Source organism: Lycorma delicatula, chromosome 10 (assembly GCF_047948215.1).
Source record: "Lycorma delicatula isolate Av1 chromosome 10, ASM4794821v1, whole genome shotgun sequence".
Classification (NCBI taxonomy): domain Eukaryota; kingdom Metazoa; phylum Arthropoda; class Insecta; order Hemiptera; family Fulgoridae; genus Lycorma; species Lycorma delicatula.
In genome coordinates this window covers 68,413,375-68,557,553 of record NC_134464.1, presented here as the reverse complement: position 1 = coordinate 68,557,553, position 144,179 = coordinate 68,413,375, and the positions used below count along the sequence as shown (strand labels likewise).

Below are 144,179 nucleotides of genomic sequence, written 5' to 3'. Positions count from 1 at the left end.
TTTTAAAATGTGCTCAGTGGGTGGCAGATTGAGGGACACTAGAGGCGGATCTCGGAGCACTGAGCTTCCACAACGTGGTTGCGTAACCTGAGCAGCTGGAAAAGTGTAGCTCGATTGTCGACTACATTCTCAGGACCAAAAAGGTTGACCTCCATAGTCCTAAAAATTAGGTAGCACCTAATCGGGCTAGTATAGGAGGACTCGGCCGGAAGTAATGTGTTAAACGGTTCCGAATAGAGTCCTGGTAGAAAGGGGGGTGGATTTAGTCGGTAGTCTGCTGATAGTGATTGGATAATATCATCAGCGGGAGCTTGACACTCCGTGCATAAATGCACATCCACTCCCTTCGCAAATAAAAAAGAAAATTATTTTTATTATTTATAATAAAAATAATGTGAGCTTTGTTGAGAAGGTCAAAGATCAGCTACGTGTGTTGAAATTTGTTTAAAAATATTATAATTGAAATTATTATTATAATTAATATAATCATTCACTTGTCTTTTCTGTGTGACATAAAAAACCTTCTTTGCTGATCTGCTGTACAAAATAAAATTATTATTATTATTTTCATTATTAATTTTTCTATGTCTTTATAATATTTTTAATTTTTTTGGATATTTTTTTATAATTATTCCGTAGCTCTACTTTGACGATTTTTTTAACGATCGAAATTGACATCTAGTTTTAAATTCAAGTAAAATATTTTGTAAATGGTTTTTAGCATAATCTTGTTTTCTAATATTCTCAGTTATTTTAGATAATGGTATAATAAAATTAACAACATTGGAAAAGAATTATTTATAAAATAAAAGCTATTTATAAAATTGAATAAAGAAGTTAAAATCTTAATAATATTCATTCATTAACAGAGTTTTATCGTTAACTACTAGTTTTCAGTTAGTTATTATTTAAAATTGTGATTACAGAATGGTTAATAATAATAACAGTAATATTAACATTAATAGATACAATCAATACCAACGCTCTCTATCAATTTAACAATCTAACATTACAAAAGATGAAAGCAAATTATGTGTAATTGAAGTCTCCTCTCTCTCACTCTCTCTCTCTCTCTCTCTCTCTCTCTCTCTCTCTCTTTACTCTTACTATTTATCCCCCCTCTACGACTAAGTAATACGTCGCTAATAATTTCAATTTAACAACTTTAATTTACATGAGTCAAATATGATTAGTTTGCTAAATTAATTTTAAGTATTCCATTAGAATTAATCGTAACTCTTAAGTGTACATATATTTTCCTATAAAAAAAACATACAAATGAGGGTTAAAATAACATAAAAAACCAAAAAAAAGTTAACTATATTTTATCATTATTTTTTATAAAAATGGATAGTAATTAATTGTTTAATATAAGATTGGTTCGTTTATTTATAGAATATATAAATGGAAATTCCAGATACGCAGATTAAGTGCATAGATTGCATGCAATATTATAGTAAATTACCTACCGATTAAATTTCACTATCTCGTACTGCATACCTTAAGGTCATTTTAATATAAATCCAAATCCTTCCCATGATTAATTATAAAATAATTTGCAAAATTGTGTAATATTTGAAATAAACCTTTAATTAATTAAAATGATTATATTGATATGAAACTTGCTGATTTGTGTCTTTTCAACTTAATCTTTTTTCCTTTCTTTTTTTTCAGTTATTACATTAGATTAACTAAATTTGGATGAGATCAACTTAGTTTTTACCTTTTCAGAAGATTTTGCAAAAACATTTTTCTTCTTTATTCATCTTAAGTTCTAGTCATTTTAATTTTATCGGCCTAACTAATTCTTTATACTCTTCTAACTCCCGTAATTAAGACATCTACTTTTTTTTTCTGATTTCCTATCCTTAATATTTCCTTATCCTTATCCTTTTTTTCTTCCCTTTTTCCTATTCCTTATTCTTAATATTTCCCTACCATAAAGCGCTACACAATTATTTTTAATATCTTTCTAATTCTTAGATATTTCTTCTATTTTGCTTTTGATATTTAAATTATTTCATCCATCTTTCTACTAGTTAAATGCTACCCTATTCTGGTATGTTTCCTTATCTTAATATTTAATCACTTAATAGCCTTATTTTATCAGTTGTCTTTAGGTTGTTAGATTTTCAAACAGTGTTTTTTTTCTAGTAATAAATCCAAGACATTCAGAATTTATACTATTTAATTTTTGGTTTCTCCTCAAAAAAAAAAAAAATTCATCGGCAAATTTTGATAATTTTAGTTTTTCGTTAAGAATAGTTATTTCCTCTCAAATTTATCCTTCACTTTCTGAATGTTTCTTTTTCTTTATTCACTTTTTAAGTAATGAGGCTATTTTATACTTATATTTCATTACTTTGTAGATCAGTGTTTGCCTTTCTTCAAATTCTATTATTTTCTTTTGTAACTTGATTCTTGTAGAAATGTTATTTAAGTCACTTTTCCCTAAATTTCTGTCCAGTTTTCATTAATAAAATAAACACCCGCGTACCACGCGCTCACAAGTTTAAAAAATTGAAAAAATAAAATAAAAATTATGCCTTTTTTGTATTTTATTAAAAAAAAATCACCATAGAAAGCTGAACGTATAACAATATTTGTTATTTGCCTAATATCAGTAAATCAGTCTTTATTATAACTATTTAATTAAAAGCATGGAAATTATAATTAATTTACCTTAGTTATTATAATAAATACTCGATTTTCCGTCATTCGTAGAATTGCGATTATCTTCGCAATCGTTAAACCACAAATAATCGTCCTCATTTCTACAGAGAACTTCGAAATACAAAATTTTTTGAACGACTCAAATTTTTCGATATTCCTTACCAAGGCTCAATAATCCAATCACAAACCTGAATCAGAAATGGTTTCTTAATTTTATCAGACGATGTAGCCATCGCTGTGTTATTGTCGTTTTTTTTTTAGTAGAAAAACTATGTCGGCAAAGAAATCGGCGTACCCAGTCAAAACTAGCTTTCAATTCATCCTCTTCCTCTATTTAATTCATCGGTGATTTTCAGGGCTTTTGGGTGACATATTTCTGTAGAAATCGCATATTGAAACCGATGTACATTCTGTATTTGCTCTCCAAGTTTTTTTTTTCTATTTCCGGATATTTCGCCGAAGTGCTCACTTGTTATTATTAGTTGTTTTTGAGAAGTGTGTTTTCCTTTCTTTTCTCATTCACGAATGCAGGACTCTGCTGTATCAAATTTTCTGCCTGTAGCATGTTTCCCATGTTCCTTTCGGAAGCAATTACACTTCCCAAAATAACTTTTATGTAATAGAGAATGAATATTTTTTTCATTCATTCTGTATTTCTATTGTACACAAAAATTACGTACCGAAAGGTCGTTGCTTTACTGAAAATTATTCATAAAATGACTACACAACGATCGAACAAATGTTTTTGTATAAAATAAGAATAGCCGATATTTGAAAAAAAAAATTAAAAGACAGCTTTCGATAAATCTGCCGCCATGTTTTAGAAAAAAGTTTAATTTTTTAATATCGATAATTACTCATAGCCAAGTTTTTTTATTTTGTCTAAATTACTGGATGTAATTTTTTATTTCACTGGATATAGCTCCGTAGTCAAAAGAAAGCAGTTTGTATTTCCATTCTGCAAGGATTGATTAATGTATTAACCAATCATTATTAGATTACAGATCAGATGATTCATTATTTATTATGATTTTATTTTATTATTATTTATCATCAGATTATTAGATTGCATTATAATCAGTGAGAAACTTTAAAATCCTTGTAGGACGCACAGGCTATTTTTGCAGCCGTCATTCCGGAAAAATGGTACGCATCGTGCACGAATGTATACAGTATATTAATAATTTTAAAAAATCATTCTTTATTATAAATTGCCTTTTCCAAATCTACTAGTGCCATCCACATATGTTGTTTTATTTTTCATAAGAGATTAGTAAGAGAGGAAAAATGGTCTTCCTTTAAATGACTTTTAGATGGATTAAGATGTAATAATTTATTAATTGACGCTACCCAATGTGGAAAATTAATAAACAATGGACAAATTTATAATTCCTTGTCTCTTGAAGTAGGGTTTTCTTAACAAAATATTAAAAACTGTAAATATAACAAGAAAATAAATTAAAAAAATAATTTACGTTTAATTTTTACGGATGAATTAAGATCTTTAATATTTTTGTTCTTGTATTTCGCTATTTTTCATATTCTTCTTTATGCAAACACAGTTTCAGTTCTTTATCTATAGAAGACGATTTATTACATCAATCATAAGTTTTGTATCACAGCAGGAGTTTTTCCAATCATATACGCATCCACTAACGTCGATTTTTTTTTAACCTACCTTACAAATCAAAATATCTTATACTAACTCTTTAAAATATATATATATATATATATATATATATATATATATATATATATTTCATTTAAGGAGGATTTCTAGATTATATCATACGTTTATTAATTATCTAAGTAACAATTTAGAAGAAATATTTTTAATTACATTGTTGTAATAAAAGAAAAGAGTGAAAATTCGTCATTCATCATTTCATACACAAAAACGAAAATAGTCACAAAGAGTTTACATACAAATTTATCTTACACCAATAGTATATCGTATATTGAAGTAGTTTTATCATGTTGTAGCTGTAAGTGGTTTCTAGAATCGAAAAAAAGACAACCTGTTCCAGATTGGATAATTTATTTATTTAGCGTATGGCATCAAGACACAATACCAATTAAATATTAATATAAGATATTAATTCTGGAGTCGCCATCAGAAAAGCTTCAGGGATCCCTTCATAAGCTGTCCTAGGGCAAACTCTGTAATGTGTTTAACAGTTTAATTTTCTCCACTCTCGCATAGGGGCGTCGGTATTTTGCCCCATTTATACAGGAAATAGGCGCACCTACCATGCCCAGTTCGTATTCTGTTTAGCGTTAACCATATTTTACGTAGCAAGTCAAAAACCGGCGGCTTTTGAGGAATACATGGGATTTGGTTATTCTGCTTTGTGGTTCGTTCTTGACGTCAGGCGTCAGTTAGGTTAAATCCTTCCTCTGTGGCAGCAATTGCTGTTTTGATACCTGACTTTCTAGAGCGAAAGCGACCTTGATTGACCATTGGGGTGTAAAGCTAGATCGCCTCCACGTGGTGCACCCTGGGTAACGCTAAATGAGCTAGCGGTCAGACAACCCAAAAATATAGGTTCTCCTGACCACGCAGATACAAGCCTACAGTATTACGAATTGCAGGCCATGTCGCTAGATGGGATGATTAATTTTTAAATTAGAGAAACAATTTTTTCAGGTGGAAAAGATAACAAAACAAACAAAAAATTTCAGTTGTAAAATTTTTTTTTTTTTAAATAAGTTTATTCAATTGATTAATTGTATTATAAATACGGTATGCACTACTTTAATTCCCATATTTTTGTTATTTTATAATAATACAGCTAGAGCAGAAATTCTTACAGAACAACAGTAAATGAAAAGTTTCGTTGTACTGTTCTGTACTTACTTTATAAATAAGTTTATAGACCATTTATTTGTTAGAAAAATGTAGTATAATCATAAAACTTATATAGATTTTTCGTTAATTTCTGAGATATTCTAAACTAAGGACAGATCCAAAGTGAGGACTTTTTCTATGTCATTCTGAATATTATTCGGTAGTTTCAATATATTATATACATATTTTATTATATATATGAAAATACATTTCAGTGTGAGAAATAAATTGTATTCCATGACGTAAAAATAACATTGAAATGATGTAATTTCTGTTTCTCCTTTTTTTATGTTTAAAAAATCAATCAAGTATTATGAAGAGTAATGTATTAATGACTTCATTAATAAATTATTCTGTACGAATGGTTCGTAAAAGTGATTATATTGCCTGTTTCAGCAATGAAGAACATTAATGAACTTCTGTCATATTAATGTGAACAAAAATAATCCTTGATTTTCAACTGCATTATAAATAATATTCTTTCAGACATTCTAAAAATTTTTTATTTGTTTTTTTTTTTTGAATTATTTTTTCATCAAACTTATGACATTTAATTTTGTGATTTTATAATTAATCATTTTTACATTTCCCACTGTTAGAATAGATAGTGTGAAATAAAAGAATAATACTTTCATCTAAATAAGACACTAAGTTTTTAATCTTTCTACATAACCTTTGAGTCAAAAATAAGAAAAAGTTAACTTTTGTAATGTTAAAGTAAAACTTTTGTGATATATAAGTTTGCACATTTGTGTGTATTAGTCTTTCACACAAATAAGACTGACTTATAAAATTATAAGATTGACTTTATAAAAATTTAAATAAAAAGTATGATAGTCGATAATTATAATCATTGAGGAGGAGATATGACTCCAAATGTATTGGATTACGTGAAAGCTTTTGTCCAAGAGATTTTTCCATCTGATACATCTTATATATATATATATACATATATATATATATAAATATATTAATGAGTTTTTGGTAAAGAAAAATATTCTTATAGTTTTTCAACCACCTTATTCAACTGATATGAGTCCTGCGACTTTTTCATGTTCCTGACTAAAACACCTCAAAGGACACCATTCTGGAACAGTAGAAAACAAAAAAATGTAACCGACCATCTGAAGGATATTCCGGTTTCTGAGTTCCAACTCTGCTATAAAGAGTGGGAAAACCATTTGAAGCATTGCATGGCTTCCCAAGGAAACTATTTCAAAGGTGAAAGAGTCTATATATAATTGAACTATAAATAAAGCGTTTTTCTGAATCAGTCTCATTACTTTATTTACAGACCTCATATATAAAAAAATCAGTATTCATATACCTCTCCTGTAATTCCTTAATTACTGTTATTAGTTTATATTTTGTGGTGGATTGAATGATGTTATATTTGATACTGAAGCTTTCTTAATGAAAAAGGACAGAGTAGGTAAATAATATTAACACACTAGTTGTCATGTGTGCTGTATGTGGCTCACATTAAACTGTCTGTCAACTACACATATGATTCGCATGCATATCCTTACAAGAAGGCATCATGAAACTCATATGGCTTGCAACAGAACTCTTTCTGTATTGGAAAGTGTAGTCACAGCCTCACAGTTGCTGTACGAACCTTAGCTTTCCAGAAATTTCATGCTGGCAGCAGTGATAATATGATGAAACCAGCTGTTTACATATGCATGAAAAAATGAATGTAGTTATGTTTACACTCTATTTTAACGTAAATAAACATTGTTATCTAATATAATAAACATTAAAATTATTGAACTGAAGTTTTTAAAATCTTGTTTGAATTTTGTTTAAATGATAGATCAAACGTCATGTCACTAACAAGTAGCAAATTACTATAACTGGTAAAACCTAGCACGGTTAAGGTAATAAACCTCACTAAGGTAAATGCAGGTGATTCCAAATTGCACAACAATCTCTCAGAGATGATTCTATTGCCAAAAATAAGAAAAAACATTCACATAAGCATAAATTGAAAACAGTTCAGTAGTTTTGGCTCACGAAACATTTAGTCCTGCTTTCTGCTCACTGTGAAATTAACCACACTAAAATTCTTGGGTACAAATTGAGGGGTAAATTTGTTGCTTCCTTATGATTTTTTATCTAAGAAATTAAATAAAAGTTGTCCAAACCTCTATCTCACTTAAATTTTTAAAAACTGTCAAAACATGTAAACATTTTGTTGGAAAATACACTTTTTTAGTTTGGAATAAAATAACTTTGTTACACAAAAATTTCTAGTTAATGTTGTGAAGTTTAATTTCAATTAAATATTTTCAACAATGCACTGTACAATGGTAACAATGAAGGAGATAATGAATCTAATCTAACTGCAGTTAATAACTTAGGTATGCGATATTTTATAGAAACCTGCCAGTGAAAATCCAGTTATTTTTCACTGTGTGTGTGTTTCAATCTATCGATTTAAGTTTTTTTAAATTATTTTCCTCTAAATAAGTCACTATTTGTACAGCTCTCACATCTACACAATAAGAATTTTATTAAATTTTACTTCTCCGAACTAAAAGTAGTGTATCAAGAATTATCATCCTGTAAAGCCACTGATTTGTAAGATTATATCCATATCTTTGAAAGAACCTTATCTTGATCTGCTTAACCATATAGCAAAACTTTGAATGCAAAAACTTTATTTTAGACCAAAAATAGCATCAAATATGCAGCAAATGTCCAAATATTTTCAAAAATAAAAGAGTGGCTTCTCCAAAACGCTATGAGTACATTGGATGAAGTTGATTTGTGTGACAATTTTTGCATTGTTTGTTTGACACACATTCTAGCAGACTACATATAAATTAGTTCTTATTATACCTTTATTGTTGTGGCTCAGCTGGTCCCATACACGTTATAAACACTTGATTTTGGTAAACACACAGAATCTAAACAATAAACAAATGAAGTATTTCACAACCTCATCCATACATCATTAACAACTCGTTTAGACTTCTCAGTCTAAAACCATGTAGTGTGTCATGTAAAACTGCAATAGGTTTATTATATATTATGTACCATGCTTTCAAATAATTCTTCAGAAGTCGGTAAAATGAACAAAGGAAGGATCTTATCCATTCCCTTTGTAAAAAAACATAATCGTCTGATCATTCAGTTCTGAGATAACAACCATTCAGTCACAAAACGATAAAAAGTATTTTTTTTAAAAATGGCCCTCTCTCTTTCTCTTTTAATGATTATCCTCCGAAACCGTCGTAAGATATTACTTCAGAGGATGAATGAGGAAGATGTGTATGAATGTAAAAGAAGTGTAGTCTTGTACAGTCTCAGGTCGACCATTCCTGAGGTGTATGGTTAATTGAAACCCAACCACCAAAGAACACTGGTATCCACGATCTAGTATTCAAATCTGTATAAAAGTAACCGCCTTTATCAGGATTTGAACCTTAGAACTCTTGACTATGAGATCAGCTGATTTGTGATGACAAGTTCACTACTAGGCCAACCCGGTGGGTTTAAAAAGGCCCATTCACCCCAAACTTTTCTGCAGTATTAAACTTGTTAAATTGTTCATTCCAATACCCTCTTTTCAGTTCATGTTAAAAAATATGATAATCGTCTATCTTTAATGACTGTATAATATGCCTCAGTCTTGTCAAGACCGAGAATATTACTTTATAGGCAATCACATTATCAAGAAGTAATGTCTACAATACAAGTTTCAATAATTTTACCCCTATTAGAAAAAACTCAACACTTCAATGTTTATTGATTTGAAAATACGCTCCTTTAGTTTTTTTTCTGAAATATTCTATAAACAATTTCACAAGGGGGATTTGATTATCCCATGGAATAAAAAACTAGTAATTTCCTTTTTTTTCTTTGTGACAAGACTTTTACATTCACTTCTGAGAGTCCTTTATTTATTTCTTTTTCCTGTTTAGCCTTCGGTAATTAGCTTTCAGATAATACTTCAGAGGATGAATGAGGATGATACATATGAGTGTAAATGGAGTGTAGTCTTTTACAGTCTCAGTTCGACCATCCTGAAATGTGTGGTTAATTGAAACCCAACTACCAAAGAACACCGGTATCCACGATCTAGTATTGAATTCTGTGTAAAAATAACTGACTTTACTAGGACTTGAACGCTCTTAATCTCGACTTCCAAATCAACCGATTTGGGCACTTCTGAGAGTCCTAAACTGATCTAATCCTACAATTATTTAAAAGGATAATTTAAATGTATACGTTCTTACTCAGGCTGTTTATCCTCAAACGTAGGTAATTCAGATTAAACCATGGTATATGATAACAATGATCGATAATAATAATCTATCCTAATCACTTATATGGATAGATACTTAACTAAATCATGGGTATACAACATAGCTCTCCATCAAACCACTGCCAATTCAATTCTATAAACAACCCTTGCTGTGAGTATGTAAAGGACGGCAATCAATCTTATAGAGATTCTTATTAAATTTAATGAGCTGTAACTTCACTTACCTTCACTTACAAATCACTTCAATGACCTTCACTTACAATTCACTCTCAATTTTTTGTTTAAATTAGTTACCTAACATTCACATGGCAATATTAATATTAGTTTCATCGGAATGAGCGCTAATTATTGATACAAAACAACATAGATTATAAAACTGCCCGATCTTTAATTTCATAATCATGAGGCATGAAAAATTCGGTTACTCATTCATCACCAAATTTCCCTATCGCTTATCTGTTGAGATAGTTTACTACTGATCAAACTCCATTTCATTTAGTGTTACCTTTTATTGATATGTTCAAAATTTTCTTCCATCGTTAATGCATAGCAGTATGATCTCCAAGCAGAGAAATATTTTATATAAGATAAAGTTTAAGGTAAATAAATATAAAATAAAAAGGTATTTTAATGAAAATAGACATTTTATTTAGTGAACTTATATATTAAGATTTGTGGTTTTATCTGACGGTAAACAAAAAATTGTATTTTCTAAATAAATATTTAACATAATATTTTAATAAACATCTTAATTTTTTCTTAAATCTTAATCTTAATCTTAATTTTTAAAATTTAAGATAATTTGTGAAGTAAATGAGAAGATTATAATTAAAACACACACATTGAATATTAATTGTAATACACACAGTTAATGTGTATTACACAGTGAATTAATTTAATTTAAATCTTTAAAAAAAAAAATTCTTTTATTTCTAGGTTATTTCGGTATTAATTATTATTTACTCCTCTCTTTTTTTAAACTGATGGCTTTTTTTCTTGGGGTGCAACTGGTAAATGATTTCCAGTTGCACGATATCCATCCCGATCAGCAATATATGATTGGAATATTGGAGTACCATCAGGAGCTGTATATGAAAAATATCCTCGTTTTACTAATACATAATTTTCATCATCTAAATTACGTTCTAATGCTCCTTGTTCTACAAATGTTTGGCCATCTCCTGTCACGTAACTGTAACAAATAAATTTAAAAAATTTAATAAAACTTTTACATTATTAGCGTCTTCTTAAACTTTTTTTATTTTTTTAAATGGAGATCTATTTTAATTAAACAAATTAAGAAAAGAATTTTTGCTATACTTTTTATAAAATCAAATTTTAGCCACACCTATTAATAATAATAATATCTTTGTTGAGGAGTCGCTTGGAGTACTCGACAGTGGTGTGGAATAGTACACGAGTTTTTGCCTCTGATCTGGTTGAGGGTGTTCAGAATAGATTCTTGAACTGGATGCGTTTTAAGTTTAGAGATTGTTTTGTTGGCGCTATAGAGGCGCTATAACAGAGAGGATATGTTGAGACGATTAGACCTTTCCAGGTTATCTGATAGAAGAACGTACTTTGACTTGGTTTTCTTTTATAAAGCTCTGTACAATAAACTTCCGACGCGTTACCATGTTGTCTTACGAAACCAGGCCAGGTCAGTGAAGTCTTTTAGGCAATTTGTGACGCCGGTTGGTTCCACCGTGTCTCCGATTGAGCGGTGTACCAGTGTTGCAGTGAAGTTCCAGGATAAGCTAAACTTTTGGGAAGATTAGACGACCTTCATTAAAAATTTGAGAGGGTTACATGGCGATGGAGTATTGTCCTTGGTGTAATGCTCACTTTCATGATTTTAAAATTATTGTTGTTTTTTTTAAGGATTATTGCTTATAACTTGTTTTATTTGGAATGTATTAGTAATATGAGTTTTTGATTTTGTATGTTTTCATTTATGTGTTTTTATTATCACTCCATAGCTACCGTATTTAAAGTTCTAATTATTATTTTTTTTGTATTTGATTATATAATTGTTATTATTATTATTGTATTTTGAATATTGTGTTTTTAATTTATATGTGGGTTGTTGACTTGTGGCTATTCTTATGCGATTTTATGTAATATTGTGCAACATACAAAGATTTTGTGTAACTGTTCTGTTGCACAAACAAAACAAATAAATTAAAAAATAAACAAATTATTATTATTATTATAACTTATAATAAGGCTAGACCAGTCATTACCAACAACTGATAAAAAACCAAACCAAACCTGGGAGATGCAATGGGGTGGTCTTATAATATTTCTGAAAACAGTCTCGTCCGATTTTCAAAATTCAAACGGAATATTTCTTAGGAGTTGAAAGCTAATTTTTTTCTTGCATCAGGTACACTCTCGATCTAACAGATCACTGTTATTCGGAAATGTTGTATCTTCGCATCCAATCTTCCGTTTTTCTAAATTCAAACGGGGTATTTGCTAGTATAATACAAAATAACCATGGAACCAAACCAGAATAAAAATTAACTATTACTTAGAAATAGGCCTTATTATTACACGACTGCCCAAAAAAAAGTTTAATATATTTAGGGTGTATGTGTAAGTTTGTTCTACCGTAGCAGTTCAATGGCTGAACCGATTTAGATGTATGATCCCTCGTTAGAATTCTTACGTTACCGAGAGTGTAATAGGCTATATATGTCTAATTAAATTTAAAAAATTTGAAAAAGGTTTTACTATATACAAAGTTATCATCACCCGTAGGCTCTTTAATTATCCTATATTAAAGAGCAATGCTGTTTTGACAGTCGTGTTTTGTAATATTTATCTCTTGTTATAAGTGCTAAATAAATCAAGTCCGTTCAGAATTAAACAACTGTACTTCTCGCTATTGTGATTTTAATGTAATATCTGAGTTTATTTAAACTGGTTTACTGTCTCTGAGGTATTAGTTATTAAATCGATTTTTTTTTTGATTTTTATTTTCCTAAGTAGAAAAATGAGGAATTGTTTGAGTTATATTTTTATATCCAAAATTTTATGCATTAAACTATACTTTATATACCTTTTTATACGTTTTATTTTTTATGGTATAGAAGTAGAATACACCTGAAAATAACAAAGGATTAAACAAATACCAGGGTAATTTTATTTGGTTAGGATTTTTAATTATTATAACATAAAGTCAGGTTGCCAGTTTCATAAAAAAATATTTTTAAAAATCGGCAATAGTTGTTCCTAAACTTTCCATAAAAATAATCCGAGATATGATTCTTGATTTACTTTTTCACTCCATTCTTTTGAGGCCTCTACCCTAATTTTTAATAGCAAAATTCACCTTGCTTAAAAGTCACCAGGCCATATTTGACGATTTTTGGTCCAACCAGTCTCGAGTTAATAACCCTAATAGATGGTTATCACATACACACGCGTGCGCTCACTCATACGTACACACAGAGAGAGAGAGAGAGAGAGAGAAGAACGAACAGAATTTACCATCCGCTCTTTTTGCTTTTCTCGATGTTATATGGTTCTTTGATTCTTAAAAATAAAAAAAAAAGGAAAAATTATTTTTGACATGATTACTACTCTTTCACCTTCTAATATGAGTTAAATTAATAGCTGCCGGTAAAGTAAAAATATTTACACTCTTAATATCTACAGGGTTTTAATTACTTTTTTTTTTCATTAAAAATAAAACGATTCAATATCTTTAAATTTTAAAACATTTTTAAAGATTGTAAAACTAACATTTTTTTTTTTTTTTTGTAGCTGAAGTTATAGTATAAATTTAAAATACTTAAATTTTAAAGAAATTATATAGAAAGGGAGGTGATTTTTTTTCTTGGCGAAAAGGAAGTAAAAATATTTATTATCGGATAAAAAAATAAATTTGTACAAATAAAAGTTTATTTTCATAATTTTTAAAATTAAAATATGAAATTTTTATATTAATAATGTATGTTGTAATATAATTAATAATTTTATTTAAAAGATTTTTGGTTAATTTAATTTAGCTACAGTTTAATCAATACCGCTTACAAACAAAAAAAAATTATATAATTTATCTCACGTCAGTCTAAGCGTCCCATATTCTTTAACCAATACCCTGTAAGTTATTGCATTAATTCACGTGACATAAAACATGTGATAAAAGTACGGAATAGTATAATTTTATATCTGTTATAATGCCACACTATCAACAGAGAATGTTGGATCGTGCTTCTCTGTTTTGTTCGTCAAACAGGTTTAATGTACTATCAAATATCGATTGATTTAAATAATTAATTATTTAGTTAATGTATTCCAGTATCTCGATATATCTGTAATTAAACTGTTCATGTCATCGCTTAACCGCAATTTCATATTAGATTATCGTATCAAAATAATCATCAACATTACCTGTATTACAGTATATTTATACAATATAAATTATATGTTTTACATTTTTAATTTTTTATCAATTTTTATAATAGAATAAGATCATTTTTAACAACAAATCATTGTAAAAACGGGCTTAGTGTGACATAATAAGATTTTTAAATTGTTATTTATGACTAAACTGTATAGTCATAAATAACAGTACATAAATGTACAGTAGTTTATGAGTTTATGACTCAGGCAGTATATTAAACTTTTCGAATCTGTAAGTCTAACCAACCGGCTTGGTATAGTGGCAAACGCGTCTTCCCAAATCAGGTGGTTTGGAAGTTGACCCTTCTAAGGTTCAAATCCTAGTAAATTCAGTTATTTTTACACGGATTTGAATATTAGATCGTCGATATAGGTGTTCTTTGGTGGTTGGGTTTTCAATTAACCACACATATCAGGAATGGTTGAACTGAGACTGTACAAGACTACACTTCATTTTCACTCATACATATCATCCTCATTCATCCTCTGAAGTGAAAGGTAATTACCGAAGGCTAAACAGGAAAAAGAAAGGATCTCTGTGTTAATATTTTGGCGGGTTCAGCAGTGGCCGCATGGACCAGAAGAATTATCCCGGACCTAGATGCTTGTCTAGATCGCTCTCATGCCGAATTAGATTATCACACAACGCAACTCATGTCGGGACATGGTGCGTTTGAACAATACCTGCATAGTTTTGGCAGGAGTCACCCATCTGCTGTTATTGCGATGCGGTTGACGATGCCGAACACACTATTTTCGTGTGCAGACGATGGGAGGAACATCGTATAAATGCAAAACTGATGCATACCCGACCGGAGCAGCTCTCGGAGTGTGGTTTTGGCTATGTCCGGAAACTGGCATAATTTTGCAATATTTGCAAGAGTAGTCCTCAGAATAAAAGAAGATGATGCAAGACGACTGGGATACTGAGGGTTTTAGTTAAGGCAGGGCTGGGCGGACAGCCCCGTTCCTGAGGGCTCAGATGCCCTCAGGTACGGGGCTGTGGGTTCCCATGATGGAAAGGGGACTCCTGGGGTCCGTTAGGTGTAAATTAATGAAAATACCGAGACCCGGCCGGCGGTGTGGGTTCCCGGATACGCTTCGGCTCCTGCGCCGTCGGTTTGAGGCTGGCAAAAGGAAAGACCGAGACACGGTCTCCGGCGGGGGGACTGGAAACGACATAGCCGGGCCTGGTTTCTTCCGTCGGAGATTAGAGGCAGGCAATTAAAAGATTCGGAAAGGACACGTCTCCGAGCCGAGTATACTTAATTGGATGTCCGGCTCGGAGATGTAGGGAAAAAATGTTTTAATATTATGAAATTTGGTGCGGTAACTTACGTATTAGAGATATAAAGTAACATAAAATACAAACAATTCAACTTAACTAAAAAAATTTAATTTGGTGTTTTTTAAACCAAAATATTGATACTATTATTTTTTTAATAAGGGTATAAAAGGCTTAATTAATTAAAAATTACGAAATATTGAATTTTGAAGTGGTGAATTTATTAAATTTTACTTCCTTCTGGGTTTTATCTTATAAGAAATAACACCATCAGAAAAACTGCTCATAAAAAGATTCATCCCTCTTTATCATTAAATATTTGATTTTATTTTTTAAGTTTTTACTGTTTCAATCGAACGATTTGTAATGTTTTTGTTTTATTTTTAATCTTTTTAATTGTTTTTTTTTTTTTTAATATATTGTTTTTTTCTCTAACTGTTATCAGAATATGGAAAATTTCAGTACTTATCATTGGTTTTAAGACTAATTTATCTTATAGGTAAAAATAGTAAGATCTTATAATATTTTATACATTTTATTTATTGTAATCTATTGAATTTTTTTTCTAAAATAAATAACCAAAGCTACCTGGAGAGACATTTCTCTCAAGTAAGGTACAATCAGAACCTGCCGGTATTCTTTGATAACGAGTCGGGTGTTCCTCAAAGTTCAGTTCTAGGACCAGTTCATATGGCGGATCATCCAACTCCTGAGGACGTTTCGATTGTTTCGTTAGTGGATGGCACGGCATTGGTTGCGGATGCCGACCCTATCCCAGCTTCTAATAAGCTGCAGACTGTATTGAATATAATTAGTCAACGGCTTTTTAAATAGAAGATTAAAGTAAATCCGGCAAAGTCCACTCACATTATTTTTACGATGAGGAGGGATGACTGCTCTCGAGTTCAACTGAATGGTGTTTTCATTCGGATTCTAACAGTGTGCGATACCTGGGTCTGCATTTGGATCGCCGTCTGACGTGGAGGATTCACATCACAGAGAAATGGAGACAGCCTAACGTTAAGTTTAAGAAGATGTCCTAGTTGCTAGGCAGGAATCGCATCATTATCCAACAAACAGTTGTATAAGACAATCCTGAAACCTATTTGGACCTATGGGATCAGCTATAAGGTACTGCAAGCAAAAGTAACATTGACATCGTTCAGTGATTTCAGAATAAGTTATTGAGAATTAAAACAGAGGCGCTGTGGTTTACAAGAAACACTGAGATGCATGGTTATTTCGGAGTGCCGAACGTTCGAAAGGACATACAAGGATTCAGTACTACATACAAAATGAGACTGAACAGTCATGTGAGCTGACTCATAGTTAACCCTTCGATATTAACGAGGAAGTTCGGCGCCTAAAGTGGTTGCACGTATTGTATTTGTGAGATTATTCGAGATTTGGGTGAATCCACTATATTGGGGCATTATGCTTTGTCAAAATTTCTCGTTTTGTTCCACCGTTTAGTTTTGTTATCATCGTTTTTTTTTTCATTTTAATCATTTATTTTTATTTTTCCCCTTTCTGATATTTTTTCTTTTGGTTAGTTTTTTGTGATTCTTTGTGTAAGTGTAATTTCTTGCTGTTTCCTTTTTATGTTATGGACTTATCAAATTTACATGTCTTTATGGACAAAAAAAAATTAAATAAAGCGTTATTAGGATCAGAATAAATGTTATGCTTTTAGGTAATAATAATAAAAAAAAATTGTTTAAATTGCCGATCTTCGTGGCAGAGTGGTAGCGTCACGGCCTTTCATCTGCAGGTTCCACAGTTCGAATTTTAATCAGGCATGGAATTTTTCCTACGCTAAAAATTTTCATCTTAATATTCCTACGCACAGGTTTCTTTGTAATCTTTTGTCGTGAATTAATTCATCAGTAAAAAAAAAAAAAAATATTCATACTTTAATTTTTTTGTTTCTAAATATTTTTTATAATAATTTAACGCATAATATCTCGGTAAAGGTTTATATTTATCCAATTTTCATAGATTTTTACTTTTCGAGATAAAATTATTATAAAATTTTTTAACCAAATTTAATAAATGAAGTGGTTTTTAATTCGATACGTATACCACAAACCGAATGAAGAATGCTGATATTTACAGATTAAACGATTCAGCCTGATAACGATGCAAATAGAATATTACTTTTAAATAAAAGTTATTTTACTTTTTTAATATTTTATCAAAGGTTTGTACTGCTGATATGATATTTTTTCATTAATAACTAAATATTTTCAAGCACATAAAATATTTATCGAGATAACACTACGCTGACTTCACTCCGTTAATTATAAAAATGCATTTTTTTATTTATTATATTTTTACATGTTATGCATTTTATAGTTTTAAAAAATATTTTTGAATTTTTGATCTATCACTAAATAGTTTTTATATAATTACAATTTCAATAATGCACTATGTAATAAAAATCGGCGATTCTAAATATAGAATAAATATATTATTTGGGAATATCTTTCCCGAAATTTAGAAAAAAAAATGTCTATATTAAAATACTCTCTTAGGAATTCACTAAAGCTAATGGTATTATTATTATTATTACTAAATTTTTTTGTCATATGTTAGTGATGTTTTTCGAAGCCGAAGGTTCTGAGGTTCAAATCCTTTTTTATTTTTTTGGTTTGTTTTACCTCCGGGTCCGCAGTCAAGCAATTCATTCCACAGAGGAGATGAATGTTTTGTAGCGTGTGTAAAAAATGCCATGCCTGACCGGGATTCGAATCCAGGACCTCCGGGTGAAAGGCCGAGACGCTACCATTCGCGCCACGGAGGCTCTGAGGTTCAAATCCTAGTAAAGGTTAGTCACTTTTATGCGGATTTGAATACTAAACAGTGGATACCGGGATACTTTGGTGGTTGGGGTTCAATTAATCATATATATCATGAATGATTAGCCTGAGTCTGTACAAGACTACACCTCATTTACATATCATCCTCATCACATTGATCCAGGGGGGGGGGGGGTGCTCATTGTTCACTAGTTGAACAGATTGCAACGTTCGCATTCGTAATAATAATAAATGTCTTAATAAAAATGTATGCATGCAGTAATTCCCTACCTTGCGCATTGTTAACTATTTTTAATGTTACACAGAATGTACTGAAATCTGTAGATCTGGAAAGGCACACAGCCATTTATTACCAAGTGCACATGCTTTCACCAATACTATTAACAATTTCAACGGACCTGTATATATTTTTTATTTTTTTAGTTTTTTTTTTTAGCTCACAATGAGGACTTTTACTGCAGTTATGAAAAAGTCCAAAATCCAAATATGTTTGTATTTTGGGCTTTTTTGGGCACTTTTGGTCTAATCGATTGAAATCAAAAGGGGAGGTGCACAACTAGATGTTACAACAGTCACAAATCCAAAATTTCAACATCCTACGGCTAATTGTTTTTGAGTTATGCGAGATACGTACATACATATGTACAGACGTCATGCCGAAACTAGTCAAATTGGATTCAAGAATGGTCAAAATGGATATTTCCGTTGAAATCTGAAAACGGAAATGTTTCGCGATGATAATACTTCCTTTACGGAAGTAAAAATAAGAATTGTGAAATAATGTAATTTAAAAAAAAAAAAAGTACAGTAAAAGTTACAAAATATTAATTTTCCAAATCTTATTTAAATTTTGATCTTTTATTGTCTCTACTGAATAAAATTAAAGTAGTAATAGTTTAATTTTAATCTGAAGTATTAAAACAATTAAAATTTAAAAAAATGAATGAAAAGTATTCTTTTTTTAGTGCAATTTGATCAAGATTTTCCTTTTTTTTCTTTTAAGTTTTCTAGATTTAAGTTCAATGGAAATATAAATTTAAAAAATCCCTTTCGGCACGCTGGAAGACGGAGATAGATTTCACCGGTGCTAACTAGGGGATAAAAAAGATTTCTACCTTGAAGTTAAGAAAATTTCAAATTTACTCAATACGACAATGGTTGCATGTGAAAAAAGTTTCACTTATTTAGCATTCGCAAGCCCCATCTTCTTACAATTCCAGCAAAACATTGGTTTTCCCTTGCCGTAAGAGTTGGTCATATCAAAAATTATTTCAGACAAAAGTTTTAGGTAATGTTTAGAGGACTAACGACCACTTCAAACTGATTCGATACTGTGCCTATTAAGGTAGGTATAATTTTTTTTGTCTTCTAAACCCCATTTTTTCCAATTCCCGGGCCAATAGTTGGTGATATCAAAAGACTTTACCTAGATTGTTTTAGACCCTTATCCAAAGAATAATAGAAACTTCAACCGAATTCGATATTTTACTTAATAAGAAAGTTATAGCGATATTTTGTTTTTTCGAAAAGTCTGCCGTAGTCCGATTTTGCCCAGTAACAACTCTACCGATACCTATTGGGTCGTTATATTTTATATATCAATTTGAAAGTGATTGGGGCCGCAAAATTACGGCAGTTATAGTGTCCACAAGAAAGTGAAATATATATATTCGTATATATAAACTTTTGAACTGACCGTGTTTTTGGGTCTGGGGGATGTGAAACACGAAGATATGTCGAAATTTTTTAGATAGCTTTCTTTCGAAATCTACCTAAAAACGTTCAGCAACTTGGAAACCGTTTAATTTTAGATTTAATGTTTTTTTTTTGTTTTTTTTTGTACTTATTGCAGGAAACTTCACAAATATATTTTATATTAAAATATTAACGCAAATATATATAATTTTTAATTAAAAAGCATTATTGATAAAAAGACTATTAATTTTTAATTATACTTAGGATTCATAGTCAAAATTAAATCAAAATTCACATCAATATGATTGAGATTTTTAACAGTATTAGATCTATATTTCAAAAATACATACAATCTCATTCAAAACTGCCTCTTTCTTTCGTGTTTTGTAAATAATAATACGTATTGAAAGAAAGATTATACAAAATAAATGGAATAAAATAGTTATAAAAACTTTATTTTCCAGATCATGTATCACATCACTCATCATATAAACTTTATTTTACGTTACATATATCTATCTATATTTACCTTAATGCAAATTGTCCATAATCATCCCTTACATCACTAATGCTTACAATTGGTACAATTCGCGCAGGTTGAAATAATTGTTTTCTATCAGTTTGAGGAGCTGCTGAAGTTAAGCTAATTACTACCAATGATGATATTAAAATTGCCTGAAACAATAAATAAAAATTTAAGTACATGTCTTTGATTATAAAGCATAGTATTAAGTTACTATTTAATCTGTTCCAATTCACTAATATTCATACTTATGTACTTATTAAATAATCCAAAAAATATATATATATATATATATACTCTTCCTGGTTTTATCTAATCTCGTAAATATTTTACTTTCCCGTCTAGATAGCGCTATAGCAGAGCTATGTTTCTAGAAGGGAAAGTATTGTAACCGGTCCGTTGACCATATGCGGTTTTCACCGGATCTTGACTTTTGACAGCTAAGGAACCCAAAAAACCGGATGGAAATTTTCCTGATGTTAATGTTTGTATGTACTTGTGTGTGTTCGGTGTTTACCTCTAAATCACCTTATATCTCCAGAACTACTGAACCCACTTTGAACAAACTTGGTCAGATTACTTCTATGTATGGGGCATTGATACCATTAAAGTTTCAACTTAAAGGGCAAGAAGATCAGAGACTGTAGAGCAAGGTTATCCTCAGTTTCTCGAGATTTCGTCTAAGGCCGCATTTTTTAGGTACATTATTAACAATTAAAAAATAATAATATTTTTTTTTTTAAATTCTTGAAAAATCAGACCTCAACCCCAAAAAATGTTCTTAACTACTGCTATGTTGTGACGTCACAGGTGAGCGGTATAGTTAAATAAATGGATAATATTTAAAGCGTAAAAAAGTAACTCGGTCTTCCTGGGAAACGAACTCGATCACCCGGTTGATTCGGTATCTGTTGCGTTAAGCTTTACGGCTGTACCAGACTGCCGACCTTGCAGGCTAAATTTGTTCTATGTAAACTATGAAATTACATTAGGCTTTTCCGGTCACGCGGCTAGAGCTGCATTCCCGGAAAGTCCTACAACTGTGTTGTCAGTTTTTTATATTAATAGAAGTTTTTCGTTAAAGTAGATACAATTTTACTGTTTAAATTCTTTTTTTTTTAATGAAATTTTTATATTTTATTTTTTGTAATCGTCACTGAATATTTGTATTTTCCGTGCTGATCATATTAAGAAATAACCATTTTCATAGAAATTTTTATGTATTATGTTAATTTTTTTTATTATGTTAATGTATTATGTCAAAAATTAACATAATACATAAAAATTTCACAGTTAAAGAACTCCTTACGAGATATCCATCTCGATATAAAGCCCACCGGGTTGGTCTAGTGGTGAACGCGTCCTCCCAATTCAGCTGATTTGGAAGTCGAGAGTTCCAGCGTTCAAGTCCTAGTAAAGTCAGTTATTTTTACACGGATATGAATACTAGATCGTGGATACCGATGTTCTTTAGTGGTTGGGTTTCAATTAACCACACATCTCAGAATGGTCGAACTGAGACTGTACAAGACTATACTTTACACTAATACACAACATCCTCATTCATCCTCTGAAGTATTATCTGAAAGGTAATTACCGGAGACTAAACAGAAAAAAGAAAGGAAGTTATAGAATAAAGCGATATTATATACTGATGGTCAAAAAATCCGAAAACTGATATTTTTAGAATAAAAAATCTCTGGATAGTTTCGAGATATTTTCTATAAGTTATGAGAATTCTATTTACTATTATAGGAATGTTTCTAATAGTGTTAAATTTACGTGCCTGTTAGGCAGTCGAAATTTAATCTTTCCGAAGTAGAGATTACTTTTACCCGGTGTATTTTGAGGTCTATTAAAAATCATTTTCATAACGTGAAATTTCGAGAAGGCATAATTAAAATAATATAAATAGTATGTTCGGATTTTTCATAGTCGGATTTCCTGTTAATTTTAAGCAATGTACATGATTTTTATCTAAACTCAAAATTTTGATTATTCATGAATAGGTAATATGTATCCTACAGAACCATCAGTAATATTTCACGGAGTGTTTAGTAATCGCAACAATTTTTTTATTATATTTTTAACTTATCAACTTTTTTTAATCAATTTTTATAGTTATCACCATCATCGTATACTATACTAGCATCCCAGTTACGGTCAATTTTTTATTTGTTTTATCTTTCTTACTCAAATAATTCGTGTAGCAAGTCGCATCGCATACACAGTAACAGTGGCAGTGGCTGTTTTCGTTGAACTGCCGCGCTGTACACCGTCGCACCCCATAAAAAATCGAAATTCAAAAAACCAGAAAATGGTTTTTAGATATTTATTTTAAGAGTACTTGCAAGCTCAAATCTACTGATATCTCGTTTAGTATAGTCAGAAATGGGTAAAATCTCTAATCATTATTCAACAATTTTATCTTTCTTTACCCCTTTCAAGATCAAATTTCAGAAAATATAGAAATTGATTTTTAGATATTCACATGAAGATTACACATATCAAAAATCAAGTTGATATCTTCATTTTTTACCGAAAAATTAAAAAAATTGTAAATTTCATTGTTACTCTATATTTACTCTTTAAATTCGGAATTTCTAAAAATCCTTTCTTGGTGTGCACTTACACTGTAAAAAGAACATGTATACAAAATTTCATCAATTTATCTTCAGTAGTTTTTGCTTGGTGTTGATGAATCAAGTCAGTCAAGACATGTCTGTACCTATAAAGCAACTTGTCCGACTGAATGACTGACTAATTCATCAAAGTCCAACAAAAACTGCTGAAGATAAATTGATGAAGATTTGCTCTTCTTACTAAGTGCATACTAAGAAAGAATTTTTTGAAATTCCATTTCTAAAGGGTCAAAATGGAATAACAAAGAAATGTATTATTTCAGTAATTTATCCATAACAAATGAAAATATTAATTTGATTTTTGGTGCGTGTAATTTTCTTTTAAATATCTAAAGAACAGTTTCCCGATTTTTCAAAATTCTACCTTGAAAAAGGTGAAGAAAGGTGCAAATTTGCAAATTTTATCCATTACCGATTGTACTGAACGAGATATTCACTAGATCGTGGCTTGCAAAAATACTCTTCGGATAAATATTTAAAAACCATTTTCGGTTTTTTTTTAATTTCGATTTTTTTTTTATGGGATGCGACAGTGTATTGTCGCATCCTGGTGGCTGAACCAACACAGCCACTATTACTGTTTGTGTGACGTGACTGGCTGTGCCTGGCTCCGGTTAGCTGACTAAAAAATAAAAAATAATAGTAATTAATAGATTTTTTTAAAAATGAGAAACGAAGTACGGTCACCTCTTAGTGGTCTTTGTCAGTTAACGCTAAGAACCGGGAAAAATACACTTTTACCCATATGAAGTACGAGTAACCAGTTATTGCTAACATTTTTAAGATGGAGGCTGACAGTTTTGTAACCTACATTCTTAGATCGCACAAAAGTTTCGGGTCATGTACTGACCAAACTGTTGTTCTGAAGAAATTTATAATGCACTAATATTTTTTATGAATTTGAACAGGCTATAATTTTTATTTATCATTATTCTCATAAGCATGATTGTAGTGAATACAGCCGGCCCCATGGGGCAGAGCTTCTGGCTAGACAGGAAGGGCGAACGAAGCGAGCCATAACCGGCTAAATATACTCTGACCACGACGGTAAACTCAAGTAACCCTACAGCGCGGGCGAAATCTCTTATATATAAATTTACAGAAAGAAAGAAAGATATATAGATATACATACTGATGTTAATAATAAAATAAATATTTTATTTACCTGCATGATGATAACTTGGTTGTACTTGTAAGTAGCAGAATAGTTTTTAATTATTACAAGTAATAAATTAATGACTGTAATTTAAGAAACACGTTCCTTTAAATACTAATTAGAACTCTAATTAAAACGTACCCCCCCTACTAAGCACTACCAAAACAAATATGCTACTACAAGTGGTGTGTTATTATATTTAATAATTATTATTATTATTATTTTATTATTTATTTAAATAGTAATAAATTTCTTATTAAATATTTTAAAAATAAATCTTTATATATGGTTATTTAATTACTGACCAGTTTTATTTGTTTGTTTATTTATGATATGGTAATATAGTTACCATTTATTAATTAGCAGTATGTGCTTAAGGGGAAACAAATATTCTAAAAAATACATTTTAAAAATTAAAAAAAAAACAAAATTACGTTTTATTTTTGCACACCCCTCCCACACGGGTGTGTGTACCAGAACTTATAATTTACAGAACAGAACAGAGCTGCGTCACAAATATTCAATTAAAAATTTTTAAAAAGTAGGATATTAAAAGCCCGAATTAATGTATGTAAATAACAAATATATTATATTAAATTATAAAATAAATTAATAAATAAAATAATACTTTAATAAAAATAACGATCTGGAAGGTGGTAATATAATTTATTTCTCACGTTCAGTTAAGAACGTTTTTTTTTTCTTCTTTTTAATATAAATTAGTTATTTATTTGATATTATTTTCAATTCCTTTCTGATTTGTGCTAATCTTTTAGCCTCAACACATTTACACATCCTATATTCTTGACTATCTGATACATATTTTAATATTTATATTCCCGTACAGTTTTTATATTTTGACCACCTATTATCAAATAAATAAAAGCTAGGTATCTTAATAAATGGCCCACCAACGTAATTTGTCTATATTTCTGTTAAAAATTCTTCTCTTCTTCTATTCGTATTGCGTTTCATTCATTTCATATTTTATCGACCCATCTAGTTTTCAATATTCTCCTGTAAGACTAAATTTCAAAGATCAACAATTTTATTTCTGGTTTTATTTTCATTAATTTTTTACTACAATAAAGCTCTACACGTAATTATTTTTTCTGGTTTTTAGATCGATGTTTGATATTACCATAGTTTTTTGAAGTGAAAAGTCTTTAAAATCACACCGAAACATACGGGTACCAAAACAGAAATTTGTAACGTAACGAAAAGGTCTATATCGTCCTGCCTTAAAAACTCCCTAACTATTAGTCTCAGAGACGTAAATACGGTGTGATTTTATAACTTACATGGTCAGCTCACCGATACGACTTTGAGTTTACGTCACTAGTGAGCGGGTTAGCGGGGAGGGAGCACAGCGTAGATCGGCCAAAACTGACGCTCTCGCTCATTTCCATTCAGTATAGTTCACGACTTAGACGTGATAGCGCGGTGATTCGTGTGTTTGTGTTTATATTTTGTCGAAATAGGTCGATTTAAGTAATAATAAGTGTATTTTGATTAATATTTATGTGTTATGAGTAAAAAATTAAAGTAAACATGTAAAAATGTATAAAGATTCAGCCTCAGCCCGCGCAAAAGCCAGCCGGAAATATAAGTTATGCATATCGTTGGAAAGGGGAGATTACGGACCACGCACAGGTACACCAATTTTTGGTTTCGAGCGAGCGATACTGTTTCGGGAGCGTCGTAAAGCTGGTACGGCGAGTTCAGTGAACGACGCCGACGGCCCGAGCACCTCTAGCGCTGCTTATTATGCCTTAAGTGTTTTACTTCTAATATCACAGACCACTGTTGAACAAAATTGTCGTCGAACATTAGTCGAAACAAATATCATGTATCATTCACTGGTCTGTTTTATGTAAAAATTTAATTTAGTACGCATTCTCGTTTTTATTTCAGTTCAGTAGACTAAAAGTGACTCGCTGACATACTGACCAACCAATTTATCCGTAGAGTTAGCCAAATGAAGGTACTCAAATTTTCCATTGGAGATTTTCAGTTTTGTTCAAAAAAATACGATGGTGGCTCTCCCATTTAACTCTTGGTCGTTCTGTAGCTCGGAGGAACTTCACCCAAGATCTGTAACGTTTCACGTTAAACCAACGGCCGTGCGCCCCGACACAGCCCTAACCGATTTTTTCTGTTTGAAAGCTTTCCCTTGTTTCTCCATTTATTTGTTTAATAGAAAATTATCTAATTTTAATTTACGAAAAGATCTTTAAAAGGATGGGTTATCATTTTTTTTTAGAAATGGCAACAAAAGTAAAATAAGTGCCTTTCTCGTTTATTGAAGTTTAAATATAATTTAGTTTTATTATTTGTTTTCACGTAAAATATTTTTAAGTACGAGTATTAAGGCGTGAATACATTAGAATTTTTAATTTGTAAGTATTTGTCAATATGGCTCATTTTTACTTTCCAGGCGAATATAGTTAGAATAGCAATATTAAATGGAAACTAATAATCATATCAAAAAAGGGGTAACGGGATTTTGCAAATCTTTACATTTTAGGATCCAGCTAATTCATCTACACAAAAAACCTACGTATTTGTGTATGCGTGCGTGCGTGTGTGTGTGTGTGTGTGTGTGTGTGTGCGCGCGTCGCACTGCATTATATCTCAGGATTGACAAACCGATCTTCAAATTTATTCACATATTTCTGAATGTGAGGTATTGTTCATATTATTTTTTTCAAAATTCTTTAAGGGAGTGGGGTTTTTATCGCGAAAAAAATTTTCGATTTTTTCAAGACATTTTAGAGAAAATTTTATTAAACCAAGTATTTTACCTTCAATGCATATAAAAAATTATCCAAAAAAAATGTTTTTCAAAAAATTAATTCCCACCTCTTAAAAATGAAATATATGTTTTTGTATTTTGCTCTCTATCTTCCTTCAGTTTAAATATTTTTCAAAATTTTTTTTAAAGTTTATACTTCATATAGAAAGCTATCAACAAATGTCTACATTTTATTTTAAATTATGGACCCTGGATCTAAAATGCAGAATAGTTTATTGAAATTTTCCTTTTTCTTATTTTAATCTTTATTGAAAGGGGTGTTAGATTTAGAGAAAACTTTAATTAAGCAAATTTCTTAAGCTTAACATATATTTGTGTATTTTAACATGTATATTTTTTCAATCTCTTTGTTGGCCTTAGTTGTTCAACCTCAGTTGTTCAACAGCGGTACCAACTTTTGAATTAATTATTATAAATAATATTTAAAGCCAATATTATCATAATCAAGTTGGCATTTTCAAATATCCCACCAAGGGAAAAGGGAAATTCCCACCGGGGAAAAAGGAAAAATCCAAGATGGCGGCTGCGGCACTAGCGCTCTTGCGGCAGCCAGGGGTACTAGTGGCGCAGTAGGCCCATTTTAGGGCTACTTACGGAGTCCCCAGTTGATCATCGAAACTCGAATCACATGCTGATGGACGACCAGTATGGCTTTAGACCCGGTAAGAGTACAGAGGACGCGATTCTTAGGGTCCTGGATCTGGCTTCAGGCAGTGAGTACAAATATGTACTCGGTGTCTTCTTGGACATATCCGGGGCATTTAATAACTTGTGGTGGCTCTTGCCTGGTTGCTCTGCCTTGTTTCAATTGCAGAAGCGTGGTTGCACGCGGGATGAAATTAGGACTCTCTCGAGTTACTTCAGCGAAAGAACTGTTGTCCTTCGTGACGGCAGTTCGCAAGTAGGAAAGACCCTGTCAAAAGGATGTCCACAGAGCAGTGTATTAGGTCCACTCGTCTGGACTATCGAGTTTGACTCTCTCATGCGGCTACGTTTGCCCGGTGGCTGTCGCGTTGTGGCTTATGCCGACGATGGGCTGCTGCTGGTTGAGGGTGGTTCGCGTGCTGAGATTGAGCTCAGAGCGGCACAGGCATGTAGGGTTTTGCGGTTGTGGAGTCTTCAGCATAAGATGGTTTTCAGTGCGGAGAAAACCACTATGATGTTTTTGAAGGGCCGTCTAGCTGCAACTCGCCATCCGCGGATTGTGATGGACGGTCGTTCAATTAGGTATGTCACTCTTCAAAAGTATCTGGGTGTTATCCTTGATGAGAGGCTTCTCTTCAAGGAGCACCTGCAGTATGTGGCGAAGAAGGCAGTTGATGCTTTCTTCGGCGTCCGTAGAGTGGTCCATCCCGATTGGGGGTTGAATTTCCGTACCATGCGGATTCTTTACAAAGGTGTTTGCGAGGCCATTATGTTGTACTCTGCGCCCTTCTGGGCTCATCGTTTGCGGTACCAATGTTATAGGGACATTCTATTTCGAGCCCAGCGTCTTCTTTTATAAGCGGTTGTCGGCGGTTACAGGACTGTCTCGCGAGAGGCAGTAACTGTGATCGCGGGCATAAAACCTGTGGATATTTCGGCTACGGAACGTAGCCAGCGGTATGTTGCAAAGAAGGGAGGCCTTCTTACTTCTGGGCGTATGCGTGAGATTGAAGACCAAGGTTTTGACTATTGGCAAGATAGGTGGAGTACTTCTTTAACAGGTCGTTATACGCATGGTATATTCCCCAATGTTAGAGAGTTGCGAGTGGTTAGCTGGGTATCCCCCAATCGGCACACGACACAGTTCCTCTCCGGACATGGTGCCTTTAGAGATAAATTGGCTAGGTTCAGGTTGGTTGATTCCGGCTTCTGTCCGGACTCTAGGGTCGATGACACCGTGGACCATGTCCTACACATATGTCCCCGGTACGAAGCTGAGCGTACCAGAGTTACTAGGGAACTTGAGAGAGTAAACTCTGTTTTGGATCTACGAGTCAACTGGAGGACTCGTAGAGAGTGGACTATAGTTGCTGGCTTCCTTCGCTTCCTCGCCCTGAGCAGGACTGCCGAAGGGATTTAGTAGGTGATAGGAACCTGGGTGGCTAGGGACCGCCTGAGCAGTTGACTGGCCGAAGGTAGGCGCTTAAGGCAGCGTGCCTCGGTTAGAATAATTGGTGTTATTTTGTTGGAGTAAACCTGTCGGCGGAGTTGCGGCCGCTGCCAACGGGCATGGTTATCCTTGTCCCGGGGGGTGCGGTCGCGCTTCGACGGAGGCATTTTGTGAGCTAACGACACTGCCGGCGGGGCGTCTCTGGGTGCCGCTTCGGTGGTATGCAGCGGCGTTTCGGCGGCGGTTACGAAAGATGGTGAATGTCACGCGGGACTCCGATGGAGCTGTGTGGGAGTAGGTGTTAATTCTCCTCTCCCGGGCAGACCGGAGCGGATTCATTTAGTGCTAGACGCGGGGTCTTCATTCCACGGTTAGGCTTCTAGCTTAGTTCCTGAGGGCGACGTGGTAGCTGCAGGTGTCCGTTGTCTTCTTTCTGAAGGCATAAACACGTAAAACTATCTCGGGGTGAACTTTACCGATGAAGATGTCCCTCGGGGCATCTGCATCGGTGGCATCTCTGCGGGGCCTGAACTGAAAGCTGTGGTGCGCAATCAGTTTGTGGGCGAGAAGATGTCCTCCGTTAAAGCCACTACTGGCTAGGAACGGAGGGGGTGGTGTAGCGACCGGACACGCTACGAGGTGGGATCTTCTCCCCTCGGGGGGAATCGAGATGATCATCGAAACTGGCACACCAAAGCGTAGCAATTCTCACAGCTGAGGCTGTCCAACGCCTTCCGCTAGAAGCCCCTTCTCCGTTCCTCATCATTCTCAACTCGAAGCACCGTCCGAGAAAAGAGGCTGAGCGCATCCCAACAAGCTGCAGAAACAATTATGTGAGTCAGTAACGATGGTGGTGTCAAGCCCGGAATCCCTGCACGAACTGTTCCTCCCTTTTGGGGTACTGAAACAAGGTGTGTTCGACAGTGTCGTACTCTGTACAGAACATGCAGCTGGGGTTATCACGCCTCCCAATATGGTGTAGATAGCTTCCAAAATTCCTATGACCTGTCAACATTTGAGTAGTGTAGTAGTCGAGGTCACCAAATTTTCTTAAACACCTCGGTCGCAGGTCCCGTATCAGCTTCCTCGTCATTACCTTATTTTCGGTACAATAACATGCCAAATTATCCGAAAAACACAAAAAAATTAACCAAACTATCATTGTCAACTAATTAATAAATTCATGCCCAATGAAATTTTATAGCGTATGAAAAATGCCATGTCTAACCGGTATTCGAACCCGGAACCGCCGAATGAAAGACCGAAGTGTTACCACTCCGCCACGGAAATAGGCGAATAAAAATTATTAGTCTCATTCTATTATAATAAGAATGAATCTGAATAAGATGATGTCGTTTGTAACCCCCGAAATTCAGAATAGAGGTCAGGTCGACGTTGTATACTTTGATTTTAAGAAAGCGTTCGACACGGTACCGCTCGACATACTATTGGATAAGTTGGCCTTGTGTGGAAGTATTGATGCTATGCTAGCATGGTTCCTATCCTACCTAACTGTAAGCCTTTCCATATCAAGGTTACAGGGGAAGTTTCTAAATGTTATATGGCAACTTGTAGGATTCCGCAAGGCTCATTTCTTGCTCCATTGTTACTTAATGTCTTTGTTATAGTTATCGGAATAGGCACTCAAACTAGTAAATACTAACGACCTCATACTTCTTGCAAAGGTGGACAATTATTTTTCTATGCTACAAACAGTTATTAACAAGATACACGGTTGGTCTCCTACGAAAAGCGGATGCTATTAAATCTAAACAAGGCTGATATTATAACCTTTACACGAAAAATTATGGAAGCTAACTAACAGTAAAAGATCTCTGGTAAAAATATATATCGTGAGAAAGTAGTATATGATTTTGACACTAAGTTACTTTTTACAAGTTATGTTGAAAAGTATGTCGCCAAATCTAGAAGACACTTTGGGCCATTGCGTTGGGTTGGTCGCCAATTCTAATCAATAAATACCATCTTTCGATTACGCCTCAACATTTTTCAACGGGTACTTAAATACTGATCCAAGATTTTAAAAGGGATAACACGCAAAGGGATATTCATGCATTATCGTGGTCAATCTGAACGTTTTCTGATCTATAAGGATGAATATAGGCAATGGAGAATCATAGCAAAGAAGAAAATTCAGAATGTGATGTGTGCTTATAAGCTGTTCATGGATATTCAAAAAATTGATATTTCGAGCGTAGATTATAAGATGCCTTATATTTGTAACAGAAAATTCATTTAATTTCGTTAAATGCAGCACTGTCGGCTAGCTTCTTTAGCGAGATTCAAGAAAGTTTGCAACGAAGTTGACCCTTTTTATTGCAGTACTGGTATTTTAAGAACGGTGTAAAATCTTTTCTCGCTAATTTCGACTTATGATTGGATGATTAATTACAATAGACTAAGATGATTTGTCCTGGAATAGTCGCTTTAATATTGGAGGGACAGGTAGAAGGAAAAAATTGTGTAGGCAGGCAACGTTTGGAATATGTAAAACAAATTTTTAGGGATGTAGGATGAAGGGGGTATACCGAAATGAAACGACTAGAACCAGATAGGGAATCTTGGAGAGCTGCGTCAAACCAGTCAAATGACTGAAGACAAAAAAAAGATGATTTGAAAAAGTATAGCTTTTAGTGGTTTTTAATGATGGTTTATGTAGATTAATATAGGTATATGAAGAATTGTAAGAACATAGTTGAGAAATTGATATCTTTTTGCAATATTAGGACAATATACCGATGAATTCTTATCGCACAGAAATCAAATAAAAGGGTTGTTTTCCTTTTTACTTTGTATCGATAGTACTTTTACTATGTATTCTCAGTTGTAAAATTCTTGTTTCCACTAGACAGACCACTTAATCAAGTGGTTAAACTCGTCATCACAAAATCAGTTAATTTTCCAAGTCGAGAGTTCTAAGGTTTGAGTCCTTGTAAATGCAATACAAGCCGTACATTTTATACGGATTTGAATGCTAGATTGTAGATGGCGGTGTTCTTTGGTAGATGGGTTTCAATAACCACACGTGTCAGGAGTGGTGGACCTAACAGTGATCAAGACTACATTTTTACTGGTACATTTACACTTAACATTGCACTACATCTGTAGGTACTTCAGGCCTGGCAAGCTGATAATTGTATTAGCATTTGCTAATCTACTCACACACACCCAGACTTGGCAGTAGCTGGAAAACTGGTTGGCGAAAATAAACAAGTAAAACATTACTCAGTTGTAGGCCTTTAAAATTGTTTTTTCGTAAAATGAAAGTATGAAGATAAAAATAAAATAAGTAAAACTCTGTTATGAATAAAACTAAATTTTATATTACGAATTTTCATTAAATAAACAACGGAATTATTTTATATAAATATGTATATATATATAAATAGAGAGAGAGAGAGTGAGAAAGAGAGAGAACATTATTTTACATTCTTATTAAATCCTTTAGTATTTTCTGAATTTACTCAGTTAGCTTCTCAAGGTTTTAACCCATAGGCTATGGTAATTAAACTCAAATTTATAGTAGCAAATTACTTTTGTTATAAATTTTAAACAATTAATAATATCAATTAGATATTGAAAAATATTTTGACAGATGATAGTAAGCTTATAAGAAACATAAAAATAAACTATAGAATATCATTAAGGAAATTCTATTCCATAAAATTTATTTAATTTTTATAAAATGTTAACTTAGATGCTGAATTAAGTTATATACATTGTTTTAAAACGCAAGCCAAGCAAAATAATTTTTAAAAAGATTAATACAATAATTTCGGATAAAGAGGTTGGCAGCACTTCCTGTTGTGGTTTTAAAATTAGCTAACATAATTTTCTATTTATTTTTCATGAACAGTTTGTTATTTTTGGGTATCTATGTTTTTTTTAGTAAGAAGAGATGGTTTTGAACACAAAAGAAAAGATTTTTATTGTGGAAATTTATTTAACAACTAAATCTTTTGTTTGGTACCAAGAAACTTTTCAATTGCAGTTCCCGAGTAAGAATGTACCAAATAAATCTTCATTTCATAAAAAATTTTTTCTTTAAAATATTTTAAAGAAATATTGAAGGACTGGTTCTGTTTGCAATCAGAAATACAGCCGCATACGTTCAGTACTTGACGAAATACTGGAAGGTATTGGATAAGCTTTTTAAACTCACCTAACAAATGTTTACGTAAAATTGCACAACAAAAAGGAATATCTATATATCGGCTACTTAAGTTAAAGTCATGCCGAATTCATGTATTAAAATTAAATGAGAGATTTGTGATTTCAACAACATGGGGGCTGCATGTCACACGGCAAGAATAAATTTCTTTTAAGAAATTTCTTTGGTGAAGGAGTAATATCGACTGGCTTATGAGCAAATAGGTCGCCTGATTTTTGCCCTGCTCTTTTTCCCTGGGTTTAAACTGAAAGCCAACGTAACTCAAGAACTACGAGAAATTGGAAGAGGTATACTTCGAAAGGTTGCATGGAATATAAAAAAGAGATCATTGGCTTGAATTGATGAAAATGGTGGGCACTTATAATATTTTTTATAAAAAAAAATTGATTTCATTACTGTTTTGCATAAATAATTATAATATTTATAACTAATTGCATTAAATATAGCACATTATTTTTCTTTAAATTGGGTTGCTTTTTTGGTTTCTGTTTTAAAACAAATACCCAGTATAATTTTATCATATTCAATAAAAATATTCCTAAAATGCTATTAATCAATATAATTTACCTTAAATAATGAAATTAATTAAGGTAAAATAAGATTTTCCAGATATTGTTGTTACTATGTAGCAGAAGAACCGTTCTACTGTTTGTAGGTGTGTATTGGAAATTCTGTATTGGAATATATTGTCTGCACAGGTATTATAAAAAAAAAATTTTAATTTAATAATTATACATTGATGCTGATGTTTGTTCTCAATTCTTCAAAAAATCAGTGAAAACCTTATAAATGACGAATTTCCCGTATTAATTATCCTTTGATATGAAACTATTGTTTAAGTAACAACTTTAAAACAAAAAATAAACATTTTTAAATAAATATAAAGACTCCAAAAAAAACAAAATTTTTGGGGTTTTTTTGAGGCAAAACGATAGATTGGTTTGCATGGCATTTCTCCCGCCACCACCCCATTCGGTCGCTCAAAAGCATAAGACCGAATGTCTGTGCCACAAACGGCTACTGAGCCACGAAACAATTTAGCGACCATTTTCCTAACTAGCTCCTAGAGCTAACCTAATTGCCTGAGCGAACTAAGCGTGATGCCATACACCACTTGCTTCGTGTCCCACCGCTCACTTTTCATATATTCTAAAATGGGTAGGCGCACCCCGACAACTACTAAAATACATATGACATTCAATAAATTAAATTTATCTCGTCAAGACAGCAATTCGCTGCCACGCCTAGGTCGCTGAATGCCAGCAAGTACCTGCCCACCAATGTTAAAGAGCTTGGAGTTTTAGTTGGCTGATGACCCGCCATAACTCTCAGGTAGCTTCCCCCAGCAGCGAGGTAGGAGTCTTTCCCTTAAATAAACTCCTGATGCCGATTGAACAAAGCAACGGCATCAAGGAATACCCACACGGTCGGACAATGCGGTTCACGCCACATTGACTCGCCGCTTATAAGAGGCCAATTTTCCCCTTGACCTCTAAGTTCCAGGGTCGAACATTATATGTTCGTTCGACTGGACCTCCCCACAGACGCACAGCTTATTAGTTGCCAGGGGTAACCGAAACAAATATTGATTCAAGTTCGCTTGATTGGAGAGTACCTGGGCACCCGTTGCCTTTAAAAACGAAGGAGAGACGTACCATCTCTCCAAGTCCTGTATAAATCTATACAAGGACGTTCCTCTAGTCGTGGTGTGCCATTCTTGCTGCCTTGCATCCATCTCGAGGCTGTAAAGCTTCCTCCGCAAAAAGATAAAAAAAACGTTCAAAATATTATTTAAATTTGAATTTATTTAAACAGGCACTAAATTAAAATTAGATAACTAAATGTTAACAAAGGAAGTTACTTTTATACGGATTTGAATACTAAATCGTGGATATCGGTGTTCTTTGGTGGTTGGATTTCAATTAACCACACATCTCAGGAATGATCGATCTGAAACTATACAAGACTACTCTTCACTTACATTCATACGTATCATCCTCTGAAGTAATACTTTACAATGGTTCCGGAGAATAAAACGGAAAAAGAGAGAGAGACTTGTAGTTATTTAACCATTAAAAATTACTCCAATTTCAAAAAATAAGAAATAGAAATATTAAATAAAAATAGTTTTTATTTAATTTAGTTTTTTATTTTTAGTGCTTTTCGTAGAGTTGGTTTTATTTTATTTTTTAATAATTTTTTTTTCTGTTTAATTGAAATTATAGATTGAATTACAAACATTCTGCCCTTATTAAAAAAAATTTCTTAAAAAGCTCAAAAGTGAGAGATCCTGTGTTTTAATAAGAAGATGAATGCAGATACATGACATCAAGAAATAAATTCTGAGTTGTGTATTGCAGTTTACTTGAAAAATTTTATAGAGAAATAAAGCTTTTTAAATTTAAATTCGTTTAAATATATTCAGTTAAGGAGTTTTTTAAATATTTTTAAATGAACTAAAAATTAGATATTCTGTTTGGCTCTTTAAATTTCGTTTTTTGAAGTCATTACCAAATTAATTTAGTATTTTTAACTTCCTTGTACGAAGTAAAGAAAGTATTGTGATCGCAAAAAATTTCAGTTTTTAGATTCCAACGGAAATATCCATTTTGATCATACCTAAATCCATTTTGACTAATTTCAGCGTGACGTCTGTACGTACCTACGTATTTATCTCGCATAACTCAAAAACTATTAACCGTAGAATGTTGAAATCTTTGATTTAGGACTGTTGTAATATCTATTTGTGCACCTCCTCTTTTGATTGCAATCGACTGAACCAAAAGTGTCTAAAAAAACCCAAAATCAAAAAAAATTAGATTTTGGACTTTTTCTTAACTGCAGTAATAAGCCCTCATTGAGAGCTTTGATGCGCCTGATTTAGGCGCATCGGTTCGAATCAGACTTCATCTCTCTTTTTTTTTACTTTTTTTGTATAAATTTAAATATATTGATTTAATAACCTCTGATAGTAAAAAAGTTTTACGATAAATAATAATTCAATAACAATAAAAAAAATATGAAAAAATATCAGAAGTTATTAATGAAATAAAATTTTATGTACTTATCATTTTTTTTTAAAATGTGTATATGTAATTTAGTATGCGTATAAGGAAGTCATGTAGTGTCCACAACACATTTTTTTAATGTATAATCTTTTTTTAAATTAATAATTCAATAATTACATTTTCATTTATTAAAAAATCTGATGTGAACGTCTATTAAATTACAAACAAATTTTATAGATTTTATATATATATATATATATATATATATAAGTACATAAAATTTTATTTCATTAATAACTTCTGATATTTTTTCATATTTTTTTTATTTATTGTTATTATTGAATTTATTGTAAATTTGTGTTTACAATCAGAAGTTAATAAAATTATTAAATCAATATATTTAAATTAAAAAAGGAGATGAAGTTGGATTCAAGCCGATGTGTCTTTCGCTTGTTAAACAATAATTTATCAATTTTCCAAGTTTTTATTAGAATAATTTAATAAAAGTATGTACTTTTTATCCTTAGGCAATATTTTTATAGTTTGTATAACAAACTGCAGACTAGAAATAAATGGTTTTAATGATATATACTTTTTTTTTTAAATAAAGTAAAAAGCTTGTTTAAAGAGTATTCACCCTATTACTTTATAATTTAAAAAGAAGTTTTCTCTTTGTTTATCCTCCGGCATAATATTAAAGATATTTTATTATCTGATAAGATTAATAAAAAATAATTTTCATGCATGAATTATTTTATAATAATAATAATAATAATAATAATAATATTAATAATTATCATATTAATATACACACGAAAAGCAAAACTGTTAATTGCTTTCCGTACACGTTCAAAAATTCCTGAAATGCTGTATTTAAAGGCACAATATTATAAATAATAATATTTCTCGTCATTAATTCATATAATTAATAACTAAATACAATATGACAATAGTAAAAGATAATAATAACAACAATAAAAATTATTTTTATTATTAATTAATTTATCAATTAACTAACCTTGATTTAATAAGGTTTCAAATTTTAGAAAATATTTTTAATAATAATTTAAATATATTTTTGTCATTATTCTCTGTGGAAATATTTTTAGGATATTATATTTATAACAATGCATGTTTTACAAAAAAAAAATTATTAATTTTAATACTGATAATAATAAAAGTACGGGATAATATAATGTATCGTGTGTCAAAAGAGAACTGGTCATTGCACTAATGTTCAGCTATGAACGGAGGAAAATGAAAAAGTTTTCCCTTAACCTGTAGAAATTATAAAATCCATTTGTTAATATTCAGTTCCTAATATTAAGTTCAGTTCTTAATTCACATTCATATACTCGTACTTCTAATTCAAATATTCACTCATAATATGTTCAGTTCGTTTTAAAATAGCAATTCTTTGAACAGTTTTTCTCATTTTATATTGATTTTTAAAAAATTGAGCATAATAATTCGATAAATTCCAAATTAACTAAAAAAAAAATAATAATAATAATAATAAAATATGGCACCACAATTAATATTGAATCAGTCTCATAAATTTGACTCTATTAAAGAAGACCCTTGAGTAATATTCTTATGGTCTCAACTTTATAATATGTAAGAAATTACAATGCAAAGTTGAGAATGAACTTTCATACCGATATTTAGCGATTACTAAACAAATCAGTTGATGAAAGAATTACTTAAAAACTATACGTCAACGGAACGGAACGCAAGAATGGGGGAGTTTCAATATTTCTCCCTACACATCGCAGAGCCTGGACAATGTCTCTTGCTGCTGTATCTTTCTATTATCGGGCGGATTTCATGGGTTATTTAGTGGCTACTATAAATTTTAAGTTTTATTTATGGACGGATTTGGTAATTTGCGTTCCTATCCGTATGAACCATCGTGAAATTTATTTACTGGTTCTGACCGTGAGAGACTAAGTTTCTGAGCCTAGAACTCCCGGCGTGATTCCCCTTCAGTCCATCCGCTGAAGTCCTTTCGGTGCTAGCAGGAATACGCCACAACGGGGCCCTAGTTAGTTGGAGGGAGCAATGCGCCCTCTTCTTCGGAGGAAGTCGCATATGCTAACTGAATTAAATTGTGGACGATGTGGGGTGTTGTCTAGGTTTTTATAGTTTTAAAAAAATTTAATTGTGAAAACGGTCACTCTTGCAGCCGGAATTTTCGCGCGGTTTCCATTTATAGGTTACGCGATATAGAGGTTCCTATGCCTGGTTTGTCATTTTTCACTCCCGTACCGCCTCTTCACGGTGGTTCATGTAATACGGCATGAGGTCGTTTTCTTATATACTATGGAGTAGAGCCCTCGTATGCGTCAAGTGTTTTTAATAGACTTCTTTCTCTGAAGATGGTTTTAAATCGAGAGTCATCGTGTTCACTGTTGCTTTTTATATGTTTTATAACAAAACATCCTATAAATAATATTGTCAAATTGTCTTTTGTGTGCAATGTAACCTTTTGTTTCTGCTTTTTAGCAGATTTTCATAGAATTTGGAAATTGCTACTGCGCTCGGTCATGTTTATATACACATATGTATAAGATTTTTTCCGCTTTACCGAACGCAAAACTTAATCGATTTTGATTAAATTTGGTGGAGTGATGTAATAAATCTATTGGGAAAAGAGTCCTATTGATTTTTAAGCGAAGTAGTTCACAGGAATCGGAGTGTCAAAAAGTAAGGTTTTTGTGTACATTTTACAATTTTTTTCGCTCTACTTCCGATAAATTAATTAATTTATCAATTAACTAACCTTGATTTAATAAGGTTTCAAATTTTAGAAAATATTTGTAATAATAATTTAAATATATTTGTGTCATTATTCTCTGTGGAAATATTTTTAGGATATTATATTTATAACAATGCCGATTTTTTTTGTAATTTTCAACGGATTTTGATGAAACTTGGTAGGATAAAATAGAGCCCTACTGATTTTCAAGCTAATCTGTTCTCAGGAAAAAGAGTAAGAGAAAATATCTGGGTTTTTGGGTACGTTTTCAAAGTTAACTAAAACTGGTAATCCGCTCTTCTGACGCACTTGCCGCGACAAAGTTTTTTATATAGTACTTCTACTTATTCGGAAAAAATTTTCATCTAGGTCCACCAGAGGCAATTCTTTTACAAAATAAATATTAATCGAAATTAGTAAACACGGCAAAATTATAACTTTGAACTTTCATAAAAGAAGGTATATAAAGGTTGATATAGAAATTTATTTCATTTATAAACTCAATTAAAAATACTCAACCGGTTGTACTTTTTCTTTTAGGAAAATTTTTAGAAAAACTTGAATAATGAAATCTGTAACAATATTTATTTTCTTTTTTTTTAAATTGTTGAATTGTTCTTAAGAAACAGCTACATTTTATAGAAAGGGTTTTAATGATTTAACAGTAACAAAATCCAGCACGTGATTTTTATTGTAAAGATAATTATCCTTACAATTATGATTTGTGCATTTTTTGATTCATGGGAAAGAATTTTTGTTAAAACGCGCCAACAAAATTGTTCTTGAGACAGTATGTTTCAGATTTACATTTAAATACGAAAACAAGTTTATCGATTTAATAAAAATGAGTAAATGTAAATACTATACGTCGGTAATTGTATGATTCCGAAATATTAATAAACATTCATACTGATTTCAGCGTTCGTATTTAAACGTAAAGAAATTTGTTAAATCGGTACATGATGTAAAATCAGCTACGTAACGATAGTTATTCATTCCGTGATTGTTTATACTGTATACTTCTTTTCTTAGAGGTTATGAAGATTGTAGTGTGCTGCTATCTAACGGGAATTTTCGATACTTTAGTTATTATCATGCGAGATGTTGGTACGCCGTGCAGATCAATATTAGCCCCTTACGGAATTGTTTAATAATGCGTTATTTTTTTACAAGTTGTTCTTTAGAATGTAGATTTGCTATTATAAATTATGCTGTTTTATAATAGTATTTTGAAACCGTTTATGAAAATCGAAATTTAAGGTACGTTACCTGTAAGAACTTTTTTATATTGAGAACGTTATCTTTATTTTCTTTACAATGCTTGGAGGGATGAATGAAAATGTTAGCATGTTTATAGGAATGTTCATCTCCGTAAATTAAATTTAATCATCTCGCTTAAGTTAATAAGTTCATCTCACCTAAATTTGACTGATAATTATAGATAATTGTCTATAATAATAATATAATTATAATTTAATGTCATTGAACATCATAGTACAGTAATAAATTATTATTATTATTATTATACTTTGTCATTAAATACCATTGTAATATAAACAAAGAACCATTAATATCTCTTACTTTTAAAAAATGGAAGTATATCATATTAATTCATCTTCAGATTTGTTTATTTTTAGTTTTATTCTACATTTCATCAAACCATAAACTAAATGATTGTTCACCAGTTAATTCAATTTTTTTTTCCTTTTTTTTAATATATATCAAGGTATATTTTTATGGAAAAAAATATTTTTATTTCATATAATACTGCGAAAACAGTTAACTGAATACAATACAAAATTACAGTAATAATATTGAAATTCAAATTCATTTAATTATAACTTCACTTGAAACAGTGGCATAAAGCATTTTAGAACTGATCTTATTACAGCTTTTTTATATTTTATATTTAACAAACTGTTTAAAAATATAATTCATGTAACTTAATTAAAGAAGAACTGAGAATTTAATTTATATGGACTGTAATTTTATTTGGTTGTATTACACATGTTAATTTAGATAATAATTTCCTTGTAAGCTGTACATTAAAATTAATGTGAAGTGGAATTGAAGGATGGTAACAGTGACATGGTATAAATGAGTCATTTGTTATGATTACTAAGTAATGTTTGATTTTTATATTAAGAAATGTATAGTGCTCTGATTTTTGGATAATTGTGATCTGTTAAATATATATTATCTTTTAATGAAGTATGTAATATTTCTATATCTTTGTTTGGGTGCTGGTTTTCATGTGAGTAATTTGTTGTGATAGTTCAATTGTGTTGTGTATAATTCATGTTTGTGTGGTTTTCATTTGTTTATAATTTATTTTTTGTTTAAATGGTGTGTATTTAATTTTCTTCCTGTTTGCCCTATGTAAAAACTATAGCAATCTTTTTTTCTTTTTTGTTCACATTCTTAAAATAATGTTTGTATATATATTTTTTTTGTTTAGCTGCTTATCAGCTTGTTTTCCTTAATCTATTTGAGTGATATTGTTTAGGTATTTTAGGTAATGAGAGAATTTTTATTTTATATGGTATTCTTTTTAAATTTATTTGTAAGCATATTGACACACTTTTATTGTTTTGTCTACTTTATTAAATAATGATTTCTTTGTATTCTTTCATTTTTCTATAGGAATTTTTTAGTTTGTGGTTCATAGATTTAATACGTCTATATTCTATGCAATGATTGCATGTATAAGGTAGAATTTAACTGTTAATAGTGTCATATATATTTTGAAATTAAAAATTTATTTTAAATGTTTTTTTTTTTTGTTATCCTAGGGTAGAGTAAAATAAATTCCTTAGACAATCCGCGGTTTATTTTTTATTACACTGGTATCTCCTTCCTTTGCTCTAATATTCTCCTTCACCCATTTTTTCTTCCTCAAATAGATAAAATTAAAATTTTGTTAGTCATTGTTCAGAATCAGTCTCTGCATTGTTGTGCTGTTATCCTGTAGTGTTTTATGGAAATCTTCTCCTTACAGGGGAATGCAAAAAGTAACTAAACAATGACTGAGATACCTATTAAATAAAGTTGGTCTTCCTATTCCTCTAAATCTTAGGCAAAACTGTTAACTACCCCTATCTATCTGATAAGTAGATCATCCTTTTCCACCACCCACCCTTTTTTAATCATTGATGGTTCTGTAAATAAGATCTGGAACCTATTAGATTTTTTAAACAAAGATTACTAGTACCTAAACAACTACTGCAACTTGTTAGAGCTTTCCTGAGAATCATTTAGGAGAGGATGTCTGTTTACTTTTTGCTGGCTGTATTGCAATTTGCTGTATTTGCTGGCAAAGTAATGTTGCAAATATCTGGTTGTATGACAAACCAATTGTTAAATTTATGTTGCAAATATATATTCCCAATTTAAAATGTTTGGATAATGTTTGCCCTTGATACAAGAGATAGTGATCTCAATTTTGTGACATGCTTAAATTGATTGTCACAAACGAAATATAATTTTTAATCACATAAATCTATTTTCTAACCATCTGAATAAGTATTAACGTATCACCAATATCTACATGAAATATTACATGTTCATGTAACACACCAACAATGAATCCAGTGAAATAACTGAAAAAATTTTAACAATTCAAAAGTTTTTTTTTATTTTTTTAGTTACATTTATTACCAAGATCAGTAAGTTCAACAGGGATGATGTGTAACTCTATTCCAGACTGTAGCTAAAGATAAAATCCAGGAACTTCAGTGTTGTAGGCAAACGCACTACGTTTTACTATATTCTATGTACCTCTGAGCTGATGTAAATTTAATGTGATTTTAAATGTTCCTTCTTTATTATAATTTCAAGGTATCTCTTGATCTCTATATAAATTTTACAGTGACGTATTGTTTTTTATGATTATTACTTGAACTTATTCCAGAATCTATATACATTTTGATGACAGATCAAACACTGCGATGAACAGGTAATTTCCACAATGAGTATCGTTTTCAGAATTAAAAACTTTTAACAAGTATTTAATATTCATTCCATTAGGAATGTTAAAAAAGGTAATATTTTATAATATATTTTTAGTGATTTATTATTTTTATTCTTGCAGTAATATAATGTCTCAAGAACAAGAACAAGGTTTACATGATCGTGGTGCTACCCTTATCCAAATTCTTCCAGGAGATAATGTAACATGGGAAGAAGGGCCATTTAATTATACTACATACCTTGGTATAGGTAAGGAATTATAAGAATCATTGCAAGCAATTTATATTCACTTAGTTATATCTAATTATTTTTGTTTAGATATTTACACCTAATTAACCAATCAATCTAGCCAGCAGGACCCCACTGTGTTCATTATACTCATGTTTATGAGAATAAAACTGATAAATAACAATTAAAGCCTGTTCACTTTATAAAAACTATCCATGTACTGTAATTTATTCAGTGCAATAATTTGGTCAGCAAAGAACTCAAAACTTTCTGAAGTATATGGGTTTCAAAATAGTCATCTCATCTTATAAATAATAATTATAGCTAGTTTCCATCCTTTGTATTGATTGAAAAGTATTTTGGATGGTTCTTGTCATTACATGACAAATACCATGAAGAGGTGATAGATAGTACTTTTTATTTTATTTTTTAACTTTTTTTGTGTTTTTGTGGAACAGTTTGTGAACAATATAATCTAAAGAATGGACACATCTACAATATTTACAGCTTCTCATTCTGGAATGTATATATAAAGATTATTCCCACAGGAGACTGCAGCAAGCCCATACAGTTGCCCATACAAAAAGGAATGACTCTCCAAGTGGAAACCAACCACTTGAAGCGTCTGAGTTTGTGATTTATTTATTGTCATCAAAAAAGCAACTTTAAGTGGAAGCTGGAGGTGCTTGAAAGTAAAGGCCAATTCTAAAGGAATGTATACTATACATCATCATACCTTTAAAGCTACTTTTCTCAATAACCAAAAGAGATATCAAAAAACACAAATACCTTTTTTTCTAGAAAATTTAATTTCAAATATTGCAAATGATTTCTGAATTTGATTTGATGAATGGTTTGGCCATAGTAAAGTTGAATATCAGCAAGGAACATAATCCAGTTGTTACAGCTAGCCATTTAAATGGCCACCATCTTGAAATGGTGAAACATTTTGTAACAGCAATAGTCCTATGTTCTTTCCAGAAATAAAAAAAATATACTTATGCAAAATTTCAGCTCAATTAGTTGAGAAGATTTTGCAAAAGAGTAACATACTTGCAGAAACCACTAGATTTGTATATATATATATATATATATATATAAAACTAATGGCTCCTTGTTGCTCTGCAGTGTTGTTATTACAAAATAATATTATATAATTATAATATCGCCTGCGTTTGCTTCCTCGAGGTCATGCAGTTTTTCCGAGGATGAGAGTATGCAACCGGGCTGCGAAGGGGATATGGAGAGGGCGGTACCACATCAGCACGTAGGCCCAAACTTAAGAGGCTGAAGCCTTTATCACCACAGAAGCAGGAGTCTTCGGAGAGGTCTACGAGTGGCGTGCATCCCCGGATTTTAAGAGAAGGTTCGAACGGGGACACACCAGATGTCAATGATGTTAATGGTGCCGAGATGGCGCGACCAGACGAGCGACTGATTTGGACTTTGGGACAGTTGTTCAGGTTATGATTTCTCAGATTTCGACGTTGCAGTCGCTGGTGGCGAGCACTCGTCGAAACATCAAACGAGAAATTAAGCAGACTGCCGATATCTTGATTAAGTTAGCAGGACAGGTGGCGGGAGTCGTGCCGCCCTGCACTACTTGTAAAACCAAGTCTTCGGAACAGGCAGAGGTGTTCACGTAGACCTGGAGAAGAGGTCGCGACATAAAAGCGATATTGACCCAGACGTTGACAGAGGATGAACTAGTTGAGACGGCAACAGTGAACTGGCCGACCGAGGTTTTGAACAAAATATGCCGCATAACAACTGTTTCGGCTGACGTATGCCGTTTTTCTGACTTGTAGGGTATACGGTCCTCCAAGGATCTGTCACTGTTGCAGACAGGGATCCGGCACGGTGATATTGTCGAGGAAACATCGAAGATTCTATGGCAAGAGGATGAGTCACCAGTGAGGCGGACATTTTGCCTGTACTTCGATTCGGCTACTGAGGAGCAGAAGGCAGAGAAGTTGAGAGAGACTCTGTGTAATAAGGCGACTGATCATCAAGTTACTTACAAATCGAGGGAAGGTAGAAGCTCGGTCGTCCATATTCAGGACATAGAACACGACTCCTCTGAACAGGAGATACGGAATGCGGTGAAGCAAGTAATTGGAGGCTCAGAGGAGTTCAAGATAACTTCAGTGAGGCCGGCATACGGGCACACAAAAAACGGATGAGACTACACAAGAATCCTGGCCCGGGTGGCATACTGGTTGAAGTAGTCCGCATCTTAGTGTAGGAGACATCGGCGGAGGTCCTCCGAATATTTAATAACATGCTGCGCCGTGGTTCCTTTCCGGAAGATTGGAAGTGGTCGAGGTTGGTCTTGGTGAAGAAACGTGGTACGGTGAAGACACCACTTCGTATAGGTCCATCTGCCTTATTAATAATCTCACGAATCTTTTCGAGAAGATGCTCGATGCCAGCCTCGGTGAGGAAATTATGGTGAACGTAAGGCAGTATGGCTTTCGACCAGGGCGGTCGACGGTCGATGCAGTCGACGCGGTGATGAAAATTGAAGATGCAGCAGCGACAGGCACTTTGAGGTCATACAGGATTCCGGTGGTAATACTCCTTGACATACGAAATGCCTTTAACTCCCTCAGCTGGGACTCCGTCTTCTGGGCGCTAAGGTGGTGGGATGTTGGCGGCTATCTTAGGAGGATGTTGGAAGACTATCTTAATGATAGGAAGCTGGCATACAAGCTTGGTGACGCTGAAATCTGGTTCCAGTCCACGTGTGGGGTGCCCCAGGGCTCCATTTTGAGTTCCCACCTATGGAATATCGTGTACGATGCAGTCCTCCGGTTTCGATACCCGTGAGGAGACACCTCTATTGCTTACGCTGATAATTTGGCCTTGGTGGAGGTGCCAAAGACGGAAGAGGAAGTGACACGTGCCGCGAATGCCGCTATCACTATAGTCGGTAAGAGGATGGCCAGGGTGGGATTCCATCTGTCCTGCGATAAATCTCTGTTTGTTCTAATGACGGGAAAGAGGCGACCTTCCCAATTTCGATGGAGGGAGCGATGGTCCAATCACGGGAGGCCGTCAAGTATCTTGGGAGGTGGTTGAATCATAGGCGGTCATTCACTCGTCACGTCCAGGCAGTGAGTTAGAAGCTGGGCAGGCTTTCAAGAACTTGCTTAAGTTACTATCGAATGTTGGAGGGCCCGTACGTCGAAGAGGAGGCTGTACGCGCATGCGGCGACTTCGATCCTCCTCTATGGCGCCCCAGTGTAGAAGAGAGCAATAGTGGTAGGGCGTAACAGAAGATTTTTGGAGGGAGTACAGCGCCGTAGGTGGTGTAGCATACGCCTCGGTTTTGACTGAGGCGTTGCTGGTGGTGACTGGGATGCCGCCACTTCAATAGCTGGTGGCGGCTCGTGCGTAAGTTTATCAGGGTATGTCTAAGGACGATATCAACGCAACTGTCTACAGAGATTGGCAAGCCAGGTGGGGTGCGCCCACGAAAGGGAGGTAGACGCATCGTTTGACAACGCACATTGAGCCGTGGGCCGGGAGGAAATTTGGCGAACTGGGATTCTAGTTGGCACAATTCCTAACCAGCGATGAGATCTTTCGTTCATACCTGTGTGGACGAAGAAGAACTGAAGGCCCCTTCTGCCCCTACGTCAAAGTTAGACAGGCCGGAACACGTGATATTCCAGTGCACGGGGTGGGACGAGGAAAGCCGCGACTGTGCTGTTGTAACTGGGCATCTTGAAGTGGGGACCATCGTTGGAATGATGTTACACAGTTCGGTGGACTTCGACACTGTGACGGGTTTTGCGTCGGGAATACTGCAAGTGCAATATTGGTAAGCGAGGAGGTGAGGGTCAGCTTCGTACGGAGCTGCCGCTCGCCCGTGCTTGCACGGGTGGTCAGTTGTGATGAAGTGTGGAGACTCTCGAGCCCCTGAGGTAAAAGACTGAGTCCCGGCGGGGCCATCCCTTCTCGGGTGTCCCCGTTAGACGCGAAGCCCAAAGGACCGTGCCTTAGTTTCTGGGTGATGGTGGCCAGGAACGGCATAGCCGGGCCTGGCTTTTGCCTCATCTTGCAGCTAGAGGCGAAGGTACCTCCTGAAACCATGTTCATGCTTAATTGGGGGTCTAGTTCTGGGAGACAGGGTTTAACAAAAAATACTTTATATTTATAAAACTGGCTAAAAACCTTGTGAATCCATGCTGCTCAACAATGTTATTAGTAGAAAGTAATGTAATACATATTTTTTTAAAATTTGACTAAAAGCCTATTCTACTTACAACACGTCACACCTCCAACCCTCTTGTTTTTTTTTCCTACCATAGGTAAAATACATGCTCAAAAGCTAGTTACAGTCTGTCCAGACGTTCTATTGGACAGATTGGGAGGATTTTTTTTATTCTGCACAGAATGGCCCGCAGATATGTCATCAAGCATAGACAGCCCTTCAAAGTGAGTAATAATCTTGTGAGTAATAATCTCAGAATTTTCCTCAATTAAGAAGTAATAAATGAGGATTTTTTGAGAAATTCTCATAGGAGACTCAAGTTTGGGGTCTGATGATGTTTCTGTGGGTCACTCTAAGCAGAATGAAAAAATTCAGCCGGATCTGTCTAGTGGAAATAGGTTTTCAGCCTAATTTTTTTAATATATAATATAGATGACATGAGAATAGTATTTGTGTTTTAATTAGAAAGATAAAGTATGTATGATTTACATAAAAAAATAGATTGACCAAAATTATATCAATGATGTTAGTTACGTTATCCTCTAAGTTTTCATTTCATTTTTACCCACCTTCTTTCACAGAATAACTATGCCATGCTATATATGTAGCATGTATATATGTATATATATTCATATATATATATGTATATATATTCATATATATATATGTATGTATATATATTCATATATATATATATATATCTGTGTGTGTGTTTATGGTGTTACATACATACATCTCCAATCTTCATGGCAGATTAATAATATATCCTCATTCCATCGATTAGGCTGAAGAAGTAGTGTTTTTATACAGTTCCAAATTAAAAGAGGTCCCATCACTCAGTAGTTTATACTAAATGCATATTTTGTTTAAATTCATACATTGGTGTGGATAAAATAATGACTGGAGTTGGAGTGGGGAGAACTGTTTATTGCCTGCATATTTGATCATTGCGCCTGTGTCGAGCACTGAATTTTGAACAAGGTTGAATAATCATGTATTGTTATTTGGTAAAATGTAGATAATAGTTGAAAAATGTGTATTTGTAATGGAGACTTATTTAGAGATGAAATCTCATGTTGCATATCGATGAAAGTTCAGGGAGAAATTTGAAAAGGAAACAACAGTGAAAAGTGTTATTTAGAAGTTAATTAAAAAATTTTGTGAAACTGGTTTGGTGTTAGATCAGAAACATGTTCAACACAGTTCAGTTTTAATGATGCAAGGTGTACAGGACATGAAAGTGACAGTCACAAGATATTCTCATAAATTTTTGCAGAGACTAGACTGGGAAAAGAACTTCACTAGGTTCAGTCCACATTGCAGTGTGGAGAATGCTCAAATATTATCTGTATCGAATGCAAGTTTCCTTGAGCTAACAAATGCTGATTTGTCTAAAATGGTTCAAGAACTTCATTAGAGGTAGTAGTATTAGCATTTTAGATCAAGTGTTTTTCATAAATGAACCATGGTTTCACCTCGTGGGTATGTTAATATTCATATCTACCGAATGTAGGATACTGAAAATCTGCTCATTTTCTTTGAATCTCCAGTACACCTACAAAAAATAGGCATATGATCTGCAGTTTCAAGGCAGCGAATAATAGTTTTTGAAAAAACTGTGGAAACTGACATCTACCAAGAAATTATCCTACAGTTCATAGCCTTTCTGCAAGAGAATGAGTGTGACTGCTGGTAGCAACAGGACAGTTCCACTTGCCATAGAGAGCTTGCTCTACTGTAGTGATGTTAACAGTATTTTTTAGGTGGAAGAATCATTTCTAAAGGATTGCTGCCATCAAGATTCCCTGATCTGACTAGTCCAGGTTACTTTCTGTGGGGATTATTTAAAATAAATTGTTTGTAGAAAAAAATCTAAACACCTGCAGGAATTGAAGAAAAACATTACCATCGCCATCCAGGAAATAGACAGGGTACAGATAACAACAGTAGCCAGGAACATGATTAAATGTATTGAAAAGTTCATAAAAGTGGATGGACATCATTTTCAACGCCTTCTGAAAATTATTATGTAAGTATTTGCCAATAAGCTATTATTTACAGACTAAACTAAGTAATGGGACCTTTTTAAGTTGAACAACTGTATTTAATATATTTATCTTATCATTATTTCTTATTTTTATATTTAAACCATTAGTATTGACTTCAAACATATCAATTTTTTATCTGATAAAAGATTTATTTATTTAAACCTAAGTAGAATAATATTTTTTACCTATTAAAATCTGTATATTCCATTCCTTCTTATATGTTAGCTTTAAAAAGGATATCTCATCAACTCCAGAAGTCTTAGAGATATTTTGGTTAAAGTAAAAGAAAAATTACTTTCTAAGATATTTTTATTTTTTGATCTTGATTACATTATTCTCCAAAAGTAAGCTGCTGTTCTCCACTGTTTAACTATTCTTTGAAATTGAAAAATTGTGTAATAAATTACATCTTTCTCTAATGTAAATATGGTTGGTGGTCTCTTAATAAAAATTAATTCATCATTATTGTAATAAATAAATAACTATAGTAAAAAATATTAACTATTTGGATGTAAAAGTCATCAGCTTTTTATTTAGTCACTGTCTTACAGCAAAATAGCATTTATTATATTATTTATTTTGAACATGAATGTAATTAAAAACGGTTTGTTAATAATAAAATGAAATTTACTTAAAATGTTATATGTTTCAGTAAAAACACTTTAATCCTGAATCATTCATAAAGGTAACAATGTTTATCACTACACTGGTTACAATGCCCTGTCACTTTTTAAATGAAATCTACTTGTCTTTTAAAAATTGTACGTTAAAATAAATTACTCATAATGATTTTATAATACCATAATGAAGTATTATATGTAGTTCAAGTATTGTACTCAACTAATAAGAATACACATTTACTTGGATAAAGATCGTTTTTTATTTTAAGATAATAATAACAAAACAAATTTCATTAAATTTTTTATAGTTTATATTTTTTTAAATAATTATTATACCATATAATTACTGCAGAAAGAAAAATTGTAATGTAAGTATAACAATTAAATATTTACTTGAAAGATAATAATATATGCATAATTATTGACAATCTATAAACAATAATTTGTTCCATCTGGCTACACCATAACTCTGTACAATAACATTTGGTTATGAATGGCTAAACAATTTGAAAGCACTTGCACAGCTTGATCAAGTACTGTTATCGCAAGTATATTGTTTATTATGTCTTTAACAACTGTGATATAATGATGTAACTGAATCATCCTTGTTTATACCCACAGTTATTAAATTTTAGGGTAAGAAAATAATATATTATTAATCTTCTTACTTTAAGTTATATCTGTATATATCATTTACATGTAAAACTCATCTACCAAAATCCAGGTTTCTCAAATAAATAGTATTCTCATTCTCATTTAAAACTTCATTAATATATTTCTGGCTTATATATTACAATATTGTCATCAATTAAGTAAAAATTTTTAGCTGATTTATAAAGAATTTGGAAATTGATACTGTGCCTGGTCATGTTTATATAGTCAGGTTTATGCACATATGTATAAATGTAAGTATACAATTTTCCTCCCACTCTACCAAATGCAAATCTAAACCGATTTTGATTAAACTTGTTGGGGTGATGTAAACGTATTAGAAATAGAGCACTGTTGATTTTTAAGTGAATTGGTTTACAGGAACCAGAGTTAGATCCAAAAAAGTGGGGGTTTGGGTAATTTTGAAGGTTAATTAAAACCAGAAATTTACCCTTCTGATACTCTTAACTACAGCAGGTTTTTTTTTTAATCTTCATATTTACTTTTATAAGCATCAAAAAGATATAAATTTTTCTATTTGCTTGGTGAGGAATCTGGATCTATATCAAATGTATATAATTTTTTTCATTTCAGCTGCTACTAAATATAAAACCCAATTAAATGAAAATTCAGGTTTTTGTCATTAATTTATCTCTACTTACATGCAAAATGCATGTTTTTAAAAGATAACAACAACAAACACATTTATGCGTACATGATATTAATCCATTTTGTAATGTACCGTAAAAATTTCATACCTTAAACAGATAATAACTATAAGAAATATAATTTTTATAAAAAAAATAATGGATTTAATAAATGAATTTAGCGAAATGAAGACTTCCAATTTGTTATTTTGGTAGCAATAAAAAAAGGATAATTTGAAAAGCTAGGAAGAGATGAGTGAAGTTTTATTATAGAAAAATAAAAACTAATTTTCTGAAATCTTACAGAAGATTAAAAAATTTAAAAAAAATTATTTAAGATATAGGACTGATAATCATTATCATACTGAGATACAAAAAAAAAATTTAAGGGCCTAGAAATTAAAGGAAATTACAGAAAATATTTATTGTGAAATATATATAACAAAAACAATACAAAACAAAAAAAAAACAAATTTTAAAAAATTATTCATAATTACATACATAAAAAAAAAAACTATAAAATTTTATTAAAAGAAGACAGAACAGTTTAAATAGTGAAGATCATGGTTCAAGTGAAATAGTTGCTGATTTAAATTGTTAATCCTTCAAAAAAAATATATTTACTAAGTACGCAGCACATATTGTATTCACATGAAAATTAATTAATAACTGAGAGTTATATTTATGCATTTTCATTTATTATAGAGATACTTATATATATATTAGTTTACATGTTTAGTAAAATAATTGTTAACAGTTTTTGTATTTGTTAACTTGAAGGAAGACAAAAATTTTAATTTTTGCATCTACACCTTTCTGCCTCTTAAATGTAAAACAGTGATTTTTAATGATAGGATTTCTTTTGTCAATTTTTGTAACCTGTTAATTATAACAACCAACATATTAGTTGCTATTAGTTTTTTACATCCAATTTTGTCTGAGTTACGTTTGTCTTTCTTTAAACTGATTGGTCATATTGGAAACCTTTTAATTTTTAACCTTTTAACCTTATAAACCTTTTCCTCTAAACATCCGTCTAAAAACAAATTAACTGAATCTGAATGTTTTAATATATAACCTAACAATATAGTTTGTCTCTTTATGTGATCTGCCACAAATTTTTCTCCTTACATATTTATCTTAAAGTCTCTTCAATCTCTTTTTTGTATCATATCCACCCAGTTTTCAACTTTCTCCTGCAACACACTTCATTTGAAAAGGTTCTATTCTTTTCCTATTCTCCATGTTTTATCACCATAACACTTCACATGAATATTTTTAAGAATATCTTCCTAATTGTTAGATCAATATATGATACCAGCAGATTTCTTTTTCGCATGAAAACTCCCTTTTTTGCCTGTCTGCTGTTGATCTGTACATTACTATATGATTTTACTACTTACATAACAAAAGTAAGTATATACTGATGGTTATTTTCATGTTAAAGCAAATTTTCCAGAAGCAGCATGAATTTAATTGTGAAATTCATCTTGCATTCATTGATATGGAGAAGACATTTAATAATGTGGATCACAGTTTGATGTGAGAAATTATGGAACAGAGGGATTATCCAAAATATTTAGTAGCTCTAGTTAAGCTAGAGCTTCTAGTTAAGCTAGAGCTACTAGTTATGATAGCTCTAGTTATGATAACTCCACCATAGTTTTGTCATTGAAGGGCAAGATAACACAAAATATTTCAGCAAATAAAGGAATTAGACAAAACTGTTATGTCTCACCAACTATTTTTAATATACACATTGATAACTTGTTACAAACATGAGAAAATAAATTTTATTTTGTTATTAAACTGAACAATGATGAGAAGTGCAGTTCACTATTATTTGCTGATGATATGGCTGTAGCTCAAGAAAGTAAAAAAGAATTACAAAAAGTACTTTACAGAACGTTTACATGTTACAGTCTTACTAAATCAGAAACAAAGACTAAGATTGTGGCATTGGTGGAAATATGTAAGTCATTTTTCCACAAATGTCATCAACAATCAGAGTACAACTAGTCGTTACAAATATTTATGATGTAACATTTCATATGAAGAGAATAATGACATTAAAGAGAAAGTTGTCAAATTCCAAAATATGACTGGAACAATCCACCACACATTAAGGAATAAAGTAAGGGTAGAAACTCATAAAGTTTTATAACTCATTGGTGATTTTGACTCTTTTGTTGCAAGTGAAACTTGGATGAACTCAAATAAGATGATAGCAGATTCAGGTTGCTAAAATGAAGTTTTTAAGAAGTACTTTGGGTTGTACCGTAATTGATAGACACAAACATTACTTTAAGTAATGTTACTTACAACATTATTTTGATAAAACATTACTGGGAGTTTCATCTATAAAACAAAGATTAACCAATTACAAGAGACGTTGGTGCAGTCATTTGCAAGGGATGAGTCCCCACAGATTGCCTTTAAGGAGATATGTATGTATATATCCTGCTGAAGGGAAAAGAGATGTTGGAAGACATTTGAGGAGATGGATACTGATACAGAGTCAATAACCAAATTCAAGAACAAGAAAAAATAAGTTAACATCTAAGAGTCATCTTTTGAAAGCCGATACATTCCTTAAAATTCATTTTCTAAATTATTAATATTGTTATGTAAATTATTTAAGGATTAAATAATGATGTACAACATTAAATTGCTAATGTTTATCTTTCATTGCAATAATTATATTTTTACCTGTCTTATCATTGTTATACTGTTGGCTGTTTGCTAAGTGGTGAAGTCAATTATTTCAATTATGTAGTGCATGTATTGGCTATATTTGTCACTTACTATTCAATATTTTCATCCAACTTGGATATGATTAACTTAATTTGTAAGGTGCCAGATAAATAAAATGCTGTTTGTTTTTTTACAAGCCAAAGGAATTTTATTTACATAATCCTATGTTTTGCATACAAGGTCATGAAATGTCTCTTTTGTTAAGCGTCAGAGATGATAAATGGCATTGTGCAAAGGCAAGTTGTCGCAATTATTCTTTAAGGAGCAGACATGGCTGCAATCCAGCAACCGAAACTGGAAGTTGTTTATTTCCTGTATGCATGGAGTAGGGAATATACCAGTTTTAAGTTTTATAACAAAGAGTTTGATATAGATAGTATCATTGTAACTGACTGGAAAGATTTTTTAAGGGAAGTGTGTTTAGAAATGTTACTCAATAGCCCAGTAATTATAGGCAGGAATGGTTTGAACATGGAAATAAATGAATTTTTTTTCAAGGCAAAAATACAACATGGGAACGATATACCTTCAGCATTGGGTGTTTCTGGGAATTTTCTGAGAAACAAAAGAAGTTTTGTATATGTGGTTCTCGATTGAACAAAAGACACATTACTAAGTGATATAAAGGTGTGTATTAGATCTGGGATGAACATAATTTCCGATTGATACAATTTTACACAAATAGTTAATCATTCTATTAACTTTCAAGATCCAATCACTGTGCATTCAAACACAGCAGAGAATATATGTGCAGTAACAAAAAGACAAAAACACAAGGAATGTGGTACATCAAAATTTATGCTAGACTCCTATATTATGGCTATTTTATGTGGCACCAACATAATATCACTGACTCATTTGATCAAATTTTGCTGGATTTTCCTTTCGGCCTCCACAACAGTGAATTTAAATATACTGTTAGGGAATATAAATATCCTCCTAACAGTAAATATATAATATATAAAAAACAAACAGCATGTTATTTATTTGGCACCTTGTGGATTAAGTTAATCAAACCATGTTGGATGAAAATAATGAATAGTGAATGACAAACACGTTTTTTGCTATTATGGTAGCAATTTAGAAAATGTGTCCACTTTTGAGACAAGATCCATAATTAATTTCTTATTATCTTTTTTCACATCTCATAACCTTTTTTTTACTCTTACTGGTGTATTTTCAGATTAATCATCTCTTTAGTAATAGATTCTTGCAATTCAGAATTTATTCTAGCTTAATTTTGGTATACTAAAAGAACATTATCATCAACACACCTCAACATATTTTTAATATTTATCTTCCACTAGCGAATACAACTTTCTCAATCAATACAGCTTATACTCCCTACTTTATAAAATGCTAAGAAAATGCTGAAAACATGAAAATTGCAATAACTTGAGACCTAATTGATCTACTGGAATGGACAATGGCTTAAAACACTTGGAAAATCTAGTGACACCTAGTAAAGCCTCACCCAAAATTTTTCCTCAAATCTATCTGAGTCGAGATATGAGCAAACACTGTTTCTCCAGAAAAATTCCAAGGAATTGGAATTCAACCAATGGTTGAATATGACTGAATGGCTAAATTTTGGCAAACCACCTGTAAAATCTGGCAAGAAAATTCCAAGGAATTGGAATCGCTAATGGTTGAACACGACTGTGGCAAAAATTTTTTTTTTTTATTTATTACATGATAAGAAAATGCTGACATGCTGGCTCCAAAACGACCAGGGGGCGCAGTTCTCTAGTAACTTTAAAATATATAAATTAGTGATAATGGAAAAAAAGAACTTTTGAAGGCTTTGTTACTTAATAAAAAGGATACTTATTCTATTACACAAATTGTTTAGAAGTAAATACGATAACAAAAGGAGAATTTTGAAAAAACAACCAGAATTTTAAGTTTTGGTAAATAAATGTTTGTGACACAATTATACTTTCTTTTTTTTTTCATTTAGGTACTCTTGGATGGTGTGATATTTGGCGTAACCCTCAACACGTGCTCTTCCAACTTGCTAATACGTGCTTCCTTATTTCATACGCCGTGCCTACTAATAGATATGGAATATTGTTTATGCATTCTTTATTAATTATTGGTGAGTAAACTTTATACTAGTTTAAAATTTCTTAAAATTAATAACTTTTCCATTTTAAATCTATTTATTCAGACTGACAATAAGTAGTTAAATCTTTAAAAAACAAATTAAATTTTCTTAAAATTAAAATTAAAATTTTCACTCTCAAAATCATAGAAATGTCACTAAAAATCATTTCTGAGCTATCATATAGTTTCCCCGTTGTTATAATCTATGTTATTAATGGTGCCCACCTTAAAATAGTTAGAAAATCTCTTTAATATATGATCAGAAGCATACCTGAATTGTAAGTTTGATAAGTTCATTTGTAAGTTTGATATTATATTTGTACTGACAAGGGCAGGCAGTCAGCTTACAATATAGTTTATTGATGCACTTTTGCTGAGTGTTAGGAGCGGATCCTTACTTTTAAATCCAAAATGGCAGCTTCCAACTTGGCTCCATTTAGAAGTAAACTGCATTTAATGATTTTTGAGTGATTTAAGTAACTTATTTGTATACATACAAATCAACGCAGTAGGAGTAGCCAAGTAGCAACCATTTCAGTCTCATAATCAAGAGGTATCAGATCCGAGTTCCTGTCATTTTTTAACTTGTTTTTCTTACATATACCTTAATGTTTCCTTTTTGAAGCAACCTTCCAGGCACATGCCAATATCATTTCTCTTTTGCTTTTTTCCATATTTCTGTAATTTTCTCAAAGTAAAGCTATTTTTCTTCTTTTTTCCATTTTATTATATGGATGGATAAGTTCTTCACTATACAGTTAATATTATTATTATCACCTTTTATGACCGCAAAGGATCAATTTAATCAATCCATTATCCAAGTCTTTTTGATGGGACTGTTTGGGCCTTGCAGTCCTCCTAGTACTTTTTCATATGTTTCGATCTTTATGCCCTATTTAGTGTTAAACATGTTCATGTTGTGAGTTTTTTCTTGTGACTGTTAAACAAGTGTTTTTGTTTTTGATTTTCTTGTTTAGTTTTATTTTATCTCTGGTGTAAGGCCAATTTCTTTCAGATCCTATCTTATTTCTCTGATCCATCTGCATCCTGTCTTGGTGTTTTTCAAGTCGAGATTGTACTATATTGCTGTTTCAGAAGTCTTGAATCGTGCATCCTCATGATATGTCCAAAGAATCCTAGTATTCTCTTATGCATGGTCATCAGTGATAGGTTCTAAATCTTTGTACACAACTTTGTTGGGCACAATCCACCACTGTCCATCTTTCAGGTACTTTTTATTGATGCAGGTTCTTCAGATTTCTCTTTGGATCTTCTAGAGTCTGTCTTTGATTGTTCATTTAGCTGGAAGAGTGTTTCTGCTGCATAAGTGGCTTCTTGTTCTATAACTGTGTTATAGTGTCTTATTTTTATTTTATTGATAGGCATTTTTTATTGTAAGTGTACCAGGTTAATTTTTGAACTTTAGCTAGTTTGTTTCTTCTTATTTGGGTTGAGGTTTTTTCGTTTAGGTTGTTTTTTATTATTTCTCTGAGGTATTTAAATTGGATTACTATTTTGATTTTATTACCATTTATGTTTACTTTTTTTAATTGTGTTGGTTTTTGAGGCATAATTTCTATCTTTTCAAATGATATTTTGAGGCCACCTTTATTTTGAAATTCTAATATCTGTTATTTAGCTTCGTCGATGTCATTTGGTAGCAGTCCCAAGTCATCACTGAAACCAAGACAGTTTTTTTTTTATTTTTCCACCTATTTTTACTTCTGGGGAGCATTTTTTAAGCCATTCCTTCATTACCATTTCTAGAGCACAGTTTAATAATAGCAGTGAGAGTGCATCTCCTTAGCGCAGTCCTGTGTTTATCTCAAATAGTTCTGAGGGCTCACCTCTGAATTTTACCTTCAGCTTAGTTTTATAATTATATAGTACCTTATATAGTATTATATTTGTTTATTATATAATATTTATAATAATATGATTTAAAAGAATCTAGAAAAATGATATGAATTTCATATTTGCTGATTATTATTTTATTCAAAATAACAATTATTAATCAACAAACAAATTTTGGTTTTATAAAATTTGAGAAAGTTAAAAAAATAAATTTAAAAAAAAATGATACAAAGATTTGAACTTGGGACCTATAGATTAACAGCTGTCACTATTGTTTTTGTAACTACACATAAGCAGTTTGAACCAATCAAAAATTTTTAAATGATTTATTCTGAAGTGAAGCCAAGTTGGAAGCTCCCATTTTGGATTTAAAGGTAAAAACCCCAGCTCCTACCTCCTGCAAAAGTGTATCATTAAACTCTTTGTAAGCTGAGTGCATGCCGTTGTGATTTAGTGGTTATTCTACTTATAAAATTTGCTTAATGAGATAAGTATATGTTGATTTTTTACAAGCTGATTTGCAAATAATCTCTGTTTTTGTAAGTATTACTTTATATGTGTCCTTTATTTTGAATATGTATCTTCCCAGTGTTGTATTTATCAACATTTTTCCTCATATTACTTTGACAAGTGTATATTCAGTTTTGAAATCAACATAATGATGTCCTTTCCTGAAAACTTCAGATAATCTTTGTCTGAACTTTGATTGATTTAAGTTAGTACAACAAAACTATACTAAAATGGAAAATACTACAATATCAAATGATTTTCTCTATTTTATTTACATGGGATTGCAAAAAAATAGAATTGCTACTGTTTAATCAGCTTTTTAGCAGAAATTACTATAAAAAGTATTGTTGTGAACTTAAAATAAATTGTTTATGTTTAACAAATAATTTAAATACACGATTAAAATGTCAAATACATTAATCACCAAGATAACTTAAAGATTTTGATACCAGGAATCTCAAAAACAGACCCAGCTTCATTACCACTGTTCTTCATATGCTCTTTGTGTAGCATCAGTAACAAGTATAAACCTGTTCATGGTAATATTTACTTAAAATTATTCTGGGGCTACTTAAGTTGTTGAGTATTCAACTGAATGTACCCAGTTTTAATTTAGCCTGATTTTTTATTTAAATTTATTTGACTCAAGTTAAATTAAGATAAAAGTAATATTGTGTTTTAATTTTCTTCAACAAAACTTTATACAGAGTACAAATAACTGTAAATAGGATATGCATTACTTTAAAATAGTTCATCCTTTTTAATCCAACTCTTTTCCTTGTTTCTTTTAGGAAATATAATTTTTTGTGATTTTTCATTTAGCATTGAGTTTTCTTTGCAGAAATATGATTCTAACTAGAATTCTCTGTAACCTATTTATTATTTAAGTAATACATAATTTATTTTACATTCATATTCTGGTGTTTTACATCTATTTAATCATTAAAGTATTCTGTAACCTTTTCTTTTTTATAGGATTTATGTTATTTTCTGTTTGGGCTTGGACAATTGTTTGTGCTCCTGATGTTTTTATATGGAATCTGTGTTTTACATTCCTCAATGCATTTCAACTTGTGTTTGTCGTTTATCAAATGAGACCTGTTAAATTTGATCCAGAACTTGAAGAAGTGTATCATACACTTTTCAGGCCCTTTAAGGTAATATATTTAATCTACAATTTATCAATAAGTTATGAATTAATTACTAATAATTAAAATTTTGCATAAATTTTATGAAAATGTATAACTGTAATTTTGTTATAAGTAAATTTGAAAATAATATGTTGAAAGATTTATGGTTTTCAACCTCCATATTGGAGTGGTAACATCATCTTTCAACTAGAAGATTCTAGATTTAAACCCCAGACATACTTAGCATTTTTTACCTACCACAATTATTATAATCAAATTTCTATGGACAAGCCTTATGTGATGTATTTGTCATAGGCAAACTGAAAAATTGGGCTTGTTGTAAACAGCCTATGACATTTTGCAATTCGCCCAGCAAATTAGAAAATTATCTAGCAAATTTCTAGTCAGCCTGATATTTTTCAGGCATATTGTAACGAGCCTATACAACATTAAGCTAAATAGAAAATTTGCAATTGTTTGCACATTTTTCTTCCAAAACAATGAGTACTTACAGGTTTTTGCAGAGAAGTTAAAAAATATAATCTTTTTTTTTTAACCTCCAGGACATTAGGAATTGCTTCAGAGGATGACATGAATGGGTATATAAATATAATAAAACCAAATATAATCTAACCAAACTTAACCTACTCTCACTTTGCTTGCTAATCTTTTCTTGCTAGTCAAGTTTAGCAAGCAAAGTGAGTATAGGTTAGGGTTTGGTTAGATTATATTTATAATTATAAGCAATAATGCTTATATTGGACCTCTATTTACCTCTGTTTCTCTTTAATGTGCAAATAATTGCAGATTTTCTAATTAGCTTAAAGTTGTATGGGCTCATTACAATAAGCCTGAAAAGAAATTGCTAGATAATTGCTGGGCGTGTTGCAAAATGACGGCATTCTTACAATAAGCCTGATTTTCAGTTCGCCTACATATTCATTATCGGATAAAAAAAATCTATAGTGATACAATTATTAAAAATAACTTAATTTAAACAGAATTCTGAAACGTAAAAAAGAATTTTGTTAAGGATATGTTCTAGTATAGGGTACTAAAGAAATTTTTTCCATCATTGGGAACTAAATTACTGAGAGGAAAAGAATAGTTTTAGCAGTAAATAATCTGACTAGATCCTTTAGTCATGATTACAGCAGCCTCTGCTTTACATCCAGAAGATTCTGGTTTTGAACCCTAGTGAAAGATTATGTATCACACATAACTGGAATAAGGCAACATTTATTGCTGGGATATTTAAATATATTGTTTGATTCCTTTATAATTAGGATATAATTTAAATGTTATAACACCCAAAGATGTGAGTGAATAAAATGTCTTTTTTGTCTAACTTTTAAGGTTTCAAGAATGCAGTTTAAGAAATTGGTGGGTACAGATTTTGCTCAAATTATGTCATTACATGCTGGTGAAGCGTATGCTATGCAGAACCTTACGAGAACTGATCGTTTAGGATTACTTCTTACTGGTAAAGTGAATGTTCTTTCAGATCAACAGTTCCTACATCCGATTCTTCCATGTGAATTTCTTGATTCGCCGGAATTTGAAAGTAGAGCTAATATGGATGATAAATTTAAGGTAAGTGTTTCATGTTTATTAGTTTGTTTTGATTTATGTAGTTCAAAATTAAAATTAAAAAATTATACATAACTCTTAGGAGTGAAACCTGAACTCTTAGAATTCAATAATTATTATAACAATTTATAATTTACGTATATATTAAGTTGTCGACTTTCATAGTTCACATATTGGTTTATATTTTCATAATTATTCTATTTACAGGTGTAGAAATTGTAAATAGGTACCTAAAATTCTTTTATTTTTAAATTCAGTTAAATTTAACCAAATTAGCTTTATTTTATGTTAACATCCATTAATTCTGAATGTTTCTGGATTTATAAGAATTTATTGCAGTATCTCTATCTTTATGAAGAATAATAAGATTAAGAGAGGATGATGAATGTAAAGAGACAGAGAATTTGAAAACTAGAGAACATGTACACAAATTAAGATCAGAATTATATCAAATCAAAGAGCAATTAAATGATTGGCAACAAAAAACAAACGAAATGATGACCAACTCCAACTTATGGAGAATATTGTTCGACACTATCAGAGGAGTAATGAACTAAAAGATAAAAATTTTTTGCAATTTATTAAAGATCGGGCACGTACGCCTCAGTGTATAAGTTGTTCTTGTTTTCAGTGACTCTGTAGTTAACTTTAATGTAGATAAAATTAAACAGAAATTCCAGAATAGTTAAATAAGACAGAAATTAAAGTGGAAAATCCAGAAATAATACGATTCTAAATTATAATTTCAATTAACATTAAATAATCAGATGTTTCACCAAATCTATTTTCATACGCACATATGTAATAATTCCTATTAAATTACATGCACACATTTATAAAAGTACATAAAATTTTATTTCACTAATAGTTTTTATCATTTTTTTTTATCATTGAATTATTACTTATTATAAAACTTTTTTTTACAATCACGGGTTAATAATTATTAAATCAATATATTTAAAATAAACAATTTTTTTAAATAAATAAAAAAAAAGTTAAAAAAAAGGAGATGAAGTCTGATTCAAACCGATGTGCCTTCCCTTGTTAGATCCAAATATCTCATTAATTACAATTTTATATGACTATAACTTTGGAACCAATGAAAACAAGCACCACTTATGGTATATTGTTGAAAAGCTCTCAACAAGCACTTATTACTGCAGTTAAGAAAAAGTTCAAAATCAAGATTTTTTTTTGGATTTTGGGCTTTTTTGGACATTTTTGGTTCAGTTGATTACAATTAAAAAGAGAGGTACACAACTAGATGTTACAACAGTCCTAAATCCAAAATTTCAACATCCTACATCTAATCGTTTTTAAATTATGCAAGGTACATACGTACGTACATACATATGTAGGTACATATAGATGTCACACCGAAACTAATAAAAATGGATTCAAAGATGATCAAAATGAATATTTTCGTTGAAATCTGAAAACCGAAATTTTTCATGATCATAATACTTCCTTTATTTCGTACAAGGAAGTAAAAATTTAGCCAAAATTTCACCTCTTCATTTTTTTTTTTTTTTTGGCTTCTCCAGAAGAAAGCCTGACACACTACCAGTCACACCATGGAGGCCAGTTTTACCTTCTTCCTAGAAAATTACAACTTTATTTATTTATAATTATGGCTGTTTCTTTATATTATTTAAACATTTTTAAAAAGTTATTTTTTTAAATTTATTTACCATTTAATTATTTTAAAAAAAATGAATTTTATCTGAATGCTCCCCCTTGAGTATGAGAGCCATACTCAAGGCTCATTTTCATTCATGAAAATGAAAAAAAATTGTTTTTTCAGTTTAAAATTTGTAGTGCTCAAAATGAATTTTATTAATCAATTAAGTCACTCAACTTTATATACCTTCCCTGCTAAGAAAATTCCAAATTAAAAAAAAAAAAATCAAAACAATTTTTTTTAATTTTGATTTTAATTTATTTAAAATTAATTTTTCGTGAGTATTTTTAATCATAAAAAAGTCCCCTGATGCATGAGTCCCCAAATAGCTTAAGTGATTGATTTGAAATATTTGATGGTATAGCCAGAGAGATTTTTTCAAAAATGAATTACATAACTTGACCGGCATATCCAGGGAAGTTATGCAAGCAATTCATCCTTGCTTTTTATTTAACCACTGTCCAACTTCTTAATCTATTTAACTCACTAAAAATGTTTGCTAATATTATAATGTTATGTTATTTTAATGTGTGCCAGTATGGCAGATCAGCAATAACATGTTAACCAAGTCAATTAAAGGTGTAAACAGGCAGTGTTAATTCAAGACCTATTTGGTCATTTTTTTCCACTACATAACAGTCATCAGGTGGTAGATATGCCATTAATATCTTCACCGGTAATGATTATCTTTAAAAGTAACATTTTTAAAATGAATAATGAGTTGAATCAGAGTTGTTTTAATAAATCTACATCAAATTTTATAATCATAAATTTCAATACCAATTAAGATAGCATATCAAATTTTGATAATCAATACGGCCTTAATAAACCTATTATTAAAACATTATCTCAAGAACTAAAACTGATATTTTTCAGAGATAATCAGTTACTGTTAATATGGTATAATCAATAGTATTAATAAAAATTTACTGACTGACTAATTTGTTTTTTTTTTTAAACTACTTATGTTAGTTTGAAGATAATCAGAACATATGAACCAAATGTAATTTTGTGGTACTTTTTATCCAATCATGGATATGATTGGATTTCATATGTCTATGAAATGAGGCCAATTGTAGTATAAACTTTATTATTTTTTAAGATAAGTTACCTTAATTTTCTTTTAATTTCAGGTTTCAATAGTTGCTGCAACAAGTTGTCGGTATGTATACTGGCAGAGAACAGCATTAGAATACCTTTTTGTTAAAGAAACATATCTTGCTACAGTAATGTCAACATTAGTAGCAAGAGATATAACCACTAAATTGTATGCAATGAATAATAAAGTAAGTGAATTTGTTTGCTAATTTGTAATGTTACACAATAAAATATTGCATCTGCACATTAAAATTTTATGTTGTTGCATTTATGTACGTTAATATGTACTTGTTAACATACTCAACGAGTATGTTGAAAAGTAGTGCAAGTTTCATTGTCATTGAGTTAATCCTTTCTGTACATCAATTTGTCTTGTATTCAATATCCCTATATATATATATATATTCACTTCCATTCTTTCTTGTAATTTTGGTAACTTCACTTATTTTCTACATTCCTATTTCTCAATAATCCCATCAAATTTCTGAAAAGGCATTTTAGCCTACAATATGAAATATCACCAAGAAATATGATATAATTTCACTGGAAAGTATCCTAGCCTTTGGTGAATATCATTGTAGTGATACTAAATAATAACAATGTTGTAGCGCTAATAACGTACCACTAGAGGGCCCAGACCTTAGGATGCATTTCAAAAAAATCTAAAAATGATTATGAAATCTAAATTCATGTTAATGAGGGTTTTAGTGTGCAACTAAAACTTAAACCTTCATGAAATTTAAATGATATTAATTGTAAAAATGTTTTTCACTTATAGTTTATTTTTTAATTATACTTGAAAACTGATAACCTTGTTAAATTTACTGTAAGTAACTTTGAAGTTTACTGTATTTAACTTTGAAGTTGGTTTTTGAGTGTTCCTCAATACATTTGCTTTCAGTCTTTCATGGCTATTGTATTTGTATAGCCTTGAGCCAATATATTGTTATATATGTACTTAAACCAACACATGTATAATGTCTTCATTAGCATATATCTTGCAATTAAAGATGGTAAGAAATTATGAATGTACAGTGGTAAATAATGACATGTTTGTAACAACTTTAAAAAACTCTTTAGTAATTAAATAATATTCTGAAACCATTGGATTATCTTGGAAAATGCAAAATGATATGCAAGTTTTGTTTTAAAGTTACAATAACTTGAAAATTAACCACATGATAATTTATTAGGTGACAATTAACTGTTGGTAATAATGTAATAGTTAATAAAATAGAATGAATAAGAGTAAAGCATTACTACCAATACTAATATTCAAGAAAACAACAGTTTTTGTTACTTTCTAGATTGTTACAGAAAAAGGGCTTCATTTAGATATTCGATTACCTAGCGTAACATCTTCGTTGACATCTTCTGATCGTAAAAGTCCTTCATTCAAAGCTCTTAAAAGACACAGTGCACTTTTATCAGTAGGATGTCCAAATTCACCAGACTCTGGTAAGTGAATAAAAAATTTGTTATTATAAATTTAATAAAAATGAAGTTGTTTCATGTATAAATAATTTATTTCAATTAATCATAATTTACTGCAACATTACTATCTTTTTTCTGCTAATTATACATCATGCTATATCTAAATGTGAATCAATTCGTGTTTTATTTGTATGTCTAGTGTAACTTCTTATCATAAGTTTGACAAGTATGATTGGAAGAATGCAGTAACTTTAATATTAATAAATTAGTTGAATGTTTTTTAATTAATACTAAGCCTAAGACCTCCCTATTTCTAACCAGGTCAGTATTACCAAGTTATCTATTAGTCATAAGTGTGTGTCCATAAATAATGTATATTTTTTCAAACCGAATACAAATGAAGATATCTTAAGCCATTTCTGCCAGAGCAAGCAAAATGGGCATTATCCAATAGAAAATAACAATCAATGTAAAGAAGCTAAAAAACAGAAAATTTATTATACATTTCAAATAAAAACAATCACGTCATGTGAGGGAAAAATAATGCGTTATTAATTCCCATCTAATCCCTAAAATAATGCAAGAAAAAAATGATGCACATAGCAGCATGCTGCCATCATGCAGTTTCATCCCCAAACTCCTAACATTCCAAACTCATCGACCCATCCGCTCTCATTTTGTCAGTCGCCATTGTTATGAAATCAAATACACCTGTTGTTTCAATGCACTTAAAGAACATGCAATGTTGAATTTTTAACAGCGGCAAAAGGGAACATTATAACATTTATCATTGTCTAAAAGTCATTTATGGTGATGAAACTGTTTATTGAAATACTGAAGTATGTGGGTAATAAAATTTTGTACATCAGAGAAGCTGGTAAAGCAAATATGTACAGCAACTGAATAGAAGCAACAAAAGGAGGTTGATGAATCAATTCAAAATGACCATTGCATCATACAACAACCCACACCCAGTAAAGTAAGGCATATCAGAAGTAGGACACAATATTGTACAACTGAGTTACCATAAAATTTATTTGTGATAGGTGCCTAGCAAACTCACAGAAAAGAACAATGAACAAAAGGAGTGTTTTGAACAGTTTTTGAAATGCTATTCAAGGGAAATGACCTCCTTTTCAATATTGTGGTGGAGAAAAAAATTTGGGTGCTTCATTGCAATCCAGAAGAAGAAAGCAGAGCATAGAATACCAGCATTTTGGTTTGCCATAATAAAAAAAATTCATGACACAATCTTCTGCAAAAAAGGTTCTTTTGACAGTACTCTCAATTCCAAAGTTATGTATATGACTGAAAGCTGGGCTGACTATAAATTATGTATGACACATAGACACGTTGAAACATCTTAGGGTTTGACAATCCAGGGAGCCGATAATTCTGCAGTGCATAATGCTCACTCACGCACACCACATGCAGCCGTTGAGGCTCTTATAAAATTTGAATTTATTCCACACTCTCAATACCCATCAGATTTGAAGCCTTGTGATTTTCACTTCTTTCCATAATTAAAGAAGGATTTTAAGGATATTCATTTCACCACAAATGATGAATTTAAGGAACTTATGGAGGTCATAGATCAAGGAAGGACCACCAGCATTCTTCATTGATGGAATAAGAAACTGGTTTACAGTTAGAAGAAATGAGGTAACTATGTGAAAAAGTAAGTGTAACTTTTTGTAGCAAATAATATCTACGTATTTGCCATATTTGTTTCATGTCAGCTACGTTTAATTGTGCATTACATTTCAATCAACTCCTTACTAAGAAGCTGTATAAGACACTAGGGCAAAGTTACACTGGGCTCTATTTACAAAAGTTTTCTCTGGTTTTGCTATATACTCCATTATTATAGGTGGCATAGCATATTACCCAAACAGGAATAATAGTCAGTAATTTTCTTTACATTCCACTGCATAATATTTTTAAAGATATTCTCTCCTAGACCATTGATTCTGAAACTTTTCCGCCCACTACCCACATTGAGAATCAAACATTTTCTAGCCCCCCAAAATTTTTAAACTTACCATCTGTTAAAAACAATTGCAGTTGCTGTTTTTATGATGCGCTCTTAAAAACAACAATTGCAGTTATTGTTTTTAAACATGGTATATCCTATTTCTGAGTTGAAACTTACTTTATAAATGAGAGCAATTTCTCACTGACTTTTTTTAATTTTATGATTTTTTGAAATCTGAAGTGTACTTTCAAAAAGAATTAAGCTTTAATTTTTTTTATTTGTCTCTCTAGGCCTCTTGGTTTCAAAGTTAAAGAACTTGAATATAATCATTTTTATCATAAAATATAGGTGTCCCTTTAATTTTCGGTACTAGTGTGTAGGTATTTAATTTTAGTTTAAAATTTCAGGAAAACATAATTTTTTCCTTTTTTTTTAATCAACCATTGCCTTTCTAGACTGCCTAAACACCCCCAATTTTCTGTGGGCCTTCTACCCCCCTCCCAGAAGGCCTCCAGTGCCCACAAGGGGGTGTTATTGCCCACTTTAAGAATGAATGTCCTAGAGTGATAAAAAATACTGAAACTTTACAGTCAAATCTGAAATGTTGCTTTTATTATCTTATACAGAATATTATATAGTTTGAAACACTTTTTAAGACTATACTACATTCTAGGTTAATCTCTAACTTATTTTGTACTGTGTTGAGAATTCATGGAAAAGGGGTGTGTGAGTTTTTATCATTATCTTGTATTGTTTATGTTTTAATAGTATTGTAATTAAATTTTGTATTTTAAGAAATCCATTTTGTAAATGTTTTGTGGTGACTGAAATACAAGAAACAAAATTTGTTTTTGTAAATTCTGAACATTACAATTATTTGGCCACAAGAAAAATTGGTATAATTTGGTAATAATATCTGGTAATATAAATCTGGTATAATAGTGGTATATTTGGTAATAATAAATTGTTATAATCTCCTAAAACTAAATTGATTTTCTGGTAAGCACTAAATTAAGATTTTTGTTTATTTTCTTAATAATTTTCATACATGAATTTTTCTTAATATTTTCAAATAAATTACAAGTAACAATTTTTTTTCATTTTTAAAGATTCATATGTTAATTCTGCGTAATATTCATATATATTGTCTTCAATCTTCAAGCGAAAATTTGAGTCGCTGCAGAAGAGGTGACTGACTATGAATATAACAAATAAGACCCTTAAATTTTTCCTTTCTGATTTAGAAGCATTGCATATACAGCAATAAAACTATTGAATAACTTATCTTCAAAATATAGAAATTTGCCTTTCACTGGACCTTTCAGAGCATATTAGCTGCACCTTCTTCAGTGGCATTATGGGTAATGCTGTTATTATAAATGTATATCTTAAAAAGTTTAGGAAACCTCTTAAATATGTAGTAAAGTAATACATTACTACATTTCACTGCAGAGTATGAACATACAAATCATCCATCTTTCCTGAATTCAACATATCCAAAATAACAACAAATTTTTCAATACACAGATACACAAACTTTTAAATACAATTAAAAACTTTTTAAAGTTTTAAATACAGTTGACACACTTATCCACAATGCCTTTAACCACCTAACTTAGCTCCATTGCACACAACATAATAAAACAACTGGTACCTGTTACTGACAACCCACCCATATTTACAGAAAACATGTCAAATAAAATTCCAAATTAAATCAAAAACTCATCCAGCAACAGAAAATACATTAAAGTAATATTCATTAACCAACAGGTATAGTAAACTGCGAACATTTTCATGAAATAAAAATGTTCTCACCTGTTTTTAAAACAAAACAGTTTTTGTAAACAGCTACCAAAGCACACTAGATCACAGAATTATTAATAAATCACAGTAATCCAGGAGTATATAAATCAAAATGCATAATTGTGCTAAATATTGTATTGTCATTTACCCACAAATACAAACACATACAGTAACAACAAAATCAAACATTGAAAATTACATAATAGAAATAGGACAAATGTATAAAAAACATTAATTACAACATTCTGATTTTTGAGATACCAACAATTTCCAAGATATCAGCACATGTAAGTAATTTAAATCATACAAGCATACAACATTTTCCAAAAGAACATATTAATTAAATACAATGTAGATAGAACATATTGTACAATCACATATTTCGGCGATTTCCTAATCTATCAAACCAACAATTATACTTTTTGGTATCATGATAAGTTAACAAATAATGCAATAATAGAAAAAAAACATAATAATGATTAGAAACAGGTGATAAAGCTGAAATTTATGGTATTCCTTTGAAAAATAAATCTTGAAAATTCTTTTTAAATTTTCTATTTGAGAAGCTCATTTCCTTGATGTCTCTTGAAAAAATTGTTGAAATTAATATTTTTGATGACTTTATTCAGGATTTTCTCCTCTTTAGGAGAAGATATGGTTTTTGTTTCAAAAAGTCCTTAAAATTATTAAAAAGTTAGTTTAAATATGGACAAAATAACTCTTGTCCATTCAATATGGCTGTAAAATTTGCTTCCTTTTTTTGTAACAAAAAGTCTCTTGTCCAATACGTATATTAAATATTGATATGGCTTTATTTTCAATGGTGTCTCTTGTCCAATGTATAGCAGCACCACATCATACAATAACAAATTATAACAAAAAATATTGTAAAATAGAATATAACATTATATATATATATATAAGGGAAATATTTAATGTGGTAACACTGTTAATATACCTAGCAGCTGACAAGTAGGTTTCAACATATGTGTTTTCGAGACAGTGGTTATGAGTTTGGTTGTAGCTTGTTCCTTCTCTCGTTATCTAGCTATGTTGGCATATATTGAACAATATTTTGGTGATTTTTTTGTTGTTCAATGTGTTATTTACATGTTTGTGTTTCTTATGAACAGTATAAGACTTTACTAGTTTGTTTTAAGCAATAGATTTTTATCAAGTGGATCATAATCCCACTAAAACATAAACTATTGTATGGAACTACAGACTGTTACAGTATTATACATTGTTTTAGTATGGAGCATAATCAGGCCAATAAGCAAGACATGCAAAAATCTAGTGTTAACCTTGTAACTAAAGGGAAAAGTAGTAAATGCGCCAGAGATTTTGAACACTGGAAAAAAACTGTGGTGAAAAAGCATCATTATACTCTTAAAAATTTACCAAAACATCCCCACTGTTCACATGCTACAAGTAAGTTTAATTATAGCGCATTAACTATGCAGGATATTTGTTAATCTAATCAGAACTTTTATAAATTTTATAAAGAAAAAGATAAGGGAACTCGAGACAATTTCATTCTTAATTGTAAGACCAGTGAATCTCCTAACAGAAAAAGAGCAAGAGGAGAACGGAAGCAAGTAACGCAAACAAATTCTTTATTCCACGCACAACAGATGGACAAAACAAACTCAAGTACGCAAGAAAGCTTTTTCTAAAATACTAGGTGTTACAGAGAAAAGAAAACAGTATGTCTGCAGAAGACATTTTTTAATTGGAAGTCTTCCTACAGAAGCTAGAGATGATGGTCACAGATCCCATTTTTATGAAAATGAAAGGGCTGCATTAAAGTCCTTTATCAAAAAAATAGTTGCCTTAGAAAAAAATTACCGCAGAATGTCATGTAAAACATGACAGTATCTGTCCAGATACCTGAATTTTTCAAAGCTACATAAAATATATACAATAATGCTGAAGGACTTTCAATTCCCTATACTTACTTTTATGATGTTTTTGCCACTGATTATAATTTAAGTTATGGCTCTTCAGTAGATAAATATTCCAAATGTTGTCAGTAAGAACAAAAGAGAAGGCTGGAGACAGCTTATTCAAACAGAATTTGAACCTCATAAAAAAAAAGAAGTGATATTTTTTATTCTCTCCTTTGAAACGGAGGGGAAATAACACTATCGTTTGATTATCAGAAAAATAATGTACTTCCAAAGATCCCAGACCAAGCAGTTTATTACCACCATCAGTTTTATATATATAATTTAACAATATATGAAGGCGTTTCGAAAGATAAACAACCAAAAGATAAGGTTAATATTTATACGTGGACAGAAGCAGATGCCGCAAAGGGATTGTTCAGATAGCTTCTGCCATTTTTCACAAATTACAGATGACTAATTTTGAAGGATGTACTACAATATGCCTGTTTACTGATGGTGTGGCCGGCAGAATAAGAATTCTGCCGTGCTATTCATGCTAATGTGTTAGTTTATAAACTATGCACAATTGCATGTGTTTATAAACTACAGTCGAGTACCTTCAGATTGGGTTTTCGGTCAGATTGGGTCATAACTTCAACATCTAGAGTAGTATGAACTATTCAAGAACCATGGAACTGTTTTCAAACTGACTGATGGCAGTACTGTGTATGACTGGAAAGAAGCTTGAGAAAAAGTAATGAAAAAAGCTTGCCCAGTTTCATTTTAAGTAGACTCCCACAAATTGATTTACATCTAAAGTACTAGTTAAAGGAGAACCGTGATACCAAATAGTTATGGGTACTTTCAAAAAAATTCTTAAACCAAAACAAAAGCTGTTATGGTTCAAATTAAATATAGTAAAGGCAATTCCTGTAAAAACAAATGTTGAGGATGTGAAGTACACCTGTTACTTCTACATTTTGGGAACGAGACTGGAAGGTGAACCCAGACTTATTATTTTATAAAAATGTCATTTCTGGTAAACATATTGACTGCAAAGATTCGGAAGATGAATTGCAAGGTGGTATGATGGAAGATGCTAAATGTATACTTTTAAATAATTAGGTAAATTTATTATTTTCTTCTTGTACTTTATAAAATTGTAATAACAACAACTTAATTTACTTTAATTGATAAACCTCCAATTCTGTCATATTAAAAGACTCATATAGGCCTAATGCTTTATCGTGTTTTTTTTTTGTAATATAAATTTTTTTTGTAACAAAGAATTGTTACTCTTTTTTTCAGTATTAAATTGTATAATTTTTTGACAACTTTCTTCTACTGTCTTTTGAACCAGATTGTCTCTTATCTGAAGATTTTCGTTCCAAAGCACCTCTTGTTCTTGTTTTAATTACAAAATATCTTTTGCCCAAAATTATTTTATTTACTTTTAATGAGTTCCTTTCATTACCTATTTTTTTGATAATTTATGTTTCTATTAGATGTATAAACATGACAGATACTTTTTTCTGCTTATACCTTATTCAGTTAGCTTATAGAGTTCAAGTAAACAAATTGCATATATGACTGTTCAGGTGGCCAATTCACAAGCATCTCATGTAAATCCCTGATGAATGTAAAAGTAAACTATGTCAGGTTAATATTCAGTAGTTAATATTCAGCTATTTTAAATTATTAACTATGATTTAAATTTAAATGAAGACATTTTATTTGAGTTTTTTAAGAGTTATGAAACTGTCAATTGTCCACAAACAGCAAAATTTCACTAATATCTTAGATTAAATTTCTATGATAAGCAAATAATAAATTCAATTCAGTTTTGTCATCTGAGTGCAAGAAATCCATAGCGCTGTCAGTGTTGAGATACTACAGCATCCCAACCCCATAGGGGAAGACACCTGCCTTGTGACACTTCCAGTCGCCACACCACCCCTCCCATAGCCCTGATGGGCTTTCAGGCTGAATTTTGTTTTCTATTATATTGTCCAATTCCCAATAGTTGGTTCAATAGTAAGAAACAGTTTTGCCACTGGATCTTGTTAGCTCATCAATCTTATATACATTAAGATTACTTTTAAAATGTGAAACCTTCATTCTTTTTCAAAGACATGGCTGGAATTCTTTCCTTTTTACATGAATGATAAGGAGCATTGTCTAAGACAATAATTGAATTATCTTCCAGAGGAGGTAACAGTCCATTTCTCAATAAATAAAATTCATGTACTTTTTTACAAATCTTGTTTTTATTGAAATGGCAACTTTTTCTTCAATTGATCTAAGGGATTTTGTGTTTTAGGAAACTGTATTTCATTAGTAGATTCATACTTGTAAATCACATTGTACGCAGAAGCAGCACAACTTTCACTTATCCTTTACTTTCCTTATGTTAGCAGTTTATTAATAACATCTGAAATCAATGCATAATTGGATTACTCTGTAATTTGCTTTTGTAAGCATTTAAAATGATGTATTTTTCAGCACAACTTAAGGGGTTTTTTGCAACCATTTTTTTGGAGGGGATATCAGTAATCGCGCATTATTATCAATTGAATCAGTATCAGACATGGTGTCAAAATAACGGTATAACTCAAGTTGTACAGACACAAATCTAGAAATACACTACATTCAAATTCCAGTAAACTTAAACGATTGCATTATATTAACTTTAAATAACATTAGAGTAAATAAATAACAGAAACACAAAAATTGAACACAAGAATGAAAGAGTGATCATATGAAAAGATCAATGGTTTTAATAGAACTGATAGACATTACATTATATAAACTTTTGATTATATTAACTGCCTTATTACAAATTTATTATACGGTGACGATATACGAGTAATGATTGTAGTGTTGTATATAGATATGGTCGCATTGTGAATCAGTACTGTTACAAGGGACATCACAACAGAAACATGATGTAACAAACACAAATGCTACGTTTGTTTATTCTTCAATCTACAAGCTAACTGAATATAGATAGTTGTAAAATTTTATCTCCACAAATTTTTTTTGTGGTTTATCACAAATTTCACTCAAAGGACAAGGGAGGGATGTTTGGGAAACGAGCTCCTCATTTTGTAGAATTAATTTTTTTATATTCCTTGAATCCACTTTCAGCAATATCAAAGAATTCTCCAGACTATTGCAATAATGATGAAAAAACAATACTGTACTTATTAAATTAATTAGGTATATAAGTGAAATTTAGAAGGGGCAAAACTAAGCTTTTGTTTGTTGAAAAGGTTTTTACAATTTTTTTTTAATTCCATGCAAAAAAATCCATATGAATAATAATTTATAATATCAGTTAATTAAATTATGTTAGAGTATTTATTTATTATTGATAGAAAAATTTAAATATTTTAGTGTTTATTTTAAATTTCATTTTTATTTTTTTTATGGCTTTATGATAATTGTTTTATGGCAGATGGTTACAATCATGTATTTAATGTTGGTAACAGTTCCTTGATGTACTTTTTTTAATTATGATCAAATCTGTATCATAACAGAAATATAATAATTTTTACTTGTTTTACAAAACATTATTTAATTTTATGTCAGGACTTGCTAATTATGTGAGATTCCAATTATTAATGAGGTAAACTAAAGATACATTTTTTAGTTAATGGTGAGTGAAATCATAGAAAATATAAACATTTGCAATTTTTTTTATGGTATCATATTAATGCTTATGCTAAAATCCTACTACCAATATTTTTTTTATATCAAACCAACATATAAAAATAGAATTAGTTCCTAAAGATTTCCTGAATGCTTGCTGTAGAACATTTTGTTTTACATTATTGTATCTTTTAAATTTTCTGATGTATGAATTTTCTGAAACTATATATTTCTTATTATTATTCCATCTATTTAGAAAATTTTTGATTAAAATATCAATCCTGACTGTTACCCTGAATGTAAGTGGTTTCCCAAAAATTATAACAATTATAAATATTATTCAATAAGTCTATCAGATAGCTTGATAAAGTTAATGTAACTCCTGGAGATATTTTTGAATCTTTAATTTCCACTCAAAAATTTTGGTTTTAAAGATTCATAACACTCAGATGTTAGACAGCATAATCATCTCACATAATCCTGAAATGTGATCAAGGTAACTTGGTTGTTAAGAAAGTGCTATGTGAAGATGAAAAATGATATTAGTTTACTCATAGAATCAGTAAGAATTATATGGGCTAGGTGGACTGAAGGAACAAGAAAAGTGGTTGAAACCACTTTATTTGTATACATTTATTTGTATAATTACAAATATTATACTATTATTTACATATTGCTGAATCAGTTGAAATATTATTGTTTAAAATAATACGTCACCAAGCTAATCACAGGCTTATCATTTTGAAAATGAAGAGACCTTTAAGTTATGAGTAGCGTTACATGATTTAATGAAGTTAAAATAATAGATTACAATAGGTATATGTGGACCCCTATCTACCTCAGTAGAAATGAAGCTCAAATTCTTGGACTAATCATTTATCAAAGTCAATAAGTAATTTTTGTTGCAACAAGAAATTAAGTTATAATTTAACAAATAACCACAAAGTAGCTTTACTTTTTGTAAACAGTCAGGTTAAAAATTCAGCTTCCTGTATAGAATCAGGAATAGCAATCATTACACTGGTCAACATAAAATTTGGAACTGAAAAGGGAGCAGGTGTTATATATAGTATTTTATATGCTGAATCTGAATATGTATTCTGAAACAACCCATCACGTAACATTCTAAGTTACAACCCCTTAAATTTATTTGTTCCATCATTCATTGAAAACACGATACAAATAAGTTAGTATATCTGTATGTTTGCTTATTCACATCTGATTTATATTGTGATTATGCTGTGGACCTACATTTTATACATAACAATCGAATGATGTCATTTCATGTCAAGCCAGACATATATAGACATGTCAGTGAGTCAAAAAATGAGTAATTCAACATGATGAAGCTTTCTTCAGTAACAGTTGAGCTCTTGACATGACTTGCTGTGTTCTTTAGTTGAGGTGAAACAATCCTTGTGTTTGATAAAACACAAGGATTGTTTCATAAGTGATGTCATAAATTTAGTGAAAGATTTTAATGACAACTTTTGGTATTATTTTATTGAACATCAAGATTTATTAAGTTGAGTACCTTTCTGTCTCCCTCTCTCTCTCTCTCTCTCTCTTGCAAGCGAGTGCGTGCGCGCGCGCGCGCGCGCTTTATTGCATTCCATGGTGAAGCAATTTTATGAAGTATTTTAAGTAATTAAGTATTTATAAATTAAAACTTATTTTTATAACTAAGTAAGTATTTCTGTAATATTTCAGTTTATTTCATTCATTAAAATATTTTGAATTTTACAAGGAATAAAAATTGGACTTGTAAAAATTCTCCAAATATTTTTTGTAACATTTGCAGAGAATTCACCATGAAAAATCAACAAAAACCAGTATCAAATCTGCTGAAAACTGTTTATAAAGATTATTTTGACTGTCCCTTGGGAGACCAAGATAAATCTTGGAAGATAATCTCTGAAGTTAAATTTCCACATGTGAAGACACATTTCCACATGCATCAAGTGCTTCGTTAAACTAACGTAGTGGTTAAAAGGAAAAAAAGAACATTTGCCTTTTGGTGTACCTATGATTTGGCAAGAGCCTACAAATCATTATGATGACTGCTATTTTCACTTTACAAATGTTACTGGTTTCAATTCAAACAATAAAAGCAGTATTGCATACCCAAATGTTCATTCAGCTATGAGACCAGTACTTCATGGTGTTGATTTATAGATTCTGATGGCTCCAACTTCTTGGAAATAAATCTCTGATTCCCAGAAGGCTCAACTGATGAATCCACAAATTCAATAGATATTAATTACATTCCAGAAGAATCAAATAGTGAACCTCACCTCATTACACAAGCAGAACTGAGCGACCTAATTTGTGACTTGTATTTGTTAAAACAACATGCAGAACTCCTAGGTTCATGTCTTAAAGAATGGAATTTATTAAACAAGGATACTAAAATTTCAGTATACAGAAATCAAAACGAAAATTTACTGAAATACTTTAAAAGAGATGTTTTAATCTGTTCCTGCCATAATGTTAGGAGGCTAATGTCTGAACTGTACATTGAACCTATTATTCACGATTGATGTTTATTTATAGAATCATCAAGAAGAAGCTTAAAGGCAGTGTTGTTGAATAACTCGAATAAGTTTTCTTCTACACTGGTAGCACATGCTGTAGGAATGAAAGTATTTCAAAAATTTTAAAAGCTGTTAAGGATGATGAATCATACTTAACAGCTCTTTTAATTGTTCTCATGGCAAATCATGTCTGACCTGAAAGTGATAGGGCTTCTTCTCACTCTCCAGAGTAGCTTTATAAAATATATGAGTTTTGTATTTGAGGGATAGTCAGGCTACAGATAAACACTATTTAATTAAAGACTGGCCAAAAAGAAATCAAATTACCCCAGGAAAGGAAAATGTTGTCAATATTCCTGTTTTTGAAGCAGATCATATTATTTTATCATCTCTATACATAAAACTAAGCCTGATAAAGGATTTTGTAAAAGCATTAGATCATTAGATAAAGATGGAGATGGGTTTAGATATTTAGCTGAGGTATTTTCAAAATTAAGTGAATTAAAAGAGGGAATATTCAATGGGCCACAAATAAGAAAATTAATTTGTGAAAATATATTTGACAGCAAACTGAATCCTAAAGAACTAGCAGCATGGGAGTCATTCAAAGATATCGTTACTGGTTTTCTATGAAACAAAAAAGGCTGAAAACCATTATCAGCTTATAAATGAGCTCTTAGTGTACAAATTTTAGGCTGCAGAATGTCATTGAAAATTAATTTTTTACATTTTCGTTTGGACTTTTTCCTATTGGGTGACATCAGCAACGAACAAGGAGAAAGGTTCCTCCAAGATATATTACAGATGGAACAACATTATCAAGGCTGATGGGATGAATCTATGATGAGCGACTACTGTTGGATGATAAAAAGAGAAGACTGCACTGAACACAAAAGGAAAATAAAAAAAAGTAAATTAAGATAAACGTAAATCTCTACAATGTAAAGATAGGAATTTTAATTGTAATTACTATTATTATTATTTTTGTATAACTATTATTTAAGAAGTTTCTCAATATTTTAAAGGATCATAACTAAAAATCTGAGGATGATAAAGAAAAACTGATTCTATTTTAATATTCAGCATAAAAAATACATTCTAATTCACTTACTTTTAACTCAGTTCCAAATTATTATTTTTTTTTTTTGACCTGTGTGTTAATCAAATAGCAATAGTAATAATTGGTTTGAACAATGAAAATAATTTTTTCAAAAAATATTTTTGTCAAGATAAGGCATTGTTATTTCAGACTAATCATATAAACCGCAGAGCTTGGGATAGATTCATCTGAAAACCCCTCTTTTTTCTGATTAACCAATAACCTATAACTGATACTTGTTTACTATTTACTGAAATGTCACCAAAATGCTATTATCATTTCTCAGTTACGCTGACATCAAACCCAAATAAAAGAAACATATTATTAAAGAGTCTTTTGATTCTGTTGAGTAGAATTCTACATTGAATAACTTATACATGTAAGTGATGTGTATGCAAAAAGCACAGGGGAAAATTGAGAACTGTGTCAAAATCAATATTTTTACACATCCTATATTAGCCCGGTTGTGACAACTCTCAAATTACATATTTAAATTTTTTTAACAGATTTTGTAAATGCTTCTGGTAATTTTTTTATCAGCAACATGATGTAAGTCAATTCTCAACGGACAGTTTTGTAAATCTGTAGTAGCAGTATGATTTGTTTCTTTTAAATTGGAAACCTTTGTAATACTAATTTATTGAATAGTTTTTAGGAACTTTATCTGCTTTTATCCCTATAAGTAAAATGCATATTTATACTCTTTATTATTACAATGCTTTTAAATTATCAGTTATTAGTAACCATAAAATTAAATTTTAGTTATTTTACATTTGCGGTTTTATAAATATAACATAGAAATTTACGTACATAACTTTAACATTTTATGCATTAATTCTTTCAACCTCTACTTCATGGACACACGTTTTTCAACACATATTATATCTCTTACACTATTTAACAACACATAATATAGTCATTGCATAATATAAACACTATTGCACTTAAAAACAACACAAAATAATTTATACAGGCATAATACTGACAATATGCCAAATCAGGGGTGTACCCAGTAGCTCATTTTAGTGTTTAAAGAAGCTGGTATATAACAGATATTATATTTTTATATAAAAGTCCATTTAAGGCTTATAAAATGCCTGGTCCAGGCTTTCTTCCATCGATCAAAACTGATCTATATATCCATACAACTAATCTTTTCCTATGTAAATACTGTAACAATTTTTCTTACAACCTAATTGTTCCTACCACTTCCTCGCTGGGTATACCCTTGTACGTATATTTATTAATATTATAGTAAGATGGAAAATTTTTATAAAATATATATGCAAAAATTTTTTTTAAACTTTTTTGTATTAATTTTTTAGTTCATTTGATTTTTAATTACCTGAAGACATATTATGAAGATATTTTACATTACTTAGATTTTAATTATCATTATTTGATTAGATTAAGTATTGCAGTACCGATTTATCATATATAAACTTTGTAATAGATTCTGGCATTTAATGGATTTAATTACATTTATGTACAATAAAGCTGCTAATCCAAAAGCAAGTTATCCACATATAGTAAACTTCAGAATTTATAGACTCTGATCCAGTTTGAATTAAAATAATTGATTTTAATGATATTTTCATAGAAAAATCCTTGGTTAAAATTATGTTAAAAAACATCCTTTATGAGCTCAATATTCCTTTATGTTGTCATTAATTTTTTTTTTTTTATATATGATAATCTGTTTGATTATCAATTTTAATGAGCAATACTAATCTGGATCAATAAATAAATCTGGATCTGGAAGCAATATTAATCTGGATCCTATGAGCTATCACTATTTTTTTTTAAATCGATACTCTGAATGTTGATTATAAATTCCTGTTTTTCTATTATTAATTATCAAAATTTATATATCGTTTTTTTTTTTCATTATTGTTAATTATAAATAGTAAAACTGTCTAATTTAGAATGTATAAGGTGAAGCTTAGTTCAAATTAGGGAGAAGTCTGAATTTTATGAAAATTTTAAGTGTAGCTTGATTTGCCACAAAGTAGGTTATTTTTGCTTCTTGAAGTTGATTTATAGACTTTGACCAGACACTTCATCTTGTGTCAGTAGATAAGAGCATCAGCAGAATAATTTTCTTTTGCAGATTAATTTCTGACTAAACTAAACAAAGTTTATTCCATCCAATTCATCTTCATTCTAGCTCTTTTCCCAACAAATTAGAAAAAAATCTTAAGATTCTATTTCTTTGCTTTTTTATAGTTTGAGATTTTCTGTCTGATAATTCACAAAACTTAACAGGCATTTGTCAGATTGTTTATGATTTACATCTAAGGGTAACTTCACAAGTGAATGAAAAAAGACGAGTTGGAAGACAAGAACATGTAGTAATTGACTTTTCACCTCTGCCAGTCAAATAATTATCTGATAGATTTCTGAAGAATCCTAATTTCAGCCAAAGGTTTGATATCGTATTATTTTATTTTTAAAGTATATCATGGAAATTTTCTATCCTAACAAAAAAAATTAATTGGAGAAAAATATCTTTGCTCGGTCTTTTAATATTGTACAATATTAACAGATGGTCCAATAATTAAAGAGACAAATGGCAAAATAAAAACAACTTAACAGAATAAACTGAATCTGTCTGATATTCGAGTTGGTAACTCTGACAGAAAATAGCTGTTTGAAAAGAATTTCCATTATTGTAACCGATTTTATTTCAGAACATTGGTACCGCTTGAAATGTGTTCCAAGGAGAAACAGCTTTCCATAATAAAATTTTTATTTTCTGAAAGTGTAAAACCAGCTGAAATTCATTCAAGGGTGTTAAAGCAATATGGTAAAAAGATATTAACCACACAAATTTTTAAAATTGCATTAGCATAGACCAGACAGAACAAGTGTTACTGATTTTCCTTCCAGCAGAAGACCAGCGGAAGTTTTAACTTTACAAAATCACATGACAGATCACTTATTCACTAGAACAGACACATAAAAATTTGGGAAATTGCTGAAATTTGTAGTGCGACTATTATCATTGTCCAACCCAGTAACTATGAAATGTTGAATTACCACAAAGCACATTCAAGTTGGGTTGCAAGATAATTGACTCAAAATTATTAAGTAACTGAATTCATATTTGTAAGGAAATTAAATAATGGTTTCTAACAGAAGGTGATGCTTTTTTAAACCATAAAGATGAAACTTGGATTCATCATATTTAGGCAGAATCCTAATATCAGAATATGGAATGGAAACATCCAAGGTTGTCTGCTGGGAAAAAGTTCAAAATCTACACATCAGTCAGTATAATGATGCTAACAGCGCTTTCGGCCTATAAAGTTTATTGGGACCAAGGAGTTTGTTTAGAAAAACAATGTACAGTAAATAGTAAGTACTATTGTGACATGGTAGAAAATAAAGTGAAACCCACAATAAGATGGAAACATCCTGGTTTACTCTCCAAAGGCGTAATCCTTCTACATGATAATACCCAGCTCTGTATAACTAAAAAAATACAGGAAGCTATTCAAAAGTTAGGTTTGAAGGTGTTGCCAGATTCATCTTACTGTCCCTATCTCGTACCACCAGATTTTTTGCTTTGGTCTTCACAAAGAGTTTTTATTTACGAAGATCAACAACAATGAGCTGATCAAGAATGACACTCAGACACGGCTAAAAAATCTTTTACTACTGGAATATGAAAGCTCACAGGAAAATGGGACAAGTGCCTAAATGTAGCCAACAATTATGTTGATAGTAGTATTAGTTTCAATGTCATTGAATAAATAATTTTTCTAGTCATTATTCTCTTTAATTAATGAATCACCCTCGTAAAACAAAGCCCAAAGTTAAAAAAAGGTAAATGAAAATTGTATTGAGGTCTTAATCTGTGAAATGAAGATCATAGTATATTCTCTCTGACAGTTTTATCTGGTGGAGAGGCACATTATGTCTTTTCTAGTAAAGTAGGAAAAGAGAAATGCTATCAGAAGAGTGAAAGTAAAGAATAGGTCAGTATAGGTACAACAGGAATGGCAGGCCACCAGATTCAGACCATTGGAGATTAATATTTTTATTTTTAAATAAGTTTCAACCCATCTCATTTTCAATATTCTCTAACATCAAGGTTGATGTTTTCAAAAAATCATTACTGATAATTCTTTGTTTTTGTAATTTGTTTTATATCAAAAATTCTGAAACTTCTGAATTGTATTCTCTTACCTTAACTTTTACCTCCTACTTTCACTACACTCTTCTTATAGTTTGTTCCACACATTTAATCCAACTTTGCCCAAAGAGCATAATAATTTAGAAGGAACTCTACTGATAATTAAAAGTTGCAAACACAATTTGATTTATTTCAGATTAGAATGTGTTAATGAATTAGACAAGAGTTTACATAGACAAACAAGTTCTTCAGTAATTGTAATTTAAAAGTAGAAATTGTAATGGATTTTTACAGGTTTTGGAATGTGTGTCTGTATACTTGGTTAATTGTTTTTTTGGTTTAGCATTATAATTTTGCTGTTTTATTTTCAAATATGTTCTTTCTGAAAGAATGATTAAATGTAGTTTTAAATTATTTTCTTGTTCAGCTGTGGATTAACATCAATTCTAAAAGTGTGAAATCTGTGTTGATGAGGTTTTACAGCATACCTTAATAAATTATTATATAAAAAAATGAATATTTTTGGTTGTTGTTTACGAATATTATACTCAAATGAATTGCAAAACTATTTCTGAAGTTTTACTATTATGTATTTATTTTAATTTAAATTTAAGTTAACTCTGATAAAGGGTATGTATGCTTTGAAACCATTAAGGCACTATAGTAGTGTTTCTCAACCTTTTTTTATGGTGGACCGGTAAAATTATAGAAAAATATATAGAGACCAGCAAACCCTCAGTTTAGATTTTTGAACGGGCAAAAAACAATACTTATAATCATATTTTTATTTCATTAGTAATTAAATTTACACATACGTAATATTAATTAATATCATTTCTATCTACAAAAAAAAACAATATATAAATGAAAATCAGAAAATAAATAACAAAAAACAAATGTAGTTGTTTTATTTAAAAATAGGAACTAAAAAGTAATTGTAAATAATGAAAGTTAATGAGAAATTTGTCGTTGCTCATTTTGCACAATTGTTCCAATGTTGAGCTGTAAATTACTTAAACCTAACTGAAGGGATGAATTTATTGATAAATGATTTCTTGTTTTGGTTTTAATAAGTGTCATAACTGAGAATACAGCTTTACACAAATGTGTGGTGGCAAAGGGAAGTAGCATTTTCATGGCTTTATGTAAATTTGGAATTCATTTTTATTGCAATCCAAAATTTAATTAAATTCATAGTTGAAAATTTGTTTTTTTATGTTATCTGAACTCAGTTTCAAGAGACGTTCGTGGTCGTCATTACTTAAATTTATATTATTGCAATTATTCTCAATAAAAGGATTAGTTATCCATAAATTCATCTCCTGCAAGTTTACGTTTGTAGAGAAATATTTTTCAAATCCATCATATAATGACTGTAAATTTTGACTTATTACTTCATTCAGATTATCAATTATCAATTGTAATAAGAATTAAATACATCAGGATTATTTTTAACCAAAATTTAATTTATTTTTTTTAAATGCATCAGTTTTGTTAAATAAATTAAATGTAATTGTCATACGGCCCTGCAAACTTAAATTTAAGTCGTTATGTAAGAAAATATGTCACTTAAATATGCCAGTTTCACAATCCAATACATATTTAGAAAAACATTTTGATAACAGAGACTGTTTTTCTACCAAAAATATCTCCACCTCCATCCTTAATTCATAAAGTCTGGTTAGCACTTTTCCTTGCAAGAGCAATCTTACTTCGGCATGAAGTAAGAGATCTTGGTGTTCTGCTCCTACCACTTGATAAAGAATAGCAAATAATCGAGAGTTAAGGTCGCTTTTCTTCATGAAATAAATTATTTTTGTCGATTCCAGTAGAACTTTAATTCAGGTGACATATTGCTGGTTGCTAAGTGCTGGCGATGTATTATGTAATGTGTCAGGAGAAGTGATTTCTTGAATTCTTTGTTACTCAGCAATGTTTCCCAATCATCAATCATATTTGCTGCTCCATTGGTACACAGACCGATACAATTTTTCCATTTTAAGTTATGGTTATTAATATACAAATTCAATGAATCAAAAATTTCAGAACTTGTCGTGTGGGAATCTAAATCTTTGCAAAATAATAATTCTTTAATTTCTTCAGAAGAATAGTCAATGTATCGTACGTAGCAGAGCAAAGTAGCTTTTTTAGAAATATCACATGATTCGTCAATCTGGATGGTAAACATTGGTGATTCTTTAATACTTTTTATTAACTGGTATTCAATATTTTCAGATAGAGTTTCAATTCGACAATTAATCATATCATTTGAAGAAGGGATTTATCGATCTGATCTGCAGCTGAGGGTCCAAAATATTTCATTGCAAACACCAATTAACACCAGTTTAATTAAATTTTCTCCGGTTGTGAACAATTTTTTTGTTTTGACTATATGTAGTCAAACTACATATACAACTAAATATAAACATTTCAATTGCAATTTATTTTGAATAAAAGTTTCTTTAAACTTTTTCTTTTGGAGATTAAAATTCTTGTTTTTTGTCATTCAAAATACTCCAATGGTTTCTGTTCTAGTTCGAGATATCCTGATTTTAATTATCGCAACATTTTGGACGGTTTCATGGTATCATTATTCTTAACTTCCTTACATATTATTCAAATTGGATATACATCGTCTTTCATAGTATCCGGCCAAATTATAAAACCATATTTCAAGTACTAATTATTGTAGCAATTTGTTAAAGCAGATTCATTTTTCTTGTTTGAGTTTCTTCCACTTAATATACCGCAGGATACCTTATTGTTGCTGATTGTGGAAAGAATACAATGTATTCAATAAATTAAACATGCACCAGTTAATGTTCATTTTTTCTCATATTTTTGAAGTTTAATTTTTTTTGTTGCCAATTATTCAGGTACTGGTAGCATTATCTCTTGGACCAGTGGTTGAGAAACACTGCACTCTAGTATTACATTATTATGATTATGGTTACTTTTTAATGAGATTAAAAATATAAAATAAAGTTGAGGAAATTTTTTTTTATATAAATTAAATGTAAAACTGCAGGTGCCATTCTATTCAGGATTTTAATCATTTAATTGATATTCTTTAGTCAAATTTTATTCTATATAAAATGCAAATTAATATAATTGTTTATATTTTTATTATCGGTGATCTTGTTTTTATTAAGTTTGGCTCCTTTATGTTAATAAAAATTTTTTTTTTGTTCTACGATTTCAATTTTTTTTATTCTAATTAAGATTAAGTTATAAGTTAATTATTCAGATTAATTTCAACTAAGTTAATTTTTACAAAATTTAATTTCACATTAATCTTTTTAATTTTATTACTTATTTTTTGATAAATTTTACTTAAATCACCATTTCAAGTTAATAGATTTTTGCATTAATACATACTTTATTAGCCAATAATGTAACACTATGAGAACTATATTGTATTAAGTCATATTAAATTACTACTGTAATCAATTTTGCAAATGTGGTACATCAAAACAAGGAATGATGACAAGAGTAGATTCAATAATAATTGTTTAAGACTGTACTCGTACATAATTGATTTTAAATAAAGTGTAAACTCAGTAACTCTGTTAATTCAAAAAAAAAAATTTTTTCATAAAATACAGAAAAAAAATCATCAAATGATTTATAAAAAAATAATCATTTATTGGAAATCTGTTATTATGTTTGTTAAGTATAGTAATATTCCTATTTGAAGAAATCTATCTTTAAAACTGAATGAAAATCTATAACAAGACATTTGAGTTTCAGGACCGTAAAAACTGAACTTTTCTTAGTGTGCACTAACACCTTTAACGATTTTCTAAAATACATATTTTTGCAGTGTTTCCTGATTAAACAATGGAAACAGGAATTTTTCTTTTACTATACTTTTCATGAAAATTATTTTTATACTAGATTATTTCTTGTTATACATTTAATTTTTACACAGGAACATATAAAAAAGATATTTAAAAGGAATGGAAATTTTTACTAGAAAGAATAAATGAAGATTATTTAATTATGATGCTATCTGTCACAGACTCATCATTTTAATAAATTAAAGGATGCATTTGAGAACCAAATTTAGTACAAATTATTGTGATACAAGAATAATGAACAAGTACATCAAATAATGACTATCAGAAATAACAGACTGTATGACAAAAGAAAACAAGGAAGGATAAATAAATAAATACTTAATTTGGTTGTCCTCTGTTATCCTACCCCCAGACTGTCAAACATCATTATCCCAAGATTTATATTACATTTATTGCTGCATACATAAAAGATTTTATTAACAGAATTTATAACTCTGTTTTGTGTTCATTACTGTCTGCAAATTTAAGATAGTCCCCACCAAGAGGTTGGTGCAGTTATGACTATTTATTTATTTAAATTAAGTTACATTAATGTAAAGTTATTATGATGTAGTCTATGTTAAGTTATGTTACTGTAAACCACTTATAATTTTTTTTTTTAAATTTTGCACATTTTTTATTAATTTTTTAAAAGTTGAAGTAACAATCTAAGAATCTTTTTAAACATTTTTCCCAAAATGTTATTGCAATTTTCTGCCTGAAATACATACAAAATAAATGGGGTAAAAATAACAGAGGACAACCTTCTTTATTCTACTCCACTGATATAGAAAGGAACTGCCACAGCATTTTCTGGATAGATTAAGGAAAACCATGGTGAAACGTTGATCAGAGTAGTATTACAACACACAGTTAATTAAAAATATCCATAATGAAGCCCATATTAATAATTAAAAATATAGATAATGAAATAATAGAAAATTAAGTTTGATAAAATACTAATTAAATTAATTAACTACAAAATAAACAAAAATTTGGAAAACCTTATAAACTGTTTGTTTTTTTTATTTAACACTATTTAAAAACTTCTGACAGAGTATTTTTTTTATTAAAAAAAATCTTTGAATTTTATTTTAAATAAATTTGTGGGAAATAAACTGTGGTTTCCTTATGTATTTATTTTATAGACCTAAGTAGAAAGTTTTGCGACTAGTAAATCTCTAAAACTACTAGATAAATTTTATTGAAATTTGGATACGCTCTAGTAGTGTATCTGAAGTTACACAGTGAAAACTTGATGAAGATTGGTTGAGTTATTTTTGAGTTACGCTCAATTTAAGGTCAAAAAAATTTGTGCAGGGCAAGTTAGAAGCATGGTTCATTATGATGCTGTAAGTTAGAACATTTATATTTCTTTTTCTGTGGTATCTGTATTTAGCAATATTGTTTGATATATTCAGATAGTATTGTACACTTTGAGGGTCATTATGACTGGCTATGTGGTTTTTACTAAGGGTTATGTTGAATGTGTAATGGTATATTTTCATGCATGCTTATCCAGTGAGTCACAATGGTGAGTGGGTTGAAACATGATGCTTGTGTGTAGGGTTCAATGGTTTATTTTAATTTTTGATTAGAATAAACTAATGTTTTTTTAAAAGGAAACATTATTTAATAACGAAAAGTTGGTCGTCTTGTGCAAGAGTTTTTTTTTTTTAATATGTCGAAGAAATAATCAAAGTTGGCTAATTGAACATTTTTAGTTAATATTTTGTAACATGTATGATGCATTTTTTCTTTCTCCTGGCTATTGAAGTTTCAGTTTTTTGGATATTTATAAAATTTGACCAGCTTAGCCAGAAATCCAATCATTGCTGGGTTTTTTTATCAGCAAGTCATTCTAATTAATGATTATTACATTAATAACGAATGCTCTTCTAAGCAGTTTTTATTTACTGTGAATTGTTTTAAATATTAAATCTGGTTTAAAAATTTGTGTATTTTAAATGTAAGACAAAAGAATTTTTAATTATTGAACATATTTTTAGTATATGTTAATTTTGTTTGTAATAATATTTCTGCATATTTCAAATTCTCTATTGGGGCTGAGTTGTATCTGTTGCTTTTGTAAATTTGGTGATTTTTCTTTTAAAGCTCTTATGTTTTGAGATAGCACTAGTAAATAATTGTAAATATTAACATTAACCTAAGTACAGTACATAAATTACCAACAATTGTGGGTGTTGAATACAGCAAAACTGTACTGGAAGTTATTTAAATTACAAATACTACTACAAAAACGTTAAGGCTCTTCCTTATCACTCAAGAGTAATATTTCATTGGGAATAACAGTGCTATACATTATTTTATTTAATATTATATTTATGAAATTGCTATATTGTTTTTTATTGATTTCTAATATCATGAAAGTACTGTTCAGTTGTATCTTAAGTAAAATAAAATAAAAATTTATAAAGTGAACGTGTAAAAATCTACTTCAAAAAAATAAGTGTTTGTAGAGCATTCCATCAGATAAAAAATTATGATTATAAAATATTTTTTCAGTCTTTTTTATAATTAAAAAATTATATTGTGTATTTAATAGGTTAATAAAATGTTTTTTTTTTGTCAACATTTTACATTTAGAATAATTAAAGTATGTTTATTTTTGTAGCTGAAACAATCATTAACAAATACTTATTAAACAAATATTAACAAACATAATATATGAAGTCCTGTAAATTATTGGATTGTGTTCCCAATCCATACTTTTTTAACAGAGTAACAGATTTCACGGTGCAAGATTAATATGTAGTTCATTACTGGACTTATAATATTTCTATATAGCATAACTAGGAAGCCCCTGCATATGTTGATATAAAAAAATATATATATATATTTTTTTTATATTGTTTATACATAAATAAAGGTTATTTATTTATGTTATTATTTATTTACTGAGGTTTTTTTCAGGTGAAACTACGTATATAATTTATAAACTACAGTTATAATTACAGCACTAATTTAAACAGTTTTTATAAATATTCATTTCATTTTCATATGTTACAGTTTCAAGTAGTCGAGAAAAATTACTAAAAGAGAAAAAAAAGCAGCAAATAAGTAATTCTTCATGCCCACCAGTACCCAATGGACGTCTTGATATGCCCCCACTGAGAGAACATGCTTCAAATGATGATCTTGTTTCAAACAGTGGTATTGAAAATTGGTTGGAAACTTCATCGAAATATCACAGTTGTGAAGTCGTTGACAATTAATTGGTTTATTTGTTTACTAACATGTGTGGTACTAACATATATGGTAACCTTAATTTATATCAGTTTTGTGGTTATATTGCCTTTGTTTGTATTTTATCTCTTATTAAATATTAATAATATAACTGATAGCTAGTAGTAATTGCTGTTCTTCAGTTAATAACCTTTGTTCTACTAGTAAACAAGTTTGTTAATACAAATAATTTTTACTCTGGGAAAAATTAATCACAATAAATCAAATTAATTATTCTGTTTTGATCCCTGTATTTAGGTTACATATTCAAGTGGAATGGCTTGAACAGTGAAGTGATTGACTTCCACATAAACAAATTGTATGTAGTACATGTCTACTACAAAAACTTAAGACCAAACTTCTTGGTATGACAAATAACTTGCAATCTTCATTTTTAAACTGGGACTGATTCATTAAATCTGATTCAAAGTAACATTTCTATCTTGTAATCCAATATGAAAAAGAACACAGATATAAAGATTGGTTGAACAGCTAAGGTGCTGGTCTGGTTATTAAATGCTTACATGCACCTCCCACCTACAATCTTCAAATTCCATGTAATAATAATAAACTATAATAACATCAAGTAATGCAATGCTGCATGTACTTGTTACTAGCTAATATGGTAAAATTAAAACTTATTACATTTTAATAACTTAATTCGTTATAATAACTAGAATCAGTTTGAATGAATTCAAAACAGAAATAATAAGTTTTAATAAAAAAGTTTGTTTAAATAGAAAAAAAATTTATGTTAAATTTGAACATTTTTTCTTGATTCTCGTTTAAAAATTTTTTGGTGATTACTAGAAGATATTAGTTTTAATATTATCATATGTACTTTTATAGTTAATATTTTTTTATTAATTTTAGTTAAATGAGTCTGGGACGTACACAAAGCAACAAAAAATATCAGACTACAGTGAAGTCACTCACTTACTGGTCTCTAACAAAATACAATTAAAAAGTCCTGTTAATGCAATATGTTCTGACTTCATGACCCACTTTTTTTTAATTCTACAAACTACAGTTATGTGTGTGAAATTCAATCCCATGTCAATTGCCTTCCGGTTAACTATTACAGTGTAAATACTCTGCTAGCAGTTTACACTAACGAGGAACAACGAGCAGTGATCCAATTTCTCTGGTCAGAGGTTATGAAAAGGACTGAAATTCATCATAGAATTTTTTTATAATAAGGGTACAGTGCTTTATCATACAAAAGTGTTTTTTCGTGGATTGTGAAATTTAAAACTGGCCGACAATTGTGACACATGAGGAGGAAGCAGGATGCCCATCAACCTCCACCACGGATGACAAGATTCAGCAAGCTCAAGAGATGGTTCTGGCAAATAGGTAACTTACCATCAATGAGGTAGTGTCTTCTTTGAACATCAGTCACGGTTCTGCCCATTAAATCATCCATGATGAGCTTGGCTTTCGTAAAGTCTATTATCAAAGAAAGTGTTGTTGTTGCATACATCACCCATCCACATACAGCTCACTACACCATTCAAACTACCTACAAGTTGAACCAGACTTTTATCTGCTTGGGGCACTCTGTGATACTTTGCTTGGTTTTCAATTTTGCACATACTTAAACGTGCAGGAAGCAGTGCAAAAGTGGCTTTGTGACCAACTGAAAACCTTCTTTTTAGAAGGAATATGCAAGCTTGTGGATCATTAGACCAAGTGTAATGACAAAGAGGATATGAATAACAATAATTCAACGTGTTCTTGCAGTTTTAGAAGATAGTGTTAGTAGGCCATCTCATTCCTTCATCCAACTAGCTACATATGTATGAACCTGCTGCACATTTCTTCTTTATCTATATCACTAATTTAAATACTTGCTAGAGTTATGTTTGCTACACATATTTCAAGATGTTAACAGTTATTTTAAATTTATTTTTATATTATTTTTTATTAAATAATTCTTACTTATAATATTATCATTAATATTCTTATTTTCATTATGACCAAATTTCATTTTTTTATCTTAAATTTAAAATTATAGATTTATTATGAAAAACCATCATAACACTGTTGTGCAATTCTTTGTTGTTTGAAAAAGTATAGAACTGCATTTATGATATTTCCTTTACAATCTACCAGATAAAACACATTTATGCTAACATTCTTTTCAGCCTTTAGAACACTTCTGGAATAGCATTAAGTTTTCTTAATGATATTTTTTTTTCAGCTGCTGCCAAGTGTTGCTTTATGGTTTTATTTCATTCTCAAAAGAGATAAAAGTCACATGAGAATGCACTACTTTTACTAATACTTTGATGTTCGTTTTGAAGTATGAGGTCTGTCCAAGTATACAACCTGAGCTGTAACTCTAAATATAGAAGTGCCACATGGTACGCTAATTTTTTTTCACAATGTTGGCTGAAACCTCACCAAACTGCAAATCGATTCAACTATTCAGTCAGCAGCAGTATACTGACATCCAACTATCAGTAATTTATTGTAGTCATCGCATTTCAGAACATATGTTTCAAAGAGTTTGCTTTACAGTTTGCCAACAAACATGAGCATTCTTGTTCAGAAATCATCAATATTATATGTAAAATGTATGCTAATGAATTTGCATCGATGCATAAATTAAAGTGGTTTAAGATAATAAAAATGGACATACTTCAATTGAAAATGACCTTCATTCTGGCAGGAGAACAAATAAATTTATAAATTCCAGACCAAGTTAAAGTTTAAATTTATAAAAATTATCATTTGACAGTGTAAGTGATACAAGATGACCTCAAAATTACAAAAATTATAGTTTCAGAAAACTTTAGTCAAGAATTGGGGATGAGCCATATGGCTCCAAAATTTGTTTTTATTGGTTACTTAAGACAAAAGAATTAAAATATGAAGCTGCCCAGGACAATTTGAATATAATCAGAAACTATCTGAAAATGTACAAAAGGGTATTACTGGCGATAAGTCATAGGTCTGTGGTTATGATCCTGAGACAAAAATCCAATTTTCACAGTGAAAAAGTTGGGGAGTTGGAGCAATGTCAAACCAAAGCCCACTATTTTTTAATTTTTTTTTTTTTTTTACAGGAGTGTTGTTCAACATGAAAAAACTCCAGAAGACTAAATAATATTACTTGGAAGTTCTAAATTTCTTATATGATGCAATGAGAAGGAAACTGCCTGATTTTTTTGAAAAATGATTACTGGGTGCTTCATTGCAGCAGTCTTGTCCATTAGTCTCTAATGAAAGAAAGGATTTTGCAACTTCATCTCAGCCTTCTGTACAATCCTGACCTGGTTCTTCCCTAAATTGAAAAACAATCCTCTAAAAATATCTAATGATGTAGAGGAAGTAAGAAAGAATGCAAGAAGCAGCTGTTTGCTATTCAGGGAAAATACATGTGCTTTCAAAAGTGGGAGCTTTATTAGAGAAAGATTGTGGTTTCTAAAGGAAAGTACTTTGCAGGGACCATTGTAAATTTCTTTCCTTTTTTTTGTCTTCAGTCATTTGACTGGTTTGATGTAGCTCTCCAAGATTCCCTATCTAGTGCTAGTCGTTTCATTTCAGTATACCCTCAACATCCTACATCCCTAACAATTTGTTTTACATATTCCAAACGTGGCCTGCCTACACAATTTTTCCCTTCTACCTGTCCTTCCAATATTAAAGCGACTATTCCAGGATGCCTTAGTATGTGGCCTATAAGTCTGTCTCTTCTTTTAACTATATTTTTCCAAATGCTTCTTTCTTCATCTATTTGCCGCAATACCTCTTCATTTGTCACTTTATCCACCCATCTGATTTTTAACATTCTCCTATAGCACCACATTTCAAAAGCTTCTAATCTTTACTTCTCAGATACTCCGACACTCCAAACATACACTTTCAAAAATCTTTTCCGGACATTTAAATTAATCTTTGATGTAAACAAATTATATTTCTTACTGAAGGCTCGTTTCGCTTGTGCTATTCGGCATTTTATATCGCTCCTGCTTCGTCCATCTTTAGTAATTCTACTTCCCAAATAACAAAATTCTTCTACCTCCATAATCTTTTCTCCTCCTATTTTCACATTCAGTGGTCCATCTTTGTTATTTCTACTAAATTTCATTACTTTTGTTTTGTTCTTGTTTATTTTCATGCGATAGTTCTTGCGTAGGACTTCATCTATGCCGTTCATTGTTTCTTCTAAATCCTTTTTACTCTCGGCTAGAATTACTATATCATCAGCAAATCGTAGCATCTTTATCTTTTCACCTTGTACTGTTACTCCGAATCTAAATTGTTCTTTAACATCATTAACTGCTAGTTCCATGTAAAGATTAAAAAGTAACGGAGATAGGGAACATCCTTGTCCGACTCCCTTTCTTATTACGCTTCTTTCTTATGTTCTTCAATTGTTACTGTTGCTGTTTGGTTCCTGTATGTTAGCAATTGTTCTTCTATCTCTGTATTTGAACCCTAATTTTTTTAAAATGCTGAACATTTTATTCCAGTCTACGTTATCGAATGCCTTTTCTAGGTCTATAAATGCCAAGTATGTTGGTTTGTTTTTCTTTAATCTTCCTTCTACTATTAATCTGAGGCTTAAAATTGCTTCCCTTGTCCCTATACTTTTCCTGAAACCAAATTGGTCTTTTCCTAACACTTCCTCCACTCTCCTCTCAATTCTTCTGTATAGAATTCTAGTTAAGATGTTTGATGCATGACTAGTTAAACTAATTGTTCTGTATTCTTCACATTTACCTGCCCCTCCTTTCTTTGGTATCATTACTATAACACTTTTTTTGAAGTCTGACGGAAATTCCCCTTTTTCATAAATATTACACACCAGTTTGTATAATCTATCAATCGCTTCCTCACCTGCACTGCGCAGTAATTCTACAGGTATTCCGTCTATTCCAGGAGCCTTTCTGCCATTTAAATCTTTTAATGCTCTCTTAAATTCAGATCTCAGTATTGTTTCTCCCATTTCATCCTCCTCAACTTCCTCTTCTTCCTCTATAACACCATTTTCTAATTCATTTCCTCCGTATAACTCTTCAATATATTCCACCCATCTATCGACTTTACCTTTCGTATTATATATTGGTGTACCATCTTTGTTTAACACATTATTAGATTTTAATTTATGTACCCTAAAATTTTCCTTAACTTTCCTGTATGCTCCGTCTATTTTGCCAATGTTCATTTCTCTTTCCACTTCTGAACACTTTTCTTTAATCCACTCTTCTTTCGCCAGTTTGCACTTCCTGTTTATAGCATTTCTTAATTGCCGATAGTTCCTTTTACTTTCTTCATCACTAGCATTCTTATATTTTCTACGTTCATCCATCAGCTGCAATATATCGTCTGAAACCCAAGGTTTTTACCAGTTCTCTTTATTACGCCTAAGTTTGCTTCAGCTGATTTTAGAATTTCCTTTTTAACATTCTCCCATTCTTCTTCTACATTTTCTACCTTATCTTTTTTACTCAGACCTCTTGCGATGTCCTCCTCAAAAATCTTCTTTACCTCCTCTTCCTCAAGCTTCTCTAAATTCCACCGATTCATCTGACACCTTTTCTTCAGGTTTTTAAACCCCAATCTACATTTCATTATCACCAAATTATGGTCTATCAATGTCTGCTCCAGGGTAAGTTTTGCAGTCAACAAGTTGATTTCTAAATCTTTGCTTAACCATGATATAATCTATCTGATACCTTGCAGTATCGCCTGGCTTTTTCCAAGTGTAAATATCGACCATAATTAACTCTTTTTGTCAGTTACAGTACAAGGTATGATTACTTTCCTAAAACACCTTCTACTTTCTTAAACAGCAAAGACATATGAATTGGTGCGCTACCAACATGCAATTTCTGTGAACTGTTCTTCTGTAAATTTAACAGTTTCCAAATAGTGTCACACAAAGAACATAAAAGTCAAGTGATATTGTAAAAACTAATACTAAAAACCTTATAATCTAATACTAAAAACTCAGGATGTAATAACATGATAATTAAAAAATAGTAACAATATTAACATCTAATAAAACTTATGTGATCATTTCAGTCTTAGCTCATTTGAAAGTTTTCATGCATTTAAATAAACCTTTTCAAGATGTCTTTAGGTATTAACCATCATAACTTGCATACTAAATGAAAACTGTTATCACACAGTTACCTTTACTTTTTCTTATACATCCACCTTAAAATTAACTGTCATCAGATCTAACCAACATGTCTATTTTTGTCACTTATTAACTGATACATACACATAATTCAGTAGAAAGTACTTCAATAGATTCACTGATTTAAAAAGAAAATAACAGATTTTATAAAACTACTTCATTGATATTATCATTATATTCTGATGATTAACATTAAAGAAATTTCTGTACCTTTTATAACTCAAATAACTTTTTTGAATTTTCAGGAAACTTTTAGTCAAGTGAAGATTCATTACACGAAGACAAGAGGGTAATGAAGGAAAGATGAATCACCTTTCTGCAGGAGTGAACAATTTTTTCACAGGAAAACAAATGAAAATGGGTGATAAGCCATGTCATATTAGAAAACTGATAACTAAAGAAGTCAGATTAGGGTTTTGAGTATTGATGATAATTATAAAATAATCTTATATTAAGTTTTTAATTTTAAAATAGAGGGAGATGGATACTTACAGGTGTCAAAGTTAAAATTATTTTATAAGAGCTATTTGCTAATGGTCTGGTTTTGCTAGCAGATTCAGTATAAGAAACTTCTACTGAACACTGTATACTGGTTCGAGTTGAAAAATACTGCAAGAAAAATGTGATTGTTTTATATAAACCATATTAAATACCTCTTTAACAACTCTTCTAATAGTGATTTGATGTTTATTGACGATTATTAACCAACTTCAAAGGTAGAGGTTATCAATTTGACTGTATTTTTTTTAAATTATGTTATATAATATCTCTGAAGTTAGTAAACCGAGTTTGATAAATTTTTTTAATCAAAAGAGTATACTTTTGGAATGGTTACATAAATTTTAACCAAATCCGACGATAATCTTTGGAAAAATACCATTGTTTTAATGGATGTTATACAATATCTTCAATGTTAGTAAACTGATTTTGATAATTTTTTTTTTAATTGAGAGTATACTTCGGAATGGTTCCATAAAAATTTTAACCAAATCCCATGATAACCTTAGGAAAAAAGCTAATTATTACATAATACAGATAGATAGATACAGATATAGGTACTAGATACCACTAAAAATTGTAAAAAAAAAATTGAAACAAAAACAGATTCCAACAAATAATAGTACTAAAAAGTTAAAAATAATTATACTTTTATTTATTAACTAAAATAAAAGTATTATAAAGTAAAAGTTATTTACAATAAATAACTAATTTTGAAGTTCGTGCCAGCGAACACAAGTTAAACAAAAAAAACAACTATATTCAATATAATGCAAATTCTACTTCAAACAATGCAAAATTGGTAACAGAAGTTTTACTACAAAAAATGGGATCAACAAAAATATAATAACAATAAAATGCGACATACAAAAATATGATATAACAATACTTTATAGATGCTTAGGTACATTATTATCACCAAGTATATAAGTTCCCCTTAGCGAACTCAAGATGAGGTGTAATTGTGTGACGCTCTCTCTTATATGCTCTTGAAATCCCATTTTACATGTGAGAATCCTGTTTAGCCACCTAGCAGTCGGCTGAGGTACTAACTTTACGAAACTTTGTTTAATTTGTAATAGCTGACACAATTTGTATTTCTGACTTCAGAAATAGTTATTTGTTGTAAATACTTTTTACTTTAGTTAATAAATAAAAATATAATTTTTAACTTGCACTATTATTTGTTGAAGTTTGTTTTTATTTTTTATAGATTATTTTATTTTAATTAAATTTTCCATTTTTTTTTGTGGTCATCAATATCTTTGTCTTCCAATTCTTATTCTGTCTTCAACTAATTCATGATCATTCTAGAAATGTTTATATCATTTACAAATTATTAATTTTTGTATATTACCCTAAATATTATATAACATTTTTATCATGTTACTTATTTTTAACAATTGTTTTTTTTTTTATTTTTACCAACTTCATAAAAAGGAGGAGATTCCAAATGCAACCTAACTGCATTCTTGTGTACACCTTAGTTACAACAGTAGTATTGAATTAAAATTTTTATTAATAATTTGATAAAAGAGTAATCATGTAACTCCTTCGTTTTGGTGAAAACCAACATATGTATCTAAAGTTCTGTACTGTAATGGTTATATATAGCTTGACATGACTTATATGGAATTGAAGTGCTTCCCCATTGTTTCTGATATTGAGTCAAATACTCTGTTACATCATTTACCCAACGAAGTACGAGTGATATTCAGCCCAATGAGTAACACCTTTATTCTGTTTACCACAGGGCTGTCTGTACAATGAACTCTCAGCGAAAGCAACTCTGATTCATGACTATTGTGGGGGGGGGGGTTTATATGCATCATAACAAAAAGATTGAAAAGATAACACAAAGCAATAAATTAATACATCCATTATGTTGTGAATTAATGCATTATCTAAATTATCTTAACTCAGTAGAATGAAAACCAATGGCAACCTTTAAATCTATTAACAATGTCTATCGAACTGCATGCTGATACCAAAATTATTATTACAAAATTCTAAGTGAGAGGGCTTTTCACCTGTAGAATTAATTATTTGCCTGTAAGACGGCATACTTTTTATTTGTTAGTGACGATGGGTTTTCAATTGCACTTTGTTAGTTTTTATATTTTGTTTTGTTAGTTAGTTCAGTTGAAGCTATTAATAATTCATTTAATTTACTTTTAGTTATAAGTTTTGATTTTTTTTCTCTAAACAAATGGAATAACAAAAATCGATGGAGTTAAGATGGCTGATTCCCATTACAAATTTTAAGATTTTTATTAGATTAATGCTAATTTATTAATATATTGCTTTAATTATTCATCAGATTTAAAATTCAAATGATGTTCTAAAATATGTAGATCATGATACATGTTTTTGTTTCATTACAATGGTCAGTACAATTTTAATTCTATTGAGGTTTAAAAGAAGTTTCTGTTGTGTAGTAATTTTGTGATATATATTGTAATATTTTAGTAGTAGTTTTTTTTTCTTCTAATCTTTCCCATAAAAAAGGATGGTGCATGGGTTTGTTTTTGTTTGTTACATATGCTTATATTTTTATTTTAGCTGCTATTGGTGCACAGTGGACCAATAGTGGTATGCCAGGTGGCTGCGCTCAGCGCACGAACGATTCATTAATTCGAACAATTTATTCTTCTTAATACGAACAATTTATTTAAAATTATATTTATGTTTTGGTGATATAAAAGGAAAACATTGTGGGTTAGAGCTGTGTTCAAAAATCACAATTCAACAAACAGCTAAAAATGTTGAGGATTTTGAAGCTTTTTGTTGTAAATGTTATTTAGTTACAATTGGCAAAAACATTTAACAAAATCATGTGTAATAAAACATAAACCATGTAGCATTTTTGCAGCAGGCTGTATGCCTGCTTTTTTCCTAGTTGATAACAGATTAGTGGATAATTTTTTTAAAGAAATTCTAATATACACATGGACAATGTAAAGATTTTAAATTATTTATTATTAGCATCATTACAAAGTATTGATCATTATAGTGCTAATGATTTTATATCTTGAAGCCATTCTTTTACTTTAATGTAGAACTTTATTGATTACGGTAAAATTAGTTAGAAAATGGAAAGTAAAAAAATAATATATTCCTGTAATCTAAACAACTTTGGCTCATGCATGGTCTAGTTACTTAATAAGTAAAAGCTTACTTTCTTATTTTTATAAAATGACAGATCCAGTAACAATTGAATTTCTAATGAATGACTTTCTTTCTTATAAGAACAAAGGCTTCTTTTTTTCAAGAAGTATATTCTTCTATACAGCAACCCATATTTTAAATAAAAATTGAATACTATGAAATTGCAATAAAACAGATGAAAAATCAAACTTAGTAAGTTGTAGTTCATTGTTTTTTTCCTGCTGCCAACCTCAAAAATTAAAGAATTGAATATAAGTTTTTTTTACTATCTTTTAGTTTATTTTCGAAGTCACTTTTTTATTTATTGTGCATAAAATTTTATTCATTTTTTTTTATCTTTCATAGAAATTTTTAATACAATTGTCAAATACAGAAAGTAAATTTGTTAACTTAGGTGTCAAATCTAAGCCACACGTCTCATGGTTACACACATTACATGCAGTTATATGGGAAACGTATGTTACAAGCATCACAAAATAAGTTTTTCGTCTGAAAGTTTCTAATTTAAAAAAAAATTCACAGATATTTTGATCAAATTTTTAATAAATAAATATATACGTGTGTGTATATGTTTTACTGATACATATAAGTTGCTTAAATTAGTTTTAACAGCAGCACATCAAGAAAAGTGAATCTGATGCTAAGAAAAAATATAATAACCATATGAAATTTAGTTGCGTTTATATTTTGAGTAAATATAATTTTTGAAAAAAATTAGTCATAAAAATAAAACTTAAAAAGGAAAACATTCCTGGTTGTACACAATGTTCAAAAAGTGATGCAACCTTATGGGAAAATTAGTAAGTTACAATAGTAGTTGAAAGTGGCCTCCATTATGTGATTTACATAATTGAATACAATGTTGCATGCTCTTAAATACATGTTTACCCTTTGTTGAGGAATTACAGCAACACATTGTTCAATTCCACTCTGCAATTCGGGAATGGTGTGAGGATGTTTTGTAAGCAACATCCTTAAGGTATCACCACAAGAAAAATTCAGAAGGGGATAAATCAGAAGACCGAGGGGTCCACAACCCCTTTGAAATCACCTGTCCATGAAAACACTGATCCAAGAAAGTCGTAGTATTGTTGGCTGTATGAGTCATAGCATTGTTCTCCAGAAACCATTTGTACTATAGCTGATCTGCAGATATAGTGTTTACAAATTGTTGTACCACATGTATGTAGCGCTCACTGTTCACTATGCCAAGAAAAAAATGTCATGAAATGCCTACATGAAATTGCAAACCAAACACCCACTTTTTGTCCGTGCAGAGGGGACTCATGCAGCTGATGTGGATTTTCCATATACAAATGCGTGAATTCTGTGCATTCACATGTGTAGGTACTGGAGAGACCAGACTGGCTACAGAATATGCAGCTTGCATGTGGATCAACTTTTCTGGTGTTAGCACTTTTGGTTAACCTCTTTTGGCTGCATCTGCCACATTCCATATCTGTTGGAACTTGCTGACAGCTACTTAATGGAGGACTTGTTTAGTGCATCCACACCATACTTCTCTGTGAAGGCATTCTGGGTCTGGGCATAACTGTCACATCTAATGTATGGGAGACAATGAATATTCTCTGCTGCATTGTGTAACCCATTTTTTCTCAATTAAAACCAGCAACAAAAGAAGGAAACATAAGGTTGCATCACTTTTTGAACACCCTTATTTAACCATATGTTTGCTATATTTAGCCGTAATATTTTCAAAATAATTGTGTAATATTAATAACAATGAGATGATCATCTGATAAAAAAAAAAATGAAACATGTTTTGCATTTTTATACTTTTATAATTATTTTTTTTTTACATATTTATAATTTATAAATTATGAAATTAACCATCTCATTTCTCTGAACCCAAGACATGGACTGTGATTCCTTCTTATTTCTCATTTGCTCTCTATATGTATCTATATTTAACATGATAAAATACAAAGCATATCTGGAAAGTAAGTACACCATTTTGTTATTAAAAAATATGCTTTATTTCAACAGAATAATCTTATTATTACATGGATGAGCATACCTTAAACTACTTTTCTATATAACTTCCACCATTATTAAGGCAATTTTTATGTCTAGTAACCAGTTTTTTAAATTTCTTCAACAAATGGCGCCACCAGTGAAGGTAACCACTGTTGTACAAAATTTTTGTTCAGTCAGACTCTGAGTTTCATCAGTAACATACAAACAAGCACTGTCAAGAAGCAACAAAACCCCATAACTGAGCATGTATATCCTCTTGTTTTGGATTGCATGACATAGTTTTTTAGTATCACAATAAAGTAAAGCATTTAATCTCGGCAAGAAGTCAACCAGCAAAACCTCTTTCTTATTCCAGAAGACAGTGCACTTGATTTTTCAAATTGAAATGGTGGTTTTGAACTTCTGTCTTTTTGTTGATACTGAGATATTGTGTCTCCATTCCATAGACTGCTATTTGAATTTCTCAGTTGATGTGAGAACACACTCTAATCACTAACCACCGTATGGGTCAAAAAGTCATCATTTCATTTTCATATCAGGTAAGAAAAGACTGAGCAGAGTGTATTCACTTGATTTTGTGAAACTGTCAACATTTTTAATAGTCAATGACAGTAGAGTTTGTGAGAGCTTTGGTTTTGTGTTACAATTTAATGTAGAATTGTTCTTGAAATTTCACGAAACTCAGTTCATAATAAAAAAATTATAGACTGTCGATTCTCTTTGATTTTTTCATCCACTCATGCAACCAAATCCCTATTCATGACACATTCCTTTGATCGACATGTGCATTACTTTTCCCTTATTGAACTAATGCACCCCACCCACTTTCTAACCATTTCATCACTCAGCTTAACCATAAACCATAAATTTCATCAATCTGTCAATGAATATCAGCTGGTTTGACATTTCTTGCATTTACAAATCAGATACTGCCCTAATTTCACAATCGGCAGGATTCTCAAATGATCTGAACATTTTAAACTATGCTTAATCAACTGAAACGTTGCTGTACTTGTAATGGTGTCTACTGAAAGCTAACACATGAGAGAATGTAGCTCAGAGCTGCAAATGCAGCATGCAGCAGTGGTAGAAAGAAATAGTATTTACTTTCTGCATATGCCTCATATTTTAAATTGCTAATCATTTGGATGATTATTTTAAATGACACGTGATTTTATAATTTTTTTATTCTATTTCCTACATATTCTAAAGATATGGTTGAAATTTGTGACTGAGCATACACCAGCTGCTGTCGGTTGATACAAAGATCATTGCATGGTAATATTTTACAGTCATACTATTCACAAAACTTCACAAGTTTACATAAAACAGCACTGTTTCACTGCCTGTATTGCACACAATATCTAGCTTAGGCAATATACAAATGCATAAATCAGAATGGTAGGTCATTAGATTCATCAAATCATTTTATCCCCTCACTTTTCCTCCTCTCCCAATCCATCTCATAATATTATAGTGTTTGAGCTACCTACACTGTATCTCTGCCTTCTCAGACATGAATTCCTTTTATTAATTGTATGAGTAATACAATCTTACTAGTATGTAAATATAAAATTTCATGAATATATTTTCATTCAGCTCTGCAATATTAAATAAATTATATGACAACACACATGTCCATTTACACTAAATTGCTATCGTGTTCTTTATTTTAATTTTTTTATTGTAGGGACTTTCAGCTGTTAAGAATTTTTTTTTTAAATTCTAAGGTTTGATCCATTACAATTCTTTCCCATACTATAAGTAAATATTTTTCCTCCCAAACATACAATACTTTTAATACATGAAATCTCTTTTATAAATTCTTTTAACTTTATTTTAAAGAATAATATTAAAATAATTAAGTACTTCATGTATAACCTAGTATATATTTTTTTTATTTTACCCATAAAATCTACGATTTTGGTTATAATTATAATTCCTATGGTAATTGTAATTTCTATTATAATTATAATTTCTATTGTAGTTGTAATTGTTATCATCATCATCATCATCATCATCATCATCATCATCATCATCATCATCATCATCATCATCATAATCATCATCATCATCATCATCATCATCATCATCATCATCATCATCATCATCATCATCATAATCATCATCATCATCATAATCATCATCATTATCACCATCGTCATCATCAAAATCTTCATTTTTATAAGATGGAGGTAAATAGTAATTATGCTTCATACCATTAATATGACTACATAAATTATTAAAAGATGCTTCATAATCGTACGACAATGGTACATTACAATTACATAATACACATGTCACAAAACATGGTGTATATGTGTCCAATAAACTTTGATGACGTGAACCTTTTACATGAATGTAAAGATTTTTTATTGCTATTTCAACATCGAATGATCCTGTTACTAGACACTCACACAGAGCACACCAAAAGTGTGGTTTTCTGTTAGGTTGATTCATTTTAGTTCCACAATTTTAATTTTTTCCTGGAAATAAGATAAAAATTACAAATATAAATAATTTACTATAAACAGTAACCTCTAACAATTCTATTATCTTAATACAATCTATTTATGTACATATATTATTTCATTCAAGATTTAATACTTTTACTAATATTGTTATGTTTGTATAATATTTATATATGTGAATAATAATATATATTTATAATACATATATCAAGTTTGTTTAAAAGTACTAGTAATTAAAATTACTCAACTAATTTTAACTGGATTTACTTCTCTCAACGAAAGCCTTACGTCTAAAATATGTTTTTTTTTTTTAAGTTTTCATACCGTACTTTTCTGGATGAAAATGGATTTTCTAAATATTTTCATGGATCGTTATAGATTTTAGTGTAAACTATTATCATCAGACCAGACCTATTTATTTATTTATCAATTTATTTATTTATTTGAGAAAAATATATACATATATTTTATTAAAAAAATTTCAAAGCTAATAAAATATTATTTTAATTAGCACATATAATAATTATATTATCTTAATAATATATTATTAATATTGAACAGTATCTTTTGTTTAAACAAGAATTTCAGTAAAATTTTCCTTAACAATAAATAACCAATTAAAAGTTATTACTAAAACGAAAAAAAGCAAAAAAAACCCAGCATCATCAACTCATTATTTTTTTTATTGCTTCCGACTCAGCTGGTTTTTTTATCTGTAAATACAGATTACTAATCTTTTAAGGTCATAAATCAAATTACATTAGCAATAAATAGATAGACCGTATTAGTATATAATTTATAAAATATTCAATTCTTTCTTATTTTTATTCTGCAGCCAGTAGTCCCTATTTGAACATTAACATTCTTTTAAAAAATGTAACACAACAAAATAATAATAATAAACAAACCTGTAACAACATTTTTAACTTATAAACTTCACATAATTTTAAATAATAAAATTAATTAAAATTTTTTAATTATTAACAAGCAATTCTTGTATGTTTCAGACATAAAAAGAAGATAATATTGATTTTTAAGAATAACATTTTAAAAATCACAATAAACTAAAATTTTTTTTAATATTTACACAATGTTCTAAATTTAATTTTTCAAGTTGGATAAAAGGTGACATTGGGTAGCAGAAGCAAACTGAGAAACATATAGACACTACAAAAAATAAATATTAATTTACATAATAAATCAATTCATTAAAATTCAGTTAATTTATTAAATTGTCACTGAAGAAGTATTATTTTGTTTATTACTTATTTTTTTCATTTAAATATTTATTTTATACATAAATTTATTAGTACATAATAATAAATTGTACACATCATATCTGGAGGAGTGCTACACAGATAAAATAAAAAATAATTACTCTAGAATTTGTAAGGATGGATTAAAGGAAACCAAGATAATTACAAAAAAAAAAAAACAACATTATTAATAAATAAAAAAGAAAGTAGTTAAAATCCACATGAATAATTTAAAATAATTAAAAGTATAGTATATAAAATATGTAGAAGTTCAAAATAAATGAAATAATGACAGAAAAAAACGAAGCCTAAAAAGGAGTGTATGTATTTAGGTAGCCGAACTGATTTAGACGTATGACCCCATGTTGGAATTCTTACGTTACTGGGGAATGTCATATAAATATATAAACATAAATATATAAGTAGTACTGGAGCTTTGCTTGTTAAAGCACAAACTTTAATCAATTGAATTAATGAACTGTGAACTGTAAGCCTCTGTCACTGAGTTAACCGGGTTTGAGTGAATGATTCAAATCAATTGAATGATATTACACAAATAATAAAATTAAATTTTCATTAAATAAAATAAAATAAGATTAAATAGAATTAAAAAATTTCTGCTTAATAGTAGTGGGCGATAGTAATAATAATAATATCCCGTGGGGCAAGAGTGGTGAGGTGATGCAAGCACATCATGACCAATCATCATCATCATCATCAACTGAAAGAAATGGGGTGCCCCTGAGGCGTTGTTTTGGGAGGTGCAATGGGGTGCTCTTATAATACCTCTGCAAACAATCATCCAATTTTCCAAATTCAAACAAAGTATTTGTTAATAAGTTGAAAGCCAACTTTAGTATGAAAGGATCTAACAGATATAATATATCACGGTTATTTGGAAATGCTGTTATATCTTTGTAACCGATCTTATGATTTTCAAAATTCAAACCGGGTATTTGTTAGTATAATACAAAATCACGATGGAACCAAACCAGAAAAAGAATTAACTGATGTTCTTAGAAAAATCGAGAGGCCTGTGCTACGCTGAGACCAGCTTGAGCTTGGTGAGCTCCCACAAACAGTCTTTGTAGAGTTTGATGACAGTACAATTAGAAGTAATGCTGTCGACATCGGATTGAGGACTGAGCTCACTACTGTCAAATTTGATGCTTTATGGGGACAGGGCAAAGTTGAACAGTGTATGCTGCCATTCAAAACACATTTAAATAATTAAAATATTTCAATTCAGTCGCGAAGGGGGAGGGCTCTAAATAGTAAATGTCCTATATTAAAGAGCTCTGAATAGTAATTATTCTATATTAAAGAGTCCCCCAACTGCATTTAAATATTTTCATTAAAGAACAAAATTTTCTTATCGATGTAAGACCTGGTGAGAACTTAATCAATAGACAAACCTTAAATGCCTGCTATTTCTACAACATGAAAAATATATTTAAACAAATTAAAACTGAAAGTTTTTTCGTCACCCATTATTTTATTTAATTAAATATTGCATAATGGTGTTTGGACCTTTATTTCCATACCTTGTTTTCTTTTCTTTAGTTGATTTATTTTCATTTTTTTAGTTCCATTTATTTTTTGGCAGTCATGTTTTTTAATTTTTATAATTGTTTTTATTAATGATAAGAGTAATTTTGTTTTTATCAAAAAAGATCTTTTTAATTTTATTTTTGACTAGCTTAAAAACCCTGAATTGATCGAAATAACTCATTTAGAAGGGAAAAAAATGTTATCTGGACTGTTATAAGTAGAATGGTAAAGGGGCTAATAATAAACGTAAAAAAATTAATGCGTGAAAAATGGTGTTATTGCGATTTCCAGCGAAAGTTGACATCAAACAGATTTGTGGTTATTTAAGGCACAGAAAGGTATACTTTCACCAAGTTTCATCAAAATTAAATTATTTTTGCGGAAATTAAAAATAAAAAACAAAAAAGAAGATTTTTCTCAGAAATTTGAGGTTATGTTAAAAAGTGACTTCTCCCCTCAAATCGCCCCTCCACCACCGCTCACGCATTTATTTATTTTTTTTACATTTATTATAAGGTGCTGAACCATTTCCACAATAAAAATTCATGTAAAATTTTTTTTTTCTCTAATTGTAATTTGGTTGGACCACCCGGCATTGATCAGGGTCATAATTTCTTCATAGGCCATTGATTTTTTTTTTTTATAAAAATTGTCACTAATTTTTCACATCAAATATAACTCTTCTTTGCATTCCTTCTTGCTGAATTTAACTTTTCAAATCTAACCTGTTTTATTACCCTAGAATAGTATGATTTGAATGAAAACGTGACAAGTTTGATGAAAGGACACATATTTTAAAGTTTCACAGTATACAGAATAATAACTGATGCCCTGAGGTAGATATTCCCCACGTCCGGAACACAACATCTACGTTCCACGTCCAGGGCGGCAACAGCTGTACTCAAGTACATTACATATAGCTGGCTAACGGGGTTCCGAGTGTTGTTTCTCGGATATGCTTTTTTCGGTCGATTTACATCTATAGGCCGAATTACAGGACTGGACTTTACGGCCACCTGCAGATACGACATTATTAACGATTACGGAAATGGATTAATACCGCCTTTAGAGCTGGCGATGTGGCGACTACGGTCAAAGTTATTTGCAGGTGTAACGGAGACCTTTCGTCGTCCACATGCCCCCCGCGATGGCAAGCATGTAGTTAAGGTGTCCATGTTCGGAGCATGGGAGCCCTGAAAGCTTCGGTGTGTAGGGGCCTGGAGTCAGTGCAGAGACTGCGCATCCGCTCTCTGCCAGGACATATGCCGGTTCCACCGGAGTACCGGAACGGACCTCCAGGGTTGGTAGCCCTGGAGTGTGGGTGTACCCCGGCGGCTAGCCTTACTACAGAAGGGATTATTTGTTCATGGAAACTGAACAATTAAACGTGGCAGAGGGTTCACGCAAACACCCTCGTTTAGCACCGGCTGTTTCGCCTGAGGCGAAACGCCGAAAGAGTACGGAGATTAAGAGGATTGAGATTGAGGCTAGGAAAAGCTTGCAGAAAGCTTTTTTCAAGAGCTGCATCCCAAAACCTAAGTATTTGGTTATTACGAAGGAAGAAGGTAATTTCTCGAGGGTGAGTCCTTTCCTCATCGCTCGAGAAATAAACAAATGTGCTGGAGGCCCTGTTAAAGAAATAAGAAAAACTTTCAAGGGACTTCATGTAGAGACTGTTAATGATATACAGTCTCAGAAGATTCTAGAAATGAAGAAAATTGGAGAATTAGCTGTACGTGTTGATCCCCACGGCACGCTCAACACCTCAAGGGGTGTTGTGGTCTGTCGGGATCTTCTTAACTGTACGGAGCAGGAAATTGTAGAAGAATTAGCGCCGCAAGGAGTATTAGAATGTCGGAGGTTGAACATGAGAAGGAATGGCGAAGTCCTTCCTTCTGCATCCCATGTTCTTACATTCAACCGGCCTACTTTACCGGAGAAGATAAGAGCGGGCATACATCGGTTGGATGTGCGGGCATTTGTCCCGCAGCCAATGCGATGTTTTAAATGCCAACGCTTTGGACACACCGCTGTTAGGTGTGAGAGGCCGCAAATATGCGTGTGCGGTGATGCAGTTCATGAAGGAGAGCCGTGTAAGGAGCCTCCTACCTGTATAAACTGCAGAGGACAGCATTCCTGTAGATCCAGGAACTGCGCCGAAACCGGCGCCGATCCATGTCCGTCGTCGTCGGCGGCTTCGGTGGTCTCCGATTCGGAGACCGGAAGCTACACCGGCGACGATGTTCTCCGCGAACATGATGCCGTTCGCAATATGGAGAAGAAGAGAAAAAAAGGATGGCCGAAAGGAAAACCAAGGTCATAATTTAATTAAAAATTAGCGAGTCGATTGCACAATGGAACATCAATGGATGTTTTTCAAACATCCATGAGCTCCAACGCTTGGTGCATGATGTAGACCCGATTTGTATATGTCTGCAAGAAACGAATTTCCGCCGAAATGAAAATTTTAAATTAAAAGGTTTCGATATATTTCGGCGAGATCAACCGCCAAATGTAAGAGTTAGAGGTGGAGTAGCTATATTAATATCGACTAGAGCTACCACCGAAGCGGTTGTTCTAAACACCAACCTACAAGCGGTCGCCGTTAGAATGAAGCGACCGCTTAAGATCACTGTGTGCAGCATATACTTACCGAATTACGATTGGAATAAGGATGACATAGAAAGACTAATTTCCGAGCTTCCCCCACCTGTTTTACTGGTGGGTGACTTTAACGCTCATAATTCTCTCTGGGGATCGGATCGAGTAGATCCCCGTGGAAGAGAACTGGAAGGGTTCCTGATGAATTCAGAACTTATTATTTTAAACGACGTATCAGGAACCTTTTTCAATGCCAGAGATGGATCGACGTCCTGTATAGATCTTGCACTTATAAGCGGATCGATAGCACCGAGGTACAGCTTCCATGTCATAGACGATCTGCATGGAAGCGATCATTTCCCGGTGCAAATTGTAACTGATGTTACAAGAAAAACACATCCCATCTCTAAAAGATGGTTATTTGATAAGGCAGACTGGACGAGCTTCACAGCTAGAACGATACTCCCAGAAACAACTGGAGTTATCGGAGACGATGTCGACGCCATAACAAATGCAATAATTCAGTCGGCATCGAGATATATTCCCAAAACATCTGGGAAACTTACAAAGAAACCCGTTCCTTGGTGGAACGATGAAATAAGTGAAGCTATAAAAAGAAAGAAAAGGGCGTATAACGCCTTTAAGAAGCGTCCTAGTATAGAAAATCGTGTTGCCTTTAAGAAATACAGGGCGTATGCAAAACGTCTTATGATAGATTCGAAAAAACGATTCTGGCAGCAATACGTGTCATCCATCGACAAAACTACTACTGCATCAGATGTTTGGAGGAAAGTGAAGACGATTTGTGGGCGTAATGATTTTGCTCCCATAACTAGCCTTCAAGATGAAGATGAAATAAAAGATACTCCATATGAAATTGCAGAGCTGTTATCCAATCACTTCGAAAAGGCCAGCAAAACGGCCAACTACGAGGAAGGTTTTCGAACCAAGAAGAACTCGAAGGTCTACTAAATTTTAGAACTGAGTATAATTACTCATATAATGTACCATTTAAAATGGAAGAATTCGCGAAAGCGTTGGAAAAATCAGGTAACACAGCTGCTGGTCCGGATAAAATCCACTATAATATGATCAGGCAGCTGAATACCACTGCAAAGCGTAGATTATTAGAACTTTATAATAAAATATGGCGGGATGGAAAGTACCCGCAGCAGTGGAAAAAAGCTCATGTTGTTCCAGTACCAAAGAAAAATAAAAATTTAACAGACCCCAATAGCTACCGTCCTATTTCTCTGACGTGTGCTATGGGGAAAATATTGGAAAAAATGATTAATAATCGACTCGTCTGGGTTTTGGAAAAAGAAAACCTGATATCACCGTATCAAGCAGGTTTTCGGCAATACCATTCTACCACTGATCAAATGATCAGCTTAGAGGACATTATATATAACAGCTTTTGATATGACCTGGCGTCATGGTATAATGCTCCAGATATATGAATGGGGCATTCGTGGCAATCTGCCTATACTGCTCAGCAACTACATGAATGACCGTACCTTCCAAGTACGCGTCAACAATGAATATTCATGTGAAAGAATCTTGGAAAATGGCATACCGCAAGGTTCGCCGTTGAGCGGTACCTTGTTTACCATTGCCATTAATAAATTGATATTAGCCATTCTAGTAGAAATCAGCTAAAGCGTCTATGTTGATGATCTGGCAATCGTATATGCCAGCAACAAGACTGCTATGCTGAGGTACAAATTGCAACGAGCGATCAATGCTCTAAATGAAGTTGCAAGGAATAATGGATTCCAATTCTCACCAGAAAAAACGTGCTGTGTACACTTTTGTAGGAAGAGAATTCCTCATCAAAGTCCTGCTTTGACAATTGATGATAATCCAATACAATATAAAGACAGCGTAAGGTATTTAGGACTAGTATTGGATAAATCCCTTACATGGGGATTACATATACAGGACCTGAGTGATAGATGCAAAAGAGCCCTAAACATTATAAAATGTTTATCGAACTTAAATTGGGGCTCAGAAAAAGATACATTATTGAGATTGTATAAAGCATTGGTTCAATCTAAACTAGACTACGGATGTATCGTATATTCATCCGCTAGAAAGTCGCACTTAAGAAAGTTAGACGTAGTTCATAATAGCGGAATAATATACGCACAGGTGCTTTCCGCACAAGTCCGGCGGCTAGTCTGATGTCTGAAGCCGGAATAATGCCACTACATTATAGAAGAGAGATCCTCTTGTTAAGATATGCAGCAAATATATGGGCTTTCCCTGCTAATAATAAATTGTTTACGAATCATCCCATGGCTGCATTATACGAACGTCGTGCTACCTATTCCAGACCAGCCGGAATTAGGTACCACGAATTAAGAAATAAATATGAAATTGCCATTCCAGATACATTGGCAATTTCTACTAGAGAAATACCGCCATGGCTCTTGCCAGCGGTTAATACAAGTTTGGATCTCTCTCAAGGAGAAATAAAAAAGAAACCAGCAGTGATCATCCAGCAGGAATTTTTGGCAACCGTCAGTAGTTACGAAGAACATATTAGAATTTATACTGACGGTTCTAAAACCGAACATGGTGTTGGATGCTCGATATATGTAAATGAAGAAGCCCACTTTTGGAGACTGCCAGATGTGGCCAGTGTCTACACGGCAGAACTCACTGCAATTCAGCAAGCTCTTCGCTACACTGAACACTATTGCGAAGAGAGAGTGCTAATATGTTCCGATTCATTAAGTGCACTCGTCGCAATTCGGAACAAGAACATTAAGGATGTCCTAATTGCAAACATCCTGTCCATTTTATACGTACTAAAACAACGAGGACAGCGATGCGTATTTGTATGGACTCCGGGGCATGCTGGTATTACAGGTAATGAAATCTCAGACGAAGCTGCCAGAAAGGCAACAGTCTGCGATGTTTTGGATGCTTTTCCTGTAAGAGTGGCAGATGTTAAAAACCGTCTAACAAACATAGTAAAAAACAAGTGGAATGCTGAATGGAGGAGATTAAATACAAAATTAAACACAGTAAAATCTTCCCCTTATAAATGGAAAAGCGACTATAAGTTGACTCGCCGTGAACAAGTAGCGGTGACCAGACTTAGAATCGGTCATACGCGATTAACAAATTTATATTTGTTAACCGGCGAAGTGAGACCAATGTGCGGTGTTTGCAATAAAACACTGACAATCAAGCATCTTATAGAAGAGTGTACCATATATGAGGACCTCAGAAAGAGGTTCCGTCTTAAAAATAATATTACTGCTGATCTGGATAATGGAAATGAAGAAAATATAGTTGCATTTTTACACGCCAGTGGACTTCTTAAAAGTCTATAAAAATGAAAGTTAAAGCTGTGACAAAAGAAACTCTAAGCGGTAGTTTATATATATATAAAGAAAAAATGGTATTGATAAGTTTAATTTTAAATGTATGTATATATACATAAGGGAGTCTCGAAACGTGGCACGTATAGTGACGGGAGGTAGCCCTCTTGCCTAGGCCATTTTGGCTCACCTGCATTCAAGAGCAGTTTGTCGGGGTGTGTCCGATGATGGCATGGGGGACCCTCAAGGGTGGATTGAGGGCGCGAGGCTGTGGGTGTACGCTGTGCATGCCTATAGCCTGTTTATAAGAAGGATTCAACTGCCACGGCACCCTGGCGCGACTGATATACTGCTCAACGGCGGTTCTGGTCGAGGGTGCTTAAACAAACTATAAATGAGACTCGTAGAAGAAATAAAGAAAGATATGGTAGGATAAGTTTTAATTTTAATTTTAATTTAATGGTCTTTTGGGAACCTATCTCAAATTTTAATATTGGGGCCCTTTACACCCCCATAAGTGTTTGTGATTGTCCTTGTCTTTATGTCTTAAATGTTTTGTGTAGTTTGTGCTTTTAAATAAAATGTAAGGGCCCTTACACCCTTACATACCCTTACATATGACGATCCAGATGGTGATAGTAGTTTCTTTTAAAGATTGTGACGAGGGCTAATCACCTTAGCAGTCGATGCCCATAAAAATTCAGGAAAAAAATAATAATAACTGATGCAACAATACAAATAAATATACTAATCATACGTACAATTCAAAAATATTCCAGAATATTCCCAAATGTTCTAGAATTTTTTAAAAACTTCTAGAATAGAAGGTAGGAAGGTGAGGGATTCTTACCCCTAACCACTCCTATATGGTTATGACAGGGATGTCTAACATCGACAGAATTTTGGCTCAGTTAGTAAGTAATTGTTCTGAGTTTGGTTGAAATAGATCCAGTATAGTAAAATAACCCACTGGGTTGGTCTAGTGGTGAACACAGTCTTCTCAAATCAGCTGATTTGGAAGTCGAGAGTTTCGGCATTGAAGTACTAGTAAAGGCCATTACTTTTATATGGATTTGAATACTAGGTCATGGATACTGGTGTTCTTTGGTGATTGTGTTTCAATTAACTACACATCTTAGGAATGGTCGAACTGAGACTTCAAGACTACACTTCATTTTCACTCATCCATATCATCCTCATTCATTCTCTTAAGTAATACCTGAACAGTAAATCCCGGAGGCTAAAGAGGAAAAAGAAAAAGGGGCAGTAAAATAGCTTAAATGTGTAAGTAACAGAAGTACAGTAACAATCCATTCTTGTAAACTGAAATATTGTGTGGAATTTTTGAAAATACTAAACATTTGACTAACTTGAGTTGTCTTATTTTTTAAGGAAAAGTGATTTTTTTTCAGCAAAGTTGGGCATTCATAAACATAAATTTACTAAATATTGTTCCACATGATTAAAATTTATTGGCTCCAAACAATGATCTGCAACTCATTTCTGTATCTTGAAAATTCATTCTGACTTTTTGAGAGACCCTTAAGAGAAGATATATTTCAAACACATTTAATTTCTCTCTATTATCTCAGGTAAAATAAGAATATCATCTACTGATATAACTACAAATGTCACCTCAATTTTAGTTACTGTTTGTAACAACAGAGGAATACTGTATGTGTGAAAAATGCCACATTTCACCCTTATTCAAACCTAGAGCACCTTCTAAATGAAAGTTGCAACAGTATACTCTGATATTGAGGTCAGCAGAGGTGAAATACTGTACAAAAATAAAATAATGTAAAAATTAATGAAGAAAACATGCAAACCACCAGTTAAGAGTATGATTAAAAGTTTTAACATTATTGCTGAATAGGTTCATATCATAATATGGGATGATATCCTTTGGGTACAAATTTTCCTTTTAATGGTACTGTTATTTGTAATTGGATTATTAAATGTTCATTCTGCCTATAAAATGTAATCATTTTTTGGTTACCTGTCTTAAAACTGATTAGACTGTACAAAAGCAGTAATTACCCTAAACAGTAAATTCACCAACCCCTCACAGAGATTGGTGAACCCAAATTGCAGCGGCACCAATCCTACAGATGCCTCTTAACTCAGACTGAACTAGTCCTGCCAAAAGCCTCTTTTATAACTTGCCGATCATCGGCAATACAGATATCGGTCTATATGACTGTCGCTGACCTGCATTCACCTGTTTTGGGATCAGCAGCAATTTACCCACTTTCCATGTTGTAGGAAAACTCCCTGTAGTCAACGCCTTGTTGATTGCCTCCAATAGAAGCCATGGGTGTGATTTTGCTGCCAATGCCATGATTGAGAGAGTGTGGAAGGAATGCAAGACTGGACTCCAGAGGTCTTCACAAAAATTGTTTGTGAAGAAAATGAAAAACGAAAATCAAGAAATGGTGGGGACAGAGATAAAGTCCACTGGTGTACTAATGAAATTGCGAAACTGCGAGTGTGACTTGCAGCGAGGAGCAATATGCAAAGAGCAAGATGAAACTGATTGGTGAAGGTGGCAGAAGCTGAGCTCGCATACAAGACCGCACATAGAAATCTTAGTGCCACAATCAAACAAACAAAATGAAGAGCCTGGGAAGAAGCAGTAGGGGATGTAAATATTGACCCATGGGGCCGAGCATATCAGGTCATACTAAGGAAGGTTGGCACGCTGCCACCCACATTATTCAGAGATCAAGCTCAAAATGCGATTACAGAATTATTTCAAACCACGGAGGTGCCCCACATGAACACAGGAAAAGAGAAGGTTCACTATAGAAGAATTATACGAAGCAGTTCTAAGCAAATAACAACATACAAGAGATTACCCCAGAAACTACAACAAAGTATATGCTGAGAGGTAAAGAGGAATGGCTGACAAAAGAGAGATTCGTGGCTGAGATTATACGAGCAAAGGAAATGGATTACAAGAAGTGGGAGGAGTTACTTTAAGAGAAACAAAAAATAAAAAACCCTAACGACCAAGATCCGGCTGCTGGAGCACGGTCCGGGAACGGTATAGTCAAGCCCAGTGTCCTAGCCTTAGCAGTTTGAGACAGAGGCAAGAAAAAAGAAAAGATCCAGAACTAGTGAGCTGACCTGCCACACCAGACATACTGTCAGTAGGCGGGGAGGCTCATTAGAATCGCAAGGACCCTCCCCTGGGCTGATTAATACGTTGTTAAACTGGCCCAGGACAAACACACACAAAAAAAAAAATAGTTAATGAATAGCTCAGAATCATATTGCAATAAACTAAACATGTTTATTTATCCAGATTTACCTATTCTAAAAACCTTACCACATAAGGTAGTACTATAATTATAATTATTATTATATTGCTATACTATTATTACTGTAATAGTACTATAATTACTTCTATAATTTAAATTTTTTTTATCTTTAATAATATATTCATTCTGTAAAAAAACTTTTTTCAAAAACAATCCAATGACAGATAAAAATAATTATTTATTCTTTTTATAAAGCAGTAGAATTGAGTGGATACTATGTAAGAAACTATGTAAAAAAATTAGAGTAGTACACACTACTACTCAGTACTAAAATACGAGAAGAATAGTAGAAAAGAAGAAAATCATAAAGTATTTGAATTATTATTTGAATATTTGTGCAGGCTTGCTATCAAATATATTCTACTATCTGTTTACTATTTACTCTACTATCTACTATTTACTCACTGATATTTTGTCTCACTGGACAGACATTAGGTTTTGTGTGTGTGTGTGTGTGTGTGTGTGTGTGTTTGTCTTACATTTTTATGTCTACATTTTGATAAGTGTTTATTGCACCTAGTGTATATTACAATAATTTTACACAACATATACACAAATCCACAAAAACATAAACATTCATTCATGCTAGGACCTACCCAAAACCAGACAAAATAGAAATAACAGTACATCAGAAAGTCTATAAACAACAAAACAATGTCAGTACAATCTATAACAAAGAATACAATGAAACAAAGAAATCCAGCAGATGATCGAAGGTAAGGAATGAAATTAGTTGGCATGAAATAAGTACAATGACAAGTTTAAACGTCCAAAAACAGTGTAGTGCCAACAATTTATGTTTCTATAAATTGTTATAGTTTAATTATATATATATTTTTTTTTCATATATATAAATATATAAAATGTAATTTAAACACCAAAACACAATAAACAGATAGATTAAACTTACCACATTAATTACAAGAATCAATTTTTGTAAGATCCCACATTTTTCAGTTGATATTTAATTCTAAGAATTACATTAAAGTAAACTGTTTTTATAATCTGTGAATTTTTAATTTGTCAAAAATGTTACAGTTTTATAAATTGTGAAATTATTATGGACAAATATTATGGCGAAGTTGGTAGCGTCTTGGCCTTTCATTTAGAGGTTCTGGGGCCATTATTTCATATACACAAAATTGCCACTCTCAAGTTTCCATGCACAAACTTCAAGCTTATGTGGTGAATAGTTTTATAGATAAAAATAGGCACTGACTCATTTAGATTTTCTTTCCAACCAGTTACTTGACTCAAATGTGAAAATATTTTTAAACAACTAATTTTTTTTTAATATAATTTATAATTAGTGATGATGAACAGAATGAAGTACAAAAAAAATGAAAAACAATGAACTGACAAAACAGATTAAGTGGAGATTCCTGCTGTAACTCTGAGCACAAATTTACTGTGATCTGTTTACAAATTAAGACATAATTAAAATATCAAAGACAAATTGAGCAAATATAAAAGTTTATTTTTATTTTTAAATTATACCACCTCATATATTTTGTAAACCAGCTGATAATAATGTTAGTTGGTTAGATCTAAGTGTGATTAGGCTAAGGTGAACCACCTGGTGGGCTCTCTTGTAGTAGTGTGGAAGTCTCTCTCAGAAATATGCTAGAAAGGGGCAACCCCCCACATGTTGGTGGACAGTTGAGGTGGAGGTGGGAAAGAGAAGAGAGTGTCATAAGGCCAGAAGGCAGATGATGAGGGCTCACCTCCCTACCATGAGAGACATATGAGCTGCCTGATATAAGAAAGCCAAATGCATTCGGGAGGCAAAGAGAACTGCTTGGAAGAAACTAATTACAGAAGTTGAATCAGACCCGTGGTGGAAGGTCATATAGTGTCCTAGTAAGAACAATATTGAGACCCAGAGTCCCCAATACACAGTGCTTGGGAAGTCCATGGAATAATAAAAGGACTCTTCTCTTGCAGATAAGGTTTAGCTGCGAATGAAAGGGGTGATGATAAACCTCCGCCCACCTTCACACAAGGTGAATTAATGGATGCAGCAATGCGCATGCCTCTGAAGAAGGTGCTGGGCCTGGACCTCTTGCTGACAACAACATTTGATAGTGGCAAAGATGATGGTCCAGGCAGAGCCAGATATCTTCCTTGATGTCTACAATACCTGTCTTACAGAGGGGGGGTCTTCCCCAAGAGTTGGAAATGCCAGTGGCTGGTACTTGTACTTAAACCGAAGAGGAATCCGGCAATTCCCTCTTCATGCTGGCTGCTAGCTATGATAGATGCACTTGCCAAGGTTCTGGAGCGTATCCTCCAGCAGAGGATAACCGAGGCTGTGGAAGAAGTGTATGGGCTCCCTCCAAGTCAGTATGGTTTCCAAAAGGGGAGGTGCTTCCCTGGACGCTGTAGGTGCTGTTTGTAACATGTTGAGAAGTGCCACAAAGCGTAACTAGTGGGGAATGTATGTCCACACTACCTTAGACGTGAAAAACACCCACTCAATTGCGTTTCTCACATGGCCATAATGAGGTTTCTAGAAGAGCATCAGGTTCCCTTGTATCTGTGCAAGATGGTACAATCTAAAAAGACGCAGTCTAACAAGATATGTATCTAACGAGACGCAGGCTGGTGTGCCAACTGCAAAATGAACAAGTTAAGAGAAGCCTAAGTAGAGGAGTCCCACATGGGTCAGTCCCTGGACCGATCCTTTGGAATTTAGCATACAATGAGATTTTTCAAGTTACCCTCCTGCCAGATGTTATGTTGGTAGGCTATGCTGATGATATCGCTTTAGTGGTGAAGGTGGTAACTAGATGGGAAGCGCCATTGACAAGATATGAGACTCCTACCAACAGAGGAACGATGGACGTACCAGTTATCAGAGACATCAGAAGCTAGTGTAAGAGAACCCATAGCTCATTGGGATACAGTTTAACACAGTTTCTGATGGGCCATGGAGGCTACACATCGTATTTGTTCAGATTCTGTTAAGATTTTTTGGATCTATATCCTGAATGCGTAGAGGAAGAAACTGTTACTGATGTGTACTTTTGCTGTCCATGCTTTGGGAGAAAATATGAAGAAATGCTGGCCACCCTTGGTGTCAAGGCCATGTTTCGGCCAGAAGAAACACAGAGTGTATTGACAAGAGGACCCAATGAATGGAAGACAGTGGAGTTGTGTGTAAAGAAGTTAAACAAAAGTTAGTAGCACGGGAGGAGTCCCAACGATGAACGAGGCACGGAGGGTGCCAGGCAGGACAGGCTCGCGGCTGAGCGCCTAGAGGGTCTCCTGAGCATCTGGAGGTCGCCTTAGTATGATGAGACTGCGTGGATGAGACTCCCCCGAAGCCCGGTGGTGTGCTCGCTGCGTCTTTGGGGCAATGATACTGGCGGTAAGTGTTATCTTGTGTACATTGCTGGGTGTGCATGTGTGTGAGTTTGTGTGGGTGTTTCCTATGCTTTTTGATAGAGGTGTGTCTGTGTGATGTTTTTGGTTGTTGCTTGTTCCTTCGATTGTGTTGGTGATTGTATGGGTTTTCACATATGTCAGTGGTGTCTGATTGTGTGTGTGGGTGTTATACCCCTCTCCTGAAGTAATGCCATATCAACGGTTTCCAGGAGGTATGGTTAGCCAGGGCTGGAAGTTTAGTCAGTAGTGTGCAGACACACACACATACTTAATACCATCTTGCAGAACCTGTTAGGGAGTTCACCTGTTATTGAAATTGCTTAGGCGCCTGTAAAGACACCTCAGGCACCTAGGTTCCTCCACCTCTTAAAAAAAAAATTCTAGTGATTAAATTCTTCCCATGGTATGACTTTTAACTGAAACCCAATCACAAAGAAAATCAATAACAATGTTGTTAAAATCCAATAAAAGGAACTTATACTCTAACTGTAATTAAATCAGGGTCCAACAATATTTTATATATATATATATATGGGTTAATATTAATTTTCTAATCACACTCAGATTTGCATATTGATAGAATATCAGTACAAATTTAATGATTTTTTTTACAATTTAAGAGCAATTATTTGCCATATTAATGAGTTGAAAATATTTAAATGGGCAAAAAGTATCGGATTTAATATGAAAAAATACTGATAGAAGTAATCTAGTTGTAAAACTAGATACACTAACAAAACTAAACACACTTATTTATAATAAATAATTAATACCAATATTGAATTATTTTACATTTCATAATGCTTTTTGAAAGGGTTTTAATATTCAAAAACATGACTTTCCATAAAAAAAAGGACAGGGATGTCTGAGGGATGACAGTAAACAATCTTGATCTCCCAAAAAGCCTGCAGTCCCTCTGTGAATTGACAGTTCTCTACTACTCCCTTCCTTATTTATGTTAGGTCCTTTTCCTTCCTTACCCCTCAGTCCCTTCTTCCCTTGACAGATATCATGAGAATCAGGTCAGCTTGCTGCTCTACTGACTCCATCTGCAAGAATGAGGCATGAGGTAGTAGTTGATGAGCATCTGCTGCCCTTGTAGGGCTTGACTGGAATGGCAGTTCTGCCTATGAGCTTGCCTGGGGATTCCATTTCTTACCTGCATTTAAAGTGCCCTTATTTTTTCAGATAAAACACTTGACTCCTTCCTATTCTAATACTAAATTGAAATATATAAACATTGTGCACTAAAAGGTTTATTAAGTCTTAAGTTTCTGTTGTTTTTAATAAAATATGTTAACTGAGCATTAAATAACTTAGTCTAAAATAAATTAAAAGAAAAAATGTCAAACAATCAAAAGGACTTAAAAGGTATTTAAATATTTTTTTATGAAAATTTTTGTAAAAAAGGGACTTCTGTGGTGAAGTTTAGTATCTAGACTTTTATTCAGATGATCTGTTTAAATCTCAGTCAGACTTAGCATTTTTCATACACTACTCAGATATGCTAAATATGAACTTGTAGTAAATTACTCGTCTAAAAAAATACTAAATCAATATTTAAAAATTTTTATTTATAAATTTCACAATTTATAATGTAACAGATGGAGGTCATAGAAAACTAAAATTTTAATACTATTATATAAGCTTAATATGAAAACCCGGTTCATTAAAATATTGCTCAATATTCCTTCCAGGTATGTTGAAAGGTGGCAGAGCAAGGTGGAAATTTTAGCTTCATGTCACATGAGAAAAAAAATCATGCCAAGGTCATATACATGGTTCTCAATCATAGTTAAGAGTTCTTCAGTGTCGTTTAATCTTGTCATATCTCCTAGCATAGGGGATTTTATAATTGGGCAGGTGGGCTAATATAAGGATAATAAAAGGGTCTATCCCAGCATTTATTTGGACAAATTAATGAGAGCTGTTGGTAAATGTTGATAAAAATTGATTAACAAAATTAATAAATACGAAAGAGGGCCAACTTTCACAGGAGAATGGTATTAAATATATCTTTCAACTGGAATGTTCTTGATTTGAATCCCAGAGTCAGACATCATATCTGCAACAAACTACAGATTTTCTCACTTCTGTTTCTAGGAAGGATTAGTTTCAGGAGTGGTATCCATCATAAAATTCTCATTAAATCCCTCCCACCTAACCCTATAAAGATGAGACAAAAACAAAGATAAAAGAAAAGTTGAACTTTAAAGTAATATACCAAATATAGTATAATATAAATATATAAAATCAATACAAAGTGAAATCAAGTTTCAAGACATTACTTTAAAGACCATACTATTTTTACATTAAAAACTTGGTTTTAGTATTATTTATGGGTTTTAAAAATAATAAATGCAACAATCCTGGAAATAATTTTTTTCAAAATTTTAGTTAGATCAGTGATGAGAATTAAAAGGAATAATTTCCCAAACCCCATTAAATTTTATAAATAAAACATAACCTATCCTACCAACAGAATTAGTAGTTTTACAGTGTTCAAAAATTAATGATTTAAATTTGGCAAATAATGTAAGAATTCAAAGTATGCTGATGACTCAGTACACTGAAAACTATTTTGTTTTGTATTTTTATATTAGCAAAATGATAAAACATGAAAATTAAAAAAAAAACCACTACAGAATAAAATTTTATTTACTTAGATGATCAAATTATAGTTGAGTACAAATACATGGTATATGGATTTCCAAATTATTATTTAATTAAAACATTTCAACAAGATAATACAAAATAAAAACATAGAAAAGGGGATTTTCTTTTTTTATATACATTACAGTTTTTAAATCACCTACACAATTTATTTAAGATAAAAAATTATAAAGACTTACTTAACTCAAAGCAAAACTTTTCTAACATAACCTATAATTTTATAAATTGAATTCTAAATCAATGTATTGTAGTAGGTTAATAAAATTGTTAATTAAAGTAGTTTTAAAAATATCATTTAAGAATTTAATAAAATATTAAACTTAGCTTTTTAAATAAAACTTACCAAAACAATATGCAATACAAAGAACTACGTTACAATAAAATTTCAAACTAAATATAACTAAAAAACCGTTGAACACAAAAAATGTTAGCGTACTGAGACAACAGTTTCTTATAAGTTTTAATAATAAAAAGGCCCCCCCAAAATGGCGTCTTTCTTTACACGTCGCTGAATGATACAAGGTCATAAACGCTTCATTTTTAATAGTAACCAAGCTGAGCAAATTGCTAAAAGTATAGCGCGGACGACACACGTGAAGTACGCCCTTTCACTACACCGAGTATGTTACTGTAGTCGTTTTACTGAGTGGGGAGGGAGAATTCATTAGTATTCCAGCTGTTTATATTCAATTAACGTGGTAGCAATAACTTCAATCTACTATTCTTATATAAGTATTCACTTCATTTTAAATTCACTTGTATTATTAATACGGTGTATAAACAAGCACCTTTTTTCTATACACATTATTTATTTTATTTCGTTATTAATTAATCGAATAATTTTGATATTAGGGTAGGTTATTAGACCTATAGTTCAAAATGTATCTTATAAAACATACGTACAAAAAACAAACCCATAACTACTGAAAATAGAAAAAATTATTCTACCAAATAAATCCAATTTAATGGTGTACTGTACATAATTTCTTTTATCGTTCTTTCCACCTTCCCATGAAATGGGTGTGCATAAATTACATAGTATTGGTTAGACTCTATGATGTGTACTATAACAGTTTTTCTTAGCCCTATTAATTTATTTTTAACGTCCTAAGTAATGGCAACCTTGGAGTGGCGACGATTACTACCCAGCGTACTGGGTAGTAAACATGTTCCTTGCTCTTAGTAATCCCCCTTACCAAACAATTCTATTTTTAACAAATGAATGCAACCATTTTGAAATGGCATACAATCGGCTAGTTTTGTACTGCAGGTTGCAAAATGTATCTGCCTAATACATGATTTTCAAATAAACTTTCGTTTTCTGTTTTGCGCCACTTAAAACCTAATTCTTCTTAAACTACTTTCGCTGACGTTAAAATTAATTTCAATTTTTTACAGAGTTTTTTAACTGTTGACAGCTCTCAAGTATTTGAGTGAAATTCATTCACAGTTTGCCTAACCACACTTTTATCAAAATCATCTAATCCGGCAAATAGTTTAGAACGTTTCTTTTTCTTTAGCGAGGTGATGAACGGAAATTCTGAACCCTCTCGGATCGAAGAAATTCAATTTTTGTTTTTCTTAGGCTTTGAACCTGAGACCTGGAAAAGCTACAGTTCTATCTTCACAGTTAAAGTTAAATATTGTTTTTTCATGAAATCATACACGCTGTTTATAATTTCAGATGCCTATCTTCGAAGTTTTTTCCTTTCAGACTTAAATTCAGCCGTAACTATTCGCACATGAAGGAATTGCTTTCAAAGGTTTGAACTGTAAACCACGATAAAATCGTTTTACAAACTATTGTCGTACTTTAATTGACTATGTAAAAAAATACACGACACGTTAAAATAACCGTACCAGAAACAGAACCACAAAACTGAGCTACATATAGATGGAAAAGCAAAAGAGAATCAAATATAAAATAAATTATTTTGTAAACACTATACCTGCTAGAGTACACATGGTTTCAGCAGCACAATACTACCACTTTCTTGGATCAGTGTTTTCATGGTCAAGTGAAGGGGTTGTGGCTCCCGTGGCCTCCTGATTTATCCCATCCTAACGTTTTGTTATGGGGATATTTTAAGGATGCTGCTTACAAAACTCATCCACACGCCATTCCCGAATTGCAGAGCGAAATTAAACGATGTGTCTCTGCAATTCATCAGCAAACGTTACAATATGTGTTTAAGAGCATGGAATGTCGTATTCAATTATGTGAACATAATGGATAGTAAAGCCAATTATTTTTACACGGATTTGAATACTAGATCGTGGATACCAGTGTTCTTTGGTGGTTGGGTTTCAATTAACCACACATCTCAGTAATGGTCGAACTGAGAAGGTGCAAGACTACACTTCATTTACACTCATACATATCAACCTCATTCATCCTCTGAAGAATTATCTAAACGGTAGTTACCGGAGGCTAAACAGGAAAAAGAAAGTGAAGAAGAATCGGATAATGGAGGCCACTTTCAACAACTTACTTACCTTCCCGTAAGATTGCGTCACTTTTTGAACACTCTGTAGTTACAAAGTTTTATCAGTGTGCTTTCGTTATGTTATGTTATTTATTATCGTATATGTAAAATCTAAAGACGGGTCTTCCATACAAAGAAAATGATTTTTAGTTATTAATCTGAAAGTATTTGCAAACCCAAATCAAGTGAATATCTCGTTTAATATAGTCAAAAATGTGAAAAATTTGCCATCATTGTTCAAAGTTTTTTTGGCCATTCTTCACCCCTTACAAGGTGAAATTTAGAACAATTTAGAGATGGGTTTTTAAAAATTCAAATGAAGATTACACACATTAAAAATAAAGTTAATATCTTTATTTTTTACCAAGAAATTAAAAAATACTAAATTTCATTGTTACTCCTCTTTAAACTCAGAATTTCAAAAAATCCTTTTAATGTGCACTTACACCATAAGAAGAACGTGTATACAAATTTTCATCAATTTATCTTCAGTAGTTTTGTTGGGCGTTAATTACTCAATTACTCAACATATTATTTCATATATGTGTGTGAGAGAGAGAGAGATAGGGAGAAATGAGAGTGTGAATGTACGTGGGTAATAGAATATTAATTTATTTTGATTTTTATATCACTGTGATATTTATTTACTCATATTAAATCTATTGAAAAAGAAATTTTTGGAAAAGTTATTTTTATAATTTTCATACATCTTATATATACATAAAAATGAATATTTGTTTGTCCCATATGCATTCCTATACCAAGGTTACTGAATTAGTTTGGACCTGCTAGATGGTGCTGGGGTTGAGATATTTGGAAAAATTTCATTTATGGTTCGATTTGGTTCATATTCAGAATATATATTAGTTACATGAAAAGAAATATTTTTGCAAAAATGGAAAAAGAGGAATAGGGAGAAAGGAAAAAGAGGAAAATGGAAGAAAAGAAGAAGGGAAAAAGGGAAAGGTTTAATTTTGTGAAGTTCCATAATGTTCAATTTTCAATGTTTTATCAAACTTTCATTTGTGTTCATCTATATATATATATATACTCAGATCTAGTAATGGCAAAGCATTACCGGGTCAGTTAGTGTTTCAATGAAAAGAAGTGATGAAGGCCCTACTTCAATGAAAAAATATTTGGAAAAAGTTGCTGAAGTAATATGAAACTTCCAAAGTACTGTTCAGTGTTTTATTAAGGAATTCGAAAGGAATAAAGAATCTGGTAGTGGATTTTCTATACCCCACGAAACCTACTTAAAAAAAAACACAAGAACTGGCAACTTCAAACAAATGTGTTGTTAGGCAAACTATATACAAATTTTATATGAAGCAAAGTCTCACTCACCATCCAGCATTAACTTTATGGTATGTTTGATAAAATAAATTTTATTTTTCAGATGAAAAATGAGTTTGTGATACTCATAAGAAAAAGAATCACTTAACTATCAATCAAAAACTTTTTGATCAAATAAAGTGACATTCATGAAAAACAACTAGAATATCTATGGAAATTATCCAAATACACAATATTATATCAGCCAGTTATATATATGAACAGAACATATGTCTATTTAACGCATACTATACCAAGTTCATGGAAGAACAATTTTCTGGAAAATATCTGATATCTTGCTCCCATATCTGAGGGTCAGAGTTATTATTATTCATTCTGGTAGTGAAAAAAAGATTTATTAACAATTCATTATTGATTAATAAATCCAGACAAAGTATGAATATTATCACAATTCCACAAATTACGAAAACTGATTAAAACTCAATTCCTAATTTACCCACAATTCGGTTTTAGTTAACAATAATGTTTAATTGAATGCTCCACCAGATTTAAATAAAAATAAAAATCATTGAATGATTTACTTAAAACAAAGTACAGTTGAACGAAAACAATAACAGAAATGAAAAATCTAAATTTGATTACTGTAGCAGTTTACTACAAGAAAAAGTAAATTTGATAAATAAAGATGTCTGGTATCAAAGATGCAGGTATGTGTAAGAGTTAGAAGAAAGTATTAATTAATAAATGGAAACTGATCTAGATAAATTATCAGATATGATTACAATGAACACAGAAAGTGACAGTGATTCCAATGTTGATGATTTTGATGACAGTAGCGATGTGAGGATGCATTACTGAAAACTTATTGAACAAGCATTATTGAAGAGTTAGTATAGATTTCCAATAAGTGAAAATGTTTTCTATTAGAGTAGTCTATTAACGCAAGTTAGAATTAGTTTACTTCCCTTCACTTGATAAGTTCCTGTAAGGACTCACCATCCAAATCATTGCCTTGAAGAGGTAATGACAATTCGTTAGTCCTTATCAGAGGAATAAACAAATGCATAATGCATAAGTACAGACAAAACATATAATAGGTTTTTTTTTAATGTCACCATTTATGGCATGAGATTAATGTCATTTGTCAGGGTGGTTTTCAAATACGCACAATAAAAAAAACTAAAAATGTTTTAATAAAATTAATAATTAAACACAATTATAAAAAAATTAAAAAGAGAAACTAATTTCATTGCAGTCTAGGTGTGGATAGCACAAATGCAAAAATATACTAAATAAAACAAATATCTGGAAACGGATATTTTTCCCAGTATAATGTGGGTTGCTTAAATAACAACCCACCATATGAACCCATATACTTTTATAAAATATTTTATTTATTACATATTACACTTATTTGACATATTACCATTATATTTATACATTACATGCAATTAATAACTTCATTAATTAATAGTATACAATCAATCACATTAATACCATTAAAATATTACTTTCAAAATAAAGCAATGCAGTAAGTTCTTAGGAACAAAGGTTAGCATATTTGAACTTTACAATTCAATATTAATAATGATAATACTAATAATAATAACATATTACTCTTCTAACATGTATAAATATTATAATTAAATTTAATACATTTTTTTATGTAAATAACAACTATCTCTGAAAATTTTCACTACAATAGGATAGGCCTCATGGTTGATAGTCTTATCAAAAAAGAAGAGCAACAATATAATTTCATTCTAATATTCATAATAAGCAATAATTAGTTTAATAATAATAATAATTAAATTCATTAATCAATCCTCCCTATATTTCATTGTTTTCCATATATAACCCACCAACTTAATCCAGTTTTTCACTCTGTTTAAGAATCTCTGTAACTTCATCCTATCTACTATACTGTGCAAATTAATTGGATAACTTACATTTTTCTCTAAATTGTTATGTGATTGCCAGTTATGTCTGAAACCACTTTAAACTGGTTTTATCTGCCTTGAGGTGGTGTGACTGTTCAACCTTGACAATAAGAAAGTAGTTTGACTGATTTTAAAGTGGAAGTAGTCACCTTTGCTTCAGTTGTGAGCCTTTGAATGTGGTAGGTGAATGTTAGTTTTTGCACTCTGTGCAACACATGTTGCTTTCATATGTTTAAAAATGGATATTACTCTGAGGAAGTGTGCAAAGGTTATTGCTCTTAAAGATTACACTTCTAAAACAGAGAGAGATACCGCTTCTGCAGTTGGTGTAGGAACTCAAATGTATCAAGAATTCTGACAACATTCAAAGAATCTGTATCATCGTCTCCAAAGAGGAGAATGTGGGTGCAAATAAAAAAATAATCTAAAATAAAATAAAATTCTAATAAGAAATAGTAAAATTAATTTAAGGAAAATAAGTTCAGACCTTAAAAGAGATTTATTGGCAGCCGGTTTTAATGTTAGTAGTTCAACTGTATTCTGTAGGCTTCTGGAGCAGGCTGGAAGGCAAGAAGACCAACAAAAAAAACATTAACTTCTAAAATGAAGAAAAAACATTTAGCATGGGCCCAAAAAATTAAATCATGGACTGCTGATGACTGGAAGAAGGTAATTTTTAGTGATGAAACTCATTTATTTCTGCAGAGTTATAAAGTAAATGTCATGAGACTAGATGACAGTGAATCATTGAGATCTGAGCATGTCCAACAAACTGTAAAACACCCTCTAACACAGTTGTTTTGGAGTTTTTTCACAACAAATGACAATGGAAGCTTAGTTCCTATTTAAGGTAGATGAATTCAACCAAGTACACATAGAAATACTATGAGATAGGATTGTTCCATTCATGCAAACTTTTGACGGGACATATCAACATGAATTGGTCCCTTGTCATAATTCAAAATTGATCAAGACTTTCATGCTGGAAAATCAAATTAATGTGCTTGATTGGCCTGAAAATTCACCAGACTTAAATCCCATTGAGAACTTGTGGAATATTTTGAAGAGACATTTAGGTAAGACGGACTGTACAACAAAAGATAACTAATGCTAATGCTATGATAACTAATGCTATAAAAGTGTGGTTCCATGATAATAAAATCAAGAATATATGCACTAATCTAATGGAGTCAATGCCAAAACATCTTCAAGAGGTCATTTCTGCTAAAGGAAGACATACTAATACATATATTTATCAGTGAGTATAAAGGCATATAATGAATAAAAGCATAGTTTTTTTGAAAGTGTTTTTTTTTTTTTATTTGTCCTAATTAATTTGCTCATTATAGTATATGACTTTTACTGAACCATTTCATTTCATCCCTGAATAATGAAGTTTATCAAAAAAATAAATAATGTTCTCTTCCTTACACTTATTGCACAAGGTTTAGTGTTTTATCATAACAGAAAGCCCCTGGTTTTAAAAATAATAATTTCCTAAATGTATCATTTATGTATTTTCACTCTCAACATCAAGCTTTAGTAAATTCCATGGTATTCTGACCCACTCCTGCATTATGTTCAATTAGACCATGTTCCCTCTTTAACTTTACCTAATATTTATACTTTTTTCTTTTTCCTGTTTAGCCTCTGGTAACTACCGTTTAGATAATTCTTCAGAGGATGATATGTATGAGTGAAAATGAAGTGTAGTCTTGTACATTCTCAGTTCGACCATTCCTGAGATGTGTGGTTAATTGGAACCCAACCAACACAGAACACGGTATCCACAGTCTAGTATTCAAATCCGTGTAAAAATAACTGGCTTTACTTGAACACTGGAACTCTCAACTTCCAAATCAGCTGATTTGGGAAGACACATTCACCACTAGACCAACCCAGTGGGCTACCTAATATTTATCCCAATCCTTTCTCACATCACTCTCTACTATCTCTCATAAAATCAAACACATAACTGCATTTTCTGCCAGATCCTTCAACTTTTATACCAAACACACTGTCTTTAAAACTTCAATAAGCAGTTGTCAACCTATATTTCTGCATATTACTTTTTTTTTGTTATTTGTTCTAAAATAACGTAGGTAATGAAAAAATTTTCTTCAAAAAAATCTTTGAAGTTCCTCAATAATTTTTCCTTGATAACTCCCTCAAACCTCTACCCCATACAAAACCATTGATTTATATGTTGTATCAAATACACTGATCTTTGCCAACAGTGGATTCTTATCCTTACACATAAAATTATTCCATAAACTCTTAAGCACAATTCCCTTCAGCTTCTATTTTCTCCCTAAATGATTAGTTTAAATGATAGTCTAGGTAAAATAATCAAACCCAAGTAACTATACTTCTTTACTACTAAAGAAATATTTTCATCTTTCTTTACTAATAATACTTTTTTCATAACAAAGGATCATAATTTTACATTTTTCTAGAATTACGCCTGGATTCCACTGATTATAATACCATTTCAACTTACCAGTCATGCTTTGTATTACCTTTATGTTTAATGTTAATAAAAGATTATTGGGTACTAGAAGAATGTATAATCTTGAATATACAATAATATATATATATATATATATATATATATATATAAGTATGTGTATAAATAAGAATATACCCAGACATTTATCAGCAATATAAATGGGGCTTTTTATTACTGCCCAGAAATGAACACTGAATTCTTCTTGCCTGGAAAGAAGTATTAAATACTTTTAATTAAGATTGAAGGTATTCCACAGAAGAATTCTTATGAAGAATACAAAAGAGCTATCCTTTCATAAAAGTTCAATATGAAATTCCTTTATTTAGGTTGGTAACCCTGAGAAACTGTTTTATAAAGCAGGATTGAATATTGACTCTTGTTTATTGAAAAATGTAGAGTTTAAAAGTAAAAAACTTTAAATTTATAAAAGTTTTTTACTTTTAAACTTTTTGTGCTGAATCTTATGGCATGTAAAAATTGATGTAAGAAAATGAAATTCAAATAAAAACAGTGGGTTTTGATGTAATTATATAATATAATTTTTTTTCTTTTTCCATTGAAAGTCTAATACTACATAAAATTGGTATTTATTAAACTAGTTGAGCTTGTTATGTAAAAATATTTAAAAAATTCATTTCATTAATGCTTATTTTTAAATAGCATGATAAGTGAATTGCTTATACAATGATTGAGTAAATATGCAGTGAATAACTTGTATTATAACAAATACTGATAAATACTAAATTACAGATATTTAATGACATAATTGATAAATATAAATATATATACATAAACTTTTTATAATTATATGAGTTCATTCTATATTTCAGAATAGCACACAAGTACAAGTGCATGTACATAAATATATTCAATTATAAGCGACCACATACTAGAAAATGACTTTCGTCATTTTCTAGTACAGGGCCCATCTCAAGATTTTGTCTAATTATTTTTTTAACTACACCTACACTAACCTTATGCTGCTGCTATCTGTCAGAAGAAAAGGGGTTTTATCCAAGTTTCAGCACTCCAATTTTTGGCTCAGAGAAGGCTTTTCTTCTTCATGGCATCCATAAGAAATTATTTTCTTATAGGCCTTCACGACTTGCGACCACTTTCCAGAATTCTTCTGCATGCAGTAGAATTGTGAATTTTCACACCAGATAATTCTAAGTCTTTTTGTAATTCAAAACTATTTTTCTGAGGATTAATATTACTTATTATACTTAAAATGCCATTATATTTTAAGGTAGTTTTATGTTTTCTTCCACAGCTACCTTTTTGTTGGGGTGAAATGGTATCTATCTCAAGATTTTGTCTATCTTATTAACTACACCTAGACTAACCTTACACTCTGCTGCTATCTGTCTTTCAGTCATATGAGTGCTCATAAGTTGCTCATAAGTTTCGAAAGATACAATAGTTTCAGGAAGTAACAGTTTCATCATTATTAGAATGAATTTTTTAATAATTAATAATTTTAAAATACTTTAGTATAAAATAGTGGAAATGTAAAGACTAAACTATTATTTTTAACCTTATGATTTGACAGATTTTTGAATATTTCAATGAGTAGCATTCTGATTATTGAATAATGTGAATTAAGGTAATTTTACAATATCCTAAATCACATTTATTAAACCAGCTCTCATATTTAACTAATTTAAATAATGTCAGATGTTCTGCCATTGTTTGCTGTTGTCATTAATTGTGGCTAATGACCATAGATGTTGATACCATTTGAGAAGAAAAGATTTGATTGTTAGGTATGTATTATAAGTAACATTACAAAATAATTTTTTAAGTTAATTTAGATTAACAATCTAAAGAGACACCAGTAATATCATTTGTATGATTATTACCTCTTCAGTAAAAAATATGGAAAAATGAAAAAGATGTATAAAGCAATAATAACATGAATAATTTCTTTTTAATTACTAAAGCAACATGAAATGAAATACTGTTCTTAGAGAAGAGTGAAATGAAGGGAAAATTTTATGGAATATGGACCAGATTAACTCGCTTTAGTACTTTTTTACTCTTCATCCAATATTTATGATAGTGTGTGTGTGTGTGTGTGTGTTCAAATCACAAATCTCAAATAACAACAAAAAATAACCACCAAACACAGTAACAGAACCAAAAAAACTAATACCAAAAGTCGACTTTCGCGGGATCCTGCATCATTAGTTGTTAAAAAATTACAAAATTACATCAAACAAAAAAAATAAAAGTAAATAAAAACTTAAGAATTTAGAAAACATAAACCCTAACAACCACAAAACTTGAACTATACAACTCACTACCAACTGGAACAATTATTTGGTTTGGTGGTTATTTTGTTGTTATTTGAGGTTAACTGGCACAGTAGTCAGTATATTGTTGAATTATTTGAATCTTCAGAATATAAATATATTATGATGTCAATACATAGAAGACTCTTCACAAAAGAGTAATGACAGCAGATTAAGATTGTTTCATTTAACAGCCTCATTATTCCTTTATTAGCCTATAATCACAAACAATTATTAATTTGAAATTTAACACTAAAAATCAGACTAATTAATATAATTTATTATTTTATGTTCCCATCTGTATTTTATGTTTTTGAAATTTATTTTACGTTATCATCTTTGTTTTATGTTTTTGGAATTAATCAAATTTAATATTTGAAGAACACATAGTAAGAGTAATCATAGGAAAAAAGTAATTAAAGTTGGGTGGTATGGATTTATCACACTTCTTGTATACTATAAATAAAGTACCTTGTACAAAATTATTAGTGGGATGAATGATTGTAGCTAAATTTACAAAAGTTTTATTCAAAGAATAAAAACAAAACAATGATCATAATCCATAAATACAATGGAATAACAATTAAGGTATAATCAATTAAAATATAACACTACTGACCAACAGATCCCAGCATCTTCAATATGTTTTCGCTAATTTCTACATTTACTGTAATTACATAAATTTAACTAAATGTTATTAAGTACTTTACTACAATTATTTTTAAAAATGTAATTTATTTATTATTGTTTTTGATGGAAAACATTTATTTTATAATGCGAGCAATTTTTTGTGGCAAACTGGTATTCAAATTCAGAATGTCTGGATGTAAAAGAGATAGCTGCCATTGTATGAGTGATGGAATTATGTTTTAGTTCATAACAAGTTTTGTTTCATGAATATGTAGATTTCTACAATTGTTACAGTTTTTTTTAATTTAAAATATTTTAATGTATTTATTGTTAATTATAAGATTATATATTTTTTGTATAACGTAATCAAAGAAGCCAAAAATGATTCATCACATTACTTGTATGTCAGTAAATTTCTAACAATGTCAAAAGAAAAGTATGATGATATTCAACATTTTAAGAGATTTTGTGGTCTTCAGACACAAGATTTCTTTTCCATCTTGTCAGTTGTAGCTATCAGTTTTATTCTTCTGATATCCCATTAGATCATGAAGATGATTTTTAACAATTTTGATCAAAACTTTGGAATTTATTTTACAGCTGTAATTTTAATTTATAAATAATCTAATTTTACTTCAATTTGGTCAAAATTAGTTTATTTAATTAAGTATATTGGTATTAAAAAAACATTTACCTTTCCAAATCTGAAACTTTAGTTTTAATCGTAAGATTTTCTCTAGCTGTAATAAATTGTACTTTAGTATTAATAAAAAAAAATTGTACAAATACATGCAGGGTATTATTCAAATTATCTAAAATGTGGTATTTATTTTCCTTTTGTGTTTGGCATCTGAAACATCTTTCTTTAGCATCCAACAATAATCTACGAGTATTCTTGCACTTCACTGTCATTGTATCTGTTTTCCATGAGTGAGATTTGCTGGTAGAAATATTCTCCATCTTCATCACTGATGGTGCTGAGATTGTTCAGAAACAAGTCCAGGTATGAATCCAAGAAACAAATTTTTAGGAACATATTACACTCTATGTATTTAAATGTAATAATACATCCACAACATCATGGTAGTTGGAGGGTTTATGATTTCCTACAAAGTTTCGCATAACAATTTTAGATGATCTCTATGCTGACTTTTCGACTTGACTTAACAGTTCTTTCAATTGTTCATTGCTTATCAAAGTTCTTATTTGGGGACGCACAAAAATTTCTTCCTTGATTTTAGTGTCAGTAACACGGGGAAACTTTTCTTTCAAACAATAAAATTCAGAACCATTTTCATCCGTTACCTTAACATGGTTTTTGAAAAGCCCTAATTTAATATGGAGTGGAGGTAGAGAAATCATTTCTAAGTTAACTAGTGGGGATGTACATTTTTCTGTCCAGGCTTAAGAGCCTTACACGCAGATAGTAAATTCAAGTACTGCGCTGTGTATTTGATTTTACAACTTATTCCTTTTATCTTGGTAATAAAAAAGTAACAGTCTGATAAAATGATCTTATGGATGCCCCACAAAAAATTGACATAGCAAAATTTATGAGCCAAGTCTGGCAGCTCCTAGCCCAGTCTGTCAGACATTACACACAGGTCAAATAGTAGATGTGAAAGGTTCGGCTTTTATCTAAATCCCAACTTTACAACCACAATTTACTTCATAACATTTTTTAACTAGTAAAGTCAAATTTTATTGTCATTCATTAAATGTCAAATTCCCACACATGTAACAGATGTTATATGAATCATTTATAACACTTCCTTAGCATATTTATTCACTAACACAACAATTGTAATTCACAAAACATAATGAAGTCACGTGCATACATAGCAAACATTTTTACAATACTGGTGTATAACTTAGAAGATTGCTCTGTGCTGAAATGTCAGAACTTACAGTAAATGAATCATCCATACAGAACTATTACCTTGATAATGTTGTTTGTTAGAAATCTTTTAAAATGTGCTTTAATGTACATAAATTATCCCTAAAAAATACCTACAATTCCACAAAAGCAATACTTAAAAAATATTATCATACAAAAGTTACATAAACATGAATTAGAAAGTAATTAATTACAAGAAGATTAAAGAACAGAAGAAATCAGAGAGCATTTAAATTATATTGTAGGATTGGACATTTTCAGATTGTCTCATGAGAAATAAGTATGAAGTGACTGATAATTTGTTCCTATACCCTTGACATTTTAAAACATTGTATGAAAATCTGGATGATCGTTGTTTTAGTTTTTTGGCAGTTTGTATCGGAAAAAATTACTTCCATAAAGCAGGTATTTAGTTCTGAAAAATTAATGTTTTGGATTTATAAAAATCTTTAGAAATAGCATCTCAATACTGAAAATATGAGAAAATATCTCTAAGGTAAAGACCGTTTCATTATAAAAAATTTTATAATGTAAATTCAAATTTTCTCAGTAAATCACGTGTTGGACTCGCAACTTGTGGACGTGTATTATTGTGCAGCAGGACGACGCCATCGGTCAGCCGCCCACGTCGCCGATTTTGAATGGGGTGCCGTAACTTACGTAGAGTTTCGCAGTAGACTTCTGCACTTATAGTAGCTACATGTGGCATGAAATCGATCAGCAGTATGACAAACCGATCCCAAAAGACTATGTGTCCAAATGGTTGTGGCTTGAACTTTATTAGTCTGGTTGGTGATCGAGGATGACACCAATCACTTGAATGCTGTTTTCTCTCCGGCGTGTAATGTTAAATCCATGTTTCATCGCCGGTAACATTCGAATTAATGAACTCATCACCTTTTTCTGTGTAGCATATAAAAAATTCGAAAGCAGGTCCCATTCTGATTTCTTTGTGACGTTCTGTTAAGACGTGCGGCATCCAACGTGCACAAACCTAAATGGTCATGGACAATGCGACCGATAACACCCCTTGAAACATCTGGAAAAAGAAGGGCCAGGTCAGAAATCACTGAGTGATGATTTTTTCTGATTTCATCATCGACGTGTTTCAACAAGTCCTCGGTGATTATCGAGGGCCTCCCCGAACTTTCTTCATCATGCACATTAATTTTGTTATTTCTAAACCTTTCACATCATTTTCGGACGTTTCTTTCATTCATTAAATTATCACCGTACACAGCAACCAACCTGCCTATGAATTTCAACCGGCGTAACGTTTTGATCTTTAAAAAACGTATGACAACGTATTTCACAGTCGGCGGCAACATCGATTTTCCTATTCATGTTATAACGTAATAACTCACACATAATCAAAAATACTACAACGCGTCAACTTACAGACAATAATGCAGTATGTACATTATTAGCGTGGTCATGAACACATGTTCGCCAACCTTAATGAGAGAAATTTCCCACCGGTCTTTACTTTAGAGATATCCTTCGTATTATTTTGAAAATTAAAATATTGAGAATATTAATATATTGAAAAACATTCAAAATAAGATTCCATATGGAATTACATTGGATTAAGCTCTTATAATATGAAATTCCAGAGGGTGTAATTTTGTAACATAACATTTGGAATCTCATTGTTCCAAGCTTGTAGTAGCTACAATTGCCTTGAAAAATATAAAGCTAGATTTGTAGTAATTGAAAGCACTCATTTATCATAAAAAAGTATATTTTTTGAAAAGTATTATTTAAAAAAAAAAAACAGATTAAATTTAATGCAAGCTTAAAGTTTTTGAAATATGTATAAATCTTGTGTAAAATTTAAATCACTTACTAACATCTGCACATTTCTTCATTTTATTTTCCTTATAAATTTCAAAGTCTAGATAGATTATAATTATGTAGCAGTGTCGATTACGCTAGTAAAATTATAGCGATCAGCATCATTTTACAGTTAGCCATGTAATAGGGTAAAAATTATTCATTAAATTCCTTGACCTTCTTGGTAGAATGATGCATCTCTCCCTTTTCTCTGGAAAGTTGAGGATTTACATCTTAGTTACACTTGGCATTCATCATAAAGGGCAAGTTATTTGCCTGTAGTTTCTAGAGGAAAAAAAAATTAACAAAAATCAATTTAAAAATTTCTCACTTTCTAAATACATGGAAAAGTTCTTCAGGAATATCTTTTTAGTCTATTATGCTGTCTGTATTAGAGATAACAGATAGTTTTTTGTGACTACTTTGAAATTTTTTGGAGGTTCTAGTGTGTTTCAATACCATTCCTTATTGTGGTCAAATAGAATGATCTATTTGATCTGTGAAGTGTATGTTCATTTAATGTCTGTGTTTTTTTGTTTTTTTTTGGGAAAATCTAATAATATATTTATAGATTTTGTAAAGTTGAAACATGTACTCTATAAAGATTACTAAAAATAGCAGGCTAAAATAAAAACATTGACCTGGGTAGACATAAACTACATTCCTTAAAGCTAATGGTTTTGTATCATCAGATAATAGCAGTTCATGTCACATAAAGAGAAGAAAAATCCAAAGATCAAATAATTATGAACAGTTTTACCACATCCTGAAGGAATTTACTAACTTCTTTAAAAGGTTCAATTTACAATAAATGTTACCTCCAACACACTACATGTGAAGAGAAATTCATGTAATAAATGGAAAAAAAATAAAAAAATACATTTCGTGTTTGTATTTTAAAGTTAGAAATAATTGATCTTTTTTGAAGTGAAAAGTTCTTTAGGTGTGTTGAGTCAGAATTTTTTGTACATACAAATTACATGGGAACATGGGAAAAAAAATTGTTGACTTGTAATCAAAATCTGTAACGTAACGCAAGATGCTAAGCATATATTTATGAAAGAGAAAAAGGCATAGAGCAAGAATATATATACGCATATATGAGTGTATAGTATAATATGTAGTAGCAGAGGATGGGAGGTGGGAGAAAAAACTGCCGGTGATTCAAAATAATCTCCCTCTCTATTGCTCTCTTTCTCTCTTTCAATATACATGCCCATATATGCGTATACGTATAGATTAATATACGGTAAAGATAAACTTAGCTGTCCCCGATGGTTCTCACTTGTGCTTGTATACATATATACATTGAAATGTTTGTTTATTATTTGTCAAAGTGTTTGTTTATATGAAATATTTTAATACATACCCATAATAATAGAAAAAAAAAATTGTTTAAATTCAATGTAAGTGTAATATATAATATTTGTGAAGAATACTGGATAAAAAAGTGAGTACATCAAAAATTTTTTTCATGTTTATATTTTTTATTTTTTATTATAACGTGTGCATGTGACACTTACATTCAAAAAGGATATACGGCATTATGTGTTATGTTGTATATGTATTATATATAAGCATTTTTTTCCCCCCATATTTCCATGTAATTCGTATGAACAAGTTTTCACTTCAAAAATATATTTGGGTCTGTAATATATATATATTTTTAAATAATATAATTTAGAATTCAAGAATTGAATAATTCCATCAGTCATTTCAGACTTATTCATCTTAAGTTTCATCCTTAACATTTTTCGTGTGTGTTTCTATGTTTCTTGCTTCATATTATTTTAAAGCTGTAGACTAAAAATAATTATTTTTTTAAATTCTTACTTAACATTTTTTACAAAACTATTTTATCCTCAGAATGTATCCCTAATTCAGAAAGAAAATTAAGAAAATAATTAATTTCAAACATGTTTGCGTCATCATGACCCACCTGTGGGTCACACTATAAAGCACTGCCCTGCTTCTTAAAGTCTCGGTGTGTATCAGGGGCTCTATATATCATAACTACAGCTACATGAGAAATGTATCTATGTACTAGCAATATGGTTTGTCGATCAGACAATTTAATTAAGATTTACTCTATACAAATACAGTTATAGTAAAATAACACGTTTATTCAAGGAAAGCTGAACATGAACACAGTAAACTTGTTCAAACAAAGAATGATATATAAAATAGTACAAATGATAAAAATGATCAAAGTACAAGATTAATACAAAATTTTGTAACCAAGCATAGCAGAACTATTCATGAAATTTTTTAAAACAAGTAATGCACATTGTAAGCTCTTCTTCAATGTCTTCACAAAATACAACTTTTGATGCCTTGACTCCTGGCGTCTTTACGATCTTTCTTTCTGAATTCATCTGTAACACTCAGTGCATCTCTTCCTACTGCTTCTTGCTGAACCTTCATACTTTCCTATTCTATGACTGCTCCTGCTGCGCTTTCTCTTCCTTGTCTGTTCCATGTTTTCAATGGCAGCTTCATTTTCTCTAGCTTCATTGACAACACATGTATACTCATTTTCTACCTTCAACAACCCATTTATTACATTTTTTCAAAATTTGAGCGTATCCATCCTATTTCTGTTGTTACCAAAGTTGTTAAAAATTACCCATCACTTCCTTTTTATACCTTTTAAGGCTTTTTCTCAGACTGTGCAGTATGAAGATATTTGATCAGACACTCAACTCCTTTCTTGGTTTTGTTATATGCAATAATGGCAGGAGGTTTTACGGCAATCCCTCGCAATTTTTTGTTCCACTTGACACTAGTAGATCAGTATGGTCTGGAACAGAGCTAATTATTAGCACTGGCCATTTATTTAGCCATTTCATCACTCTATTTCCTTCTTCATTATTTTCACCATACACTTCTTCTTCCTTCAATTTATTTTTGCACACATTTTTAGGATTTCCCTTCCTATTACTTTGCAAAGTCTCACAAACATATGTTTCAGAGTTCAGTAAATCTTTATATAGTTTAACACTTGTGTAAAAATTATCAATAAGAGTGTCCTACTACAGTATGCGAGTCCTCTTAGTAGTTCCATGCATGTATTATATGTATGTTCAATTGAATTTGTTCCTGCAGTTCCAGTAGGATTGTTTCTTCCTACATAGACTCTCCAAGATGTGTTTTATTTTTGAGAGTCTATCATTATTGGCTTCAGAATTGCTGTTATTAGAAAAATGCAAGCACCTCAATAACATGTCAAATCTGTAACGGGTCATTACTTTTTTTATATGGTCATTACTGTACACCTCACTAGTAGACCAATTGGGACACATTTTTGGTAGTTTATTGATGTCCATGATCAGTAGAATAGCCAGAAATTGTTTTATTTTTTCTGTTTTTGTTTACCCAGTTGTGCATTTAAGAGCGAGGGTGAAGTGGTTTTGCCTGAATGAGCTGAGATGCATACCTGTTAGTTTTATGTACTATGAGATCTAAAATATCATCAGTTAAAAATTGTTTGTAGATATCAACGGGTTCAGATAAATTCACATTATTTACTTGCAGCCCACTTTGTCCAGAAAACTGAAAATTGTTTGGTGAATCAGTTTAAGGTCCCCATTTGTCAACATTTACTGTTCCTTAGGTGCTATCTTCCTCCAATGAAGATTCGTTTCCATCTTCTGTAGACGATGTATCACTTTCAGATTCACTTGACTTATAGGAATCTTCAAATGGTTCAGATTCTGAACTAGAAAAGTATCTCTTTCTTTGTTTTTTCAGGATGGTGTTCGGCTTGTATGACTGCTGACTGCTTAAAAGATGGTGATTTCTGCAAGGATGATAAAGTGTGAATTGATGGTGGTTGCTGATTAGATGGTGTGTCCTACATGGGTGATGATTGTTGGACAATTGGTGATTCCTGAGGTGATCTTGCAGAGTGGAAGTGGATGCAACCAATTCCTCTGGTGACATTATTCTTTGGGATGCAACCAATGCCAATATTTTCTGTGTTTTGGAACTCATTTTCAGGGCATTAAATCTCAATTACATGTAAAAAAAGTAATTGTATGGTGTTTTTTGCAAAAGAAACATATTTTATTCACGTGACCACTGGTGGGTCATGCAGCTATAAGGGAAAATTATCTCTCCAGGCCGTCATAACCCACCGAACATTCAAAAATCAGTAAAATGACTAAACATTCATTGAATAAGATGAAAGCAAAGCTTTTTGTTATAAATCAAATGTATAGAAGCAATATATTAAAAAAATAAATTGTGCGTCCTTTAGAGTGAACAACGGATTTATTGATTGTCTTGAACATGTTAAATCGTACCACTAGTTACATCAAGTATTGGAAGCGGATTTTTATCTAACAATTTAAATATTCTGTAAACATTTAAAAATATTCCATTTAAATAATCTTACTTCCTTGAAATACTTTCCTAAAATGCTTTCTGAATAAGTAAGTCACTAAAAAAAAACCTTTATAAATCTGTCAGAAACACATCTCTTACATAATGATAGAGACACATAAATATTATTCTAGTTGGGATGGGTTTTTTATTTTTGATAAGAAGTACAATTTATAAAAAAATGGTCAGAAGATTACACATCTACATTTAATTACATTACACATTCAGTATAAATATTATAATTTTGTTGTAAATTAACAACAATGTGATGTATATTAAGAAATAAATTAATATTTGTTTTGCGTGAAATGACATCATTAACCACAGAATAATTGTACACTTGCCAGTCAATGTATTTATAACAAAAGAGAAACATCATTTTATGCAGTGGAGAAAGAAAGTGTGTTGGTGACGTAACGTTGCAATAGCAGTAACGATGGTAATAAACAGTTCGCGTTCATGTCAACATGCGCACGCTCTAGACGTCTACAACACCAACTACTCATATCAAGATGTTAGTATCGTGTTTACCGGTGTCCGATAAGTTACGTTGTAGTGATTGTTAGTGATAAAAAAAAATCAGTGTTTACATTATTTTTCTTTATTTATTATTATTTAATGAATTGCTTTTAAGGTAAATATGAATTTTTTATTGCATATTATTTATTTTGTTTCTTTTTCCACGTCTGTAATTAATTAAATCTTCAGATCCAAACATAACCTTATAGTTTAAATTGCCGGTAATCGTTCATTATGATAAACATACTATAATTTTTATATATGACATGTTTAGATATTTTAGTTTCTTTAATACAATCTAGCTTTTCATTATAACCATTCGGTAATAATTGCTCTGGTTAATAGGTAAAAGTAATTTTTTACATCCAGATTCGATTATTTGGTATGAATACTTGAAAAAATGATTTATTTTTTCCATCTTTACGGTGTAAATTTCGATGTATTTTATTAGTAAAAGTAATCGAAATTTTTAATTTCATAATTATATATATATATATCTTCTTAAATTAAGAAAAGTATTATAGTAATTGAAACTCTTTTAAAAATATTTTTTAATTTCAAGAATTAGTCAACATTTCAATTTGTAGATTAGAGTAAATATCCCTTGCCCTCTAGCGTTCTCCTGTCTAGAACAATTACACCACCCGAGTTAAAAATAATATACTAAATACTGAAATTTTAAACTGTTTATTTTAAAGGGGTGTTCCCTCTTTATCTAAAATAAAAATATGTTCCTATTAATTTAACAAAATTTTAAAGTTAGAATACTTAAACCATATTTTCTAAAACAAGCTTTACCTTCAGAAAAGCTCAGACTTACTGATAAAAAAATTTCCATGCCCTTTAGCTATTCTGAATTAATGAAAAACATATATTTTATTGTGGTATTAAAACCATTATTTTTTTATCTTTTTGAATAAGATTTTCTTACATTTGGAAGTTAATAAATTTCTAAATGTCCTAGCAGCCTCTTCATTTCAAAAAGAAATGAAATGTTTTGTTATTCGAGTAGTTTTTTTTTCTGTAAAATATATTTAGCATTCAAGGACTACTAATTAGCTCAAACTAGATGATGTTAAAGAGGTTTGAGATCCATTGAACTGTTGCCTTCAACTGCTTCTAGTTCTCTTTATCTGTTTATAACAAAAATTTGATATTTTGTTAGTCTTTTTCTGATTTTACCCTTAATTAATAACTTTTTTAAAAAGTGGTTCTCTCAATAAAAATACACTTAACATTTAGTAACAGATGACAATAGATCAGTCAAACCAAACTGGATTATCCATTTCATTAGCTCATGAATAGACTTATCTTTAATGACAGCCTAAAATAAGAATAGCTAAAATATTTAATAAGAGCCTAAAATATTTTTTGTATGTAGATCATATGTAGTGAATCCATTTTTTATCTGTGGGCTTCTACTATTTTGAATTCCGGTCAGGTTTGACATTTTTAATTCTGTTTTAAAATTTATCTAAAATGAGAATGGAGTAGAATTTATCTAAAAATTATGAACAGAATAAAAGATGAAAGAACATTTATATGAGAAGTACACAAAAGAAAAAAAAGGAAACTGCTTTGGACATGTGGTTAGAGGAAGTGGAATCTTGACAATTACATTGGAAGGGTCAGTAGGAGGAAAAAAAAGAAACAAGGAAGAAGAAGGATGAAGTTAATAGATGAACTGAAGGTTGGAAACTATAATGGGATGAAGTAGAAGGCTTGGGACAGAAATGAGTGTCGTTATCATCACCAGATGATGACTATAATGATAGGTAATTATAATTGGTCTTAAAAAATGTTTATTACCCTTAAAAAATGATTCAAATAAATATTTTTTTAATCCCACTGCAGTGTATATGCCCTAAACAGTAACAAAATAAAATTATCTTACTCGTATATTACAGTTTATTTACCTTTAGTGTTTTATATAAATTAAAGAGAAATATATTACTAGTTATTATAATTTATGAAAAATGAATGATAATAAATAAATCTTGTTTTAAACAACATGCTTAATTTAATTGTTTGTTGTATTTATGAGGTAATTAATTAAATTATATATTTTATTT

The 144,179-nt window shown here is 31.1% G+C and overlaps 3 protein-coding genes across 5 annotated transcripts; 1 reads left to right on the top strand and 2 right to left on the bottom strand.

The window, feature by feature from the left end:
• Nucleotides 1-10,477: 10,477 nt before the first annotated feature.
• Nucleotides 10,478-24,342, bottom strand: LOC142330880 (endocuticle structural glycoprotein SgAbd-2-like). Its single transcript, XM_075376346.1, has 3 exons — nt 24,337-24,342; nt 20,536-20,681; nt 10,478-10,986 (listed from the first exon to the last, which is right to left on the bottom strand). The coding sequence occupies exons 1-3, from the start codon at nt 24,340-24,342 to the stop codon at nt 10,770-10,772; spliced, it is 369 nt and encodes a 122-aa protein (XP_075232461.1). The 3' UTR covers nt 10,478-10,769.
• Nucleotides 24,343-40,291: 15,949 nt separating this feature from the next.
• Nucleotides 40,292-90,018, top strand: LOC142330842 (popeye domain-containing protein 3-like). 2 transcript variants are annotated; one of them, XM_075376302.1, is made up of 8 exons: nt 40,292-40,455; nt 43,286-43,413; nt 56,292-56,429; nt 59,777-59,958; nt 61,288-61,524; nt 64,336-64,488; nt 65,608-65,758; nt 89,693-90,018. In XM_075376302.1, the coding sequence occupies exons 2-8, from the start codon at nt 43,293-43,295 to the stop codon at nt 89,896-89,898; spliced, it is 1,188 nt and encodes a 395-aa protein (XP_075232417.1). In that variant the 5' UTR covers nt 40,292-40,455; nt 43,286-43,292; the 3' UTR covers nt 89,899-90,018. The 2 variants fall into 2 exon arrangements, with proteins under 2 accessions (XP_075232417.1, XP_075232418.1); XM_075376303.1 differs by lacking the exons at nt 40,292-40,455; nt 43,286-43,413 and adding an exon at nt 50,813-50,915.
• On the bottom strand, nt 65,625-122,943 carry LOC142330843 (uncharacterized). Of its 2 annotated transcripts, none has more exons than XR_012757854.1 (2): nt 122,664-122,943; nt 65,625-65,755 (listed from the first exon to the last, which is right to left on the bottom strand). XR_012757854.1 is itself a non-coding variant. In XM_075376304.1 (2 exons), exon 2 carries the CDS (start codon nt 104,184-104,186, stop codon nt 103,629-103,631), a length of 558 nt encoding a protein of 185 aa, XP_075232419.1. In that variant the 5' UTR covers nt 104,187-104,212; nt 122,664-122,943; the 3' UTR covers nt 100,343-103,628. The 2 variants fall into 2 exon arrangements, 1 of the variants encoding a protein (XP_075232419.1); XM_075376304.1 differs by lacking the exon at nt 65,625-65,755 and adding an exon at nt 100,343-104,212.
• Between the last annotated feature and the right edge of the window lie 21,236 nt (nt 122,944-144,179).

Coding starts and splice junctions, on each gene's coding strand:
- LOC142330880 (XM_075376346.1), bottom strand. Junction 10,987..20,535: donor TATGGACAATTTGCATTAAG/GTAAATATAGAT, acceptor TATTTGTTACAG/TTACGTGACAGGAGATGGCC.
- LOC142330842 (XM_075376302.1), top strand. CDS start 43,293: ATGTCTCAAGAACAAGAACAAGGTTTACATGATCGTGGTGCTACCCTT. Junction 43,414..56,291: donor TACTACATACCTTGGTATAG/GTAAGGAATTAT, acceptor TTTTTCATTTAG/GTACTCTTGGATGGTGTGAT. Junction 56,430..59,776: donor GCATTCTTTATTAATTATTG/GTGAGTAAACTT, acceptor TCTTTTTTATAG/GATTTATGTTATTTTCTGTT.
- LOC142330843 (XM_075376304.1), bottom strand. CDS start 104,186: ATGAATCAACCTAACAGAAAACCACACTTTTGGTGTGCTCTGTGTGAG.